The sequence below is a fragment of the Hemiscyllium ocellatum genome, chromosome 5, assembly GCF_020745735.1.
Source record: "Hemiscyllium ocellatum isolate sHemOce1 chromosome 5, sHemOce1.pat.X.cur, whole genome shotgun sequence".
NCBI lineage: Eukaryota > Metazoa > Chordata > Chondrichthyes > Orectolobiformes > Hemiscylliidae > Hemiscyllium > Hemiscyllium ocellatum.
In genome coordinates, this window is record NC_083405.1 from 83398395 (window position 1) to 83542573 (window position 144179).

The 144179-nt window shown below is 41.6% G+C and overlaps 1 long non-coding RNA gene across 1 annotated transcript; it reads right to left on the reverse strand.

Annotated features, from left to right (window-relative positions):
• Window positions 1-12054: 12054 nt before the first annotated feature.
• Window positions 12055-117305, reverse strand: LOC132816098 (uncharacterized). The gene is made up of 3 exons (XR_009644745.1): window positions 116963-117305; window positions 14361-14470; window positions 12055-12298 (listed from the first exon to the last, which is right to left on the reverse strand). It is a non-coding gene; the product is annotated as an uncharacterized LOC132816098 (long non-coding RNA).
• Window positions 117306-144179: the final 26874 nt, after the last annotated feature.

The following is a 144179-nucleotide window of genomic DNA, read 5'->3' on the forward strand; positions in this document are numbered from 1 at the left end:
ACCTTTCCTATTCATGAACTTATTTAAATATCCTTTGAATGTTGTAATTTTATCTCCATCTACCATTTTCTCTGGCAGTTCATTCCATTCTCTGTGTAAAAATGTTGCCCCGATGTTGTTTTTAAATCTTTCTCCTCCCACCTTAAAATTATGCCTTCTAGTTTTGAACTCCCCAACTCCATAATTTTGCAATTGTTTTTCTTCAAGTACTCAGCTGATTGAAAGCTATAATTGCATTTCTTCTGACATTTAGCATGTTCTATGTTACAATTCCTTGCTCGCATAAAAAGGGCTTTTCTGTGTCTGCTTTGTTTTCTTTTGCCAATTTCCCTTAAATCAGGATCCTGTGATACATGACTCTCTCAATCTACTCTTCAAGTACTTGAACAGAATTGGAGAGAGTAGATACTGGAAGGATGTTCTTAATGACTGAGGAGTCCAGAACCAGAAGCCACAGTCTAAGCAGAAAGAGTAGGCCTTTTAGGACAGAGATGAGAATTTCTTCCCTGTTACAGGAAACAGTTGAGGCTAAAACATTGAATATTTTCAAGAAAGATGCAGATATAATTCTGAGGGCTAAGGGAATCAAAGGACATGGTGAAAAATGGGAACAAGGCATTGAGTTGAATGACAGCCATGATCATATTGGACAGCGGAGTAAGCTTGGAGGACTGAATAGTGTACTCCTGCTTCTTTATTCTGTGTTTCCATGGTTCTAAGTCAAGAGTTCTTATAATTTTATAAACCTCTATGAAATCTCCAATATTTCTCCAACTATTAAGAAATGTTCTGAACTGATATTTCTTTTTCACTCTGAGTCACTCTTTGATTAGTGTTCCGGCTTCTTCTGATAGGTAAGCAGGACTTCCCAGACAATGTGAAATATTGGCAGCAGTAAGACCATGGGGAGACGCAGCAGATCAGCTTCCTGTCTATTTCTACCACAAGGGAACTCTAAGGAAGGTGGGATTGAATTAGCAGGCTGTCTGCCAAAAGAAGGTGAGCATCAGCACCTATGCTGTCAGGTCTGTCAGTTACTTCATCAAGGCTTTGAGCTTAAGCCAATGTTTCTGTAGCTGCTTATATTGAGCCTGATCTGTCCTACATGCAAGTTTAGATTTAGATTAGACTTACAGTGTGGAAACAGGCCCTTCGGCCCAACAAGTCCACACCGACCCGCCGAAGCGAAACCCACCCATACCCCTACATTTACCCCTTACCTAACACTACGGGCAATTTAGCATGGCCAATTCACCTGACCCGCACATCTTTGGACTGTGGGAGGAAACCGGAGCACCCGGAGGAAACCCACGCAGACACGGGGAGAACGTGCAAACTCCACACAGTCAGTCACCTGAGTCGGGAATTGAACCCGGGTCTCAGGTGCTGTGAGGCAGCAGTGCTAACCACTGTGCCATTCCTGTAGCGTTGCAATCTTTTCATTAGATTTGTAATACATAGCAATCAGTTCATCCAGCACCCTCTCTTGGTCTTTCAGCTCTTTGTTTATCCTTGTGAGATTTTCATAAAGGCTTTACCAGCTTCAAAGTTGTGTCCCTTCTTTGATTCAAATTGGCTTTTAAAACAGCCATCTTGCAGCTCCAATTCATTTCTGCTTCCAACTTTGAACAGTTTATTTTTTCTTGGGCTGTTTATCTGCATTTTTCTTGAAAGCACTTAGCCCAGAGCCTTGTATACTTTGGCATTTCAAGCATTCATCTGAATGCTTCTTAAATGTTGTGTTGGTTCCCACCTTCATCATCCTTCCAGGCAGTTTTAGATCCCACCATCCTCTAAATGAAAAAATACCTCCCTTAAATCTCCTGTAAACCTCCTGTCCCTTATGCAGAGTCAATGTCCCCTAGTTATTGATCTCATTATCAAGGGGAACTGTTTCTTCCTAAATGCTGTGCCAATTTCTCTCATAATATTTAACCAAGAACACCTCCTTGCCCCACCCCCACCCCCACTTCCAACCTTCCTGTTCAGAGCTTGTTGGCTGGGCTGGAGCGTCTAGGCTGTGAAGTGAGACAAGGCTCTGGGCTAAGTGCTGAAAAATGGAACTTTTTTAATGACCAGCACAGGCACGATTGGCTGAAGAGTTCCTGTTTTTGAGTTTATTGTGTCTCTAAATTGTGTTTGACAATACATCCTTACAAGATATGTACAGGCAATAGGGGTTTCAACATATCATTTTGTTCTCCTCACCATGCTCAGTGAAGTCATTTTGCAAAATACACTACTGGCAACAAAAAAATCCATGATCATTAAATGTAAGGTGACTTGTCAAAATTTTCAGACAGCTAAGTTAAATCCACATGCTACTCCTCTGGGCAATAGTTCACCAGCAGCTGTCATGTCTGGAGACAGATTCATGGTTCTTCCCTTCAAAGCTCTCATGACCTAATGAAATGTGCCAAATCCATTGTTGGAAAGAAGGTAAAAGAGCCATAATCAAATCCCTCAAACTGAATCAGGAAAATGCCTAAGAGTTTTCATATGAACGCTTTTTGATAAGGATTATGAAAAGATGCAATGTTGTTGAGTCCAATCCAAAACCTGCTTTGTTAGAAACAATGGTTAAATCTTACAATAAAACAGGCAACACATCCGAGACGTACATGACTAGCTTATAGGATGATGATTCTACCAGTGAGGATATCACGTCAAACAACAGCAAATTATCTACAGCAAATGATACAGCTCCATCTATAATCCACTACATAGGGAAGCTACACTGACAAAGTGTGAGAACTGTAAATGGTCTAAATCCGATCATGTCATATGTTCACCAGGGTGTTACGTAAATACATAGGGAAAATACATCTGTAGGCATCTTTGTACATTTTAATAGAAGGAGGTTGCAGTTTGTTAAAGAGAAAAGGAAAGATGTGTGATTATAGCAGACATTCTGGACAGAGAGACCTGTATCTTTGAGGCAGTTACATGACATTGTAACATGTGACTTTTCAACATAAAGGTACATACCCTGCCTTCACTCATTCACTCACTCTATGTAATAAAATCAGTACAACATGCTTGGTCAGTCAGCTATATGCAATGTGCTGTAACATTATAGAGCATAGAACTCAGACTATGTCTATAAGTCTGTGATGTTGTTAAGTTGAAATGCCAAAGTATGCAAGGTTCTGGATTCAGTGCTGAGAAATGGAACTTTTCAAATGACCAGCACAGATATGATGGGCCGAAGAGTTCTTGTTTTGGAGTTTATTGTGTCTCTAAATTGTGTCTGACAATGCATCCTTAGAAGATATGTGCAGGCAATAATGTTAACTTCAAGGTATTTATCTCAAAAAAGCCCTGACATTTTGTGGCAAATGTTACATAGGCTAACATATCGAAGTCCGCGAAGCACTTCCTATTTTTCCTGCACACTCGATCATACTAACTGCAGCTTCATCTATACACAGGGCAATGAGGGTCAGATGAGTAAAGTGGAATTTACAATCAGATCAGCCATGATCTTATTAAATAGCAGAGCATTCTTGAGGAATGGCCTGATCTGCTTCTAATTTGTATACTTTTAAAGTTATTTTCTTATGCTTAAAAGCACCTCAAAATTTCCTTTTTAAATTATTTGCTGAACTCTTTTCTTATTCCTATTTAAATCATTTAAGTTCCTTTCCAATTCATTACCACACTTTATGTACTCATAATTTTCTTTATTGTTATGTCTGGGTTTTAACATCTGCCTCCTTTTTTAGTGTTTTAGTTTCAATTTACCCATGAAGCTTTATACTTTGAGGCCACAGAGGGAATGTATCCATTTTATAGCCAATCCATCTCATATTTGAAGATTTCCCATTGCTAAATCATCATGATGCTTGTTAATGTTGTATTTTCTTGTCAGCATCTTTATATTTGATTCATTATCTCATTTTCTATTACAAGCTAGTCAATTTATGACAAGCCTCTTGTGGAAATGTTTTCAGGACTTCCCCACTACCCATTCCACATCTATAGACAAAAAGCATTTTTATTTTTGTGAGTGTCTGAGCCTTAATGATAATTCTGGAAATATTGTTTCTCTTTCCACCTGTTCTAAGATCATTTCAAAGAAATGTTTGCATTATATTTGGATGAAATGCAACAAAATCAGTCCTTCAGAGGATATCAGAGGTACAAAATTAATCAGAGGACTCCATGATAGCCTTTGGTGTGTAAGAAGTAACAATTATATCTCAGTGTTAATTATTCTGTTTAGATTCAAATTTTACAATAAATATGCTTTTTGCACCCATGTGATCCTTCTACCTTTCTCTTTCCAATTAATTATCCTGTTCAGACATCCCTTAGGTATTTGAAACTTGAATCTTAACCTTCTGGCCCAGAGGTATGGACACTACCACACTGCTTCTAGATTAGAGTAGTGCTGGAAAAGCACAGCAGTTCAGGCAGCATCTGAGGAGCAGGAAAATCGACATTTCGGGCAAAAGCCCTTCATCAGGAATAGAGGCAGAGTGCCTGCAGGATGGAGAGATAAATGAGAGGAGGTTGGGGGTAGCATAGAGTACAATAGGTGACTGGGGGAAGGAATGGAGGTGATAGGTCAGGGAGAAGGGCAGGGGAACGTAGCAAAGAGTACAATGGGTGAATGGGGGTGGGGATGAAGGTGATAGGTCAGAGAGGAGGGTGGAGTGGATAGGTGGAAAGAAAGATAGGCAGGTTGGACAAATCATGGGGACAGTGCTGAGCTGGAAGTTTGGAACTGGGGTGAGGTGGGTGAAGGGGAAATGAGGAAACTGGTGAAGTCCACATTGATGTCCTGGGGTTGAAGTGTTCCTAGGCAGAAGATGAGGCGTTCTTCCTCCAGGTGTCAGGTGATGAGGGAGAGGCGGTGAAGGAGGCCCAGGACCTCCATGTCCTCGGCTGAATGGGAGGGGGAGTTGAAATGTTGGCTATAGGGTGGTGTGGTTGATTGGTGCAGGTGTCCCAGAGATGTTCCCTAAAGCACTCTGTTAGGAGGCGTCCAGTCTCCCCAATGTAGAGGAGACTGCATTGGGAGCAACGGATACAATAAATAATATTGGTGGATGTCAAGTAAAACTTTGATGGATGGGGCCTTGAATGGAGGTGAGGGAGGAGGTGTGGGCGCAGGTTTTGCAATTCCTGTGGTGGCAGGGGAGGGTGCCAGGATGGGAGGGTGGATTGTTGGGGGACGTGGACCTGACCAGGTAGTCATGGAGGGAATGGTCTTTGCGGAAGGCGGAAAGGGGCGGGGAGGGAAATATATCCCTGGTGGTGGAGTCCGTTTGGAGGTGGTGGAAATGTCGGTGGATGATTTGGTTTATGCGAAGGTTGGTTGGTTGAAGGTGAGCACTGGGGGTTCTGTCCTTGTTACTGTTGGAGGGGTGGGGTCCGAGGGTGGTGGTACGGATGCGGAAGAGATGCGTTGGACGGCATCTTTAACCATGTGGGAAGGGAAATTGCGGTCTCTAAAGGAGGAGGCCAACTGGTGTGTTCTGTGGTGGAACTGGTCTTCCTGGGAGCAGATACTGTGGAGGCGGAGGAATTGGGAATACGATATGGCATTTTTGCAGGAGGTAGGCTGGGAAGAGGTGTAATCCAGGCAGCTGTTGGAGTCGGTGGGTTTGTAAAATGTCAGTGTCAAGTCAGTCGTCATTATTGGAGATGGAGGGGTCCGGGACGGGGAAGGAGGTGTCAGAGATGGTCCAGGTAAATTTAAGGTCAGGGTGGAAAGTGTTGGTGAAGTTGATGAATTGCTCAAACTCCTTGCAGGAGCACGAGGTGGCGTCAATGCAGTCATCAATGTAGCGGAGGAAGAGGTGGGGAGTGGTGCCGGGCTACCACACTGCTGCAAGACATTAAATGTTTTATTTTTCATTTGATCCATGCTGGACCAGTGCAATGATGAATGTAACAATTCTAGCTGTAGATATTGCTTCAAACTAATTAGATGGGGGGAGGGTCCAACAGAAGGCAAGTTTAAAAAATCAAAAAGAAACAAGAGTGGAGAAAAGACGTAAATGGTAATTAGAGTGTGACAGGAAGGGCAGAAAATATAAATGGAAGACTGCAGCAGAAATTAGAATCAAAGTAAGTAATAATGGCAAAAGGTCAAAGCTTAAGACCTTTTATCTGAATGTAGGAAACATTTGTAACAAATAGTGTGTTGATGGCACAAAGAAAATGCAAGAATGAGTTCATAGTTATTATTGAGACTTGATTGCAGGGTGAACAGGACTGGGAACTCAATATTCAAGGGTATTTGATGATCAGGAAGTTAATCAAAAAGGAATAGGAAGAGTGGGAGCATTGTGAATAGGCAAAAAGGAAATGGAGATGGGGTAGTGTTGTAAATAAAGGTTACACGTGATGTGAAATAAGTTTGGGCACAAATGTCTGAAATCTGCAAGTGTCTTCACTGGCGTCTTGTGACATTTCTGTCTTTCCCATCAGTGGAGAAATGTTAATGTCCCATGCCAATGCTGCTGCCTCCAGTTCACAAGGAATTAAGATTTATGTACCTGACATCTTCCTGGCTATTTGGGCTCTTTCCTCCTGTTACGAACCATCAATTCTGAAGTTAAAAATTACACAACACCAGGTTATAGTCCAACAGGTTTAATTGGAAGCACACTAGCTTTCAGAGCGACACTCCTTCATCAGGTGATAATCCGAAAGCTAGTGTGCTTCCAATTAAACCTGTTGGACTATAACCTGGTGTTGTTTGATTGTTAACTTTGTACACCCCAGTCCAACACCGCCATATCCAAATCATCAATTCTGAAAACAGAGAAAAGAAAGTAGTGAGTGTCCTGCCAATCAGAACAGGAAATTCTGGAGAATCTTAGCAGGTCTGGCAGCATCTCTGAAAAGAGCAACAGAGTTAATGTTTTGAATCCAATATGACTCCTTATCAGGGCTGAAATTGCAGGTACCCACTCTGACTTTCTTACTGAGTATTCTCATAGTGAGTGGTAAGATAGGAAATGATATATTAATAAAGCAAAATGTGCACTGTATGAGATCATTAACAAGGCAACAATGCCCCCAGTGAGAATCGTGGAAACATAGTTAAAACATATAACAAACTGCTCCTGATTTTGAGATGGGCCTCTTTGGACTTCTCGGGTGATTCTGCCATATTTCTTGCCATAGCCTACTGTGAGATTCTGCCAATAGAATTTAACGTAGATAAGTGTGAAGTCATATACTTGACAGTATGTTAGTTAAATAGAGAGAGAGAAAGAGAGACTCTGAAAATGTGTAACACAGCGGAATCTGGGTGTTATTGTGCATGAAATTCAAATATTTAGCACAGAAGTGGACAAATGGAATTTTTATTACTTATGCTGTTGTGACACTTAAAATGGTCTTAAAACAAGGAGTAAAACAAAGATCCAACTTGTTTCCTTACAATATACATTAAGGAGACTCAAGACCAGGGGAATCACACCTATCTCAGCTCCGTAGTTTCTACTTAATAGGCTCCTTTCAGTTTATTTGCTGGATACTGTGGCTAATATTTCAGCTAACGTTTTAATCACCTCCACATTATTTAATCTAATTAATGGATACCAATGTTAGGATTTTCAACTTATCATACAAACTCCGACTGACCTGATACTTTTAATTTCAAAGAATCATAAAATCATATTATACAGAAGAAGTCTTTGAGCCATCAAATCTACACTGACTAAACTACTCTAAATCTACACTAGTCCCACTTTCCAGCACTTGGCCCATAGCCTTGAATGTTATGACATTTCAAATGCTCATCTAAGTCCTTTCTAAAGGTTGTGATATTTCCTGCTCCCTATTATCTTCCCAGGATGTGCAAAACAGATTTTCAACACTTTCTGGGTGAATAAATGTTTCATCAAATCCTCTCTAAACTTCCTGCCTTTCACCTTGAAATTATATCCCCTTGTTATTGACCCTGGCATCTGCCAACAAAGTGGAAAATTGCCCAGGTGTGTCCTGTATACAAAAAGCAGGAAAATCTAACCCAGCCGATTACTGTCCCATCAGTCTTCTCTTAATCATTAGTAAAGTAATGGAAGATGTCACTAACAGTGCTATTAAGCAGCACCTGCAGATGTGATAAGGTCGAGTGAACTTTAGTTTTAACGGTTCGTCAAAAACTGGTAACAAAACTATAGTGATTCCATGACTTTAATTTTCCATTATTCATGCTTTGTTTTCAATGGACAATGTAGCAAGCTCCAAAATATGATCCTTAAATCTCTCCACATTTAAGGAGCTCCTTCAACCTTATTCAAAATCTCCTTATTTGACTCCCTGTAAAACCTTTACTGGATAATGCCTCTGTGAAGCGCCTTGGAGCATTCTTCCATGTTGAAGACACTTTATGACTGCTAGTGATTGTTATTGATTGAATCAAAATGAATCACAACATTAAATACTAATGAAATTAAAAAATGACAAGAAACAGGAAAGGATCAGTCCTTGAGAGCATCCTACAATCATTGTAGCAGCAGATTTTAAGAGTTTGAATTGAAAAAATGTCTGAACTTGCAAACTTCAAAAGTATATGATACTTTTTAGCACACTGAGTATTCTGTGTTGATGTGTTTTGGAAGAAAAGTTAAAACTACAATGTTTATAAATTGGATCTGTGCTGAAAGAGCTCCAGGAGAAGCTGAATTCTGAGCTGTTGCCTATTTCATGAACAAGCTGTGTTCTCAGTGGTATGTAACGAATAAGATCAATCAGCAATTCCTGGACTATCACGATATACAGATTGCTAGCTAACTGGCTATCTGGTTTTGAAAGCAAAGATTTTATTACTTCCTTTGTCACTTATATGTCAAGAAAAATTATATTTGTCACTCATCGGCTGTAAATTTAATTCATTAATACACTGTTGGATTTATTATGAGAGAAGCCACAAGGTAATGTAAACAATAGCCCCCAAGTTAAAAACGGCTTTACCCATTCCCAGCTGTGAAAGGATAATATCAGCCATATAATTTTCAGAGTATTAGAGATCATTTGGTTCTAAGAAATAACTAATATTATCTTGAAATTTATTGCTTTGATATGGCATTACTTTGTTCATTTAAAAATATGTCAACATCCTTTTTAAAAGGAAAGGAATGAATAGGAAAGGTTTGGAGGAATATGGGCCGGGTGCTGGCAGGTGGGACTAGATTGGGTTGGGATATCTGGTTGGCATGGACGGGTTGGACTGAAGGGTCTGTTTCCATGCTGTACATCTCTATGATTCTATGACTCTATGAATGGTATGCTGATGTGTTTCTAAGTCAATATCATAGACAGGAAGTTTTTACCATGCATTGGTCTGAGTAGGAAAATGTGCTCACAGTTGGGGTTATTTTAGTAGAAGGAGTTCTCGTAGTGTACCAACATTTTAACCCTCCTTTCCCGGCAACTAGCAAAAAGGGAGCATGGAAATGAAGGCAGCTTATTGCCATGGCAGCACCTTCCAAAATTCCCATCATCCCAGTGCTGTTACATTGAAACATGGAAAAGAACAGACGAGCCCAACTCTTTGCTATAAATTTAGTTTAAGGATGTTATAGTTACCATTGAGTGATGTCCATGTCAATAGGTCAGTGAAAGCTAACAAGCAAGTGTAACAAGCTGTTAGGAAGGCCAATGAAATGGTGGCCTTTATTGGAAAAGGACTTGAGTACAGGAGTAGTGAAGTCTTGCTCCAATTGTATAGGAGCTTGGTCAATCCCCTCTCTCCTCCAACCGCTATTGAATAAATACTGCCCCCCACACTTCACTTCAGCTCTGACAAAGAGTCATCTAGACTAGAAACATTAATTTGCTTTCTCTCCATGGATGCTGCCTGATCTCCAGCATTTTATGTTTTTGGTGCAGGTACATAGTTCCGTGAAAGTGGCACCACAGGTAGATAGGGTGATGAAGAAGGCGTTTGGCATATTTGCCTTCATCAGTCAGAAGGCTGAGTGCTAGGGCAACATTGGAAGAAAAATATACAATATTTGTCACCCTGATATAGGAAGGATGCTATTAAACTTGAAAGGTGTTGGGGGGGGGGGAAGGGGGGGAGGTGTAAAAAAATATTTTCAAGAATATGATTGAGACTGGAGGATTTGACTTATAAAGAAAGGCTTGGACATTTTTCCCTGGAGTGTAGAAGTCTTATAGAAATTTATCAAATCATGAAGGGCACAGATAAGGTGAATAGCCAATGTCTTTTGCCCAGGGTAGGGGAGTCCAAATCTAGAGGACATAGATTTAAGGTGAGAGTGGAAAGATTTAAAAAGGACTTGAGGGCAACTTTTTCACGTGGATGATGGTGTGTATATGGAGTGAGCTGTCAGAGTAAGTGGTAGAGGTGAGTACTTATACAACATTTAAAAGACATTTGAACAGGTACATGGTTAGGAGAGGTTTACAGGATACAGGTCAAATGGATGCAAATGAGATTGATTCAGGTTAGGAAACCTGGTCAGCATGGACAAGTTGGGCTGAAGGGTCTGTTTCCATGCTGTATGACTCTATGACAATTAAGGTGCACTAGACCTGTGAACTGGGCCCATATTCACCAGATTTTCAAAGTACGAGAGGTGATGTCATTGAAACCTTCAAAATACTTAAAGCGATAGACTGGCTAAATGCAGGTAATTATTTTCCCTGGTTGAGGAGTCTAGAATCAAAGGACACAATCTAAAACTAAAGAGGAATGCCATTTAGTACTGAGGTGAGGAGAAATGTTTCCACTCAAAATATTGTGTGAATGTTTAGAATTCTCTACTACAAAGGGCTGTAGAAGCTCAGTATTTCAGTGTGTCTAAAGTAGAGATTGATAGATTCTGATTAACAGTGGTGTAAAGAGTTATAGAGATTGCATGAGTGAGTGACTTTGAAATGTATGATTAGCTATGACCTTCTTAAATGGTGGAACAGGCTCAATGGGCTGAATGTTCTTATGACACAAGGGAAAATTTATCTTGTCAAATTATGTTATTGATGTTCCAAGTTCAAGTAATTCAACTTGGGGTCATCATTAATGATTCTTGAAGCTGTGAATTCAAGAATGGGGGAAACTTAAAACCAAACTTTATAAGTTAAAACTGAAAATGTGTTGCTGGTTAAAGCACAGCAGGTCAGGCAGCATCCAAGGAATAGGAAATTCGACGTTTCGGGCATAAGCCCTTCATCAGGAATGATTCCTGATGAAGGGCTTATGCCCGAAACGTCGAATTTCCTATTCCTTGGATGCTGCCTGACCTGCTGTGCTTTAACCAGCAACACATTTTCAGCTCTGATCTCCAGCATCTGCAGACCTCATTTTTTACCCGAACATTTATAAGTTAAAAATTACATAACACCAGGTTATAGTCCAACAGATTTATTTAGAAGCAGTAGCTTTTGGAGTGCTGCTCCTTCATTAGATGGCTGTATAAATCAAAACTTTTTAAAAAAATTTCTTAAAGATACAATGAATCCTGAATGTAAGTTCACATATTTAATATTTTGTTATTTGGCATTTCTTGTGGATGATGAGGCTAGATGAGGGGCTAGATTGAAAATTAGTTTCAGTGATGGTCATCATGACAATTATCATTGAATTTTCACTTAATATGTTTGAGGACAAAGAAATCAGCTGCCCTTATCTGGTCTGGTCTAGATGTGACTCCAGACATCCAGCAATGTGTTTGATTCTTAACTGCTCACTGAAATGTTCAGTTCAAGGATAATTGGGCCTCGCCGGTGATAACCACGTCCCAGGGGAGAATAAGGAAACTGTATAAAATTACACAGAATCCTGCAGGTGTTTGATAAATACAACATTATGTGATGAAGTTACTTTAAAAAAATACATAATTCAATCTGGCTTATAAATTGCTCCAACTTTTTCGCCTTCGAAAATCATATTCAGATATAATCAAGATTTGGAGATGCCGGTGTTGGACTGGGGTGTACAAAGTTAAGAATCACACAACACCAGGTTGTAGTCCAACAGGTTTAATTGGAAGCGCTAGCTTTCGGAGCGCCGCTCCTTCATGAGGTGGTTGTGGAGGACACAATTGTAAGGCACAGAATTTATAGCAAAAGTTTACAGTGTGATGTAACTGAAATTATACATTGAAAAATACCTTGATTGTCTGTTGAGTCTTTCATCTGTTCAAATACCATGATAGTTTCACTTCTTTCGTATGTAAATCACAAAACTTCTTTTAAAGGTTGCATTCTCAGGTTAACTGTAACAATTGGTGTTAGCCAGATAATATGTTGAAGGTGTTAGCCCCCATGTTCTCGTCTGTGCCATGATGTTTAGGTTGATTCTAACCTAAAAAGTGAGATAACAGAGTTTTACATGAATTCATGCAGATTTTGAGCAAAGTACAATGTAACTCTGCAAGTACAAATCCACCCCACAAATGTATATGTATCTGTGTTCATGTGGGTCTTTATGTCCGTGTGTGCAATCATACTTTGTGTACAATGTCTCAGATACCATCATCACCATCCCTGGATATACCCTGTCCCACTGGCAGACGCAGCAGAGGTGATGGCACAGTGGGATATAGTCCAGGGGGAGTTGGAGTCCTCAAAATTAATTCCAAACCCTGTGAAATTTCATAGCATCATGAAGGAAATCTCATACTGATTACAATGTGCACCCTTCAGCTGATGAATTATTGCTCCTCCATGTTGAACAATACTTGGATGAAGCACTGAGGATGGCCAGGGCTCAAATGGTACTCTGGGTGGGGGATTTCAATGTCCAGCTCAGCAGCAGCATTGCCGATTGAGCTAGTCAGATCCTAAAGGACATAGCTGCTAGACTGGGTCTACAGCAGGTGGTGAGGGAACCAACAAAAGGAAGAAATATATTTGACCTCAGCCTTACCAATTTGTCAGCTGCAGAATGCATCTGTCCATAACACATAAGACTGATTATCGCACATTCGCACATTTACTATCTATGCTACTTAACTATGTGATTGGCCTATATTGCTCGCAAGACAAAGTTTTTCACTGTGCCTTCGTACACATGACAATAAATTCAATTCAATACAATTCAATTCAATTCCTTGAGGGGATATTGTCCCAACTTCATGTTGAGTTGGGCGGCATTAAATGGAATGATTTTGAACAGATCTAGCAATTCAAAACTGGGAATGCATAACGAACTATGGGAAATCAGTAATAGCAGAATTGTAGTCCAGCACAATCTGCAACCATATGGTCCAGCATATCCCTCACACTGTCATTACCATCAAACCAGGGGATCAATCCTGGTTCAATGAAGAGTGCAGGAAGGCATGTCTGAGACAGTACCAGGCATATTTGAAAATGAGGTGTCAACCTGGTGAAGGAACAACACAGTAAAAAGTGAGGTCTGCAGATGCTGGAGATCAGAGCTGAAAATATGTTGCTGGTTAAAGCACAGCAGGTTAGGCAGCACCCAAGGAACAGGAAATTCGACGTTTCGGGCCAGAGCCCTTCATCAGGGGAGGGCTCTGGCCCGAAACGTTGAATTTCCTGTTCCTTGGATGCTGCCTAACCTGCTGTGCTCAACCAGCAACACATTTTCAGAAGGAACAACACAGCACTATTGCCTGCCAAAAAGTGGAAGCGTTATGTGAAAACTGCGCTAAGAGGTCCCGCATATAACAGGTCCATGCTCTGCAATCCTGCCACATCTAGACAAGAATGGAAGTGGATAATATCCCCACCCTTTGTACTGGCAGAACTAATCAGTTTCAAAAGGTAGGGATGAAGCATTTGTAACAGCCAGAAGTACCAAGTCAATGATAAATCTCAGCCTAATCAGTGGTCCCCAGCATCACTGGTGCCAGTCTTCAGACAATTTAGCTCACTCCACATGTTATTAAGGAACAGCTGAAGATACTGGATAGTATAAAGCCTGTGGGCTCTGACAATATTTCAGCAACATTTCTGAAAAGTTGCGTTCCACAACTTGCTTCACACCAAGCTGTTCCAGTACAGCTATAACACTGGCATCTACCAGACAATGTGGAAAGTTGTTCAATAAGTACACAAAAAGCAGGACAAATCCAACCCAACCAATTAACACCCCATCAATCTTATCTCAGTCATCAATAAATTGAGGGAAGATGTCATCAACGGTGCTATCAAGCAGGATTTGCTTAGCATGAACTAGCTCACTGATGCCCAGTTTGAGTTCTGCCAGGGCAACCCACCTCCTGACCTCATTAAGTCTTTGTTCAAACATGGACAGAAGAACTGAATTCCAGACGTGAGGTGAGGATGGCTGCCTTTAACATTAAGATTACGTTTGACTGAGGGTGGCATCAAAGAGCCATGGCAAAATTGAAGTCAGTGGGAATTGGAGGTAAACTCTCTGCTCTTTGATTTCATACCTGGCCCAAGACAAGATGGTTGTTGTTGAATGTCAATTATCTCAGCTCATCTCCAGAAGAGTTCCTCAGGGTGGTGTCCCAGGCCCATCCATCTTCAGGTGCTTTGCCTGCTGAATAAATTTTAAACAATGCATACCTTATAAATCAACATATATGGTTAAGCAGCAATGCAGTCCACATAACAAGAAAAGACACTGGAGTTTAAAGCAGATTCACAAAGACAGGCCAGTCATGGCAGATGAATAGAAACAAATGAAGTGTAATGCTGGTTTCAGATTAAATGTTGTACCAGAATGAAAGAGGAAGAATCTCCTTGGAGGAGATGCACACAACCACTTCTCCAACCTAGAGAAGCATTTATTAGAGTAATTACATCATTAGCAGAAATGCAATGCATTTATCTAGACTTTTACACATTTCTGACAAGACAGTCACATAATGGCAATATCGCTGTATTTGTAATCCAGAGGAATAAACTAATGTTCTGGGACATTATTTTAAATATCACCATGGCACCTAACTTATTAATTGGGAAAGGAAATCCATTCTCTTTACCTGCTCTGACCTACATGTGACTCCAGATTGACAGTAAAGGTTGACTACTAACTGCAGTCTGAAATGCCCATCAACCTACAAGGGCAATTTGTGATGAGCAACAAATGCTAGCTATACCAATGACACCCACATCTCATGAAAGAATGAAAAAAAAGTGGACTAAATCAAGCAATGACTATAGTAAAGATTTCAGAGCAATAGCTCATTGGCGTAACCACTTTCTGAAATGAAAATGTCTAATTTTGTGGTAGAAGACTAAGGATGGAGACATATGAGGGTTTGAACGATGTAGGAAATGGTGAAATTGTGATAGCATCAGATGAGGAGGCTGATGAGGCCTATCTAAACTTTGGAAGCATCTCCCTACATCTTTTTTCTAGTAATCAAATGATGAGGTGAGTTTCTTGCTGGGCAGCCAATTAACAAGGATTACAGCTTGTTAAATACTTTATTAACAGTCCAACTGTCCTTATTACTATTAATCCTCCTAGCTTACCAAATCCACTGAACAAGCTGGATGTTGAGAATCCTAAACATGGAATCCAGCGCAGGTATCTGCTGACTTCAGTTCACCACTTGCTCCAAAAGACCTCCATGTTCAACACTGGACATCAATATCTCAAGGTATGTTCTATGGACACAAGCCACATGTTCTCTTTACTCAGCGAGTAGTATGGATATGGAATGCTTTGCCTGCAACGGTAGTAGATTCTCCAACTTTAAGTACATTTAAGTCGTCATTGGACAAGCATATGGACCTACATGGAATAGTGTAGGTTAGATGGGCTTCGGATTGGTATGACAATGTGCTGCTGGAAAAATGCAGCAGGTCAGGCAGCATCCAAACAGCAGGAGAATCGACGTTTCGGGCATGAGCCCTTCTTCAGGAATGGTATGACAGGTCGACGCAACATCGAGGGCCAAAGAGCCTGTACTGCACTGTTATGTTCTATGTTCTATGCAACTCACATCCACAAACATTGACAACCAATGTCAGTCTAAGAACCCACATGTTCTATCTCTGATCCACTTTCATAATGCCTCCTCATCTGTACTTCAACACTGTGGCTCAGGGTGCATTGGAGCCTATCATTGTAATGCTGCAGCAAAGATCCTATGTGCTCAGGGACACACACCTAATGCATGCATTAGATCAGGCCGTATCTTTGGGCTCTTCAATTGCTGCCACAGTTCACAATCACTCTGAGCCCACCTGGATGCTCTCAGCATCTCTGCCTTGAATTGCTTTGTCTTGCCTTTTTGCACTTTGCTTCATCAACTGGAGATACCAGGCCCCATATTACTACAGTCTTACCTTACAGTTTAGCATGACCACAAAACCAGGAAGCTTGTCATGGTTATCAGCATACCTTAGTCAAGCTAAGGGAAGTAGATTTTGTTTAGGAGTCCCAGCACATTAAGTCAAGGGTAACCTCTGATACTAGTCAATGGGCTTGGACATTGTCAGTCAGCTACTCAGGATGATCAGGGTCTGCATAATATCTATATAAGTGGTGAGGTCCAAATGCCACCAGCTGTGTTTTACCTTTCTGCCTTATTTTGGGATGCTTTCCTCCTGGAATGAGAGAGGGACAGCTATTAAGGGAGATGCAAATGAGTGGCACAAGTGTTAGTTTTGGTGTAGGTGGAAAGGCATCCTGATCCAGTGAGTAGGCAGTGCAGAGGACATAAGGATGGTATGGTATGATCCCTTGGTGGGATATGGGTATAGTAACAGAGGTGGAGTGAGTGTAAGGTACCAGAGAACAGATGATGGCACTTGTAGTGGCAGAGTGGAGAGAGTCATTGATCTTTTTCATACATTGTTCTGCATTTCTCCAGATGCATTGACAAGCTGGCAGTCTTGAACTAGGCTGGCATGGTCTAGTACTATAGTCTCGTTTGCCTGTGTTAGGGGGAAGAGGATGTTGCTATGCGTGCACCAACTGGCCCAACAGGGTCTCCATCTCCTGCCCACAAAGCAGCATCAATTTCCCCTTAGCTGTAAGTGAAAGCAATGTTGATCTTTAAGTGAATATCTGCTGATTAGTGCATTGTTCCAGGAACGGCACATGTAAAGATGGGGCTAGAATCAGATTGGAAGGATGCCATTGGGTGGAGTAGATAGTTAATGAGACATGTTTTGCAAGATATGATGTTAAATCTTGCGAAGCCTAAAGGCAAGAATCCCTCCAAAAAACCTTGACGTAACTCAGATTTAGTTGTAAAAACGTAAGATTCAGCCCTAAAATCGTTCACAGACTGCTAAAAGATATACTTGCCAAAATGAACAGTTTCTAGCAATTTATTATTTTACAGCAGCAAAACCATGAACTCCTATTATTCCACATTGACAATATCAATGAAACACCCACAAACCTTTGTATGCCCAGCAGCCAAACCGTGAATGGGAAAGCTTATAAAACAATTTCAATGAAAAACCACAAGACGCGAGAAGACAAGATTTACAGTGGTGCTAGACTTTATGCGGGACTGAAATTAACATGTGGCAATTTTCAGATGTAAAACCATGCCGACAATCAAGTCCCCAGCAGGAATTTTTGTGCACACCTTTGATGTTTGGATGAATGTTTGGATAAACTGAGGTTGTGGATTGTGAAGTTTGGAACATTTTATGTAAAAGTCACAGCTTTTCTAGTGTGGCACGTGTCTATGTCCCTGTGAGCTGTAAGGATACTTAGATTTTAAGAACATGAGAAATAGGAGTGAAGAAGATTTGCTGGCCCCTTCAGCCTGCCTCACCATTCGATAACATTGTGACTGATCTCCCTCAAGCCTTAAATCCTCTTTCACACCAGCTCTTCATAGTCCTGGACATACTGAGATTTTAAAGTACGATCTGTGTACTCTTTCAATACTTTCACTGATCTAACCTCCCCAACTTATGGAGTAGGAATTTCCAGGTGTTCACTAGCTGCAGAGAGAAGGAATTCCTTTGTACCTAAGTTTTAAATGAGTGTCCCCTTATTCTGTAAATCCTTCCTTGAGGTTAAGACTCCCCTACTAGTGGAAGCACCTTTTCAACATCTACTATGTCAAGCCCCCTCAGAATCATCCCTCATTCTCCTAAATTCTGAGACATAGTCACTGCGATTCTTGTGGAGAGAGGAGGAGAACTTCTTCAAATTAGGCATCTTTGCAAGAGGATTCGCAGTAACGTTAAAATCAACTAGGCAAAAGAGAGGACTGCAGATGCTGGAAATCAGAGTCTAGATTAGACCTGCTGTGCTTTTCCACCACTCTAATGTAGACTCTGATTTCCAGCATCTACAGTCCTCACTTTTGCCCAAAGCAGAATCGCTGAGCAGACATGCTCTGACATGTAGAAACAGGTTGAAGGGCCTCTCAGTGCAGGTATTTTTATTAACTGCCATGTTGCTCACCTCTCCATGGGAAAAGTTAACCACATTGCTATGGCTCAAGTGTCACATGTCGGCCAGGCCAGGTAAGAATAAGACCATAAGACATAGGAGTGGAAGTAAGGCCATTCGGCCCATCGAGTCCACTCCGCCATTCAATCATGGCTGATGGGCATTTCAACTCCACTTACCTGCATTCTCCCCGTAGCCCTTAATTTCTTGTGACATCAAGAATTTATCAATCTCTGCCTTGAAGACATTTAGCGTCCCGGCCTCCACTGCACCCTGCGGCAATGAATTCCACAGGCCCACCACTCTCTGGCTGAAGAAATGTCTCCGCATTTCTGTTCTGAATTTACCCCCCCAATTCTAATGCTGTGTCCACGGGTCCTAGTCTCCTCGCCTAATGGAAACAATTTCCTAGTGTTCACCCTTTCCAAGCCATGTATTATCTTGTAAGTTTCTATTAGATCTCTCCTTAATCTTCTAAACTCCAATGAATACAATCCCAGGATCCTTAGCCGTTCCTTATATGTTCGACCTACCATTCCAGGAATCATCTGTGTGAATCTCCGCTGGACACGCTCCAGTGCCAGTATGTCCTTCCTGAGGTGTGGGGACCAAAACTGGACACAGTACTCCAAATAGGGCCTAACCAGAGCTTTATAAAGTCTCAGTAGCACAACGGTGCTTATATATTCCAACCCTCTTGAGATAAATGATGACATTACATTCACTTTCTTAATCATGGACTCAACCTGCATGTTTACCTTTAGAGAATCCTTGACTAGCACTCCCAGATCCCTTTGTACTTTGGCTTACGAATTTTCTCACCATTTAGAAAGTAGTCCATGCTTGTATTCTTTTTTCCAAAGTGCAAGACCTCACATTTGCTCACATTGAATTCCATCAGCCATTTCCTGGATCACTCTCCCAAACTGTCTAGATCCTTCTGCAGCCTCCCCACTTCCTCAGTACTACCTGCCTGTCCACCTAACTTTGTATCATCGGCAAACTTTGCTAGAATGCCCCCAATCACCAGAATGGCAGATTTCATTCCCTAAAAGCTTGTGAGGAAATAGCATCCAAATTGCAGTTATACCAAGGGGGTCTGTCCACAGTTCAACTTTGTGAATGTGGCCTCAACTCGAGGATCATATTCTCATCGAATAGAATCAATGGACACTTAGAGTTATAGAGTCATAGAGATGTACAGCATGGAAAATGTCCCTTCAGTCCAGCTTGTCCATGCTGGCCAAATATCCTAACCTAATCTTGTCCCATTTGCCAGCACTTGGCCCATATCCCTCTAAACCATTTCTATTCATATACCCATCCAGATGCCTTTTAAATACTGCAATTGTACCAGCCTCCACCACTTCCTCTGGCAGCTCATTCCATACACCCTCTCCGTGAAAAAGTTGCCCCTCAGGTCTCTTTTATATCTTTCCCCTCTCACCCTAAACCTATGCCCTCTAGTTCTGGACTCCCCCACCCCAGGGAAAAGACTTTGAAAAAGAGTGGAAAAATGCATGCTGCACTCCTTAATGTTTCATTTGGTTTCATTCATTAAAATGTGGGATGATATGAAAATATGGAATATACAATTCCGTGGATGGAGAGGAGCAAGATTTGTTGTGGAAGAAGGATGAAACAAAAAGCACCACAGCATTCCAAAGTGATTCAGAAAGAATTTGATAAATACTTTGAAGACAATGACTATAATTTAAAAAAAATTGATTGGGGATGTTTGCTGAATTAACTCACTCACTAAAATGTGCATCATCAATTTAATTTGAATTAATGATGTCATGTTTTGTTTCACATTTCAAAATGGTAAATACCGACATCAATTCTAGTGCTTCACATTTTACCCCCTTTTATTGGAAGGATTTTTGAGACTTCAAATGCCAGGTTATATGCCATGATCAAAGGTACCCTAAAGTCATAACATAAGCAGTGCACAAATCTAAGCTGAAGTAAGTTAGATAGAAGACAACCACTCTGTCAACACAGGGGAAGGCTTCCACCATACTGACGTTATCAAGAACTTTCCGGTCAAATGGGACGCGTCTTCTCAATGTGAAGGGTCATTGACCGTTTTTTAGTAAGGTAAGCTGACTAAATTAGACAGAATATGGACTGCACTGAGGTAGTTAATATTACAACAACTAAAATGTAGATATCCAAAAGTGTACATTTGCTATATAACTGAAGGAAAAAGAATCCATAATCTACATTAAGGATCCTGGCAGTGCCACAGTGCATTTATTATGTGGAAGTCTTGTACTTTATTACAAGTCCCTCTTATCTCTTAATTGGTAGCTTTGTACCATGTTGTCTTACTTTGGCAGACTACATGCTTTATTAGATGTGGGGCATTACATCAAGTCTAGCCATGCTGTGTAATGTGTTCTTAATATTGGAGCTGCATTGATTTGCATTGGCTACATGCCTCATACCTTTCTATTAACTCAAGGCTCATCTTGTCCCTTATTACACATTTGTCAAACCACATCTACATTAGGATTTGCTTGTTTCTACAAGACACTGAGACTGATTACCAATGCCTTTTAACCTCAAGACTGCCTGTCTCTTGCGGTACTATCTTGTCAAAACTCATTGAACTAATTACCCTCCAATGCTTAATGCTTCCATAAATCTGTTCCATTTATTGTCTCTTTCATCAGTTTCCCACAAGTAACTCTTCAACAAGTCAGATTTTGGTTATAATAATTTAATTCTGTTAATATAACTTGTCTTTCAATAAATTGTTTTGTAATAATTTAAGTTGAATAATAAACTTACATTAAGTTAGCTAACTACTGCATGAAATTAGATCTTCAGAAAATCATATTTTTATATTCAAAAAATCAAATCATCTCCAATACTCTTAATGAATTAATTTTAAATGAACCATCTGGCTATATACAGTAGGAATTGTATTTGAATAAATTGGTTCAGAAAATGTGTGTTTCATAAATTAAATTGCCATAAAACAGCTAGATATGTGATACTTTAAACACTTTTTTTTTGTCACCTCTCTATTCTCTCAAGATAACTTTATGTACTTGGAGATCTTTACTTTAGTGTTGTTTTTGATCATTACCTAGTCACTTGCCTTATCTTCCAGTTCGTCACTGCCTGTTATCTTTACTGTAAGGATTCATCTTAAAATCCACTGCAGGCTTGTTTCAAGTTTTGCAATAAATTTGTCCCACCTTCCTGAGGTTGTCACATTGGGGTTTTTTTCTGTACCTTTATCTAGTTTTATTCCATGGTCTTCTCAATGTATGATCCTTTTTTTGCTTCTTGATTTTTTTATAACTGCATGTCTTATTTAAATGTTTCTCTTTTTTTGTCAGTTTTGTTTGCACTCCTTTATTTTTCAATTCAATTTCATTTTATGTTTAATGATCTGCATTTCTCTGTGTTTACTGCTATCGCTTTGTTTTCCTCTGTTACTTTACAGATTTTCCCAAAGCCCTTTACTGTCCATGCAGTTTTGTGTTAGCCCAATGTATTCTCCAAAAAAACACCAAAACCTTTCACATGGATAATTCCTAACAAACCAATTAATCAGGTTATCGGAACCAGATCTATTTAAACAAATTCAAACTTCACATTCTAAAACACTGCAGGCAAACAATGGTTTCTTCAGCTGTATTTTTAAGTAACAGGAATTTCCACGTTAGTTGCTGGCAGCCTGGCACTGTACAGGATCAAAGAGGGATTAGAGGAAGGTGGACAGTGAATGATGAAGAATTATCCTTTTGAGAAAATTTACAGGCCAAGAATAATTTGACATTGACAGAGAAGCAAGACCTTTGTTTTATGTTTCATCTCAGCAAAGACATATTCACTAACATATGCCAGGTTCGTTATATGGTGACCTGGAGTCGCTCTCTTTGATAACAAACGTGTTATGTGCAGCCATGAGTTCCTGCACTATGGTCTCTTTGCAGGCACCAGAGGATAATTACACTCTATATTTCTCAGCCCAGAATGCCAGACTACATCTAGGAGGTCATAGGTCCACTGCAAGTGAAAGCTTCAAGATTCATTAACTTTTCCGTAGGTGAGGAGCACACTCTGTGGGCATTTATCCAGTCTCTCTTTTTATCACTCTATAGGTTCCCTCCTATATTTTATTTTCAGATGCTACCTTCTTTTCACAGCAAAACAATAATTCCTATTGTCACATTTTCTCCTTTCCCACAAATTGAGAAATATATCCATTCACATCTGATTTACAATAAACAACATTCATTTGTGGCTGACATATAATTTTAAGGTCTGGTCCATAGTGATCATATTTCTTTTTAATGGCTTAACTCATATGTTTGGATCTTTATTGATCAGCGAATGTTGCAGTAGAAGCTGCACCCATGAGGTTTAGTGCTGTTTAAGGTAGAGGTTATGGGCGATGTTTGGAGATTCACTGATATTCACAGGGGACTGGAAAGATATTGGTTCCAGAGACGGGAGGCAGCCATGGAGAGATTAGAGAGTCAACGATTGGATGTAGAGAGGGGAACATCTGGAGGAGGATTCTTAGACCGTTGGGAGCAGTAATGACATATAATATCAGAGATTGGAATATGGGGGTGGTCGTTGTTCACAAGGTTGTCAGAGTAGATCATGGGCAGCTATGCTTCCTACATTACAGAACTGTGAAGGCACTTAACACAAATCTGGCACATCTGGCTATCATTTACATTTTGATAACATTTACCTCCTGGTCATCTATTCGTCTACCCAACTCCCTGAAATATGGAAGTGGGTGCTTGTGCAGTGGGTTAGATTTCTGTTTAAGATTCTTAACATTTTACCTTCCCAACTGACCTGAACAGGACCATCTCGAGGGGTTAAAATTACCTCCATGTTATGAATCTATATTGTATTCTGGCAGTTATGGTTATCTTACAGGTCTGAATACAACAACATGAACTTCACCCACTCACAGATCTGTTTCCTGCCTGCCTTTTGAACACACAAAAAAAGTTAAAGGAAATATTCAGAGTATTTAGAAATTCACAGCAATATTTTAACAGAGACATTTGTATTCACATGTTTTGAGTATGGTTGACTTCACGTATATAGCATTACATACATAGAAATACACGAGTCACTGGGATCATGCTGTGAGATTCAAGTCTGCTCCAATAGAGTTAAAAGCCAACGTATCTGGCACCTTGAGGCATTTAAACATGCTACCTGCACCTGCGCAGCTTTACTGTTGCAATGTACTGGGACTTTACACAGGGATAAAATGTTGCAACTATTGATTGCCACTAAAGTGTTCATTCAATTTTCAGATTTTGCTTTGGAGTTGACAGAATGACAGCAAACTCAAAACAATTGGCAACTCAACATGGAAGAAGCAAACAGAGTCTGCTTCTAAATGGCAGAGTGATGCTGTCTCTGGTCCTTTTATGATCATTGGCAAAGTGGACATTCTATTGCCTGGGGACATTGTTTCCAGAGGAGAGACATGAAGAATGCCTGCAAGGAGTTGGTGGGGAGGCTAGATTGGTTTGCACTACCTGCATTACCTGGCAACAGATGTCAGAGAAGTCATTCAGGGACATGACAATGGAAGATGAGCCAACTGTATTGTATGCCAAGCAGATGGCAGATTCTACAAAGTGCTGCTTGACAATCTGCTCTAAGTTTATTGCTTGCCCATTCCAAGTCTTCACACAACCTTGTTACAGCCCTTGTGGTACTGAAGCTCTGTTGGCCATACTGTCACAATGCTATGAACATCTGAAAGGCTCGCTCCACTCATACATTCTAAAAGCTTCACAAATTAAGCCAATCTAACAGAAGCGTGACCACTAATTGGCGACAGCACAACAGCACCTTGTCTTTAACATTGATAAATGCTCCAAGATGTTTCACAGAGGGGTGCTCAAAAGGGTAAGAAAGGCAGTAAAACTTGTGAATGATGCATACTAGAGTCACTGATCTTGCATACCTCAGAATGCAGCTCTGGCATACTATTCACAATCATTTCCAAGTATTTCTGAATGTCTTTTACTTCTGAATGTCCCTCTTGATGTAGAAATATGAGGCCAAAAAAAAAGGAAAAGGGGAAAAATAGGAAAGGCTGAACTAGAATTTTAAAGGAGGAAAGGGAGATGGGCAGGCAGAAGAGCATGAGGAAGGATCTTAGCAGTATGGATTGTTGGAGTAAAGGGAATAGGACAGGCAGAATCAGATAAAGCAACAGCTTGATATGTGAGTTATTGGACGACTGGTGGAAAATAGTCAGGATAGAGACCATCAATGTATTTAAATATATTTGAGGTCCTGCATACAGGGATTCATTTCAGGCCAGTGGTCTTGTCCATCCTCTAGATTATCCTGGAGTGGGCAGAAATTAACATGCATCTGAACTCTACTAAGAGCAGTCCTGAGGGATTCTGAAGAAAAGTATTTTTTTCTATTCATACATGGGATGTGGGCATTGATGGCTAGGACAGCATTTATCACTCATTCCAGATTACCCAGAAGTGAGTTAAGAGTAAACCACATTGTTGTTGGTCAGGTGTCAAATGTAGGCCAGATCCGGTAAGGACGGCAGTTTCTTTCCCTAAAAAATATCAGGCAAACAATCGACAATGGTTTTCATGCTCATCATTAGACTCTTAATTTCAGATTATTAATGAATTCAATTTCCACCATCCTCTATGGTAGGATTCAAATCTGAGTCTCCAGAATATTACTGTGTTTCTGGATTAATAGTTTAATGATAATGCATCTTGCACACTTCTTTCATTGACCACTTTCATTTATTCATTCAGAAAATAATGATATCGGGAAGAAAGGTTGGTTGAGTCTTGGCAGAGTCGTCAGATGTAGAAAGTCATGTGATCAGACCTCCAGGAACATGGTCAGTAATGTACCTGATGCAAATAGATGGAAGTGTAAGTAAATAGTTCAATCTGGAGGCAGCAAGACACCAACAGGAGTTTCATTAATAGCTTGAGGTGGGGATGGAGGCTAGTAATAGAGCAGAAGTGGAATAAATAGCTTTCAGAGCCACAAAGGCAGAAATCTAAACTTTTAAGGCTGCACTCAGACAAAGGGAAAAATATTAGATTCTCGTGAGGGAGGAGGAGGAGGAAGTAAAATGCCTGAGCTTAATAAGTGCAGCTGTAGGTCAGGCGAGAAGTATAAACTAAAAGGAGGGCTAGATGTGCAGACGCCATTATTATCAATCCCTCCCATGCTGCCAGTAACCACAGCCTCAGTGACTTCCTTGTCCCCTGATGGCCAGCGCTGTCTCTCCTTTATTTGGGTTGAACATATGGACATGCCCATTCTCCTCCTGTACTTTCCTGCTAAGAACAAAAGGTAGGGAAGGCAATCCACTCCAGACAAATCTTCTTGTCCCTTGGTTTCCTTAGTATCCAAAAATCCATCAATCTAACTTTGAATCCATTCCATCTACAGTCCTCTAAGGAAAAGAATTCCAGAGGTTCATAACCCACTGACTGAAAACAATTTCTGCTCATCTCATCCTGAAATGGCTATCCCAAACTCTGTAGCCAGGAGCAACAACCAATCAGCATTAACCTTATCAAGCCCTTGGAATGTCAGAAATCAGACACAGAATCTTACCTGCTTCTGAACAACATGAGCTATGATGAGAACTTTGGGAGAATCAGATAAGAAGTTGAATGAGGCTTTTTTTGACATCAGGTGCAAGGAGTCGCATTTTTGAACAGAGTTATGGAAAATGAGCATGGAAAGGATCATTAAAGGGGATTGTTGCTCATTACCAACCTCACCCATCAGCATTTCGCAGAGACCATTCCCTCCGCGACTCTCTTGTTAGATCTCAGCCCCCCACCAACCTACCCTCCACTGCCGGCACCTTCCCTGACTGCCACAGGAGGTGTACATCCTGTGCCCACACTTCCCCTCTCACCTCCATCCAAGGTTCCTTCCACATTCGGCAGAGATTTTCCTGCACATCCAAACACCTCATCTATTGTGTCTATTGTTCCTGCTGTGTTTCTCCTTTATATTGGGAAGACAGGATGCCAACTTGAGGAACGGTTCAGGGGACATCTCTGAGACACATGCACCCAACGACCCCACCGTCCTATGGCCGAACACTTCAATTTCCGCTCCCACTCCACTAAAGACACATCAGTCTTGGATCTCCCCCACCACCAAATCCAAGCCACCCGATGCCTGGAAGGTGAACGCCTCATTTTCTGCCTTGGGACCCTGCAACTGCACAACATCAATGTTGATTTTACCAGTTTCCTCATCCCCCCTCCCCCCACCTAATCCCAGATCCAATTATCCAACTCTGCACCACTCAGTTGAACTGTCCTACCTGTCCATCTTCCTTCTGACCTATCAGCTTCACTCTCTGCTCTGACCTATCACCATAACCCCCCACCTTCATTTTCCAGGCTACCTTCCCCCTTATTTCACCCCCTCCCAATTTATCTCTCAGTCCCCTTTGCACCAGACCCCCTCCCTCACATTCCTGATGAAGAGCTTGTGCCCGAAACATTGACTCTACCGCTCCTCGGAGGCTGCCTGACTTGCTGTGCTTTGCCAAAAACAACGTTTTGACTCTGATCTCCAGCATCTGCAGTCCTCACTTTGCCCCAGTTCTCAGTCCTGGTGCAGATGTGAGAAACATGATGAAACATCCCGAGTGAGTGAGCAGATAATTCATAAGCCATGTACGGTTAGCAGTGTAGAGGGTGTTAGGGTGGGTGAGAGTGAATAAGGTAGTGCATCCATAATGAGAGCTGAAGCATGAGTTTTGGTGGCAGGTAAATGCAATAACAGAGGTAGTGTGAGTGTAAATATGCTGTCTGACCTATTGGGTATTTCAAGCATTTTTCTGTATTGTTCTTATCCAAACAGCTTGATCTATTATTCAAGCATTCAGCTCATAATTAAAAAAAAAGGTCAGCTCTCCTCTCATCTGCAGGCAAGACACTTTCAACATGTGACAAGTAAAACCATAAATCTATGCTAACTTCATAGCTGAAAATATCTGTTGGTATAATCTATATTTTTCTTTAAGGACAATGCAGTAGGATAAGAGGAGAGGACCTCAGTGAATGAAGCATAAGACATACTGGAGGAGAAGAATGTATTGCTTGATTTCTACAATTTGCAACCTCTGTGCCCAATCATTTTGCAATTGGTGTTAAGGAATGAGTGAGATATTCTGTAAAATATTTCATATTGCATGGGCCATATTCCAGGGTCTATGTAAAATTAGCTGAAGGCAATCATCAATAATGGGGAAATTAATGGAACTGAAGAGCGACAAATCCCCAGGATTTGATGCTTTCTACCCACAGGTGTTAAAGGAAGTAGGAGAGCACATTGCCAATGTCCTAACTAGAATTCCCTGGATTCAGGAATTGCATGTCTGCATTGAAAAGTTGTTGATGACACTCTCCTCTTTAAGAAGGTTGATGGAGGGAAACAGGAAATTATAGACCAGTTACCCTTCCATCTGTGGTGGGGAAGTTGTTGGAGTCTATCATCAAAGATAACATAACTGAGCATCTTGAAAAAAATAGTATTAATCAGGAAGAGTCAGCCTAGGTTCAGGAAGGATACATCATGCCTGACAGATCTCATAGAGTTTTTTTGAAGAGATGCCACAAACGATGAACAGAGGTACGTCTATAGATGTTGCTTATTTGGAATTCTAGAGTTGTTTGATAAAGCTTTACAAAGAGCTGTTACCTAACATGGAATCCCACAGAACAAATTACTGACATGGAAAAGAAGTTGGTTGAATGGCAGGAAATAGTTGGATTGATGGATGAGTACTCAAACTGGCAGAATATGATGAAAGATATCCTGCAGGAATCTGTGTTTGGGTGGTAATTATTCACAATGTTCATGAACAACTTGGATAATGGCATTAAAAAAAAATCCAAATTTGTTGATGGCAAACAGTTAGACAGCATCATAGACAATGTTAGTAACAGCATTAAATTACAGCAGGATATTGATAGATTAGGTGAATGGGCAAAGCTGTGGCAGATGAATTTCATATCAGGAAGTGTGCCATTATCCATTTCAGACTGAGAAAATACAGACTAGGCTATACTTTAGCAGGCACTAAGTTAAACATGGTGTTTAAGATGCTTTTGACCAGGTGCAAAAAAATAGTCAAGAAGGCTAATGCACTGCTGGCTTTCATATCTAAAGGGCTGGAATATAGGATTGTAGACATTATGCTGCAATTATACCAAACCTTAGCTGCCACCACTTACAGTACTGTGAGCACATCTAGGCACCACACCTTAGGAAGTATGCTTTGGTCTTGGATCCAGTTCAACGCATATTTTCAAGGATTTCAGGGGTTTAGTAACGAGGAGAGATTAGACAAATTAGGCCTTTATTGTCTAGAACTTAAAAGGTTAAGGAGTGAACTAATTGAGGTCTTCAGAATATAAACAGGGAAAGTCAGGGTGGATAATAATAAACTATTTCCACTGGATGAGGATTCTAGAACTGGGGGCATGGATGAAGAATTAGGACCAAGCCATTCAGGAGATATTTTGGAAAGCACTTCTACACACAAAGAGTAATAGAGATTTGGAAGTCTCTTGCTCAAATGGTAATCAATGTTAATTTAATTGTTAAATTATATCTGAGATGGATAAATTTTTATGAAGGAAATGTATCAAGGGTATGGACCCAACATAGTCATATGGAGTTAGGTCACAGATCAGACATTATTTTATTGAATGGTGGGGCAGACTTGTGGGGCTGTATGGCCTACTCATGTTCTGATGTTCTGATATATCCTTTTCTGTGACCATAATATTGCAAAGTTTGAAAATGTGCTTATGTGTAGGCTGATGTAAGATTTAATGCTGTTGCTGAACAAAGGCTCATTATCACAATGATTTTGTCAGATCACTTTATCATTTGAACCTCTCAGGACTACTTAAGGACATAAAAAATATTTCAACAGCAACAAATGGATGTCCTCATTATTCACCACATCAGATAGAAGATGATACAAGTAAATCCATTGCTGATAATGAGGATTCAGTCTCCATTCAAGACACATTTGCAGAACTAGAGATTGTTGCTAGTGATTTGCCTATAGCTGCCTCTAAAGTTTCTTGAGAATAAGGGAAACCCTCAGTGCCAAACTAAAATATATTATTTCTTGTAAACCTTGAGGATATTCAAAATGTAAAGTACATAGGAATCCTACAAGCATAATAGAATATACCAGATATAAGCAAAGTAGTCAAATATGCTGCACAAGGGATAAACACAATGGAACATCACACTACCACACACATTCATCAATACCTGTGGGTTTCCATGAAAAAAGTAAAATATCTTCGTATATTTTGAAATCATTGTTTTCTTTCCTATTTTAAATAAGCAGGTGTAGCAATGAAAGGCTTTTGCATCCTAATCTTCATTATTTATCTTCAACTACAATAGGTCACTGCTCATGTGTAACTCTCTAGTGTGCAGCACTTTTTCTAGTACTGTACATTTTGGAATGTACTCACCTAGAAAAATAGCTATTCCAGCATGGAAGCATGAACTTGACAAACTTTTTGCTTCTGGTATCTGGTGTTTGTAAGATGTATGCTGCGATTTCAATTCATATTTTGATAGGTTAGCCAATACTTCAGGAATCATCTGCACAATCTTTTACCATCCTTGATGTCACTGAGAAATCCAGTGCAACCATAAGGTAATGCTTTGTGGACACTCCCACGAAACTTTGAGACGTACAGATGATCACAGGCAATTAGAAATTCATGCAGTGCTTTCCTTTGCTGTAGAAATTGTATAAACGCTTGAATGGGCACTTAGGCATGTGCAATCATGTTGCTTTGTACCATAGGAGTGCTACATCGTTAAAAGAAATACTGCATAATTCTTTGGTTCTGCTGAATCATAGTACTGAATTTAATGAAATGTAATATTCAAAATATCAAAGAATAAGAAGTTGTGGTATATGTCGATGTCTCACATTCACAGTGCATTCCAACTCATATTGAATAGGTTACTTTAGAAAAACAGTAACAGTTGCTTTGTAAACAAACAGCAGAATCAATTTATATGTGAGATCCCATTAACAATAACAGAGATGAATGATTAAATAATTTGGTTAAATTAAGAATGCTGACCAGGATGTTAAGAGAAATCTTTCATCTTCTTTGAATAGTACAAAGATTCCTTTTCATTGGTCTGACTAGGCAGATGGTTCCCCTGTGTAATGTCTATTAAAATGAAAGTATCACTGACAACAAAAAGGTCCTCCCCACTTGTAAGGGTGTCAACCTAGGTTATGCATCTGAGTTCAAAAATGGTAGTCCTTAACAATTGAACCATGCAAGACAGACCATTTCGTTAAGGTATTGACAATTACTAAACCAGAAACTGGCTTCATACTGTTCACTTCTCCTGCCCAAATACTTAATTGCAGGCCGGTTCTGTTTTGGAACTGGTCAAATGGTATAGGGTTTATGAACACTTTCCAGCAACAACTGCAATGACTTTAATTTATTTGACACCTTTATCATATTTTTAATTCATTCAGGGGATGTGGGCTTGGCTGGCTTGTCCAGCATTTAGTGTTCTTTCCTAGTATCTGTCTTCATTATAGTTAGTGAATAGAAGTTCACTTTTACATCAGATTGACAACTGAAGAGATGTAAAATCTTTGAATGAGTTTTATGAATGACAGTGTTTATCAGAATGAAAATATTCCATGTATGAATCAGAGCTCTCTTAGATAGTTAAAAACTGTATTTTTAAATCCTTAAGTGGAATCTGCAGTTTGTCCATGGTAGATACTGGCTGAGTGGCTACACTGTTGCCATAGTGTTATCAGCTTACGTGGTGTGGCATTGAATTATTGGGAACATGGAAGTGGTGTTGAGGTTCAGAGAGGTATGATGATAGCATAAGGGGTATGAAATGGGATAGGCGGGGCAGAAACAGGAAGAATGAGGGCTAAATAGTTTAACATTCTTTCATAAAAGTCTCAGAGAATCAAGACAGGCCTTCTAACCAACCCCCACCTACTTCCAGCCAACACGTGCCCTCCCCAACCCTCCCCGCAACTCCCCTGCGAATTGCCTACATCCATGGGTGCTTCTGAATTATGGTAGTTGTGGGAGTCCTAACTTGATCACATCCCACCTCGTGGAAACTGAGACAGAAGGTTTCCCAAATGGAACTTCCCACCTTCATAGTGAAAATCTGTCCCTAATTGTTCACTTGAAATCTAACACATAGAGAATTCGGTCTCCCATATTCCCTCACACTCCAATCCTTATCTTTCTGTAACCCTCATCTGACTACCAACCCTGGTTCATTATATTCCAGAAGTTTCATTACTTGAAACACTTCCTCCCAAATTCTTATCCCCCAATTTGAAAGGGAACTGACACTTTTTATTTGCCAGTTAGATTAAACTTGACTATTACTGAAATTGATGTGTTGCCCTATTTCCAACACTTCTATAAAACATTCAATTAAATATAAAAATATTGTTTACTGCACCTTATGGTTTTTCTCCTCTGTTCCTTACAGCAGTGTTGTGCATATTAGTCCTCAATTCCTGGATGCTCTAAAATAATTCCAAAGGGTTGGTAACTTGACTAGTAATGCCCACCCTTTCCCACCCCACAGTAAATCTTTAAGTTGCAGTAGTCTTGATTATGTCAATCTATGCTGTGTTAAAATGGGAAGGAGCTTTCCCAACTTGCTGAAAGTAGAGCCTGAAACCAGACTAAATGTTACTGTGATGATGCTATGGGTTAATTTCTAAATGCTCCGCATTGGTTCAGTAAGCGATTCAATGATGCTCTAATCTAAACCACAAGGAGTGGGATGTTCTGGATTGTGAAAAGATCTAAATAAATACAAAACTGTACTTCTAATAGCTCTACTGTTTTGTCTTGGGGTCTGTTTCCGATCTGTGAAGTACTTTAGGATAATAACTACATTTATATCGCTGCATAACGACTTTGTTGTTTAAGTTGCAAATTCACTCTGTGGCTCTATGTTCTACATAATGCTTTACCAAGGGATCACTGTATGTGTCAGTGCCAATAGGCAGTGTGTTCAGAAGGCATCACAGAAGAACTTTCTGTTGTATTCAGTGTTCACACATTCAGTCTTTGCTAGAAATGATTGAATAATGATGACAAGCAGGGAGCTCCAATTGATATTTATCCTTTTCTATGGACAGATCCTATTAGCATCATCCTATTGATATCAACTTTCTTAAAACAGACAGCAGATGAAATCTGGGACCTTTCCGGTCACATTAATGTTAATCCAGACCTTGTCAATGTTCTGCAATTTGTCATAGTTCCAGATGGGATACTCCAAATTGTTAACATCCACATTAATTTAAAAAGTGGATCCTTTTCTTGTGGATACCTTTCTCCCAGACCCAAATGAACTTGTGTTTTAAAAGCAGCCAATTTAATCAGACCTTCTTGAGTTAACTATGAGTGAGCTTATTTATAACTAAATGCAAAAACAATTGTACACACAGGTTAGAATTAGAGGTGAGTACAAAATGAGAAAAGTTAACAAAATAACAAAAAAAATTGATATGTGGATCAGACAGAGTCACAGAGATGTACAACGTGGAAACGGACCCTGCAGTCCAACTCATCCACGCTGACCAGATATCCTAAATTAATCTAGTCCCGTTTGCCAGCACTTGGTCTATATCCCTCCAAACCCTTCCTATTCATATACCAAACCAGATGCCTTTTAAATCCTTTAATTGTACCAGCCTCCACCACTTCCTGTTGCAGCTCATTCCATATAAACACCACCATCTGCATGAAAACCTTGCCCCTTAGGTCCCTTTTAAATCTTTTCTCTCTGACGTTAAACCTATGTCCTGTAGTTTTGGTCTCCCCTACTTTGGGGAAAATACCTTTACTATTCATCCGATCCATGCCGCTCATGATTTTACCTCTATAAGGTCACCCCTCAGCCTGTGACACTCCAGGGAAAATAGCCCTAATCCATTCAGCCTCTGCCTATAGTTCAAGCCCTCTGTGGAAACTGTTGAACATTGCAGCTGATGCAGTGGACCTTATCAGTAATGTTGACATGTGTAGTAGATCAGTTGAGTTCAAGATTCTTTGCTTTGCCAGTAGGTTAATATTCTGTTGTTCTGATTCCATTCACCTATGATGGAATTGCAGCAGCATTCATAGTGAGAGAGAGGGGGGGAGGGTGTGTGTGTGTGGAGAGAGAGTGTTTGTTGTCCTGATGCTTTTTGTCTGGCCTACTCACTTACATGCAGAGTAAGTGACCTTTACCTGCAACACAGGGATGACAAGGGGATAGTTCTTAAAATTGATTTTCACAGCATGTTAATGCTCATGCCCAGGTTGATATACACAAGTATCTAAGTTCACTGATACACACAAGAGCACTCAGACCTACAGGCACATAAGTAGAACTGAAACAGGCTTTTTAACCCTTGTTCTTGTGTATTGTTCAAAGGAAAAAAAACACAAAATGGACATAATCTGCAGTGGGTTTGTTGCTGTTGAGCTGTGGATCATCATCTCTTTTATGCTTTTATTGTCACAAAAATAATAAGCCATGCTTACTTTTTCCTTTTTTTAAAGTGCCCTTCTTGTCTTTAAGAGTATCCTTTTCTCTCTTAATTTACCTTTGCAAACTCTTTTGGCTTTATTAGCCCTCTTACAAAACACATTTTGGAAGTATAAGTTAAAAATGCCCATTGTATTTTGAATTTTGCCCCATGGTAACGACACTTATAGATTAAGTTGCTGGCAACATGTGCAGATGCAAACATGTCAACTTTGGGAGAAATGTGGTGACATTCAATGAATTCATGGTCATAGTTTCATTTTCAGTGTACATGTGTGAGCCACAGAACTTTTCACTGTTCTTGTGATGTTCATTTAGTGCTTTCTAAATGGTTACAATGATTGAAACATTTTCATATCTATCTATACATATCAAAAAAAAACTTTAAAAGAGCAACAGGAGAACTAATGCGAAGAGCAGGCGATTGTGGGAACATCACCTGAAGTTGGAAGTTAGAATAGATCCTGAAAACTCATAAACTGAAGCATGTTTATTCAAACAAACCTCAGAGTTAGACTGTTCCAGAGACTTTTGGTAAAGAAGGTAAAATGTCTTTTTGCACTTCTGCTCTTCAGTTTAATTGTTCTTATATTTGTTCTATAAAACCAACATTTTAATCACAAGAGACACCTTGTTCATTTGGTCTTGTATCTGAGAACATTGCCTTTCTCTTGATAGAATCACCAAAAGCTGAATAAATTAAGTGCTTTAATATCACCCTTGCTGACTTGCTACCTGAGGGAGGGGCAGAAATAGAAACTGTTGGAGAGAGGAAAGAAGGATAAAAGAAAGGGAATAAAATGTATTCAGTAACACAATGTAAAATACCTGTGTATAAATGCTCGCTTTATAGTGGAAAGTTGAAGAACTCTGTTACATTGCCATACTGGAATGTTTGTGGATTCATGATTTATTAGGAATTCTCACACAGTTGACAGCAATCAATTTGAATTCTTGTACAGCCATGACCATTTGATGGATGGTGCAGTAAATGTGAGTGCATACTTCAATTATTATTAGGTTCAGGGGAGAATTGGAGTCGTCACTACAAGTAGTTTTGCAGCCAGAGAGGTCACATGAGCCCTATTGTGGAAATGACTAAGAGCAATCTTGCTTACCTAGCCATCAATCAGCCACCTTGAGTGCCTGGGAGTATCAGATCGACTGGATCTTCAGCATCAATCTTGACAATAATAATGGGTTTACCATCCTGTCTGCACAGTGATAGATTAAAAACACCAACTTTATGCCTGTCTTCCCAACACTTCCCTGCGGGTTCCACAACAAAATAACATATCACCTTACTTTGAATTTGGTGAGGTTGTTCTTTCTCTTTTAAGTCTTCACTGTGGACTCCAGTGTCACACATTATTCCGGACCAGAGTGGAAAGCCAGCAAGGTGCTTCCAGGCCTCTGCTGAGCTTCCCTTATAACAGTGCATGACTTAAATAAATTGCCTTCCTTTTTCCCATCCTTATCTGCAGGAAAGCACTTGATTTTCTCTGGCCTTCTCCCCTCATGGTGAAGCTGAGTTCTGGGCTCAGCTCTGAGTGCTGAGCTTCAAACCTGCTGTTTGAAGAGGTGTGGGCAGGAACCACAATCTATGGTGGGCCTGTACTGTGGTGCTGCTGCTCACTGCTTTCATTAGCTCCCTTGTCAAACAGCACGTTATTCGACATTAGGTTAGACCATTAAAAAAAAAGTATTTTGTAATACATGAATAAGGAATTTTCAGGGCATTCTTTAATTGCTTCCTATATTTGTAAAATATTTCTCCCAAGAGATTTGGACAAATGCAATTTTGGCATTGGAGCTATAATAACTCTTTGAATTTTCTGACTCTTTGGAGTATTACCTCCCTTGGGGGTAGCACAGCAGCCTGGTGATAATGATTTCCTGTCCTTTAAAGTTCTTTAGATAACAACCAAAGACCCCATGGCTTCTCAAAAACTCAACTGCATGGTCAGATTGCAGGCCACAGATTCTGTTAGCCATTCTTAAAGAACAGCATCAGTCAGATATTGGTGACATTCTCAAGTACTCAAATGGCTTTGATATTATTATACAGGCACCAGGTTTTCAGTATCTTCACAGTACTCTGTCTTTGATTTAACTTATAACTCATGTTTTATCACCACTATTCTTTAATGACAGATTCTGACTGGCCTTGAAGTCTGTGAACTACAATTAAACAATTTAACAATTCGTGCAACTGATATTTCTCATTTAAAATGCCATCACTGTAAAAGTTGTGACGGTGTTCTTTTTAACTTAATTTTCATTTTTGAAAATGGCTTAGTGCCATCTACTTGGTATGATGTGATGTGATTACACGCAGCCGAGCTACTGCTGGAGAGAGACTCATCATGGGATGTTGAAGCTGCAGAATGAATAAAGTAAGTAACTAGATTCGAGGAGCTGCAGTTCATACATTCAGCATTGTATTAACCTCTTTGAACCTCAGAGACTTCAGTGGATACATTCACATTGAGCTGGGTATTGATTTCTTTCATCTTCATCACACAGCTGCAATCATCCTGACATTTTATAAACACCTTTCTAGATTTCGGGTTGAATGCACACAACAACCATAGCACCAATGCACAGAATACTGACAGGGTACTGCTTTCTTTCCAAACTTTGTCAGCATTTCCTTTCTATCTTCACGGTTTTCAAAAAAAGCTCTTCAGAATGCTGCAAAATGGGATTATCCAAGCACATAAAAGAAATTCCTAAGTCAGTTTTTTAAAAAATTCAGCTGTAGGATGTAAGCATTGCTAACAAGGTCAATCCCTCACACCTTTGAGAAGGGGAGGGTGATGAGCTGCTTGAAGCCCAGCAGTCCGTGTAGTGCGGGCACACGAGTAGGAAGGGAGGTCCAGCAATTTGGTCCAGCCGTAGTGAAAGAGTAACAAGATGATCCAAATCAGAATTGTGTGTAACTTGGAGAAGAACTAGCAGTGGCTGCTGTTCTCATGCATCTGCTACTTTGTTCTGGATGGATGAAATCACAAGTTTGGAAGGTGCTGTCACTGCACCTTTTGCAAATTGATGCAATCCACTGTATGTTCAGCACATCCTGCTGTCAATTTGTGCCTGTGGTGGAGGGAGTAAATAAGGTGATGGGGATGGGGGGCCACTCAGAAAGGTTACTCTGTCCTGGATGCCGATGAGCAAATCTTGGTAATCAATGTGTAACTGAATGTATGCACCAGGAATAGAGATTTAATATTTATAACAGAGATTAGGAGAGACACGATCTGATTGTAAATCAAGGTCCTTTTACCTTACTCCTGATTCAGATGGGTGAACTTTTACACCTTGAATATCTGATACATTTATTGCAAGACTAAAGTAACAATTATTTTTTTGAAAAGAAAACCAAAAGCAGTAGGCCTTCGCATTTGAGTCAACATCCGGTAGCACTTGGATGCTGTGGTGAATATTTTCCTCTTTGTCAGTTATATTTAAAGAAAAGAAATCATTATCAGCCTATCTGCCAGTCAGTAAAACTATCAGTTTATTTCAAAAACCTGTTTAGATGGGAGTCCAAAATTATTTTTCGAGATTTACCTGGGGAATAATAGTGGCAGTACTTAATATTTTGTGCATTTGAGTTATGTACTGTTGGTGCCCTTGTTGTGCTTTGGAATGTATTGGAAAGCTTATATGTGAGTTCGTAATCATTTGAATATTCACACAGATTCCTAACAGGTAGTGACAGAATAAAGCAAGATCAACTTTGTGATGTACAGTACCTGTATAATTGATAACACATGTTGATTTAGTATTGACCATTCATTCGAAATAGAAAAAATAGAGTGTAATCTTGGGCTGGATTATTAAGTTTGCACACACAAAGATTGGTGAAGTTGTGGATAGTGTAGAAGGTTGTCAAGGATACAGCAGGATATAGATCAGTTGCAGATATGGGCGGGGAAATGGCAGATGGAGTTTAAGTGTGAGGTTTTGCATTTTGGGAGTATTGAGTATTGCGTTCAGTTCTGGTCACCACATGACAGGAAGGTGTGGAAGCTTTAGAGAAGGTGCAGAAGAGGTTTACTAGGATGCTGCTTGGAGTAGAGGGTAAGAGCTAAACGGAGAGTCTAGAAAACCTCGGGTTGTTTTCTCTGGAGTGGCAGAGGCTGATGGGAGAATTGATCAAAGTCTAAAATATTATGAGATGCGGAGGTAGGGTTGACAGTCAGAATCTTTTTTCCAGAGTTGAAACGTCAATATTAGATTAGATTACATTCAGTGTGGAAACAGGCCCTTCAGCCCAACAAGTCCACACCGACCCTCCGAAGAGCAACCCATCCAGACCCACTCCCCCACATCAAACACTACGGGCAATTTAGCATGACCAATTCACCTGACCTGCACATCTTTGGACTGTGGGAGGAAACCAGAGCACCTGAAGGAAACCCACGCTGACACAGGGAGAATGCGCAAACTCCACACAGATAGTCGCCTGAGGCGGGAATTGAATCCGGGTCTCTGGCGCTGCGAGACAGCAGTGCTGACCACTGTGCCACTGTGCTGCCCACAGAAGGCATTAGGAGGCATGCATTTAAGGTGAGAGGGTAAAGTTCAAAGGATATATGAGGGTCAGTTTTTTTTTATACAGAGAGTGGGAGGTTTTTTACTCAGAGAGTGGTAGGAGTCTGGAATGCACTGCCAGGAGTGGTGGTGGAGACTAATATGATAGGGGCATTTAAGGGACTTTTAGATGAGAATGGAAGGTATGGAGGGATATGGACCAAGAACAGGCAGAAAGGACTAGTTTAATTTGGCGTCATGTTTGGCACAACATCATGGGTCAAAGGGCCTATTCCTGTGCTGTGCCATTCTATGTTCTATGGATATTAAAAGCCCCTATCAGTTGTGATTTTTGACCAGGGGACTTTTATCACAGACCAGCCCGCCACCTTCTTGTTCACCCTGTCATACACAAGGTGGAAAAGCACTGACAATGACATGTGTAAATAAACAATGAAGGGTCATGTGAGCTTACTGACAGAACCTGGCACTGGATGCCCATGGGCTCTAGGAACTTAACCCACTGTGAAATTCTGGGGCCACTATATTCTTCTTCCTGCAGTATTGACAGTGCCCACAACTGAGCTCTGGTGTTGCTAGGAGTGATGGAACTGCTAACCAATCAGATTGGCCAGTAGCACTTAATGGTGGGACTTCCTCCTGAATGATAGGACATTACACCAGCAACCAATTTAGCCTACTCTCAGTGGTGCCAGACAGGATTACAAGAAGCAAGGCAGCTTCCACCTGCTAGTCCTTCAGGGTAGGAGGGGCGCATTTCCCCTTCCTGCCAATAAAATTCTTCCCCTTGTTCAGCAAATTTTCATTGATTGCTGTTCCTGTCCTTCCTGATCCCAAAGCAGAATGTAATAATTATTTGGAAATTGCCCAGACATGAATGTTATTTTTAACTTATCAATCTGAGCCAGTGTTGTCTCAGTGTTGCAGCATATGTGGACTGTTTCATAATCTGAGGACTGAATGCTATATTCATCATTGACTATCATCACTTCTAATCCTGTTGTGAAAGGGCATTGATGACAAAAAAGTGAAGATGGTTTGACTGGGGATGTTGGCTAAGACTCCCTCAAATAGATTAGCTAAAGTGAGACTGAGGTCAGTGAATCTGTAGTGAAACATAATGTAGCACTCATTGCAACCTCTGGAAAATGACACAATTTTCAATGGGAGGATAATTGGGGGGAGTGAACTAATTAAACACCTATTAAACTGTTTGTGGCTTTAATGGGCAAATTAGGGATTTTCAATCAGCAAACAAGAGGAGCAGAAGAGGATGACAGGTGCAGAGTCAACAGGGCAAATGGAGGCACCAATCACTCACACAGAAGATGGACATCAGTTGTCCACCTCGAATTATGGAGCTATATTGTTAGTGATAGGTGGCTATCTCTCACTACTGAGTAGCCAGACGCCCTCAGAGAGTGTCAGACTGCTGTCTTTACCTGGGCAGCATAGGAAACTCTAGTGTGGAAACCATCAGTAGCTCAGGGACTGAGGTGGGAAGATGTTGCCCCTTGATATTGGGAAGAACAGGGAGAAGCAGCCTTAACAGACGACTTTCCTTGGAGTCCCCGAAGTTTAGTAGATTGCCTAAGAGTCAGCTCCTTTATTCTATTTCCATGAGATGTGGGTGTCACTGGCCTTAAACGGAGTGACTAAAACTTCAATGCATCACATTTATCCAGCATATAAGATATTGTTTCCATTCAGGTGCACATTGAAAGAGACGAGAGTTGTAAAACCTGCTTTTTTCATGTTTGATAATTGAACTGAGCTAGGCGCCAGCTAAATTGAAAAGGGGTTTGGTACTGATTTGGTGAGCTGCCAGAGGCACCAACCGGACAATAAATCTCAAATGAGCAACACCTTCAATGGCCTGCTAGAAAAGTGATCAACCAATGATAACCTAGCATGGGAGCGGGTTGATTGTAGGAGTAATTATAACCTATAGAATACTAATCTAGTTATACAACTACTGGCTGTTTTATTCTCTGTACATAATAGTCTGGCTTTATTCACAAGTAATAAAAAGCACAGATTGTGAAAAATTGCAATGAAACAATAATGCTGTTGTATCTAGATTGGCAGAACATGGCATCTCAAATTTTAAATTATTTTCATACCAGGTGTACATCTGTTATCAAGTTGCTTCATCTGTCTTTACAAATGTCACAAAAACGCAGGATTCTAACATGCAATTCTTTTAACTGTGAGGCACCTGACTCAGTCCTTTATGAAAATAATAGGATACATTGATGTTGTTCTTACACCCTCCAGACAAGGATTTATCAGCTTCCTTTTTTAATGGTCTTTTTGGTGTCACTCTCTGTCGCTCACAGCCATTAGGCTTTCGTCAATTTGAAACCAACGATTTTGATCTCAAAGGATTACAAAAATCCATTGGATAAACCTTCAAGCAGATTTCAAACCAAGAGAACCACCTTATACACAAATTACATCCATTATCTATTTTGCAAATGGTAACTGCTGAAAAATAAATGCTCAGCAGCCAACTTGTTACTGCCAGTCAATGTTATTCAAGAACTGCCACCCTATTTCTTATGAATGTAGCAGCAAGAAGCATGTATAAATGTGAAGCAGCTGTTAATGTGGAAATACTGTATCCAGAGAGGGGGACACAAGATATGAAAAATGTCTAGCTGAGACTTCGTCATAAAGCATGTGCCAGCAAAACAAATATGGATGCCCGAAATGTAACATGGTTATACAAGCTTTTAGCTAACTCCATGTGAACATATGAATTAAAAGCAGAGCTTGGCCATTTGGCCCTTCAAATTTGCCCTACTATCCAATAAGATTCTTGGCTGACCTGTTTGTGGTTTGAATTTCATGTTCCCATGTACTCCCAATAACCTTTTATTCCCTTGACTGACAAGAATATATCTATCCCCTTTAAAATAATCATTGAGTCTCAAATCCACCATCTATTGAGAGAGAGAGTTCCAAAGTCACACATTTTTTGAAGGGAATAAATTTCACATTTCTGTCCGAAAAGGCAACACAATTTTAAGACAATGCCTCCTAGTTCTGGACTGATCCACAAGAGAGACACCTTTTCCAAGTCTACATTGTCAAGACCATTTAGGATCTTAAACACTTCAATTCAACCATTTCTCACTCTTTTCAACCCCAGTGGGAATAAGTCCAGCCTCTTCAACTTTTCCTCATAAAGCAACCAGCTCATTCTAAGAATCAGTCGAGTGGGTCCACTATGAACCACGTTTAATTCATTATCAACCTTTGTTAAATAAGGAGACCAAAACTGCACGTAATATTTAAGATGTGATCACATTAATGCCCCGTATAACTAAAGTGGAACATCCCTACTGTTATATTCAATTCACCTTGTAATACTTCAAGTAGTTCAAAAATATATATCTCTATGTTTTTTATGTTATTTTCCTATAATTGTATGAATTCTACAATATTGTAGATTAGTAAGCATTTGCCATAATTGTTGGAAATGATTGAAAACAAATAATGCCTGACTGCAGCAAAAAGAATTGAGCTGTCATGTAAGTATCACAGAATTTCATTAATCATGCTGAGGAAACTGTGTGGAGTAAGCTGATGCTTGCTGTTTTCCAGGCTCATGTTCTCAGATGATTAAACTTTGATGAGTTCCTGCAATGCCTAGCATTGCCAATGACTGAAAGTTATGGGCTATTGTTTATTCTGTATCTTATCAGTTGCTTATGCATTGAGTTGCTCGTGGGCCAGTTGTCCAGTCTGACTGTTGTACTCATTTATCAGACTATTTTAACATGGAGTGATACACAAAGTTTACAAAAACAGCATCCCTTCTATTTGTGCACACTAATGAACTAACTATGAACAAACAAGTTGGTTAAACAAAGTGAAAAGTAAATCCTGGCACAAATCTATAATTTAGATAGCTACTCTGCTACCATGTATGATCTGGCCAAGTTGTGGCTCCTGGGTTATTAGTTTCCATGAAGCTGTGACAATTGTCATTTTTCAAAATAGTTATTCTACTTTCTTTTAGAAATAAAACCTTTCGGTATCAATCTAACTTGTTACCTTACCCCAGACTAATTATCATCTATAAATATTCTAGAAAATTTCTAAAAACAGCCAGAGTTCACAAATGTACAGATAAATGAGGAAATTTAGAAATTGCTGTGGGTAATTCCAAACTTCCCTGGTCTCTGTTAATTGTAATTGGGTAGAAATCACAGAACTGACAAAAAAAATCAGCTTTTTGTGCTATTCATCTCATTGTAAAGAACCCTTGAATAGTTGAATTATATTGAGTGAGATGTAACTCGATTCTCAATAATGTACTAATTTTATTATTTCTCCTAAACCTTTTCTGGCTCTGAAAAATTAATATTATATTTAAAGTGTTTTCTTCAAGAGTGAATGGCCAAAACTGTAGTTTTGGCACTGTTTGCAAAATCCTGGCTATTATATCAGAATATTCAATTTATCAGCAGGACAATATTTAGGTAGGTACACAATCAATTAAATAAGTCCACAGCAAAAACAGCAGGCTGATTCTTACCATATTCTGGCAAAATGTCATTTTTGTGGAATTTTTTCTCTCCATGAGGTCTAGTGCATTTTCTCATGCTATTTCTCAAACTCACCTCATTAACCATCTACCACGGTCTTATGGTGCTCCTCAGTCTGATGTTAGCCCAATTCTCCTGCTTGCCGTAGTCAGCATTACTTGCCATGGTGGGAATGGCCAAGAATCTCCACCTTCAACACCATGTTTGGACTGATGTTTTGCACTAAGTAAGCAATGGGAATCCTGAGGGACTGGCTGTACATGTATTTGGAAAGGCAAGGACTGATTAGGGATAGTCAACATAGCTTTGTGCGTGGGAAATCATGTCTCATAAACTTGGTTAAGATTTTTGAAGAAGTTACAAAGAGGATTGATGAGGGCAGAGCTGTAGACATGATCTATATGGACTTCAGTAAGGTATTCAACAATGTTCCCCATGATAGACTGGTTAGCAAGCTTAGATCTCATTGAATACAGGGAGAACTAGCCATTTGGCTTGAAGGTAGAAGACAGAGGGTAGTGGTGGATGGTTATTTTTCAGATTGGAGACCTGTGATCAGTGAAATGTCACAAGGATCAGTGCTGGGTCCACTGCTTTTCATCATTTATGTAAATAATTTGGGTGTGAACATAAGAAATGTAGTTAATAAGTTTGCAGATGACAGTAAAATTGGAGGTGTCGTGGACAGCGAAGAAGGTTACCTCAGATTACAATGGGATCTTGATCTTGAGTGGCAGATGGAGTCTAATTTAGATAAATGTGAGGTGCTGCATTTTGGGAAAGGAAGTCTTAGCTGGACTTATACACTTAATGGTATGGTCCTAGGGAGTGTTGCTGGACAAAGAGACCTTGGAGTGTAGGTTCATAGCTCCTTGAAAGTGGAGTTGCAGGTAGATAGGATCGTGAAGAAGGCATTTGGTATGCTTTCCTTTCATTGGTCAGAGTATTGAGTATATAAGTTAGGAGTTCATGTTGCGGCAGTACAGGACATTGGTTAGGCCACTTTTGGAATATTACATGCAATTCTGGTCTCCTTGCTATCAGAAGGATGTTGTGAAACCTGAAAAGGTTCAGAAAAGATTTACAAGGATGTTGCCAAGGTTGGATATTTGAGCTATAGGGAGAGGTTGAATAGGCTGGAGCTGTTTTCCCTGGAGCATTGGAGGCTGAGGGGTGACCTTATAGAGATTTATAAAATAATGAGGGGCATGGATAGAATAAATAGACAAAGTCTTTTCCCTGGGGTCGGGGAGTCCAGAACTAGAGGGCATAGGTTTAAGGTGAGATGGGGAAAGATATAAACAAGACCTCAGGGGCAACTTGTTCACTCCAAGGGTGGTACATGTATGGAATGAGCTGCCAGAGGAAGTGGTGGAGGCTGGTACAATTGCAACATTTAGAAGGCTTCTGGATGGGTATATGAATAGGAAGGGTTTGGAGGGATTTGGGCCATGTGCGGACAAGTGGGACTAGATTGGGTTGGGATATCTGGTTAGCATGGACGGGTTGGACCGAAGGGTCTGTTTCCATGCTGGACATCTCTATGACTTGCTGATGATTCCATGACACGTCAGTGACTGCCTGATCCAAGGTTGCTCTCCATGTCAATGTGGTTTCAGCCATATTGAGGGACACTCAACAGTGTGGGAAGAAGTTCAATGGTTTTTCTGTTCTACTACTCTCTCTGCTACATCACATTTACTATATCTCTGCTACTGTTCCATCTTTCATCTTCTACTGTCACCACTGCCTGCAGCGTCTTCTTTCCCTCGCTCTCACCTACCTCAAACCCTGAGACTACTAAACCTGCATGCCTTCTGCACTGCCTATTGACTCACCCTTTACCACCATTCACCCATTTGTACCACCTTTAGCATCTGTACCACTCACTTCATCTCATTCCATCTCTTCCTTTATCTCATTCCAGGAGAAAATAACTCACAATAGGACAGAAAGAGCCAAGACAAGTGGGGTGCCCAAAACCTGGTTCCTCACCTACCATGAAGAGGGGAGTCTGACACTAACCTGCACTGAGCATCCAAGTGACCATGCTCAAACCTGTGGACTGATGTCAGAAGCCCCTGATGGACTGTGCTCAGACGTCTAACTGATGGCTACCTCCCTTGTCTTTACTGAAGCCTCCTGCCATTTACCTTTGAGAAATGGCCATTTGATTAAAGCACATGTAGTGTTTTTGCTACTTATGCTCTTGCGTATGGTTAAAGCATGAGATTAATATAGCACAAGCCTTATTTTTTAAAAACTTATTAATTTAGAGGATGTGAGCATCACTGGCTAGGCCAATATTTATTACCCATCCCTAATTGCCCTGAGAGCCGTTACGAGTCAATTACATTGCTAATGTCTGGAGTCACATGCAGACCAGACCAGTTAAGGATGGCAGTTTCATTCCCTAAAGGACATAAGTGAACCTGATGAATATTTTTCCAATAATCAGCAATAGATTTGGGTACATCATTAGACTCTTAATCCCAAATTTTTACTGAATTCAATTTCAAACAATCTGCCATGGAGGGATATCAGCCTGGGTTCCCGAACATTTCCTGGGTGTCCTAGATTAATATATTAGCAATGATACCACTAGGCCAGCATCTTCCCCATACTGTACTGTAACATGTCAAAGAGATGTACAGCATGGAAACAGACCCTTCAATCCAACTTGTCCGCACCGACCAGATATTCTAAATCAATTTAGTCCCATTTGCCACCCTTTGGCCCATATCCCTCTAAACCCATCCTATTCATATACCCATCCTGGTGCGTTTTAAATGTTGTAATTGTCCTAGCCTCCAACACCTCCTCTCACAGCGCATTCCATACACGCACCACCCTCTGCATGAAAAAGTTGTCCTTCAGATGCCTTTTAAATCTACCCCCTCTCACCTTAAACCTATGCACTCTGGTTTTTAACTTCCCCACCCCAGGAAAAAGACCTTGTTTATTCAACCTATCTATGCCCCTCATGATTTTCTAAACTCTAAAAGGTCACCCCTCAGCTCCTGACGTTCGAGGAAAAACAGCCCCAGACTATTCAGCCTCTTGCTCTGGCTCAAACCTTCTAATCCTGGCAACATCCTTGTAAATCCTTTTTGAACACTTTCAATTTTAACAATATCTTTCCTATTGAAAATGACCAAGATTGAATAGGGTATTCAAAAAGTGGCTTCTCCAATGTTCTGTATAGCTGCAACATGACATCCCATTCCCTAGACTCAATGCATTGACCAGTGACGGCAGACATTACAAATGCCTTCTTGACCAGCCTGTCTCCCTGTGACTCTACCTTCAAGGAATTATGCGCCTGCACCCCAGGTCTCTTTGTTCAGCAACACTCCCCAGACATCTACCATTAACCGCACAAGTCCTGCCCTGGTTTACCTTACCAAAATGCAACACCTCACATTTATCTAAATTGAACTCCATCTGCCACTCCTTGGCCCATTGGTCCATCTGACCAATGTCTCATTGTACTCTGAAATGATCTTCTTCACTGTCCACTATACCACAAATTTTGGTGTCATCTGCAAATTTAATAACCATACCCCAGCTGAATAGGCTGGAGCTATTTTCCCTGGAGCTGATGGGTGACCTTCTAAAGGTTTATAAAATCATGAAGGGCATAGATAGGTTGAATAGACAAGGTCTTTCTCCTGGGGTGGAGGAGTCCAAAACCAAAGGGCATAGGTTTACATGAGAGGGGATAGATGTAAAAGATATCTGAATGGCAACTTTTTCATGCGAAGATGATGCATGTATGGAATGAGCTTCCAGAGGAGGTACATGAAGGTTGGTACAATTACAAAATATATTCACATCCAAATCCCTTGACTTGATGACTGCTGACTTGCTTCCTGGCTTTCTGTCAAGCCAGAAATATTGTGTACATGTTAACTCTGGCTGTAAGTGTAAAGAATTTGAAAAGAGAGCAAGGGAAGTCAGCGATGCTGATATCCAAGTGAGCAATAAGTGACTGAATGCTAGGAACAAGTGAGCAGCTCTAAGATGTATCTTGCTCCCATCTGTGAGCTGTGCGTCTATGCCTGTGCTCAAATTATCCTTGGGGAACTTTCCAATGACAATCACCAGCATGTCCCAATGTGTAACATTATGATACAGAAACATTCTGTAAATGAATCAGATGATGATGCAAAGAGGTTGGCATGGGTGGATGGCAGCACCTGCAGATGTGGATTCTGTGTAGCTGTCTTGCAAGTGTGTTTGAGACTTTGGTGTTCAAGATGGAGATCTAGAGCAGCATGCAGTGAGCTGATTCACCAAATACTCAGCTGGATTTTCATGGTGGGAGTTCTCAGCAGCTAGTTTCTATCTGGCGGGTTATAGTGAGGCATATTAGTGAGGCAAGGATAAATAATAATGATGGTAAAAATCTATAATTATAGGCCTCTCACTGCTCACAAGCAAGAATCTCATCTTGATTCCGGATGATAGTTGGAAAATACAATTTGTTGCTCCCGATGTCAGGAAAGGACTTCTTTAAATTTTTATGTGATTCTTCCAAATTTCACATCGCAACCCATGTTGTCCTGGCCCTGGGAAGATTCTGCCCAGTATGCTTGACATAACAATTAACAAATTTAGAAGTGCAAGACAAATAGATCATGAACACCGTAAATAATTTGATTGTGCTAAAAATGATCTGTGCGTGCAGGCAATTTGGCTGTATAAAGCTCACTCACTTTAAAATCTATGCACAATTTTCATGGATTCCATTGAATTCTATCAATCTCCCAAGGGATATAATTCAATATAGGTAAACCCACATAAAAGCCAATGCTCTAAAACTCTCAACAGTTCCTGTGGGCAAATAAAATCTGAGATTTGATTTCAATCACTCCTGTTTCTCTGGGTCCACAGTTAGATAAAGTAAAAGTAGTGGCTGTTGGTTTGGTTGCCCTTTGCCTTATCATTACCAAACATTATAAATGGGATAAGCTATAGTCATTTTGAACTTTAGTTACAACATTAAGAAAAAAAATCAAAGAACTGAGAATGCTGGAAATCAGAAATTGCTGGAAAAACTCAGTAGATCTGGCAACACAGCTGGGACTCTGAGTTAATTGGAGCAGCATCAACTACTTTGGATGAAGCCAATTTTGAAGTTGACCATATTTTTAAAAAATTATATTTGTCACTTGAAAAGTAATGGGTAATACAAATTCCTTCCTTCGTTAGGTATGGTGATAAAAAAAATTAAATTGCACTTGCCTTTTCAAAATTGAAACAGAGATTACATTTTATATAATTTTTAATGGATTCTTGAGAACAGTGATCGTTTTTGTGCTTTATTAATTGACAACATGAGAAGCAAAAGCAATACATTTTGATTTAATCATCAACGATTGGTTCAGTGATTGAGAATGCTGTACTTTTAGATGTCATTACAATATATATTATTATGCATTAATTGCTATTGGTATATTTTCCATTCTTTATTGTAATGAAAAGTGGCATAGTCATAAATTAGAGAATGACTTTTAATATTTCTGTTAGTCTTTACACGAGGAATTATTTCTTGATTTCACTATCCTACTGGACATTAATTCCAGACAGTTAGTAAGTTTGCAGATGACACCAAAATTGGAGATGTAGTGGACAGCTAAGAGAGTTACCTCAGATTACAACAGGATCTTGACCAAATGGGCCAATGAGCTAAAAGGTGGCAGATGGAGTTTAATTCAGATAAATGCGAGGTGCTGCATTTTGGGAAAGCAAATCTTAGCAGGACTCATTCACTTAATGGAAAGGTCCTAGGGAGTGTTGCTGAACAAAGAGACCTTGGAGTGCAGGTTCATAGCTGCTTGAAAATGGAGCCGCAGGTACAAAGGACAGTGAAGAAGGCGTTTGGTATGCTTTCCTTTATTGATCAGAGTACTGAGTACAGGAGTTGGGAGGTCATGTTGCGGCTGTACAGGACATTGGTTAGGCCACTGTTGGAATATTGTGTGCAATTCTGGTCTCCTTCCTATCAGAAAGATGTTGTGAAACTTGAAAGGGTTCAGAAAAGATTTGCAAGAATGTTGCCAGGGTTGGAGGATTTGAGCTATAGGGAGAGACTGAACAGGCTGGGGCTGTTTTCCCTTGAGCGTCGGAGACTGAGAGGTGACCTTATAGAGGTTTACAAAATAATGAGGGGCATGGATATGGTAAATAGGCAATGTATTTTCCCTGGGCTGAGGGAGTCCAGAACTAGAGGGCATAGGTTTAGGGTGAGAGGGGAAAGATATAAAAGAGACTTAAGGGGCAACTTTTTCACACAGAGGGTGGTCCGTGTATGAAATGATCTGCCAGAGGAAGTGGTGGAGGCTGATACAATTGCAACATTCAAGAGGCAGTTGGATGGGTATATAAATAGGAAGGGTTTGGAGAGATATGGGCTGGATACTGGCAGATGGGACTAGATTGGGTTGGGATATCTGGTCGGCATAGACGAGTTGGACCAAAGGGTCTGTTTCCATGCTGTACATCTCTATGACTCTATGACTCTATAAGTATCATGCGACTAGCTGGTCTGGTGAAACCAATTCATTTGAATTTAAAGTACATTGAGCTTTCTCCATCAATTCATTTGAAGCTTGTGTTAAAATATTGCCAAAATGTCCAAATTTTTGAAAAAAGGACAGATATGGTCTATTCAATAAACACAGCTATCAAAACATACTAGGAGATGACAGTGACTGAAAGAAATACCCTCCAGTGAATCACTTGCCTTGTATTATGTTGGTCACAAAAATTTATCCTAATACTCTTTTGTTTGCAATAAGTCCATTCCCTGCAGATACTGGCATCTTAGACCATAAGACATAAGACATAGGAGTGGAAGTAAGGCCATTCGGCCCATCGAGTCCACTCCACCATTCAATCATTGGCTGATGGGCATTTGAATTCCACTTACCCGCACTTTCCCCGTATCCCTTAATTCCTTGTGAGATATAAGAATTTATCAATCTCTACCTTGAAGGCATTTAACATCCCGGCCTATACTGAGCTCCGTGGCATTGAATTCCACAGGCCCACCACTCACCGGATGAAGAAATATCTCTTCATTTCCATTTTAAATTGACCCCCTCTAATGCTAAGGCTGTGACCACGGGTCCTAGTATCCCCGCCTGATGGAAACAAATTTCCAGCGTCCACCCTTTCTAAGCCATGCATTATCTTGTAAGTTTCTATTAGATCTCCCCTCAACCTTCTAAACTCTAATGAATACAATCCCAGGATCCTCAGCCATTATTGTATGTTAGGCCTACCATTCCAGGGATCATCTGTGTGAATGTTTGCTGCACATGGTCCAGTGCCAGTATGTCCGTCCTGAAGTGTGAGGCCCAACACTGGACACTGTATTCTAAATCAGCCTAACCAGAGCTTTGTAAAGTCTCAGTAGCACATCGTTGCTTTTACATTTCAACCCTCTTGAAATAAATAACAACATTACATTTGCTTTCTTAACCACGGACTCAACATGCAAGTCAACTTTTAGAGAATCCTCGATTAGCACATCCAGATTCCTTTGTACTTTGCCTTTGTGAATTTTCTCACCATTTAGAAAATAGTCTGTCCTTGTATTCTTTTTTCCAAAGTGCAAGAACTCGCATTTGCTCACATTGAATTTCATCAGCCATTTCTTGGGCCAGTCTACTAAACTAACTAAGTTTTTCTGCAGCCTCCCCACCTCTTCAGAACTACCTGTCTGCCTAACTTGGTATCATCGGCGAACTTCGCCAGAATGCCTCCAGTCCCTTCATCCAGCTCATTAAGATAAAAAGTGAACAGCTGTGGTCCCAGCACTGAACCCTGCAAGAAACCATTTGTCACTTGCTGCCATTCCAAAAAAGAACCTTTTATCCCAACTCTCTGCCATTTGTCGAACAGCAAATCCTCAATCCATGCCTCAGTCTTGATCCAGCTTTTGAAGGATGTGAAAAACAAAGTTTCCTAACATCGAGTTTTATGAATACAAAAGTTACACCGATGTTCCTTGAGCCTCACTAACTTACAGAGGCCAAAGAAGTAACCAACCTGGATGTTTCATTATTTTAAAGATTTCTATCCAAATGCAAAGAATAAAAAGGTGAATCCTCTAAATATGTAGTGATGACTCAGAAGATATAAGCTCCCATTCTAATGGTGAATCTTCTGGACCTTTCCAAGTGCTAAATCAACCATCATCCCAAAATAAAGATGGTTCTCTTGATGGCATCTGACCAAGGCCATACACAGGGACAGGATGATGTAGTTTGTTTTTCATTCTTTGTTCTAGATATCCATTCTGACATTTAACACATTGGCCATGAGCTTTCATTAACTCACACTTAATGCTTCCAAGTATTTCTTCACACACACCCTTGCATGATGTTTTCCTGTACATGAGTATGTAGTGCCACATTTCTCCATAATAAAAGACATCTGCCAGATATAAGCCCATTCCCCCGTCACATCTGCCTTCAATCTATTCTTTTTTCATGGAAATTCTCAACATTCATGCGCAACTTTGTTTCATCCACAAATTTAAAGACAGTCTTCCTATGTCCTTCATCCAGATCATTGATACAATCCTCTAACCCAATGTTTAAAATCTGTTCGATATCATCAACTAAGCTGGTGCTTGGGAGAGCCAGGTCACGTGACTGTGCACCTTCAGGAACATTGCACTGCTGTTTCTCCATTGTCTGAAGATGTTAAAACTCCGAATTATAAGAAAAGAACAGATGTTAGTTTGTGGAATGAGAAAAAGTTGGAGAAAAATGAAGCATCTGCAGTTTGTTATGTAGAATGTGTGGGGTAAGGGAGAGGTCAGAAGAGAAACAATGCATTTGGCCTCAGGCAAAAGCAAAATACACAGATGCTGGAGTTATGAAATAAAATTGAAGGGCTGGAGAAACGCAGCAGGTCTGGTAACATCTGTGGAGACAGAAATAAACTTAACGTCTCAAGTCCAATATGACCCTTCTTTGGATTCCACATTTTCTTTCACTGTTGACTTGTTGTCTGACCTGCTGAGTTTCTCGAGTACTTTTGCTTTTATATGAAGGAACTACTGCAATGTGCTCTCAATATTCTCAATGGTGATAGCCTCCACTCTGTCCCTTTCCATTATAGTCAGGACTCTCCATCCAAGTAGATCGTGAAGACATTCTCTTCCTCCTGCAGTCCATCCTGTTGTTGGTGTTGTGTAGGATCTTCTCCAGCAAGAAAGGTCGAAGTATGTATGTCTTCTGGTTCCCAGGAGATTTAAAAATAAACGCACTATACCCTTCAAATGCCAGAGCTTCATCAAGTGTGTTTATTGTCCCTTTGTATGTGACTGGTGAGCTGACATGTTCTTATTTATGCAGCAACAAAATGTGACATGTTGAATGTTTTGGTTTTACTGATAGATAGTCACTGTCACCATGTTACCATGTATTCTGGTTCCAATAAATTTGAACTGCTGGAACTTCATAGCATATTTCTTGCAAGACTCCATGTAGCTGGTGAACTCAGCACATGGCTAGAATGCAGTGGTAAGATGTGAACACCTGGATGTACATCAATTTGTTTCTCCATCTTTATGAATAATACCAAATTATAACAGTGAGTCTGTGAGGAAATTCGAAAATGTGGTTGTTATGGAAATATATGTGAGCTGCTGATTGTAGTTAAAAGACGGTTATGATGTTGGTGAGTCTAAGAACATGAGGTCAATAAACTTTTATTAAGCTGAAGGAAAGTTTGTAATGGAGTTCCTCAAGGGGACAGTATTAGGATCCCTGCTGTACCTGATATATATTATTGATATTGGTTTTGGGGAGGCAATTTCAAAGATTGCAAATGACACAAACCTTGGAAGTATTGTAAACTGTGTGAATGACTATAAGGTTTCAGAAGAACATAGGGAAATTGATAGAGTGTATCATCCGCCGTCATTTCCGCCACCTCCAAACGGATCCCACCACCAGGGATATATGTCCCTCCCCTCCCCTATCAGCGTTCCGCAAAGACCACTCCCTTCGTGACTCCCTCGTCAGGTCCACACCCCCCACCAGCCCAACCTCCACTCCCGGCACCTTCCCCTGCAACCGCAGGAAATGCAAAACTTGCGCCCACACCTCCTCCCTTACTTCTCTCCAAGGCCCCAAGGGATCCTTCCATATCCGCCACAAATTCATCTGCACCTCCACACACATCATCTATTGCATCCGCTGCACCCGATGTGGCCTCTTCTTTATTGGGGAGACGGGCCGCCTACTTGCGGAACGCTTCAGGGAACACCTCTGGGATGCCCGGACCAACCAACCCAACCATCCCGTGGCTCAACACTTTAACTCTCCCTCTCACTCCACCGAGGACATGCAGGTCCTTGGACTCCTCCATCGGCAGAACATAACAACACGACGGTTGGAGGAAGAGCGCCTCATCTTCCGCCTGGGAACCCTCCAACCACAAGGAATGAACACAGATTTCTCCAGTTTCCTCATTTCCCCTCCCCCCACCTTGTCTCAGTCGGTTCCCTCAACTCAGCACCGCCCTCCTAACCTGCAATCTTCTTCCTGACCTCTCCGCCCCCACCCCACTCCGGCCTATCACCCTCACCTTGACCTCCTTCCACCTATCACATCTCCATCGCCCGTCCCCCAAGTCCCTCCTCCCTACCTTTTATCTTAGCCTGCCTGGCACACTCTCCTCCTTCCTGATGAAGGGCTCTGGCCCGAAACGTCCAATTTCCTGTTCCTTGGATGCTGCCTAACCTGCTGTGTTTTAACCAGCAACACATTTTCAGCTCTGATCTCCAGCATCTGCAGACCTCACTTTTTACACAAATTGATAGAGTGGTCAAGTAGGTGCCAAATGATCTTCAAATCAGAGAAATTTAAGGTGATTTGGAAGAAAGAACATTGAAATACAATATAAAGTAGGGGGTACAATTCCAAGGGGGTCCTGCAGCAGAGGTACCTGGGTATAAGTATGCACAGATCATTGAGACATAGAAACATAGAAGACAGAAGCAAGAGTAGGTCATTTGATCCCTTGAGCCTGTTCTGCCATTCGATATGATAATGGCTGATCATTGAGCTAAATACCCTAGTCCTGACCTCCTCTCATATTCTTTGGTCCCTTTAGCTACAAGAGCTATATCTACCTTCTTCTTGAATACTCACAATGTTTTGGCCTCAACTTCTTTCTGTGGTAGTGAATTCCACAGGCTCACTATTCTCTAGGTGAAGGAATTTCTACTCATCTCAGAACTAAAAAGTTCACCCTTATTGTTAAACTATGAAACCTGATTCTGGATTCCCCCACCATTAGAAACATCCTTCTTGCAAGTAACCTGTGTGGTCCTGTTGGAATTTTATAGGTTTCTATGAGATCTCTCTTCATTTTTCTAAACCACATTGAATACAATCCTAATTGACTCAATCTCCTCATACATCAGAGCTGCCATGGAAGGTAACAGCGTGATAAACCTTTGCTGCACTCCCTCTATAACAAAACCAAATCTGCACACAATATTCCAAGTGTGGCCTCATCAATGCCCAGTATAATTGCAGCAAGACACCAATATCATTTCTCTACTAGTACAGATTTGCTTCAGTTCCTCTCTCACTAAACCCTGTGTTCCTCATCATTTCTGGTATGTCATTTGTGTTTGTCTTTGTGAAGTAGAAGTGAGATATGAATTTATTTAGTCAGCTTTTTCTTTATCTCATTTCTGACTGTAAAGGGCCTACACTAGTGTTCACCAGTCTTTTTCTCTTCACATACATATAGAAATTTTGACAGTCAATTCTGATGTTCCCTGTAAGCCTATCTCATACTTTATTTCCATTTATTAATTAATCCCTTGGTCCTCTTTTGCTGATTTCTAAAACCCTTCCAATGCTCAGGTTTGTCGTTTTTTTCACTTGCCAATTTATTTGTCTCTTTTTTGCATCTAATACTATCTCTAATTTCCCTTGTAAGCCATAGTTTGGTGACTGTTCTCTTTGCACCCTTCAAGGTAGCAAGACAAGTAGAAAGAGCAGTTAATAAATCATACAGTGTCCTCAGTTTTATTAATGGGACACACAGTACAAAAGAAGGAGGTAATGTTGAACTTGTATCAGATACTTGTTAGATTTCAGCTGAAGTGTGGTGTATAGATTTGGGCATCACATTGTAGGAAAGATGCGGACGCCTTGGTGAGAGCACCTAAGCAATTTCCAAAAATGGTTCCAGAGGAATTGACAATAAATTGAAGAATTGAAGACTGTTCTCCTTGGAGAGTAGCAGGCAAAGAGGAAATCTAATTAAGTTTTCAAAAATCATGAGCAGCTCGACAGAGTTTATAGGGAGCTGTAACTACTCAAGACAAGATACAGAATGAAATGGGTATGTGGATGTACAGTGATGTGCAAAAGAAACAAGAGTAATGTGAGAATATTAAATTTTTCACACAGCAAGTAGTTCAGGTATGGAATGCACTGCCTGGGAATACGCTGAAGGCAGATTCAATTGAAGTGTTCAAGAGACATTGGATGAATTCTTGGATAGATACACAGTACAAAGGTGTGGGGAGATGGCTGAAGACTGGCACTATTCCTTCTGCACTGTAACAACTGTATGATTATGAGAAGAATGCTTGGAGATGGATAGTACATTGATTGCTGCCCAGTGCAGGATATTAGGGGATGACATTTATTTGAGTAGTGCTTTATATAATTATACTGCTGCAGCTGTGATGCAAATGTAGTTTAGCAATCTTCCTATGGTTCACAAATCTTGTTAACTCAAATCAATTAATGCATTGGGGTGGGGAGAGGGACACTGCTCCCGCATTGATGTTCTCAGCAACTTCCTCCCAACAAGTACTGGAGGGATTGTTGCAACCAGGATGTATAAAGATATCCCTCCTCTTCAGTGACTGCTTTTAGTGTTACCTCACTCTTTTCTTCAGCTATATAATTGGGTTATTGTTATTTGCAATCAAAATGCTATTTAATATCTTGAATTCTGATATTGCTTTCTCATCCAAACCTGATAGGTGTGCTGACAATGACTAGTGTTGCAGAGCAGGGGCTGTACTTGCAAATCATTTTAATCAGTAGGTACTTCAGATAGTGTATGTTGCCTGGATTAGTACTAAATTAGTAGTCCCCTCTGCTGCTCTGCTTTCAGGTATGATCCAGTTTCTTTGGACCCAGTTTCCAAAATGATGACCTTTTCCAAGTTCAGTTGAGTGGATCTATTCCAAACCTTACATAATCCTGATGTTTCTGATTATTCTTTATTTTGGAAAGTGTGTTGTTCAGAGGGTACAGCCACACTATTCGAAGAAGCAAATCCCTTAAGTATTCTGTTGATTACATTTCGACTTACCAACTTGAGTGAATACAAGTAACATCTGCAAACACAAGGTGCAGTTGATATCATGCACAGGGTCTTTTGCTGACAGTTTTATCAATGCAACTATAGATTCATCTCTCCTGTGCCAAAACACCAAACGATAACACAGACAAAGTTCAACATTTAATTGCCACGTTATACATTTTGGACATGCTTAGCTGACAGAGATGAATGCATTCCTGGAAAAGAACACCATGTATAACACAGCTAGGAGTTTAAATTTAGTTTAATTGAATGTACAGTAAGCTAACAAATTCATGAGAAACAATCAAATATCTAGATGAAAGTGGTTATTGCGCTAGAGGGAAAACAAAAATATGGAAGAATTGAAGGCTCTGAAAATGAATTTGAGCTGAAGGAATGGGTTTATTGGAAGCAATTTGAATGGTGGAGGGGGATGGTCTGGTGGAAAGTTGTGAAAATATATATCTGAATAGCTAAATTATTATTTTGTATGGTTTTCACTGAAGAAGATACAAAACAAATCCCAGAATTAGAGATCCAAATGATTATGGGAAATGAGGAATTGAAGGAAATTAATTTTAGTAAGAAGGTGTACTGAAAAAATTAACAGTGCTGAAAGATGAAAAGTCTCCAGGACCCGATAGTCCAAATCACAGAGTGTTAAAGGAGTGACTGCATTGATAATCATCTTCAAACATTCCTTCGATTCTCGAATGATTCCAGCAGATTGGAAGCTTGCAAATATCACCCCACTATTTTAGAGAGGAACAAGGGGAATAAATAGGGAACTGCAGACGTGCATCAGTATGAGGGAATGTGTGAGAAGCTAATCTAATGGATGTGATTAATAGACAAAATAAAATCAAAAGAAGCGAATGCTACAAATCAGAAACAAAAACAGACATAGCTGGAAAAGCTCAACAGGTCTGACAGCATCTGTGGAGAGAAATCAGAGTTAAAATTTCCGGACGAGTGACCCTTCTTCAGAAAGAAGATTGTTATCGGAATTGCATTAGACGTCACTCACTGTTGAAATGTGGAGCTTATTCAAGGATCAGCTACTACGGGTCCTTGGTAAGTATGTACCGGTCAGGTAGGGAGGAAGTTGTCGAGCGCGGAAGTTGTGGTTCACTAAGGAAGTTGAATCTCTTGTCAAAAGGAAAAAGAAGACTTTTGTTAGGATGAGATGTGATGGGTCAGTTAGGGTGCTTGAGAGGTACAGGTTAGCCAGGAAAGACCTAAAGAGAGAGCTAGGAAGAGCCAGGACGGTACATGAGAAGTTGTTGGCAGATAGGATTAAGGAAAACCCTAAGGCTTTCTATAGGCATATCAGGAATAAAAGAATGACTAGAGTAAGGTTAGGGCCAATCAAGGATAGTAGTGGGAAGTTGTGCGTGGATTCAGAGTGATAGGGGAAGTGCTAAATGAATACTTTTTCTCAGTATTTACACTAGAAAAAGACAATGTAGTTGAGGAGAATACTGAGATACAAGCTACTAGACTAAATGGGATTGAGGTGCATAAGGAGGAGGTGTTAGCAACTCTGGAAAGTGTAAAAATAGATAAGTCCCCTAGGCCGGATGGGGTTTATCCTAGGATTCTCTGGGAAGCCAGGGAGGAGATTACCAAGCCTTTGGCTTTGATCTTTATGTCATGATTGTCTACAGGAATAGTGTTAGAAGACTGGAGGATAGCAAATGTTATTTCCTTGTTCAAGAAGGGAAGTAGAGACAATCCTGGAAATTATTAACCTGTGAGCCTTACTTCGGTTGTAGGTAAAGTATTGGAAAGGATTATAAGAAATAGGATTTATAACCATCTAAAAAGGAATATGTTGTTTAGGGATAGTCAACACGGTTTTGTAAAGGGTAGGTCATGCCTCACAAACCCTGAACTTGGACCTAATACAGCTGAACATCCCTTTTAAAGCATTTAATATATTGTGGGGCCTTAATCAACGATCATCTCAAACAAAACTGGATGGTCAAAATGATGAAAAATTCTCAAAAAATAAGCCTCTTGTGTATATTACTGGTTAGTTGGCAATTACTAACATTTCTCATGTTGCTGAAAATTCACTTTGGTCTGATAGCATTCGCCCTACCATTTTTCCAAATGTTTAGTGAGCACCAAATGAATAAATATCACCTCCTGCTTGAGTTTGAACGTTGAGAATAACAGTGAGGCACTGATTTATCAAAGCTTATGGTTGCGCACAGAAAAACAGCTGTCTGATTTTGGCATTTATGCTGCACTCATGTGGATGCTGGAATTCGCTTTTCAATTTACTCTTTGATAAACAGTGAACTCTTAACAGCCTCACAGTTATTTTTACTGCAAAATCTCGGCTTATTAAACCAGTATATCAGAACTGTACTTGGGATATTAGCGGATTAGTGTGATTCAGTTTATAATATTTTATTTAAATACAGATACTGATTACTTTCAGTGTGCGAAATTCCATCTGTATGACAGTTAATATGATAATTGTAGCATGATGAGATTATTAAATTCTTGGCTCTCAATCTCTGCAAGGGAAGCCCTTGTAGATTGTGGAGGAAAAGATTCATAATACTTGGATGAATACTTCAAATATTATAAAATTCAAGAATATGGGACAAGTGCAGAAAATTGAGATTAGTGCATTTTTAATGGTAGTTATGTCAGTGCAGATTTGATGGGCTGAAGGGTCTTTTCTGCACTGTATGAATCTATTATGGCAATATATGTACTATCATTGACCAAACCAGCCTCAAAGTACACAACTTCAGAAATCCATGGGCATAATTAAATAGAAGACAGCTCATTTCCTCTTTATCCTAACTGCCAATTATGTCATGACATATTAAGCAAGTTGTTATTTAAAGTATTTCACATAAAGGATAAAGAAAGCTGAGGGAGAGAACTTTTAAATACAGAGAACTGCCAGATATGTAATTTCATTTTTTTTTGGAAAGTAAGGATCATATCTTAAAATTATTGAACCATTTTATGCTCCAGTGGAGACACAAAATGACTCATTTTCAGGGAAATCACTCCTTATGTCATAGCAGGCATGTCTTTTAAAAATATGACAAAGGTTGTGCCTTGTACTCAAAATATTTCATCAGATCTTCATTTGTTACTTAACTAACAATCTGCAGTCAGCATGCATTCCAGAGAACAGCAAGTCATATGCAGTGATCGCTGATGAGGGAATATAACAATTTAACAATACCACAAAACAATAATTTACTTTTTCACCCATAGGTATCACAACAACTGTCTGATGATGAAGAAGCAAAGAAACAGTTGAAAAGAGCTCCCATTAGCATATTTTTACATTAGTCTGTTAAATGGAGGTCATTCCAGAGAATTCTTGAAGTCAACCACAATGTTACTGGACTAATGTTGCATGTGAACCAGATGAAACTAAGATGGGAGGTTTCTCTCCCTAAAGGATATGGTGAGGCAATTGGTCTTTCACAGATTCATGATCACATTTATATTAATTTCAGCATTTTCTAGCTACCAGGATTTTTAAAACTGAAATGCAATTCTTAAACTATAAGATTTCAACTCACATTTCTGAATTATTCATTCAAATTTTAGTATTTTTCACTCAGTATTTAAGGCCTAATCTTGAATTAATTCCATCTTTCCTGTCAGCTAAGTTTCCTTTTACTCTAACTTTTCACTTATGTTAACTAATTTTCTATCCATCTGTCTTTACCCTTCTTATTTTATGTACCATTGTGGTCACCATAAGATTCTTACATGGCATCTTATTAAAAGTTCTCTGACAAACTTCAAGCACTGAAAATAATTTAATCTCTTAATTCTGTTCTTTCTTCAAAGGGTTTGATAAATCGCAACATTCAGTTTTAGAAACCCTTGCTGTCTCGCCCTAACTATTCTTCGCCAAGTGATTACTAAGTTCATTCCATATTTTAAACTCTTGGAGTGTTTTGCTACACCTCCTTACTGTTGGCAGAGAGCCTTATTCCGAGGCAGGGCAAATTGATAATTTGGGTGTGTACTACTCATGATATTCTAACCATTAATTTCAGGGTGTTTCTGGAATGAGAGTTGCTGTCTGTAAAGGAGACAACAAAGAGAGAGAATAAGCAGCTGTTCCTTTCCAGGAGACAAAGACTCAAAGTTGGGAAGCAAAACCTCACCAACGGTGTATCCAATCCTGATGTACAGAATCCAATCAGGCAGTTTAACCATTCGCCATTGGAGCTTCCACATTTGTAAAGCCAGAAGCTGCCACCCATTCGGATGTCTGGAATCCCTTTCATTCTGGAGTGCCTCTGGGAATGGTGCCAATGGTGCTGCAGCAAGCAGCCAGTGTGGTGGAGGCCCCAGACTGCAGGTTAGTAGGTTGGCTGAGGTCATGCCAGACAGGCAGATCCTGGGTGAGAAAGGGGACTATTACTGTGGGAAACATTTGTGGCAGCCCTTGTAACTGAAGGGGTCCATAGTGAGCCACATATCCATTCAGGAGGTCATCCCCTTGACTAGGGCCTGCAGGGAGCTCAGCGTTTACTGAGTAGCCTTGCCACATGCTCCTTACTCCCCGCCCACCACCCAGCTATCATGAAGGTCTCAGTTTGTCTCTAGACAGCAAGGCCATCCTGGATATTTCCTATCGCTGTCTTAATCAGGGAGGGGATGGACTCTGCAACCATACTCTCCCTTCCAATTCTATGATTGCTCACCTCCTAACCTAATCTTAATGAGAGGTGGGAACTAAATTCCACACAAAATGTGTAAACACAACCCCACCCATTACAGAAGCTCCTTTGCTACTTTCGCATCGGTAGATGTTGTACATGAGTCAGAAAGCGTTAATACTGAGGATTGTCATAAGCACCACCCATTATGATGATATCATATAGGCTTGCGGAAGAACAGCTTAGGATCTGTGAAGAGTGAAATCTAACAATGGGGAGGTGATGGACTAGTGGTATTACCACTATACTCATGAGTTTTAGGCTAAGAAATTGCCATAATAAATGTGACTCCAGACCCATAGCAATGTGGTTGACTCTTAAATGCCCTCTGGCAAAAAATGCTGGCCTAGCCAGTGATGCTCACATCATATGAATGAAGAATAATTTTTAAAAATCCTGTTTCTCCTGACAGTCTCTGTAATGATATCATACTATCAATATAACCTGTAATATGTTACTAACATGAAATAAGCTGTTTCTTGTTCAGTACGTGGGCTGCTTTTAGTTAAATCAATCAGTATTTTCCTTGGCCACAACAGACCAGGCAGAGGATTCCAGCAGCAAATCTTTCACATGCTGAGGTACAAAACTGCTTTGCCTGTACATATTACCGTGGACGTCAGGGAATTTGAACACCCCATCTATTGGAGGAAGAATGTTTAGAGATGGGAGATAGTGAATATGTAGGTGAGCCTCTGAGGTTGGCTATGATACGACTATGATCTCAGTGTTTGCTTTATGAAGAGGTTGGACCGTGGACGATACTGTCCAGAGCTTTGCCATTGTGTTTACTGTAATAATAATCATGGTTTAACAGTTACTAAATACTCAGATTTCATCTCATATTAAGATCCAAACAGCCTATATGGGAGCATGATAAAACATGGTGTCAACAATGGAGATGTCATCTAAGGCAGATCATGTTTTTTTTCTCAGAAGAAACATGAGGCAAGATTGAGCAGCCATGAGGAAAGGCCGCTCTACAAGTGAAGAATATTTTCAGAAGACTTCCTGAAGAGAGTGCCTTAACCGTTTCCTGAAGTGAAGTGAAGTCGTTGAAGGCTTACCTAAGCAAAGCACAGTGAGCTATGATCTGACCGGGCATTAGGTTAATGCTGGCTCCTCAATCGCAGCCCTTCCTGAGGCTCTTTGATGCGGACGAATACCTAATGCAAGTACTTAGACAGGAAATCTGGGAGACATAGTTCCACATGTACAGATCCACCTCAGGGGTCATTTGAATTGGCAACTGCTCCAGGTCAGTACATTCTCATATGCAGCATAATTTCACCAAAGAGACCTTTATCAGGCAAGGTAAAAATGAACTCAACAGCCCTGATTGTGATTCCTCTAGTGCAAGCAAAGAATCCTGAAAAGATTCTTCACTGATTCTTAGCAGTCCTCATGCTAATTCTTTAAAGAATTGATCCATACTCTGCATTCTTCCCAATGATTTACTCATCTCTTCATCCTAGAATTGAAATACGACACGGGAAACTCAAGATGTTGTTCTACTATTGCAACTCAATGGTGATACTCCTCAGTTCTTGTTTAATGACTCAACTTGACCATTCAGTGTGCTTTCGTTGTCAGTTAGCATGAAAGGAATAAAAGTAACTGGCATCCAGTCAAGAGGAAACAGTAACCTCTAGATGAGCATCCACCTGTCTTCACACCAATGCAGTAGTTACTGACCGAGTGTTCATTCAGTGCTCCGAGCTCTAGGATCCTGTTCCTAATCTCAACATTTTCTTTTCAGCACTACAAGCATGTTTCCAGGCCAGCCTTCCTGCCATTGCCCGCTCATGCACAACACTTGGTTCTGTGATAAACAGACTTGGGGAGGAGTTGTGGGGTTGGAAGTGCAGTCAAATCCTATGAGGAATGCCTTCAGCTAAATGTTTCTGCTAATAATGTTACGAAAATACATTTTATTGAAGACTGGAAAAGAACTTGAAAGGGGTTGGCACCACATCCACAAGCAGTGACTCCCTCCACCACTGACCCTCATAACAGCAGTGATGACATGGGAACTGAACTGAAGTCCAATGGTCACAGTCTAAATGTTGTCAACAGCTTTGAGTGGACAGGCAGGAGGCTGGAAGAACACAGCAAGCGAGGCAGCATCAGGAGGTGCAGAAGTCGACCTTTCGGGTGTAACCCTTCTTCAGTACTGGGGTTGGGTGTGTGGAGAGCTGCAGATAAAGGTGGTGGCGGGCGCAGGGTGGTAAAGTGGGGATAGGTGAAGACAAGTTGAGGGTAAGACCTGGTTGGTCAATGAGAGGAATGAATCTGGTTGGTGGCAGGGAGCAGTGGAAGGGAGGGGTAGGGATTGGGAAGGGAGTCAGGAGATGGGGAGGGAGGTTATTTGAAATTGGAGAACTCAATATTAATTCCTCCGGGCTGTAGGGTGCCTAGGCAGGAGATAAGGTGTTGTTCCGCCAATAAGAAATGTGGTTTGTTTTGGCAATGGAGGAGACCAAGGATGGTCATGTCAGAAAGGGACTGGTTGGTCAAATTGAAATGGGTGGTGGCTGGGAGGTCCGGTTGGCCCCTGCGGACCCGGCTGCGATGCTCAGTGATTCGGTTCCTAACTTTACATTTGGTCTCCCCGATGTAGAGAAGACGACATTGGGAGCACCTGCTGAGGTAAACTAGGTTGGAAGAGAGGCAGGTGAACCTCTGTCTCACCTGGAAGGACTGTTTGGGGCTGGTATACAGGCAGATTTTGCCTCTTTTCTGGTTCCGGGGAAGGTACATAGGGGTTAGGTGGCAGGGGAGGTGTGAACCAACAACTGTTAGAGGGAATGGTCCTTGAAGGCAGAGAGAGATGGGGAGGGGAAGATGATCTTGGTGGTGATCTCGAGTTGGAGTTGATGGAAGTATTTGAGGAAGATGTGTTGGATGCGGAGACTAGTGGGATGGTGGGTGAGGACAAGGGGGACCCTGTCTTTATTGGGTTGAGAGGGTTAGGAGCAGTGGAATGGGGAGTGGAGGGGGTGCGTGGAGGGAGGTAAAGCACATTGTTCAAAAGAGGTGGACATCTGGGATGCTCATGAGTAGAATGTCTCTTTGTCCGAGCAGATGTGGTGGATGCGGAGGAATTTGGAGAATGGGATGGAGTTTTTGCAGGATACTGGATGGGAGAAGGTGTAGTCCAGGTAGTTATGGGAGTCTGTAGGTTTGTAGTAGACATCCACCTGGAGACTGTCACCAGAGATGAAAATGGAGAGGTCAAGAAAGGGGAGGTAGGTATCCGAGATGGACCGAGTGAATTTGAGGGCAGGGTGGAAGTTGTGGGTGAAGAGGGGAATATGATAGCTAGACTGACCACTCGATTTTAAAACAGATAAAAATTTATTCACAAAATTACACAATGAAACACAAAGAACAGAATGAAGAATACCGACAGAACTCAGCCTATCTAACTAGACTTAATTATGTCACAATAATCAAACTCCCTTTAAAAACCAGTATAAATGGAACACATGCTTACATATTGAAGTTGAAGGGCAGAAAGAGAAAGAGAGAGAGACAGTTTCCACACAGCTCCCTGTTGAACTTCCAATCAGTTGAAGACTGAACAAAAGCTGATCAGCTCAACTAGCTAGAGAGCTGACCACACCCCTCTCTTTATACAGGTCACTTAGCGTCATAGAGTCATAGAGATGTACAGCATGGAAACAGACCCTTCGGTTCAACACCGTCCATGTCAACCAGCTATCCCAACCCAATCTAGTCCCACCTGCCAGCACCCGGCCTATATCCCTCCAAACCCTTCCTATTCATAAACCCAGCCAAATGCCTCTTAAATGTTGCAATTGTACCAGCCTCCACCACTTCCTCTGGCAGCTCATCCCATACATGTACCTCTCTGTGTGAAAAAGTTGCCCCGTAGGTCTCTTTTATATCTATCCGCTCTCACCCTAAACCTTTGCCCTCTAGTTCTGAACTCCCCCACCTCAGGGAAAAGACTTTGTCTATTTACCTTATCCATGCCTCTCATAATTTTGTAAGTCTCTGTAAGGTCACCCCTCAGCCTCCGATGCTCCAGGGAAAACAGCTCCAGCCTGTTCAGCCTCTCCCTATAGCTCAAATCCTCCAACCCTTGGAAATCTTTTCTGAGCCCTTTCAAGTTTCACAACATCCTTCTGATAGGAAGAGACCAGAATTGCACACAATATTCCAACAGTGGCCCAACCAATGTCCTGTACAGCGGCAACATGACCTCTCAGCTTCTGTACTCAGTACTCTGACCAATAAAGGAAAGCATACCAAACGCCTTCTTCACTATCCTATCTACCTGCGACTCAACTTTCAAGGAGTATTGAACCTGTGTCCAAGGTCTCTTTGTTCAGCAACACTCCCTAGAACCTTACCATTAAGTGTATAAGTCCTGTGAAGATTTGCTTTCCCAAAATGCAGCACCTCACATTGATCTGAATTAAACTCCATCTCCCACTTCTCAGCCCATTGGTCCACCTGGTCAAGATCCAGTTGTAATCTGAGGTAATCGCTGTCCACTGCACCTCCAATTTTGGTGTCAACTGCAAACTTACTAACTGTACCTCTTATGCTCACATCCAAAACATTAAGTAAATGACAAAAAGTAGAGGACCCAGCACTGATCCTTGTGGTACTCCACTGGTCACAGGCCTCCAGTCTGAAAAACAACTCTCCACCACCACCCTCTGTCTTCTACCTTTGAGCCAGTTCTGTTTCCAAATGGCTAGTTCTCCCTGTATTCCATGAGATCTAACCTTGCTAATCAGTCTCCCATGGGGAACCTTGTCGAACTCCTTACCAAAGTCCATTTAGATCACACCTACTGCTCTGCCCTCATCAATCCTCTTTGTTACTTCCTCAAAATACTCAATCAAGTTTGTGAGACATGATTTCCCACACACAAAGCCATGTTGACTATTCCTAATCAGTCATTGCCTTTCCAAATACATGTACATCCTGTCCCTCAGGATTCCTTCCAACAACTTTTCCATCACCAATGTCAGGCTCACTGATCTATAGTTCCCTGGCTTGTCCTTACCACCCTTCTTAAACAGTGGCACCATGTTAGCCAACTTTTAGTCTTCGGGCACCTCACCTGTGACAATCGATGATACAAATATCACAGCAAGAGGCCCAGCAATCACTTCTCTAGCTTCCCGCAGAGTTCTAGGATACACCTGATCAGGTCCTGGGGATCTATCCATCTTTATGCATTTCAGACAAGGATGCCCTGAGGTATGGTGCGTTGGCGAGACCAAGCAAGGGCTACGGCAATGGATGAATGGGCACTGCACAACAATCTCCTCAGCCCCACCCCCCTCTCATTTATCTCTCCACCCTGGAGGCTCCCTGCCTTCAGTCCTGATGAAGGGCTTTTGCCCGAAACGTCGATTTTTCTGCACCTCTGATGCTGCCTGACCTGCTGTGCTTTTCCAGCACCACTCTAATGTAGACTCTGATTTCCAGCATCTGCCGTCCTCACTTTTGCCTAGTTGATTTTAACCTTACTGCGAATCCTCTTACAAGGATGCCTACCTTGAAGAAGTTCTCCTCTTCTCTCCACAGGAATCTCAGTGAGTCTCTCTCTCACTGCAACCCCCAGGTCATCTCCTTTGCCCTGAAGCTCTTCAACCATATACTGTCCTACTTGCCTATCTTCCTTCCTACCTATCCACTCCACCTTCCTCTCTGACCTATCACCTTCATCCCCACCCCCATCCACCCACTGTACTCTTTGCTACCTTCCCTCATCCTCCTCTCTGACGTATCACCTTCATCCTCACCCCCATCCACCTATTGTACTCTTTGCTACATACTACCCAGCCCCCCTTGCCCCTCCCCCCACATTTAACTCTCGACCCTGGAGGCTCCCTGCCTTCAGTCCTGATGAAGGGCTTTTGCCTGCAATGTCTATTTTCCTGCTCCTCGGATGCTGCCTGACCAGCTGTGCTTTTCCAGCACCACTCTAAAGTAGACTGCACAACAATCAACAGACAGGAGTGTTCGCTCCCAGTCGGAGAACACTTCAGCGGTCTGGGACTTTCGACCTCAGACCTTCGGGTGATCGTCCTCCAAGGCCGAGTTTTGGACAGGCAACAACACAAAGAGAAGGGCTCTTTGAACTGAAGAAGGGCTCATGCCCGAAGAAGGGCTCATCCCTGAAGAAGAGCTCATGCCCGAAACGTCGATTCTCCTGCTCCTTGGATGCTGCCTGACCTGCTGCTCTTTTCCAGCAACACATTTTCAACAACACAAAGAGGTCAAGCAGAGGCTGATAGCCAAGTTCAGTACCCATGAGAATGGCCTCAATCGGATCTTGGGTTCATGTCACACTCCAGGTTACTCCATTGCACTATACACGCACTTAGACAGACGGACACACACATACTCCTACACACAAACACACTCCTACACACACATACGCACACTTCTTCAGATGCACACACTCATGCAGACCCTCTCTCGTACGCTCACATACATATACTCACACACTCACACACACATCCTCTCACATACTTATACCCCTTTACACTCACACTCACACTCACACACATATACACACTCTCTCACAGACACCCACAACCTCCCCCACCCACAACCACACACACACACACACACACACACCATACACATATAAGTTTGTGGGGTGAATCTGTACTTGCACAATTACATTTTATTTTGCTCAAAAGCTGCATGAATCCATGTAAGATTCAGTAAATCAATTTTTTAGATTAGAATCAGTCTGATCATTGTGGCACAGGCAATCTCACACAGAGAAGCTCACACCTTCAAAACATTATCTGGGCCAACATGACACCAATTAAAATTCACTTAAGAATGTAACTTTTAAAAACGTTTTTCGATTTACATATGAAAGAAGTGAAACTATCATGGTCATTCTAACAGATGAGAGATTTAACAAACAATCAAGGTAATTTTCAATGTATAATTTCAGTTATATCACACTGTAAACTTTTGCTGTAAATTCTGTCTTACAATTGTGCACTCCACAACCACCTGATGAAGGAGCAGCGCTCCGAAAGCCAGTGCTTCCAATTAAACCTGTTGGACTATAACCAGGTGTTGTGTGATTTTTAGCTGAATACATTTTCAAAGTTATAGTTGAATATCCTTTCAGGCAGCGCATTGCAGTTCACAAAATTGTGCGTTATCTTCTCTCTCATATCACTTCAGGTTCTCATGTCAATTGCATTAACTTTATTGTCTGGTAACAACCCTTTAGGAAAAGCTTCTCCTGATTCCCCTCTGAAAGCTCCCCTTAGTCTTCTGGGATATCAGGAGACTATTTCCCACCTATTTAGAACAAGCAGGCTTCAGTTCCTTCATAACCATTGGGTGCACTGCCCACTGCAGACCATCCAGGCACTGATTCTAGCCTCTATGTAAAATCTCTCACCTGAGGATGTCCTAATTTCGCTACAAATGCATGCGACTTGCAGAGGAATCCTGGCTAGCTTCCAATAACAAAGTGTGCATATTGTGGTTTTCCAACTTGTTGAGGAGTCAAATTGAACTGTTCTTTTATTGTAAACATCTGTCCCAGATTGCGGCAGGCAGACTACAGTTCAAAGATGAAGTTACGTAACATATATGCATCAATAAAAAAAGTTAGTATATTTCCTTTGAACTCACCGTTAGTGCACATCTGTTCTCAATTATAATTTTTTTGATAATTCCTAACTGACAGTACAACCACATTACACTGCAAGGCCATACTATATTTGGGTGCTGATTTCAGTCATTCTCGGCATGCGAGTGTCACTCACCAAGGCATACATTTCTTGTTTAAAATCCCAACACCAGGTTATAAACAGATTTATTTGGAAGCACTAGCTTTCAGAGCACTGCTTCTTCATCAGGTAATTGTGGAGTATAAGATAATAGGACACAGAATTTATAGCAAACATGTTCAGTGTGATGGAACTGAAATTATACATTGAAAAGGACCTGGTTTGTTTGTTAAGTCTCTTGTCTTTTAGAATGACCATGTTGGTTTTAGTTCTTTCATATGTAAATCCCAGAACTTTCAAAGTTACCATCTCAAGTGAACTTTAACAATATATTGGCCCATTGAAAGTGTGAGGTGTCCTGCGTGAGGCTCAGGTCTTTTTCAATGTATAATTTCAGTTACATCACACTGTAAACATTTGCTATAAATTCTATGCCCTGCAATCTTGTACTCCACAATCACCTAATGAAGGAGCAGCGCTCTGAAAGCTAATGCTTCCAAATAAACCAGTTGGACTATAACCTGGTGTTATGTGATTATTAACATTGTCCACCCCAGGCCAACACCGGCTCCTCCAAGTCATACATTTCTTGTATGTCCCTTGTTATCAATAGACACATCGGAGTGGGTCAGCTCTTAAACAATGACGTGACCGAGTACAGGCAGGAGATAGAGAGCATGGTGGCATGGTGGAAAGACAACAATCTCTCCCATCAACATTAGCAAAACAAAGGAGCTAGGTAAAAACAATGACTGCAGATGCTGGAAACCAGATTCTGGATCAGTGGTGCTGGAAGAGCATGGCAGTTCAGGCAGCATCCAAGATTTTGCTGCTCGTTGGATGCTGCCTGAACTGCTGTGCTCTTCCAGCACCACTGATTCAAAACAAAGGAGCTGGTCATTGACTTCAGGAAGCAGAGTGGAGGACACGCCCCTGTCTGTATCGTGGGGCTGAGGTGGAAATGTTTGAACATAACTTCTTCATTGCTGTTATCAGACTTTTGAGTAGACCTCTCCAGTTACAGCAGGAGTTATAGTGAACATTTGCATTAAAGGATTATCTTGTGTTTGAAAATTGGCTCAATGCATTCCAATAAATCAGACAAGGGAATGGTTCTCAGACTGAGCTAATGAACACTGGGTTTAATGAACACTGACTTGGTTCACCTCTATGATGCACATTCCAAGCTGGCCTCAATGAAATTCATGTGAAATCAGACGTTCAATGTGGGTTGCCTTTCAGCAGTTCCTCCTCCTCCAGCCTTCTTTGTAGGATTTTACTAGTGACCAATCACTTACTCTCTCATTTATCCACTTATCCAATCAGTTTTTCACTCATTCACCCAACCTACTGACTCACTCAATCACTCACTTACTCACTCACCCACTGCACTTCCACTGTTCTACCCCACCAGTCACTCACTCACTTTCTTACCCAACACCTCCGGTCACTCTCATTTAGCCACCTAATCAATAACCTATTTATTCACTATCAGTCACCCATTTACTCACTCATCCACTGTCACTCATTTATACACTTGTTCACCCACTCCCCAACCATTTTCTCACTCTCTTATCCAAAACTTCCAGTCATTCACTTATTTACCCACCAATCAGTCACTGACTCACCAACCCACACTCTCAGTCACTCACTGACTTACACACTCACTCACTCATTTATGTATTAATTCACCCACAGTCCCAGTCACTCATCCCCACATACCCTCATTCACCTTCTAGTCACGCATTCAACCACCCCCAGTAACTCGCCTTACATGATCCCATTCCTGCAGCCAGGCAGCCTGTCTACAACATCATCTATGTCCTAGCCTCACCGTCATACCTCCCCATGTCCCGGTTTCCCACCCCAGCATCCCTAACTATCATCCTCCACACCGGTGTCTCACTAAAAGCCTCTTAGTCTCCATGACACAGTCACCAATGTGGCTTCAGGCTTTGTACTGAGTTAAATCTCTCCCATTGCATTGGTCCTCCAGTCATAGATTGTTTCTCTCCCAGCCTCTGATTGGAACAGCAGCTCTTTCTAACATCTTACACTTGGATTTCAGCAATATTCTGAACAATGACTTGGGGACCACAATGGAACCACTGGTTGGACAGTCTGCTTGGAGATTGGAATGTGCACCCAGTAACACAGCATCCATTTTATGGCAGCCAATAACTGAAAGGAAAGAAGAACATAATTTGTCAATGAGAATTTGACCAAGTTCCCAATGCCATTTCAGTGAGATGCTGCCACTTTATACTAGACTTAATATGTTAGGTCTGTGCCCAAGAAGATTCTGCAAAACCTGAAGTCCTCACTGGTTAGCAGATGTTTAATTCCAGAGTCTTTGTTTTGAACCCCTAACTGAATTATGAGCTTTTCTTAGATATGTGATAGAAATGACTTGTTTAGATAAAGGATATTTTTTAGTAAAACAGAAATACTGCAATCAATGCTCCACATGAGAATTTGAAAATCACATTGACTGAATGCCTTTATTATCTATGTTCATCAGAAACATATTTTATAAGGCAACACTTGACAAATCATAGGTAGAATGGGAGAAAGTGAGGACTGTAGATCACAGTCGAGAGTGTGGTGCTGGAAAATCACAGCCGGTCAGGCAGTGGCCGAGGGGCAGGAGAATCAACATTTCATCAGGAACTTGTAATTGATTAAGGATTGCATAGTAGTAGAAATTAGTAACTTTTATTTTGTTAGTCTACAACAAGCCAACTTGAAGCACTTGAATAAAATCAAAATACTGTGGACGCTGAAAATCTGAAACAAGCACCAAGAATGCTGGAGATATTCAGCAGATCGGGCCACATCTGTGGAGAAAGAATAGTGCTCACATTTTAAGTCCAGTATGACTCTTCTTCAGAACTGAATGCAGCAGTCTCTGTGTTTGTTTGTATTAATGCTGCCAATTGACACTCTCATATTGACTTTGAGACTGCAACCGAGCACGTGCAGAAATGGCTTCCGTATGTCTTGCAGCGTAAAGAAACAAAGCTTTCAATTAGATCACAGCTGATCTTACTTCTATCTACCCATATTTCTTGCTTGCCAAAAAAAACCTGTTAATTTGAATTTTACATTTGACTAGCCTCAATCACTTATTGAGAGAGGATGTTCCAGATTCCCACCAGTCTTTTAGGGTGGCACAGTGGCTAGCACTGCTACCTTACAGCGCCAGGGATCTGGGTTCAATTCCCACCTCAGGCAACTGTCTGTGTGGAGTTTGCACATTCTTCATCAACTGGCCATGCTAAATTGCTAGTGTTAGGTGCATTAGTCAGAGGGGAGTGGGACTGAATGGGTTGCTTTTCAGAGGGTCGGTGTGGACTTGTTAGGCCAAAGGGCCTGTTTCTACACTGTAGGGAATCTAATCTTTTTATAAAATATTGCAACTGAATGGTATTGTTCTAACTTTAAGATTTCATCTTCCTGTTTCAGACATCACCAGCAGAGGAAATAATTTATCTCATTATCTTAAACAATTAGCTGACCCTTAACCTTCTGCATTCAAGCCAGGTCTTGTCTATGCAACCTGTCTTCATAATTTACCTCTTTCAGATAAACTGTTGAAACAGGCCATTGAAAATATCCAAGCTAATTTTGTTAGCAGATTAACACATATATTTAATGTTGCTCTTAGAAATGAATTAACAGAAAAAGAACATTTTGCATTACAAGAGCAATTGCACTTGTTTACAAAAAAGGGATTTACAAAGTTACAAACAGATGAAAAAGGATTAGACTCCCCTCTTTTAACTTGTCACTCAGTCCATTGCAACAACTTTGTAGAATTTCTTTAATATGTGGCTAATACTCTTCAATTAAATTTAGTAAACCAAATCAACAGTGGGACAGAGACTTAATTCTGAAGTTTCCTTGGGGTGAAAGAGAGTGAAGTTTTATTACTTACTACTAATACCAAAAAGATAATAAAATGTGACAATAAACACTCAAAACAGTTTACAAACTGGTTATAGGGGAAGGTTGGGGAGGACAGAGGAGGTAGACAGCAAAGTAATAACAGTACAGTTTAGTTTGGTAACATCATGAAAAAATTGTGAGACCAATGTTGCAACTTATAGCTGCTGTCCTTTTTCCTCAGGAGGATTGAAGCTTGCTGACATCATTGATTTCTCAGTCAATGGGGGTCTTTCTCCCAGCTAGATGTCTTTTCACTGACACTGACTTGCTGAGGTTAGTATTAAGAGAGGAAGAAGAGTATTTTTGTATCCTTGATGTTAACAATGTATGTTATTTTTTCTCTCTTTACTGCTCAAAAGTAACCACTGAAATATAGTTTGGATATTTCAAGTCTAACTCTATTGTATTTTTCAACTAAACTTTCCAAAGACAATATTTGTCTTTCAATATTTGATGTTATCATCCAATTATGAGTAAAACGAGGGATGTGAGTCTATTGATATCTCATTGAATTTCAGGGCCTGTGATTACAATATTAATTTCAAGGTAGCCAGTTTTGTGAATTCTACGTGTGTACTTGGCAGGTAATGACAGCAACCATTTTACAACTATTTTTAAAACTTTTTAAAACTATTTCTAATCTTCTGAAAATTAAAATCAAATGCTGCAAGTTGAGTATTGATAGTTCATTTTCACCACAGTCATAGTGGCAAAGGAAATAAAATTATGTTCACAATTAAAGTGTCTTTTAATGATTACATTTAGTGTATTCTGTATTACAATTACTTCTGAGGGTTGAATAGACTTGTCTGAAGAAAAATATTGAAAGAGGCCTAAAAGTCATTGCCTAAATATCTAAAGTCAGGAAATAAAGGGAACAATGAAAGGAAACAAATCAATGAAAAGCCTCAGGCTTCCCACCAGGTTATGTATTTGACAGCAGTTGAGTTCCTTCACTGGCTGTTTTTATTTCAAATACAGTGTTTTGTTACGTGCCACACTGACCATTTGGTGCACAATTATGAAACATAACACAGCATTACATTTAAACATAATAAAAATATCGCATAAACTGGAAATGTGAAATAAAACATATAAACTAAGAGTACTCAATAAGTTATGCTGCATCTGTGCTTCATTATAGTAGTCAAGATCATACCTGACCAAAGTCCCCTGGACCTGTTTAGGGGCAAGGCTTTACAGTACTTGTCATGCTGACACGATTGATGGGCTTATGCCCGAAACATCGACTTCCCTGCTCCTCGGATACTGCCTGACTGGCTATGCTTTTCCACCACTAGACTCTTTGACTGAGAAAATTGATGGGCAAATGATCTTAATCAATCAAGGACAAAAAAGTCAGATGCCCATTGTCAAGATAAAAGTCAGTGATTAGCTTCTGCTGTTGAAATGTCAGGGCAAGTATGTCTCCTGCAGGTGATGAGAGGCTCATCTTTTATTTACATCTCATTAAAAGAGCAACTTGTTGAACTGAACTTTCCTTCCTATTTTACTTTAACCCAGTCAAAATGCCAAATGGTTCAGAAATGTGACAGCAGAAAGCAAGCATATACCTGGGAAGTTGCCTTTTCACCCAACTCAGGGTAAGCACTAAATTCTTTGTCCTTGTAGTGATATGGTTTTAAATGATGCTCACAGTTACTGGTGCTGTTACTTCTCCAAGTACAGTCGATGTGTCCAAGTGGACCCAGGCAGCTGGTGTCCCTGGGCATTTTCCAAACCAAACTGGCACAAGGCAGATAGGGAGCAGCTTATGGTGCAAAGGCAGGCCTTAGAGTACAATGTAAATGGGGAGCTGCATATGCCTGAAGGGTAGGCATTTGTGAATGTTTTAAAAGGTTGGATATTGATAAATGACAAAAGTGTTAAGCATGGACTGACAGTGTCTGTGTAGTATGGAATCATGAAAGCAGTGAAGTGGAGGAAGGATTACTTGGGCAACAGTGAGCTCCATTCACTCTGGAAAAAAGTTGAGTGAATGAGCTGGGAGCAAAAGCACTTTGCAACACTCTATTGAAGTATTGCATTCAAAATGGAAAAGGTTTTCACTAAAAGGGAACAGAGTTTCAATTTGCATATTTTGGATAATTGAAATAGCTCTCTATTGATCAGGAAGCTAGTGATGGTCACTCCTGAGTGAGACATGATCAAAATGAATGTTTGTTTCTGGGAATCTGGAGCAGAGGAGCAGAGGTGCTTTTTGTTGTTTGCTTTTTTTTGATTTATAGTTTGTGGTCCTTTTTGTGTTTAGAGTGTGTAGGGATTGCACTTGACAACAACGAGACCTGGGAATATGGGCCCGAGAGTAATTGATATTATTTAGAGTCATAGCGCCATAGAGATGTACAGCATGGAAACAGACCCTTTGGTCCAATCGTCCATGCCGACCAGATATCCCAACCAATCTAGTCCCATCTGCCAGCACCCGGCCCATATTCCTCCAAACCCCTTCCATTCATATACCCATCCAAATGCCTCTTAAATGAAATTGTACCAGCCTCCACCACTTCCTCTGGCAGCTCATTCCATACATGTACCTCCCTCTGTGTGAAAAAGTTGCCCCTTAGATCACTGTTATATCTTCCCCCTCTCACCCTAAACCTATGCCCTCTAGCTCTGGATCCGCAACCCCAGGGAAAAGATTTGGTCTATTTACCCTACCCATGCCCCTCATAATTTTGTAAATCTCTATAAAGTCACTCGTCAGCCTCTGAGGCTCCAGGGAAAACAGCCCCAGCCTGCTCAGCCTCTCCCTGTAGCTCAAATCCTCCAACCCTGGCAACATCCTTGTAAATCTTTTCTGAACCCTTTCAAGTTTCACAACATCTTTCTGATAGGAAGGAGACCAGAATTGCACACAATATTCCAACAGTGGATAACCAATGTCCTGTACAGCGGCAACATGACCTCCCACTCCTGTACTCAATACTCTGACCAATAAAGGAAAGCATACCAAACGTCTCCTTCACTATCCTATCCACCTGCGACTCTGCTTTCAAGGAGCTATGAATCTGCACTCCAAGGTCTCTTTGTACAGAAACACTCCCTAGGACCTTACCATTAAGTCTAAATGTCTGGCGAAGATTTGCTTTCCCAAAATACAGCACCTCATATTTATCTGAATTAAACTCCATTTGCCACTTCTCTGTCCATTGGCCCATCTGGTCCAGATCCTGTTGTAATCTGAGGTAACCCTCTTCACGGTCCACTACATCTCCAATTTTGGTATCATCTGCAAACTTACTAACAGTACCTCTAATGCTCGCATCGAAATCATTTATGTAAATTACAAAAAGTAGAGGACCCAGCACTGATCCTTGTGGCACTCCTCTGGTCACAGGCCTCCAGTCTAAAAACAACCCTTCACCACCACATTCTGTCTTCTACCTTTGAGCCAGTTCTGTATCCAAATGGCTAGTTCTCCTTGTATTCCTTGCTAATCAATCTCCCATCGGGAACCTTGTTGAACGCCTTACTGAAATCCATAAAGATCACATCTACCACTCTGCCCTCATCACTGCTGCCTCACAGCACCAGGGTCCCCGGTTCAATTCCAGCTTTGGGCGACTCTCTGTGTGAAGTTTACACATTCTCCCTGTGTCTACGTGGGTTTCCTCCAGGTGCTCCAGTTTCCTCCCACAGTCCAAAGATGTACAGGTTAGGTGAATTGGCCATGCTAAGTTGCCCATAGTGCAGGGTGCATGAGTCAGAGGGAAATGGGTCTGGGTGGGTTACTTTTCGGAGGGTCAGTGTGGACTTGTTGGGCCGAAGGGCCTGTTTCAGCACTGTAGGGAATCTAATCTAATCTAATCAATCCTCTTTGTTACTTCCTCAAAAAGCTCAATCAAGTTTGTGAGACATGATTTCCCATGCACAAAGCCATGTAGACTATCCCTAATCAGTCCTTGCCTTTCCAAATACATGTACATCCTGTCCCTCAGGATTCCCTCCAACAACCTGCCCACCACCAGCGTCAGGCTCACTGATCTATAGTTCCCTGGCTTGTCCTTACCACCCTTCTTATATATTGGCACCACGTTAGCCAACCTCCAATCTTGTGGCACCTCATCTGTGCCTATCGATGATACAAATATCTCAGCAAGAGGCCCAGCAATCATTTCTCTAGCTTTCCACGGAGTTCTAGGGTACACCTGATCAGATCCTGGAGATTTATCCACCTTTATGTGTTTCAAGACACCCAGCACTTCCTCCTCTGTAATTTGGACATTTTTCAAGGTGTCACCATCACTGTAGGGATTGTAGGTTTCCCTACAGTCTATATCTTCCATCTCCTTTTCCACAGTAAATACTGATGCAAAATACTCATTTAGTATCTCCCCCATTTTCTGTGGTTCCCCACAAAGACCACCTTGCTGATCTTTGAGGGGCACTATTCTCTCCCTAGTTACCCTCTTGTCCTTAATGTATTTATAAAAACCCTTTGGATTCTCCTTAACTCTATTTGCCAAAGCTATCTCATGTCCCCTTTTTGCCCTCCTGGTTTATCTCTTAAGTATAATCCTACTGCCTTTATACTCTTCTAAGGATTCACTCGATCTATCCTGTCTATACCTGACATATGCTTCCTTCCTTTTCTTAACCAAACCCTCAATTTCTTTAGTCATCCACTATTCCCTATACCTTCCAGACTTTCCTTTCACCCTGACAGGAATTTACTTTCTCTGGATTCTTGTAATCTCATTTCTGAAGGCTTCCCATTTTCCCGCCATACATTTACATATGAACATCTGCCTCCAATCAGCTTTCGAAAGTTCTTGCCTAATACCGTCAAAACTGGCCTTTCTCCAATTTAGAACTTCAACTTTTAGATCTGGTCTGTCCTTTTCCATCACTATTTTAAATCTAATAGAATTACAGTCGCTGGCCCAAAGTGCTATCCCACTGATATCTCAGTCACCTGCCCTGCCTTATTTCCCAAGAGTAGGTCAAATTTTGCACCTTCTCTACTAGGTACATCCACATACTGAATCAGAAAATTTTCTTGTACACACTTAAAAAATTCCTCTCCATCTAAACCCTTAACAACATGGCTGTCCCAGTCTATGCTTGGAAAGTTAAAATCCCCTACCATTACCACCCTGTTATTCTTACAGATAGCGGAAATCTCCTTACAAATTTGTTTCTCAATTTCTCTCTAACTATTAGGGGGTCTATAATACAATCCCAATAAGGTGATCATCCCTTTCTTTTTTTCTCAGTTCCACCCAAATAAATTCCCTGGATGTATTTCCAGGAATATCCTTCCTCAGCACAGCTGTAATGCTATCCCTTATCAAAAATGTCACTCCTCCTCGCTTGCCTCCCTTTCTATCCTTCCTGTAGCATTTGTATCCTGGAACATTAAGCTGCCAGTCCTCTTAGTCCTGCCCATCCCTGAGCCATGTTTGTGTAATTGCTATGATATCCCAGTCCCATGTTTCTAACCATGCCCTGAGTTAATCTGCCCTCCCTGTTCGGCCCCTTGCATTGAAATAAATGCAGTTTAATTTATTAGTCCTACCTTGTCCCTGCCTACCCTGACTGTTTGGCTCACTTCTGTTCTCAACTGTACCAGTCTCAGATTGGCCTCTTTCTTCACTATCTCCCTGGGTACCCCCCTCCCCCCCCTCCACTTTACTGGTTTAAATCCTTCCGAGCAGCTCCAGCAAGTTTCCCTGCTAGTATATTAGCCCCCTTCCAATTTAGGTGCAATTCGTCCTTCAGGGTCACTTCTACCCTGAAATAAATTACAATGATCCAAAAATGTGAATCCTTCTTCCATACACCAGCTCCTCAGCCATGCATTCATCTGCTCCATTCTACTATACCTGCCCTCACTAGCTTGTAACACTGGGAGTATTCCAGATATTACTACTGGAACTTTTAAATTCCTACCTAACTCTTTGTAACCTCCCTTCAGAATCTCAACCTTTTCCCTTCCAATGTCGTTGGTTCCAATGTGTACAATGACCACTTGCTGGCCCCTCTCCCCCCGTGAGAACATTCTGCACCCTCTCTGAGACATCCTTGATCCTGGCACCAGGGAAGCAACACACTGTTCTGATTTTTCGCTGCAGGCCACAGAAATGTCTGTCTGTACCTCGGACAACAGAATCCCCTCACACAATTGATCTCTTGGAACCCTACGTATCTCGCGTTGCATTAGAGCCAGTCTCAATACCAGAAACTTGGCTGTTCATGCTACGTTCCCCTGAGAATCCATCACCCCCTACATTTTCCAAAACAGCATACCTGTTTGAAATGGGTATCGGCACAAATGATTCCTGCACTAGCTGCCTACCTCTCTTGCCTTTCCTGGAGTTAACCCATCTATGTGACTATATCTGAGACTTTCCCCCATTCCTATAACTGCCATCCATCACATACTGTTGCTGTGCAAATTCCTCATTGCTTCTAATTGTCTGTCGAACTGATCCATTTGATCTGATAAGATTCACAACCAACAGCATTTATGGCAGCTTTAATCCGCTGTAATCCTTAAACTCTCTTTAAACTCCCTCATTTGACAAGAAGCACATTTCACTCTACTAAAGGCCATTTTTGCTTCTTCACAATCAACAGACCCAGAAAATAACACCGTCTTTTTCCTCTACAAACACGGCCCAGGTTAAGTTAATAGGTATGGCTTATATTTTAAGTTTAATCAAGAGACATATCTCCCAAAACATTTAATCAAAAAAGAACCCACTCTACTTACTACTGAAGACTTTCTGTAGGTCACACTTAAAACAACAATATACTTATCTGTTTCTGTGCTGTGAACTTCACCCAACAGTTCCTCCAAGATCAGTTGTGAATTTCACTGTTTGTTAATTTTCCCAGATGCACTCCGATGTCTAGTGATACATGAATTGAAACAGCAAAGGCAGTGTCAGTTTCTTCCTTTCTCTCCCTCCTGCACTGACCTCACCATGTGCTTGATACTAAGCATCTTCCAAAAGGTTTGATTTTTAAGCGTTAGTAATGGCAGGAGAGCTGAAAACCGTTGTGTACTCTTCCAGCCTTATGTGGGAACCCTGGAACATTTCCAGCAACTGGGCTAGCATGTGTACAGGAAGTGTCTCCAGTTTTAGCTCCTGAAAGCCTGGATTTTGAATTTGAACTAGTGGCTGGCAACATTCTGAAGCATCCATGAGACAGAGAGTGTCATGGATAGCATGTATGAAGAAAGGTGGGCACATCAAAGTTAAGATTCCATAGGCAGGAAGGGACTACCAGGCAGGCTAAGAGGACTCGGTAAATAGTGCAGAGTCTCCTGTGGCTATACCCCTATAAGACAGATGCACCACTCTGGACACTTTTGAGGAGTATGGCCTCTCAGAGGAAAACAGCATCAGTCAAAGTTATTGCACCAGCATTGCACAGAGGAGGAGTAAAATGTGTGAAAATACAATAGTTACATGAGATGCAATTGTATGGGGAATGGCTATGCATTTCTGTGACTGCAAATAAGACTTCAGGACGGTTTGTAGCAGAGATGTACTGCTGAGGCTGTATAAGGCTCTGGTCAGACTGCACTGGGAGTATTGTTTGCAGTTTTGGACCCTGTGTCTAAGAAAGGAAATGCTGGCATTGGAAAGCTGCAGAGGAGGTTTACAAGGATGATCCCAGGGATGAAGAACTTGTCATAGAAGGAGTATTTTGGGCCTGTACTTGATGGTGTTTAGAAGGATGAGGGAGGATCTGATTGAAATTTAATTTAGAGACTACTGAGAGGCCTGAATCGAGCGAACCTGGAGTAGGAGAGACTGGGACACAAGGGCACAGTCTCCGAGTAAAAGGATAGCCCTTTAGAACTGAGATGAGCTGGAATATTTTCACCAGAGGGTGGCATATCTGTGGAATTCATTGTTGCAGAGGGCCATGGAGGCCAAATCATTGAGCATATTTTGGACAGAAATAGATAGGTTCTTGACTGGTAAGAGGTCAAGGGTTATGGGGTGAAGGCAGGAGAATGAGGTTGAGAAGCATACCAATCATAATTGAATGGCAGTGCAGACTTAATGGGCCAAATGGCCTAATTCTACTCCAATATTTAATAGTCTTATATAATTAAGGAACATCTATTATTATGGGTGTCTTTACTCTGCAAATAGATTGGGCAAACTGAATAACAATGGAGAGAAGGCATTCTTCGAGTGTATGCAAGATGAATTTCTGAACCAATGCATTCAGGAACCAGTTAGACACTAGGCCATCTGCGATGGGTTTTGTTCAATTAGAAGGAAATAATTGACAATTTGGCTCTGTGGCTCACAAGGGAAGAGAGGAGAATAAGAGAGCAATAGTGATAGGAGATCCAATGGTAGGAGCAACAGACAGGGGATTCTGTGGTTGCAAACGAGACTCCTGGATGGTATGTTGTCTCTTGGGTGCCAGGGTCAGGAATGGCTCAGATTGAGTCGAACAGGATTCTTAAGGGGGAGGGAGGGCAGCCAGAAGTTGTACACATCGGTGCCAATGACATAGCTAGGAAAAAGGATGAGGACCTGAAAAGTGAGTAAAAGAAATTAGGTTGGAGGCTAAAAGGCAGGATGAGCAGAGTGGTAATCTCAGGATTGCTACTGGTGCCACAGGCTCATGAGGCGAGGAACAGGGAGCGAGTGCAGATGAACACGTGGCTACAGAGCTGATGTAGGAAGGAGGGCTTCAGCTACATGAATCATTGGGATACCTTCTGGGGAAGGTGGGACCTGTTTAAGGAGGACAGGTTGCACCTGAGCTGGAGGGGCACCAATGTCCTGGGCACGAGTTTTGCTAGAGCTCTTCAGGAGCGTTTAAACTAGTTTGGTGGTGATGGTGGTGGGGGGGGGTGTTGGGAACTGAAGCAACAGATCTGAGGTTGGATTAGCTAGCGTACAACCAGATACAGAGTGCAGAGAGTCTGTGTGGAGGGATAAATAGTTGATAGGGCAAAGTCGCAGACAGTGTGATGGGTTGAATGTGTCTATTTTAATGCAAGAAGTTTCAGGAATAAGGGTGATGAGCTTAGAGCATGGATCAGTACTTGAAACTATGATGTTGTGGCCAGTATGGAGACTTGGACATCACAGGGGCAGGATGGTTGTTGGATGTTGCAGGGGCTAGATGTTTCAAAAGGAATGGAGATGGGGGAGTGTAAAGAGGTGGAGGAGTGGCATTACTAATCAGGGATAGTATCAGACCTGCAAAAAGGGAGGTCGTCGAGGAGGGTTTGTCTACAGAGTCAGTATTGGTGAAAGTTGGAAACAGGAAAAGCACAGTCACTTTATTGGGAGTTTTCTACAGACCGCCAGTCGCAACAGAGACACAGAGGAGCAGCTTGGGAGGCAGATTTTGGAAAGGTGCTGAAGTAACAGGGTTATTGTCATGGGTGACTTTATCTTCCCTAACATTGATTGAAACCTCCTTAATTCAAATCATTTGGATGGAGCAGTTGTTGTCAGGCATGTCCAGGAATGATTCCTGACTCAATATGTAGATAGGCTGACTAGAGGGGAAGCCATATTTGATTTGGTACTTGGTAGCAAACAAGGCCAAATGTCAGTTGTCTCGGTGGGAAAGCAATTCGGTGATGGTGATCACAACTCCCTGACTTTTACTATAGACATGGAGAGGGAGAGGAGAAGATGGTATTGGAAAATATTTAATTGGTGAGGGGAAATTGCAGTGCTATTAGGCAGGAAATAGGGCACCTAAATTGGAAACAGATGCTGTCAGGAAAATGCACGACAGAAATGTGGAGCTTGTTTAGGAAGCGCTTGTATAGTGCTGGATAGGTTTGTCCCACTGAGGCAAGGAAGGAATGGGAGGGTGAAGGAACCTTGGGTGACAAGTCGTGTGGAACATCTAATCAAGATGAAGAAGGAAGCTTACTTAAGGTTGAGGAGGCAAGGATCAGACAGGGCTCTAGATGATTACAAGGTAGCCAGGAAGGAACTGAGAAATGGTCTTAGAAGGGTAGGAGATGGCATGAAAAAGCTTTAGCAGGGCAGGATTAAAATAAACCTTAGGGCATTCTACACTTATGTGATGAACAAGAGAATGGCCAGAGTGAGGGTAGGTCTAATTGGGGATAGTGGAGAGAACTTGTGCCTGGAGTCAAAGGAGGTAGGGGAGGCCTTTAATGAATATTTTGCTTCAGTATTCACTATTGAGAAGGACCTTGATGTTTGTGTGGTATAATGAAACAGACTGATATGCTCAAACAGGTTGATGTTAAGAAGGAGGATGTGCTGAAAAGTTTGAAAAACATAAGGATAGATAAATATCCTGGGCCAGATGGGATTTACCCTAGGTTACTAAGGCAGGTGGGAGAAGAGATTGCTACACCTTTGTTGATGATCTATGCATCCTCACTGTCCACTGGAGTAATACTAGATGATTGGAGGGTGGCAAATGTTTTTCCCTTGCTCAAGGAAGAGAATAGGGATAATCCTGGGAATTACAGGCCAGTCAGTCTTAAGTCAGTGGTGGGGAAATTATTGGAGAGGATTCTGAGAAGCAGGATTTATGATTATTTGGAAAACCATAGTTTGATTAGAGATAGTCAGCATGGCTTTGTAAGGGGCAGGTCGTGCCTCACAAGCCTTATTGAATTCTTGAAGATGTGACAAACCACAATGATGAAGGCAGCACAGCGGATGTGGCCTGCATGGATTTTAGCAAGGCATTTGATATTGTTCCCTGTGGTTGAGTCATTCAGAAAGTAAGGAGGCATGGGATATAGGATATAGAATTGCTGCTTGGATATAGAATTGGCCGGTACATAGAAGACAGAGCGTGGTAGTAGATGGAAAGTATTTAGCCTGGAGCTTGCTGACCAGTGGTGTTCCATAGGGATCTGTTCTGCGACTTCTGCTGTTTATGATTTTTATAAATGACTTGAATGAGGAAGTAGAAGGGTGACTTAGTAAGTTTATTGATGTAACGAAGGTTGGTGGAGTGGTGGATATGTGGAGGGCTGTTGTAGTTTGCAAGGGGACATTGATAGAATGCAGAACTGAGCTGATAAGTGGCAGATGGAGTTCAACCTGGAAAAGTGTCAAGTGATTCATTTTGGAAGGTCAAACTTGAATGTGGAATACATGATTAAAGGCAGGATTCTTGGCAGTGTGGAGGAATAGGGGGATCTTGGAGTCTATGTTCCATAGATCCCTTAAAGTTGTCACCCAAGTTGATAGGGTTGTCAAGAAAGCATATGGTGTGTTGGTTTTCATTCGCAGGTGGATTGAGTTTAAGAACCATGAGGTTGTGCTGCAGCTCTATAGAATCCTGGTTAGACCATACTTGGAATATTGTGTTCAGTTCTGGTGGCCTCATTATAGGAAAGATGTGGAAGCTTTAAAGAGGATGGAGAGGAGATTTACCACGATGGTGCCTGGACTGGAGGGCATGTCTTTTAAAGAAAGGTGAGGGAGCTAAGGCTTTTTTCAGTGGAGTGAAGAAGGATGAGAGGTGACATGATAGAGGTGCATAAGATGATGAGAGGTATAGATAGAGTGAATAGTCAAAGACTTTTTACCAGGGCAGAAATTGCTATCACATGGGGACATAATTTTAAGATGATTAAAGGAAGGTTTCTGGGAGAGGTTAGAGGTAGGTCCTTAAATAGAGTGTGGGTCCGTGTAATGCACTGCTAGGAGTGGTAGTAGAATCAGATATATTAGCGACATTTAAGCTTGGGTAAGCATATGGATGATAGTAAATTGAAGGGTATGTCGGTTAGCTTGATCTTAGAGTAGGATAAAAGGTCAGTATAACATCAAGGGCTGAAGGGCCTATACTGTGCTGCACTGTTCTATGTTCTAGTTGTGTCAGTCCCCTCGGAGATGAGTGACCATAGTATGATAGAATTCTTCATCAAGATGGAGAATAAGTAGTTATTGCTGAGACTGGGGTCCTGAATTTAAATAGAGGGAACTATGATGGCATAAGGCATTCTGCAAACGGCCTGCTCTTGCTGCCGTGCCGATACCAATGACCCCAGCACAAAAGGCTTTAAAGAAAAGAAACCAAAAAAGCAAAACAAAAGTAAAAGATCAAAAATGAAAAGAAAAAGAAAAGTAAGGAAAGCAGATGGAAGCAAATGAGCCCCAGGTTCAGAAGCTCAAACCTAAGCCCTTCCACCATCTTGAAAATGGAAAAGCTCACACAAAGGAAGTTAGAAATATTATCAGATTCGAGGAAGAGGTGCTCAGAAAAAATAACAGACCTGAGGAGTGGGAACAGTTTAGAATTCAGCAAAGAAGGGCAAAGGGATTAATTAGGAAAGGGAAAATAGAGTATGAAAGTAAACTTGCAAGATTGATAAATACTGATTGTAGAAGTTCCTATAGGTACGTGAAGAGAAAAGGAATGATGATGACAAAGATAAGTCTGTTACAGTCAGAAACTGATGAATTTCCAATGGGGAACAAAGAAATAGCTGACTAATTAAATACATACTTTAGTCTGTATTAACAAGGAGGGCACAAATAACAAGCCAGCAATGTTAGAACATAGAACATAGAAAAATACAGCGCAGTACAGGCCCTTCGGCCCTCGATGTTGCGCCGACCGAAGCCTACCTAAGCTACACTAGCCCAATAACCTCCATATGCTTATCCAATGCCCGCTTAAATGGCCATAAAGAGGGAGAGTCCACCACTGCTACTGGCAGGGCATTCCATGAACTCACAACCCGCTGAGTAACACCGAGTGAAACATACACAGCAGGTGCAGTGCATTGTGGAGAAATGTGAGGTTATGCATTTTGGGAGCAAAAACAAGGAGGTTGATTATTAATTGAATCATTAGAAATTGAGACGGGGAACATGCAATGACACTGGGGTGTCCTCGTACACCAGTCACTGTTGGTAAGCACTCAGGTACATCAACAGAAAAGAAGGTCTATTGGCCTTCATAGCAAACAGGTTCAAATATGGGAGCAGAATGTCTTGTTACAATTATAAAGGACCTTGCTGAGATAACACCTAGAATATTGTGTGAAATTCGGGTCTCCTTATCTCAGGAAGCGGTCCTTGCTGTAGAGAGTGCAGCGGTTCAAGAGAAAACTATCCTTGAGCTTACCATGCATCATTGTGAGGTGTTTCCAAATGTACTTTTTTACTTATTGATACACCTTTGGTGACATACAAGGCAAATCCCTTTTACAGTTGTGAACAGAAATTTATTTCTAATTACATGCAGAAATTGTGCTTTTTTGCTTTTTAAATGGATTAAGTTAGTGGTTCATCATTATTGTTTCACTTTGTGGTTTGTATTGCCACTCTGACTCTGGGTCATGCAGCAGGCTAGCCTCTGGAACATCCAGAATGCAGCTGGCTGTTGTATCAACGGTGAAAGGATGCAGTCGCCATTCAATTCTGGGGTACCTGGTCACTTGTGTTCCTTGGATATTGCAAGTGGGTGCAGCAGTGTTCCTCGTAATTTTTCTTCAGACGACACAGATCTACAGGTCAGCAGTGGAGGAATAAAAAACTGATGGTCTACAGAAACTGAACACAGGAGCCAAACTAGCTGAGCTGCTGTTGCAGAAAGTCCACATGAGCATGTAGGCTGTATTGTCTCCTGTGTTTCCAGTACTGGCTTCACGCATGAATCACAAGTAATATATTTTCTTGCTCATTCATTTGCATTACCATTATAAAATTGTTAGTTCTTCAGAAATACACCAACTCACATCTTGCATGATGAGATTCCAATTGCCACTATTCTGTCCATCTGCCCAGCCCATTTAAATTGTCCTGTAGTCTATTGCTTCCTTTCTATTTAGCACATCACTGATTTATGTGTCATCTTTATGTTTACATTGATATGTAGATAATAAATTGCCTCCACATGCTCCTCACAAAAAAGATTTCTTCATAGTGACTTGCACCTCTGCTGAACTCTCATTCCTTGGAAGCTTGTTTTGCCATTTAATATTTCTGCCACTATTATTTTCTATTTTGGTCTCTTCTCTCCTTACAAAGTTATTTTTTTGTTGAAAGCAGTGCACAACGAAAAGAAGATTGCTTCCTAGTCTTGCTGTTTCCAATGAACCATCTATCCCTCTTTTAGATCAACATATTCCTTTCACTATGACTCTGGGGGTAGATCTGGGGCATAAATTAGAGTGGTGCTGGAAAAGCCCAGCAGGTCAAGCAGCCTCCGCGGAGCAGGTAAATCAATGTTTCGGGCAAAAGCCCTTCATCAGGAATGAGGCTGGGAGCCTTGGGGTTGGAGAGATAAATGGCAGGGGACTGGGGCTGGGGAGAAGGTAGCTGAGAGCCCCCACCTTCTCCCAATCCCCACACCCTTCCAATTTATCTCTCCGCCCCCGAGGCTTCTAGCCTCATTCCTGAGGAAGGGCTTTTGCCCGAAACATCAATGTTCCTGCTCCGCAAATGCTGCCTGACCTGCTGTACTTTTTCAGCACCATTCCAATCTTAACTCTTATCTCCAGCATCTGCAGTACCCACTTCCATCTAGCTCTTGGGCATTCCCAGCAAAATCAAAATCCTAATAACAAGCAGCAACCATGGTAGATACATTGTGAGAACATTTTCTGACATAAATACAAACTGAGCCTCAAAAATCCATCAAGTAAATTGAAATGTACTGCAAAATCCCTCCGGCACATTAATATACCAATTACCCTACCACATTTTATGAAACTTCTTTCATCATCTCACAATATAACTGTAATATAAATAAGATGCATCGTTGAGCCCAATAGTTTATGACACAAATAAAGAGTGAAACAGACCTACAAAATGACAATCCTTTGGTCTCATTAATTATCTGGTCCAATACAATTTTGTGGTTTATATTTTGGTTACCAATTCTGGGTATTCTAAGTTATGTATTACTTCAGATTATGTTTTTCTCCCTTTCCATACTTAACCAGCTGAGCTGCACACTCAGAGTAGCATATGGTTCAAATCCTGACAGGATTTTCTCAACCATTCATCTGCCAAGAGGAATAGGGTAGCTATATCCTAGTCTGCAGGGAAGTAATGGCTATTCCCATACTGGTATGATATTGTTGAACTATTTAATAATGGTGCGACGATATTGTGGCTTTAAGAGATGTGTTTTGTCTTGGTTTCTTTTAGAAAGAAATTGGGGACAGGTGCCAAGCAGGTTATGAGAAGATAAGCAACATGTGAAGCCATGGGTTTTTTATTTGAAAGATGAAACATTAGAAGCAGTCTGAATGGGTATGGTCAAGCTTCCAGCCACAGAAACAGGGATTTTAGGTTGAGCTTTCAGCAGTTGCTGTTGGGATCTGAAGAAGTGGAAGCTTTTGTTTTTGTCATTCTCATGGTTAGAGCCAGAAGCTGGGGGTTATCTGCTTGCTGCGAGAGTTGCATGTGAAACAATCTGTGTTCTGAGTTTGTGTTTTGCCAAAAGTGTCTTTATGGGATGCTACTATATTGAAATATTTAATTAGCAATAGCTACTGTATCTATTATTTTGTTAAGTTTTCCAGTAGAATTAAGTTATTCCAATTCCTTCTTTCTTTTGTTGCATTTTAACTATAGAGCTTGAATAAATTATGTTTTACTTTAACATTGAGTAGCTCGACCAATTGAATTGCATCTGGAACACAGCGCCTCACATTTACCATTAAAATAAAAACGTGGGGTCTGGGCTATCTTCTTAATATGTTTTGAAGGGGTCTGGTCTAGTCCATAATAATAGAAATTGGAATCAGCACAACTGAATGAGAATGGACCCGTTCAGGCAAGCAAACACTCCATCTATGTATGTCTGCTTCTACCTGTCTTGACTTCAGCATGAAGTACCGGATCACCTAAGGGATATTCATACCCCTTGTTAGTGGTATACTGCATCACTGAATATGTGATTATTAGAAGAAAATTATGTCCTAATGTAAAATATTCTGTTCTTCACTGCAGAGTTATGGGTTGATCAGCCCAAATAGCATTTTGTCTAATAGAGTCACAGAGTCATAGAAATGTACAGCATGGAAACAGACCCTTCGGTCCAACACGTCCATGCTGACCAGATATCCCAACCCAATCTAGTCCCACCTGCCAGCACCCGATCGATATCCCTCCAAACCCTTCCTATTCATATACCCATCCAAATGTCTTTTAAGTGTTGCAATTGTACCAGCCTCCACCACTTCCTCTGACAACTCATTCCATACACGTACCACCCTCTGCATGAAAAAGTTGCCCCTTAGGTCTCTTTTATATCTTTACCCTCTCACCCTAAACCTATACCCTTTAGTTATGGACTCCCCGGCCCCAGGGAAAAGACTTTGTCTATTTATCCTATTCATGTCCCTCATAATTTTGTAAACCTCTATAAGGTCACCCCTCAGCCTCCGATGCTCCAGGGAAAACAGCCCCAGCCTGTCAGCCTCTCCCCATAGCTCAAATCCTCCTTCTTTGGCAACATCCTTGTAAAGCTGAAAATGTGTTACTGGAAAAGCGCAACAGGACAGGCAGCATCCAACGAGCAGGAGAATTGACGTTTCGGGCATAAGCCCTTCTTCAGGAGTCATTGAGTCGATTTATGTATGTCTGCTTCTACCACGTTCAGAACATCCTTGTAAATCTAAGTTCATGATTTTTAAAAAGCTAAAGGAACAATGTTTGGAAAGATCAAGTCACTTAAGTAAGATAATGATATCCATAGTCCAAAGTGGGAAAGAATTGATTGGTAATAACAGACAAAATAAGGAGAAAAATGAATGGTAGAAAAAGAAATAAAAAGCCTCAGACTGCTTGTTGGGCCATGTCAATAGGCAGCACGAGGCTTCCCTTTGTTGAAGCTTCTTTATGTAACTGTATCCTAACATTGTTAGCTGAACGTGATACAGTAGCATTCAGGTTATAAAGATGTTCATTGCGTAACAATGGCACACATTCTGAAGAAAATTCTGAAGTCTATCTTCTGAAAAGCGAATAATGTCAAATTGAAAATGATATAGTAGTTTATAGCCCTGCTAGCTTTGAGGAAACTAGTGAGGTGGGTGGTTAAAAACAAGACAGTGACTTAATTGTTCAGAAAATGCTCTTCACTAATGCCCTTTAAGAAAGGAAACTGCCATCATGTGACTCCAGACCCACAGCAATATGATTAATTCTTAACTGCCCTCTGGGCAATTAGGGATGGGCAATAAATGTTGACCTTGCCAGTGATGCTCTCATTCCACGAATGCATTTTTTAAAAATGCCTTAATACAATGTATAAAACATTCTAAATATGTGGAGATCAAAGTCTTAAGGGTGTCAATTCACAATAGATGCATTAAAAACACATGGCTACACATAGAATCCCTACAGTGTGGAAGCAGGCCATTGACTCATTGAGTGCACACTGACCTCTAATGAGCATTCCACCCAGACCCATATCCTTCTCTTTCCCTGTAACCTTGCTTTTCCCATGGCTAATCTACCTAGCTGCACATCCTGGGATTCTATGGGTAATTTAGCATGATCAATCTACCTAGACTGCACATCTTTTGGACTATGGGAGGAAACCCACATAGACAATGTGCAAACTACACACAGATAGTCAAGATGGAATTGAACCCAGGCTCTGGTGCTGTGAGACAGCAGTACTAACCACTGAGCCATTGTGCCAGCACATTACTATTGCAAATAATATGTTTAATGAGTACCATAAACTAAAGTGAAAACAACTTACAGCAAAAGCAGAGGTCACACATGGTTGATACCCTACCAGCAAATGTATTTTGCCAGATATTCTCATTTTCATACATAAAAAACAAAAAAAAATCATACTAGAGAAGTACATTTGGAGCTATGATTTATTCAATATTGATGGCCAGCAAAGAAAATTGTTGATTAATTCTAGTCAATCCTACTTTCATAAGTCTCTACACGTGCATTGCAATTGTAAATTTGAAATCATGTAGGATTTCTAATGGTCTGTATATGTTTTGTCACTGGCTATTCATTTCATATTGTCCATTCTGAGGATAATGTTCCACCTCTGGGGAGAGTGATACCAGTGGTAAGTACTATTAACATGGTGATTAGTGTTGCTGATCCGTTGCCCTTGTCACCCTTGCGAGTCTTTCAGACAGATGGTCATTTAGCTTCCTGGGCACTCTGTGTACATAGTGACATTATACATTACTCATTAGTTCTCTGCAGTGAAGAGGCAGCTTCTTTAGTCGTACATTTCTGTCTGCAAATCTGTTTTGATGATATAGCTGGTTGCACATGTTCAGCACATATGATTGAAGTGACAACTGTCCTCCACAGGTCCCAAGTTGCCATGTGGTTTGACTCTTTTGAGTGTTAAATATCTGCACTCAGACTATTTTTCCAATTCTCAGCTCTTGCAATAATTTTATCAATGTCAAATTAGGCTTTCTATTTTTTTGCCCTTGACTTTGTCACACATTCCTATTACTACTGGCTTCAGTAGTTTTTTTTCATATTTGGAAGTATAGTTTGAATACAGTGTGACATTAGTAGTTGGATAGGACTGTAATCCATGGCTTAAGTTGATGTATTACTGCACTCAAGGATTACCTTCTCCAAATCTATGTTGAGTTTACTTGACATCTTTATGATCCCATTAGTGATTATTTACTGCTGCCTCAGACTTTCCATTTGACTGGGGATAGTGTGGAGATAGAATATGGTGTTAAATTTCCCAATTATTAATGAGGTACCTGAATTCTTCACTCCTGAATTGAGGGCTATTGGTGGTCATCACAATGACTGGAATGGTGTTACAGCTGAACTGTGATTTCAGGCATTCTACAGTCTCACTGATGGTTATTGGCCCCTCTTGCCCTAACTTGCAGTGGTCAGAATATTAGTTGATGGTCACAAAGTAATCAATCTTTGTGAAAGTGAAGAAGTCTACTTGAAGTTTCATCCAAGATCTGACTGGTATGCATCATAAACAGCTCTCTAGCTTGCTCAGTTTGGTATTCATCATAAAACCTGCACTGGCTTATGTGATCCTTAAACTCATTGCGCATATTTGGCCGGTAGAGCACTTCTCTTACCTTCCTCAGAGTAGACGCAATTCCTGGATATCTTGCATGATGCAATTCATCATCTCTTTTCTAATCTCCTTTGGGAAAATTGCTTTAATTCCCTTGTAAAGGATGACCATCTTGGGCTATCACTTCGTCTGTAAGCCCAGTTCTTTTTTATAGCAACAGCCGTATCCTGAATGCTTTCAGAGCATCTTTCCATCTTTATTTCTTGCAGAGCTTGGGGATTTGTGTCTTATTTATAGTTTGCTTGATTTGAGCAAGACACTTGTCTTTCAAATTCAACATCTCTGCTGAATTGATGACTTCCAGAGCATGTAGAGCTTTGTTTCTCCTTGAATCTGATAGATTTCACACACTGTTTTAACAACCTCAACTGTCTTCAAATAGAATGATGCTCTTGTTAGCACATTAGCAATTTAAATATGTTTCCCTTGCTTGAACCTCACTTCCAAATGATATCTTTGCATGGTGAAGTAATAGCATTTGCTGACTATTTGGAGCAGATTGAAGCAGTTTGAGGAAGACATTTTGAGATATGTGGCCGGACTTCACTGACTTTTTGCCTTAGAATGATTGCCAATTTGGTCTCCACTACAGAGAATAAAAGTAATATTCCAGAAGTGGCTGTAAGTCATGAAGTGGAAGGGAAAAGGAAAGCTTCAGAAAATTACAAACACCATGGAAATGGTACTGAGCAAATTCCTGGAGCTGGGACCTGACAAGTATCTGGAACATGATGGAATTTATCCTGGAATTTGCAAAGAAGTTACTAGTGTGATTATGGTGCTTTGTTTATAGTTTACCTAAATTCACTGGATTCAGGGAACGTTCCCAAAAATTAGAAATCTATAAATGTTACTCTTTTATTCAAAAAAGGGAAGTAGAAAGCAGAAAATTACAGACTGATTAGCTGAACATTTATCACAGAGAATATGTTCGATGGTAATATTAAAGATATTGAAGCAGAGCATTTAGGAAAATTGAAGATAATCAGGTCGAATCAACATGGTTCATGTTTAGGAGAAAGTGAGGACTGCAGATGCTGGAGATCAGAATTGAGAATGGGATGCTGGAAAAGCACAGCAGGTCAGGCATTCATCAGGATTCCTGATGAAAGGCTCTTGCCCGAAATGTCGATTCGCCTGGTCCTTGGATGCTGTCTGACCTGCTCTGTTTTTCCGGTACTACACTCTCATCAATTTATTGCCGTTCCTTGAAGGAGTAATGTGCTGTGTACAAAAGTGAGTTGATGGATGTACAAGATTTCCAGAAGTCTTCAAAGTTAATTGCTGAAAGTATAAGTCAATGGTGTAGGGACATACATATTGGCATAGATAGAAATTTTGAAACAGCGAGCAGGCATAAATGGATTGCTTATGGTGAGCCACACTTGTCAGTGCTGGGGCCTCAACCTTATTTAGTTCACATAAGTAACTTGGCTGACACTCCAAAGGTAAGGTCACTAAATTTATGAATAGCAAAAAGGATGGATAGGAGAATAGGTTGTGAGTCGGGCATAATGAGGCTGAAAAGAATTATGCTGAAAATGTGTTGCTGGTTAAAGCACAGCAGGTCAGGCAGCATCCAAGGAACAGGAAATTCGACGTTTCGGGCCAGAGCCCTTCATCAGCTCTGGCTCGAAACGTCGAATTTCCTGTTCCTTGGATGCTGCCTGACCTGCTGTGCTTTAACCAGCAACACGTTTTCAGCTCGATCTCCAGCATCTGCAGACCTCACTTTTTACTATGAAAAGAGTTATGGACAGTTTAGGTGGTGGGCAAATGTGGGAAAATGTGCAATTGCCCACTGTAGCAGGAAAAAATTGAAAAACAAGTGTATTATCAAAGTATTGAGAAATTGCAGAGCTCTGAAATGCAGAGGGATCTGGAAATTGTATTATATGAATCAGACAAGACTTGTATTCATATACAACAAGTAATAATGAAAGTTAATAGCGTGTTATCTTTTATTGCAAAATGAACTAAACGTCTCAGCAGGGAGGTTATGCTGCAATTATACAGGACTTTGGTATGACCACATCTGGAATACTGAAGGTAGTTCTGATCATCTCACTTAAGGAAGCATGCAAATGTGTTGGAAGCAGTTTACAGCAGGTTTACTACATCAATACCTGGAATGGGCAGATTGTCTTATGAGAAAATGTTGGATAAAGTAGGCCTGTATCTGCTGACGTCTAGAAGAATAAGAAGTGACTTTGTGGAAACATACAAATTCCTGTGGAGGTGTAAATAATGTTTCCTCTTGTGGGAGAGCCCAGAAGTAGGGGGTCACTGTTTAAATATCATTTGAATACAGAGATAAGAAAAAAACTGCTTTTTTTAAGAGAAGTTATGGGTCTTCCTCAAAATGTGGTGGAAGCAGGATCTTTGAATATTTTTTCAAGGGGACATGCACAGATTCCTGTTCAGCAAGGAGGTGAAAAGTTACTGGGGCCAAGCAGGACCTTCCCTTAATGTGAGCATTGCTGACTGGGCCAGCCTGCCCCGAATTGAGAAGGTGGTGATGAGCTGCCTTCTTCAACTGGCATTAAAATAAAATTCCTGGTACAATAACCTTTTACCGCCTTGCTTATAATTAGCTGCAGCAATGGATCAGCCATGATTTTATTGAATTGTGGAGAAGGCTTGAGGAGCCAAGTGGTCTACTGCTGTTCTTTATTGGAATAGAGGCATGTGTTCTAATCCCTCTTCTGACACCACTTTTCAAGTAATGTGTTCAGTGGCTGCCAGCACTTGAAATGAAAGAAAGTTGCAGCAGACGTGGAGGTCACGTGACTATGGGAAGCCGAACACTATATACTATGTTCAAACAGTTACTGTTGCTGTATAAGAAATTCTATCGGCTGACGCTTATTTGAAGACTTTTCATGTGCTAAAATTATGAGTGCAGTGTTTTGAACTAAGGGATGTAAATGAAACCACGATGCGGTAAAGTAGGATTGAAAAAAATCACAATCAGATGATCTTAATTAAGTGGAGTAGACTGAAGGTGAGGAATTGAAGAGTTTTTTTTGGGAGTGGGGATCATGATTTGCGATCCGTTGAGGTCAAGGCGGATAACATGCAGATTTGCTGCATCAATTCATCATCTGAAAGGCTTAATATTGACCTATTGGACATCTGTCTCCAAGCTGACTCCTATCTCTGTTCTCATCTGGGAAGTCATGAGGGGATGGTCCTGCCGTCATTGTTTGCAGAAGCCCTGTGCTTAGATTGCTGCAGTGTAAATGCTCCAGGATTCTGTAGTGACGATGACAAATCTAAAGGTGCAGGTAGGCAGGAGGAGAGATGCCATGGAATGGCCAGCAGTTCCTCAATAACGAGCCTCAGAAGGGAATGACAGTGCTGCTCGTTCCAGTCTGTGCTCTCGGACCTGGCAGCTGTTCCACAAGAAGTCGAATTATTTCACACAGTTGGTCAACATCGGTGTATGCATCTACACGAAACATCTCCTACAATGCCATCTTCTCAGACTGCTTACTACCATCCATTACTCAAACATCAGCAGCCCATGCCACTCAATAGTCATGTCTAATCCACTCCACCCTCACACATGGTTCAATGATACTGTCCTCTCGTCTGCCACTCATTCCCTCCAAATACCTCTTGTTATTCAGCTGTGGCAGTTACATCACCCAAATCCAGTGCTGTGATGCCACTGATATTGTATTTTACCTCCTGCATGGCAAGTTGCCACACAATGTAAGGGAGCAGAGTAGTAATGGGGCATTTGGGGAGGAAAGGATCGCTTGCACTCCCTTGAGCCCTGTGGAAAAGATGGTTCTCAGCATCATGGAGTCAATTGCAATGGGGCTCATAGCATCAAACATTACTAAGAGCATTGATGATAACAGAGCGTGTTCCTGCCATATGCATTTTCACCACTCTTAGCTCACGCTCACCATATTTCTGGTATGACAATGAAGCTGCTGATGGTGTGACGATAGGTCTCTGGTTTTACACTCTCTCCTCTCACACTAGCCTTTCCTTTTTGAGTTTCTGCTTTCATACACCCAGGGACTGCCATGGAGTCTCACAGGGAAGAGAAAGAGCATCAGTGCAGCAGTGATGAAGAGATTCATCACTTGACACGATGTCCACAAGCACCAGTTCAGAAACTGAAGTGGAACATACCATGGGGGCAAGCATGGATTTAAGATCAGCACATGGTAACTCATTTGGCAACAAATTATCTGCAGCGAGACGAGGGAAAATGATTATTTATTTGTGAGTTCTCCACATAATGAGATTGCAGAAAAAAATCGACTACAGATGTCTCAGATGAAGACCTTGATGAGGTGGCATAAAGAGAATGCACAACTGAATGTGGCAGGACTGCAGAGCTTAGATTTGATCAAAAATGCCTCCTTCCCTGGAACTCTTCTTGTGAATCTTTCCAATGCTTTCACATTCTTCCTAAATCTTGGTGCCCAGTCTGCATATAATACTCCTGACGAAGTCATAGAGTCACAGAGTCTTAGAGCTGTGCAGTATGGAAACAGACCCTTTACTCCAACTTGGCCATGCCGACCAGATATTCTAAATTAATTTAATCCCATTTTTCAGCACTTGGCCCATATCCCTCTTACCCCTTCCTAATCATGTACCTATTCAGATACCTTTTACATGTTGTAATTGTATCAGCCTTCACCACTTCCTCTGACAGCTCATCAATGCACACATCATCCTCTGTGTGAAAAAGTTGCCCCTTCCTTCCCTTTTAAATCTTTCCTGCCTCACCTTAAACCTATCCCCTTCTAGTTCTGGTCTCCCCCATCCCAGTGACCCTATCTATTCACCCTTCCCATACCCCTTCATGATTTTATAGACTTCTGTAATGTCATCCCTCAGCGACTGATGCTCCAGGGAAAACATCCCCAACCCATTCAGCCTTGCCCTATATCTCTAACCCTCCAACCCTGGCAACATCCTTGTAAGTCTTTTCTGAACTTACTATAGCAGAGAGACCAGAACTGAATGCAACCATACAAAAGTAGCCTAACTAATGTCCAGTACATCTGCAACAGTAACCTCCCAATTCCCATACTCAATGCACTGACGAATAAAGGCAAGCATACCAAATGCCTTTTCACTACCCTGTCTACCTTGAACTCCACTTTCAAGGAACTATGAACTTGCTGTCCACTACATTTCCAATTTTGGTGTCATCTGTAAACTAACTAACTATACCTCATATTTTCACATCTAAATCATTTATATAAATGATGAAAAGCAGTGGACCCAGCATCTTGTAGCACACTGCTGGTCACAGGTCTTCAGTCTGAAAATCAACCCTCCCTCTGCCTTGCACTTTTGAGCCAGTTCTGTATACAAATGGCTAGTTCTCCCTGAATTTTATGTGATCTAATCTTGCTTATCAATCTATCATGCAGAACCTGGTCAAAAGCCTTACTGCAGTCCATATAGATGACATCCACTGCTCTGCCCTCATCAATCCTCTTTGTTACTTCTTCAAAACGCTCAGTCAAGTTAGTGAGGTAAACTCCCAAGCAACCTCCTTATTGTTGTACTCCGTGCACTATTTATAAAGCACTATGATGGAGTTCCCCGATGGGCACTATACTTCACATTTCTGAAGAAGTTAGGTTCGATGACACAACAAGAAATATGGAACACCACAGCATGGAAGGTTTGAGCAGAGCTGCAATCTGGTACTGATAGTTTGTTTGTGTTCATGGGTAAAGTCAATTCTTTCAGTCTTTTCCAGATAAAAGTGTGGCACAGGACTGGATGTTGGACAAGCTGTCTTGGAATAGATGAAGTGAAAAGATCAAGAGCAGTGTTTAAAAGGTACAGCTGGACAATATACCAAACACATTTAAGATGATTCTATACTTGTAGATAAAGCTGCCAACAATGATTGGGAGCTTGGAAGAAAATCATTGAAAACTCTGAGCAAGATAATGGAGAACTTCAAAAGGGTGCAGAGTATTTGGTGATTGAAAGCAGATTAGGTTAAATTTGAAGAAGTAAGAGATGATACATTTTGTAGGAAGACCATAGAGAGACAATACAAAATAAATTGCACTACTTTAATGGGTTGCAGCGCAAAGGTGACAGAATAAGTTTAGGAACACTGACTAAGCATATAGAACATAGAACATAGAAAAATACAGCACAGTACAGGCCCTTCGGCCCTCGATGTTGCACCGACCGAAGCCTACCTAACCTACACTAGCCCAATAACCTCCATATGCTTATCCAATGCCCGCTTGAATGACCATAAAGAGGGAGAGTCCACCACTGATACTGGCAGGGCATTCCATGAACTCACAACTCGCTGAGTAAAGAATCTACCCCTAACATCTGTCCTATACCAACCTCCCCTTAATTTAAAGCTGTGTCCCCTAGTAACAGCTGACTCCATACGCGGAAAAAGGTTCTCACTGTCAACCCTATCTAAACCCCTAATCATCTTGTACACCTCTATCAAATCTCCCCAAACCTTCTTTTCTCCAATGAGAACAGCCCCAATTGCCTCAGCCTTTCCTCATACGATCTTCCTACCATGCCAGGCAACATCCTGGTAAACCTCCTCTGCACTCGTTCCAGTGCCTCCACATCCTTCCTATAGTATGGCGACCAAAACTGCACACAATACTCCAGATGAGGCCGCACCAGAGTCTTATACAACTGCAACATGACCCCAGAACTCCGGAACTCAATTCCTCTACCAATAAAGCCCAGTACGCCATATGCCTTCTTCACAGCACAATTTACCTGGGTGGCAACTTTCAGAGATCTGTGTACATGGACACAAGATCCCTCTGCTCATCCACACTACCAAGTAGCCTACCATTAGCCCAGTAATCCATCTTCTTGTTACTCCTACCAAAGTGAATGACTTCACACTTAACTATATTGAACTCCATTTGCCACCTTTCTGCCCAGCTCTGCAACTTATCTATATCCCGCTGTAACCTGCCACATCCTTCTTCGCTGTCCACAACTCCACCGACTTTCGTATCATCCGCAAACTTGCTGACCCAGCCTTCAAGCCCCTCCTCCAGGTCATTTATAAAAATGACAAACAGCAATGGTCCCAAAACAGATCCTTGTGGAACACCGCTAGTAACTGCACTCCAAGATGAACCTTTACAATCAACTACTACCCTCTGTCTCCTTCCAGCCAGCCAATTCCTAATCCAAACCTCTAATGCACCCTCAATGCCATACCTCCGTAGTTTTTGCATTAGCCTACCATGGGGTACCTTATCGAACGCCTTGCTAAAATCCATATACACCACATCTACTGCTTTACCCTCGTCCACTTCCTTGGTCACCTTCTCAAAGAACTCAATAAGGTTTGTGAGGCACGACCTGCCCTTCACAAAACCATGCTGACTATCCTTGATCACATTATTCCTATCCAGATGTTCATAAATCCTATCCCTTACAATTCTATCTAATACTTTGCCCACAACAGAAGTGAGACTTACTGGCCTATAGTTACTAGGGCTGTCCCTACTCCCCTTCTTGAACAAGGGGACCACATTCGCTATCCTCCAGTCTTCTGGCACTATTCCTGTAGAAGACGACATAAAAATCAAGGCCAATGGCTCCGCTATCTCCTCCCTAGCTTCCCAGAGGATCCTAGGATAAATGTCATCAGGCCCAGGGGACTTATCTATTTTCACCCTTTCCAGTATTCCCTGGATCTCTTCCCTACATACCTCAAGGCCATCCATTCTAATCACTTGTGACTCAATATTCACATCAGCAACAATGTCCTGTTCCTGAGTGAATACTGACGAAAAGTATTGATTTAGTGTTTCTCCAATCTCCTCCGCCTCCACGCACAACTTCCCACTACTATCCTTGACTGGACCGATACCTACCCTAGTCATCCTTTTATTCCTGAGATATCTATAGAAAGCCTTTGGGTTTTCCCTAATCCTACCCAACCAAGGACTTTACATGTCCCCTTCTTGCTGCTCTTAGCTCTCTCTTTAGATCCTTCCTGGCTACCTTATAACTCTCAATTGCCCCAATTGAACCTTCACGCCTCATCTTTACATAGGCCGCCCTCTTCCCTTTTACAAGGGATTCCAATTCCTTATTAAACCACGGCTCCCTCACAAGACCCTTTCCTCCCTGCCTGACTGGTACGTACTTATCAAGGACACCCAATAGCTGCTCCTTGAACAAGCTCCACATATCATTTGTGTTCTTCCCTTGAAGCCTATTTTTCCAATCCACACATCCTAAGTCATGCCTCACCGCATCATAATTTCCCTGCCCCCAGCTATAACTCCTGCCCTGCAGTGCACACTTATCCCTCTCCATCACTAGAGTAAAAGTCACCGAGTTGTGGTCACTGTCCCCGAAGTGCTCACCTACCTCCAAGTCTAACACCTGGCCTGGTTCATTACCTAGAACCAAATCCAGTATGGCCTCACCTCTTGTTGGCCTGTCTACATATTGTGTCAGGAAACCCTCCTGCACACATTGAACAAACACCGACCCATCTAACGAACTCGAGCTATAGCTTTCCCAGTCAATATCTGGGAAGTTAAAGTCCCCCATAATAACCACCCTGCTACTTTCACTCTTCTCCTGAATCATCCTTGCAATACTTTCCTCTACGTCTCTAGGACTATTAGGAGGCCTGTAGAAAACTCCTAACAGGGTGACCTCACCTTTCCTATTTCTAACCTCAGCCCAAACTACCTCAGATGGCTTCCTCCATTGTCCTTTCCACCGCTGTAATACTATCCTTGACAAGCAATGCCACACCTCCCCCTCTTTTACCGCTACCTCTGACCCTACTAAAACATTTAAACCCTGGAACCTGCAATAGCTATTCCTGTCCCTGTTCTACCCACGTCTCTGTAATGGCCACAACATCGAAGTCCCAGGTACCAACCCACGCTGCAAGTTCACCTACCTTATGTCTTATACTTCTGGCATTGAAGTATACACACTTCAAGCCACCTTCCTGTTTACCGGCACCCTCCTTCGAGATCGAAGCCTTGTTCCTAACCTCCCTACACTCAAGGTCCTGTACCCTAAAGCTACAGTCCAGGTTCCCATGCCCCTGCAGCGTTAGTTTAAACCCTCCCAAAGAGCACTAGCAAACCTCCCCCCAAGGATGCTGGTGCCCCTCAGGTTCAGTTGGAGACCATCCTGTTTATAGAGGTCCCACCTTCCCCAGAAAGAACCCCAGTTGTCCAGAAACCGGAATCCCTCCCTCCTGCACCATCCCTGTAGCCACGCATTTAACTGTTCTCTCTCCCTATTCCTCGACTGTCTATCACGTGGCACGGGTAACAAATCAGAGACAACAACTCTATTCGTTCTAGCTCTGAGCTTCCAACCTAGCTCCCTGAAAGCCTGCCTAACATCCTCACCCCTCTTTCTACCTATGTCGTTGGTGCCAACATGGACCACGACCTGTGGCTGCTCCCCCTCCCCCTTAAGGACCCAGAAAACACGATCAGAGACATCATGTACCCTTGCGCCTGGGAGGCAACATACCAATCGTGAGTCTCTGTCGCCCCCGCAAAACCGCCTATCTGTGCCCCTCACTATTGAGTCACCAATAACTATCGCTCTACCTTTCTCCGCCCTTCCCTTCTGAGCAATGGGGACAGGCTCCGTGCCAGAGGCCTGAAACTCATTGCTTACCCCTGGTAAGTCGTCGCCCCCCACAAGTATCCAAAACAGTATACTTGTTATTGAGGGGAACGGCCGCAAGAGGTCTCTGCACTGGCTGCTTCCTCCCAGTCCCCCTCACTGTCACCCATCTGTCTATAACTTTCGGAGTAACTACTTCCCTAAAGCTCTGATCTATGACCACCTCTGCCTCCCGAATGATCCGTAGTTCATCCAACTCCAGCTCCAGTTCCCTAACACGGTCTTGGAGGAGCTGGAGATGGGTGCACTTCCTGCAAGTGTAATCAGCAGGGACGCTAATGGCTTCCCTCACCTCATACATGTTGCAAGAGGAACATTGCACTGCCTTCGCTGCCATCCCTCTAAAAGGTAAACTTTACAAAGAAAACTGGATCTAAAGAAACAAACAAGCAAAATGCAGAACTTACCTGCTTACCACAACGGGTCTTATTATTAGGTTAGAGGAGGAGGGCTGGTGGGAGGCTCTACCCCTGTCGTGCCTCGGGATCCTCGCCTGCGCGCTTTTATAAGAAAATAAAACCTTCCCAGGTAAGCCAGCGCGACACCAGCTTCCGGGTCCGCTAGGCGCTTAAAAAAACTTTAAATTTTAGCCGTTAAAAAAACAATAACTGGACTATACCGCGACTTAAAAAAAAACCACCAGACAGCCGTTACCTGCTCCACCGAGAGAGTAAAGCCGAAGGCTTGGAGCTGTGCGCTTTTATAAGAAAAAAAACCTTCCCAGGTAAGCTAGCGCGACACCAGCTTCCGGGTCCGCTAGGTGCTTAAAAAACTTTAAATTTTAGCCGTTAAAAAAACAATAACTGGACTATACCGCGACTTAAGGTGTAGTCCTTTAGGTCAGTTAAGTGCAGTTAGTCAAGTCACAGACTAGTCAGGTTGGGATCAAGAGGTAGGTGGGTGCTAACATGGCTCAGAGGAGTAGTCAGATTGGGGGATTGTCGGGGTGTTATGAATTGGGTAAGATCATGGGGAATCGGGTGAGAATTGGGAGTGGTTGGGGAGGTAGTCGTAGGGAGGGCATTTAAAGGGACCCATTCGGTTGGCTGATAGGATAGGAAGTAGCCATGGATCAGGGATTACAATTGGGAGTTTCGGAAGGAGTCAGCAAGCCATGGGGGATAGTAAGGGAATGATGCGTGTCGTTATGTAATGGGGCTGCAGTTGCAAGAAGCAGGTGATTTGTGGTTGGGGTATGGGGGAGGGGTGCTCGTCAAAGGGAAAACTTTGGGGGACATTATTTATGAAATGCTGTAAAGAAAAGCCAGGAACTATAGACCAGCGAGCCTGACATCAGTTGAAAGGATTCTGAGGGACAGGATTGACATGCATTTAGAAAGGCAAGGACTAATTAGGGACAGTCAGCATGGTTTTATGCCTAGGAAATTGTGTCACAATAACTTGATTAAGTTTTTTGAAGAGGTGACAAAAAGAAGTTGATGAAGGCAGAGCAATAGATGCTGTCTACATAGACTTCAGCAAGTGTTCAACAAGGTTCTGCATGATAATCCGTTTACTAAAGTTAGATCACATGGGGTACAGGGGGAGCTAGCCAACTGGATAAAGAAATTGCTTGAAAGTAGGAGGCAGATGGTGGTGGGGGGTTGTTGTTTGGACTGGAGGCCTGTGACCAGTGATGTGCCACAGTGATCAGTGATGGATCTACCCTTTTTCATTGTTTATATAAATGATTTGGATATGAATACAGGAGGTATGGTTAATAAGTTTGCAGATGACACCAAAATTGGAGCTGTAGTGCACAGTGAAGAAGATTATCTCAGATTACAATGGGATCTTGATCAGATGAGTCAATGGGCTGAGGAATGGCAGATGGGGTTTAATTTAGGTAAATGAGAGGTGTTGCAAACCAGGACAGCACGAATATAGTTAATGGTAAGGCCCTGGGGAGTATTGCTGAGCAAAGGAACCTTGGGATGCAGATGCATAGTTCCTTGAAAGTGCAGTTGCAGGTAGACAGGGTGATGGAGAAGGAATTTGGCACACTTGCTTTCATCCGTCATAACATTGTGTGTAGGAGTTGGGGTGTCATGTTGTGACTATATAGGATAATGTTGAGTCCATGTTTGGAATACTGCTTATAATTCTGGTCTCCCTGTTATTGGAAGGATGTTGTGAAACTTGAATGGGTGCAGAAAAGATTTATAAGAATGTTGCTGTTGTTGGAGGTTTTGAGCTAGAGGGAGAGACTGAATAATCTGGGGCTTTTTCCTTGGACTGTTGGAGAGATTTATAGCATCATGAGAGGCATGGACTGGGTGAAAAGCCAAGGATATTTTTTCCTAGGATAGGGGAAGCTTAAAACTGGTAGGGAAAGCGTAAAACTGGAGGACATAGGTTTAAGGCAATATTTAAAAAGGACCTGAGGAGTAACCTTTTTGTGCACAGGGTGCTGCATGTATGGAATGAGCTGCCAGAAGAAGTGGTGGAGACGAGTACAATTATAACATTTAAAAGGCATTTGGATGGGCATATGAATAGGAAAGTTTTAGAGGGACATTGAACAAATGGTGGCAAATGGGACTAAGCCGGATTGGGATGTCTAGTCAGCACAGATGAATTGTACCAAAAGGTCAGTTTATGTGCTGTATGGCTTTCTGACTCAATAAATGGAAGTGGGAGGTTCATTGTGAGTGACTGCGGAGGGCAATCCTGGAGTTATCCAGGAGTTAGTCTCAGATTTTTTGTCTAACATTTCATGGGTAACTGTACAAAAATGCTCAACAGAATTCTCTGAATTCTCTAACTCTTGCTATCTGAGACTTTCGGTAGGGGGTCCCAGGGAGGAGAGGAATCGGCCATTGGAACTTCAAGCCTGTTGAGAAATTCCCACAGATTTCAATGTGGCACAGCTCTGACACATAATATGGGTGGTGATTCCAGAAGCTGGCTTATCACCACCTGAAATCCAAAAGCATCAAGGTACCTAAAACTTTGCTTTCTGCATCCTATCCCGTGCCAAGTGTGACTCTCACATTAGCTCTGTGCTTGCTAATCTACATCAGCTTTTGGTCTCTCTTTATGTTTAACATTTTCATCCTCAGATTTATGTTGTCCAACACCTTGCCTCTCCATGCTTCTCTGTCTAACTGCTTCCTGTCCTAAACTCCATATCTCTCAAAATTAGCAGAGGTGATTTCATCCAGAATTATTCAGAATTATCACCATCCCTCTTAAATCCTTCCACTCTGTGCTTCATAGAGATTACATTAAAATGCACAAATTTGCTCTAGCTTCTTGCTCACTCATCCATTCCGTCCATTTCTTATTATATCTCTAATGGGATCTGCGAGTGCTAGTACAGGATTATCTAAAGGTTGACTTGCAGGTTGAGTCCATGGTTAAGAAAGCAAATGTAATGTTGTCATTTATTTCAAGAAGGTTGGAATGTAAAAGCAGTGAGGTGCTACTAAGACTTTATAAAGCTCTGATTAGGCCCCATTTAGAAGTCCAGTTTTGGGTTCCACACCTCAGTAAGGACATACTGGCACTGGAGCACGTGCAGTGGAGATTGACACGGATGATCCCTAGAATGGTAGGCCTAACATATGATGTACGATCCTGGGATTGTACTTATTAGAGTTCAGAAGGTTGAGGGGAGATCTAATAGAAATTTACAAAGTAATGCCTGGCTTAGAATGGGTGGACACTGGGAAATTGTTTCCGTCAGGCAGGGATAGCCTTAGAATTATAGGGGGTCAATTTAGAACAGAAATGAGGAGACATTTCTTCAGCCAGAGAGTGGTGGGCCTGTGGAATTCACTGCCACGGAGCGCTGTGGAGGCCGGGACGTTAAATGTCTTCATGGCAGAGATTGATTAATTCTTAATCTCGCAAGGAATTAAGGGATATGGGGAGAGTGCGGGTCAGTGGCATTGAAATGTCCATCAGCCATGATTGAATGGCAGAGTGGAATCAGAATGGCCTTACTTCGACTCCTAGTTCTTATGGTCTAAAGCATCTTGTGGTATTCATCTATTTCTGGGAATCTTCTCAGAACTGATCTCATCCTGAACTTCTCTGGATTCAAAGTGGAAATTAATGTTTTAGGCAGTTTCTGCTGTATCTCCTGTGAAGTTGTGATAATGAAATGGAAGTAGTTCAGAGAACATTTTTGGCACACGTCAAAGGTACAGCATAAAGCAAATCGTTGTTGTCAATGGTTTGTGACCAATTAGGTCAATGTGTTTTTCATTCACTGCTGAGTTATGTGCTGTTTCATGCTGTGAACTCACAGCCAATGTGTTAAGACTGCCCAAAATGTTTTGAATTTGGACATTCTTAGCAGAGTGACTGTTCAGTCATGGAATGAAACAGGACTTAATTCAGCACTGAATACGAAACACATTGCACTAATTGGTCCCATCATTTGAAATGTTGTAGTAGGTGATCTGTGTACATTTATCAGCATTATTGGATTGTGTTAATAATTAAGAGTCATCTGAGATCAGATATTTTATATAGAGTGTCTCCTGGTGGAATGCTAGGCAACTCCCTGTTACTCGTGGTTATCAGAATTCCAAGATTCTGCTGTGATTCGTAGAAGACCATTATCTGCACAGTGATGGACAGGTTAGGTAGTTAACCAGCATGTCTTTGGGATCAAGATGGTTCCATCTGACACGCTTAATGATGGAAAATCGACAAGTTTGCTAATTTCACGTTTGAGGCATATGTGTACAATTTTTGTTGAGTTTTAACATTTTCAGCTTGGCCCCATTTCAAGACTTGCATGCCATTGGAGGAATGCTATGTTGCTGAAACAAAAAGGGATCCCACTGAAGCTATTTATCTTGCATCATCAGGACAGACACGAGCATGCTGAATTTCAATGCAAATAGCTATTTATATTGCAGGAGAAAAGGACACAGATTGATCGTCAAGTCAACTCTAATTGGTCAAGATACTGCCAAAGGAGAATGCACCAGAATGGTGTTTGTTATTTCTATATTGATTGTATTACAAAGGTTAAAGATATTCAGATGTAAGTCATTCATAGATTAATTACCTTGAGGACATATAAAGAGAGACTTCTGGGACTCTGAAAGTTGTCTAGGGAGGAAGCAGATATTTGTAATGTTAGATTCTGAAAGTTATTCTCATAATAAGTACAAGGTTGGTGTCTTGTTTCCAATTTCATAAAAAGCTTACAGTGGTTTTCATACATGAGATTTAGTTGACCCTAAACCCCAATCACAAGGGAAAGCTAGCGAACACCTGCAAGTATTATAGATAGAATAGAGCATATTTTTTAAAATTTTAAAATTTTAGCCTCAACTATGCATACACAAAGATGGAAAATAAAATTTATTCCAGTAAGGATAAAATGTAAAGAGCTTTATTATTCATATGTATTGTGAGCTAGTAATGCGTTATGTTTAACCATGGGTGTCAATATAGAAATGAGTTTCATTTCCCAGCCTAGACATCCTTCATTTGATGAACATTCAGAATAAAATTACCAATATGGAAATGATAGTCATATGTGCACACCTTTGCAATAGAGAACATATTTTGTTCATAAGCTGAACCTGTAAAACCTTGGGTATAGCTTGACAATTTTGGGACCATATATTACCTTGGAGTTGGATAATTGGACCTCCTCCCGTCCGGTGTAAATCATCAATACCAAACTGGTCAACTCTTCCTATAACTTATGTAAAGTGTGTTTCTGAGAGCATTATTTACAATGAGCCCAATATGTCACAGTCTTGCTTCACTTCTTCATAAATAGTACTATCAAACATTGGAAATTATTTCATTTGTAAGACTTATAACAAAACATTATTTTTCTGTTTTAATGAGTTTTTAGCTAATGGCACTAAGTAGAATGGCGGTTGTGACGAGAGTCAAAGTCAATCATCCAAACTGACTGTAAATATTTCATCAGCATGGCTAAGGCAAATTAACTATTAGTGTTGCAAAAGCTACTGAATTGAAAGAGTATGAATAACAAAACTAAGGGCCAAAATTTTTGGTTGAATTTCTTTCTCTTAGAACAATAGAGCTAAGAATGACAGATTTCTGTGATTATCACCACCCCATAGCACTAGCACGTACAACACATGGACTGCCCGGTTTGAGTGAGCAGCTCACCATCACCTTCTCAAAATCACTTAGGGATGGGCAAAAACTACTGATTCTGCCAGTGCTACTCACAAAACATGAATTGAACAAAATATTTTTCAGTGAATGTTACTTACCCTTATTCAGAAAAGCCCTTCAAACTTTGTTAACAGTCTAATGTAATATTGAAGTGACAAAGAGGATTAATGAAGGCAGATCTGTGGACATTGTCTATATGGACTTTAATAAGGCATTGGACAAGGTTTCATATGGTAGACTGGTTAACAAGGTTATATCACATGGAGTATAGGGAGACCCAGCTAATTGAACACAAAATTGGCTCAAAGGTAGGAGACAGAAAGTCGTGATGGAGGGTTGCTTTTCAGACTGGAGGCCTGTGACCAGTGGAGTGCCACAAGGATCAGTGCTGGGTCCACTGCTTTTTGTCACTTATATAAATGACTTGGGTGTGAACATAGAGGTTAGTACGGTTGCAGATGACACTAAAATTGGTGGTGTAGTGAACAGTGAAGAAGGTTACCTCAGAGTACAATGGGATCTTAATTCTTCCGTCGCCTTCGCCTCTGTGCCTATTCCTTCAACCAGGATTCTTCAATCCTCTGATGACCCCTTCTCCCGCCTCCAACACACCCCATCCACCTGGACACCCTGTGCTGGCCTCTTACTTGCCCTCGATCTCTTCATAGCCAACTGCCGCCGTGACAATAGCCGTCTCAACCTCTCCACCCCTCTCACCCACTCCAAACTCTCACCCTCGGAACGGGCAGCCCTCCATTCCCTCCGTTCCAACCCCAAGCTCACTATCAAACCGGCAGACAAGGGAGGTGCGGTAGTAGTTTGGCGCACCAACCTTTACACCGCTGAGGCTAAATGTCAGCTCGCGGACATCTCCTCCTACTGTCCCCTTTACCATGACCCCACCTCCCACCACCAAACCATCATCTCCCAGACCATCCATAACCTCATCACCTCAGGGGATCTCCCATCCACCGCCTCCAACTTCATAGTCCCACAACCCCACACCATCCATTTCTACCTCCTGCCCAAAATCCACAAACCTGACTGCCCCGGCCAACCCATTGTCTCAGCCTGCTCCTGCCCCACCAAACTCATCTCTACATACCTCGACACGGTCCTGTCCCACTTAGTCCAAGAACTCCCCAACTACGTTCGGGACACCACCCACGCCCTCCACCTCCTCCAAGATTTTCGCTTACCCAGTCCCCAATGCCTTATGTTCCCCATGGACATCCAGTCCCAGTACACCTCCATCCCCCATCACGAAGGAATCAAAGCCCTCCGCTTCTTCCTTTCCTGCCGTACCAACCAGTACCCTTCCACTGACTCCCTCCTTCGACTGACTGAACTGGTCCTCACTCTGAACAACTTCCCTTTCCAATCCACCCACTTTCTCCAAACCAAAGGAGTGGCCATGGACACCCGCATGGACCCCAGCTATGCCTGCCTTTTTGTAAGATATGTGGAACAGTCCATCTTCCGCAACTACACTGGCACCACCCCCCACCTTTTCCTCCGCTACATCGATGACTCTATCGGCGCTGCCTCGTGTTCCCACGAGGAGGTTGAACAGTTCATCCACTTTACCAACACCTTCCACCCCGACCTCAAATTTACCTGGACCGTCTCAGACTCCTCCCTCCCCTTCCTAGACCTCTCCATTTCTATCTCGGGCGACCGTTGCAACATGGACATTTACTGTAAACTGACCGACTCCCACAGCTACCTAGACTACACCTCCTCCCACCCTGCCCCCTATAAAAACACCATCCCATATTCCCAATTCTTTCGTCACCGTCGCATCTGCTCCCAGGAGGACCAGTTCCAATAACGTAGAACCCAGATGGCCTCCTTCTTCAAAGACCGCAATTTCCCCCCAGATGTGATCGATGATGCTCTCCACCGCATCTCCTCCACTTCCCGCTCCTCCGCTCTTGAGCCCCGCCACTCCAATCGCCACCAGGACAGAACCCCACTGGTCCTCACCTACCACCTCACCAACCTCCATATACATCATATCATCCGTCATCATTTCTGCCACCTCCAAACGGACCCCACCACCAGGGATATATTTCCCTCCCCTCCCCTATCAGCGTTCCAAAAAGACCACTCCCTCCGTGACTCACTTGTCAGGTCCACACCCCCCCAACCCAACCTCCACTCCTGGCACCTTCCCCTGCAACCACAAGAAATGCAAAACTTGCACCCACACCTCCCCCCTTACTTCCCTCCAAGGCCCCAAGGATCCTTCCATATCCACCACAAATTCACCTGCACCTCCACACACATCATTTACTGCATCCGCTGCACCCGATGTGGCCTCCTCGATATTGGGGAGACAGACCACCTACTTGCGGAACATTTCAGAGAACACCTCTGGGCCACGCGGACCAACCAACCCAAGCACCCCATGGCTCAACACCTCAACTCCCCCTCCCACTCCACCAAGGACATGCAGGTCCTTGGACTCCTCCATTGCCAGTCCATAGCAACACGACGGCTGGAGGAAGAGTGCCTCATCTTCTGCCTAGGAACCCTCCAACCACAAGGGATGAACTCAGATTTCTCCAGTTTCCTCATTTCCCCTCCCCCCACCTTGTCTCAGTCCCAACCCTCGAACTTAGCACCACCTTCCTAACCAGCAATCTTCTTCCTGACCTCTCCGCCCCTACCCCCCTCCAGCCTATCACCCTCACCTTAACCTCCTTCCACCTATCGCATTTCCAACACCCCTCCCCCAAGTCCCTCCTCCCTACCTTTTATCTTAGCCTGCTTGGCATATTCTCCTTATTCCTGAAGAAGGGCTCACGCCCGAAACGTCGATTCTCCTGCTCCTTGGATGCTGCCTGACCTGCTGCGCTTTTCCAGCAACACATTTTCAGCTCTGATCTCCAGCATCTGCAGTCCTCACTTTCTCCTCTTGATCAGATAGGCCAATGGACTGAGGATTGGCAATGGAGTTCAACCTAGTAAATGTGACATGTTGCATTTTGGAAAGGCTTATCAGGTCAGAACTTATATACTTAATGGTAAGGTTCTGGGGAATGTTGCTGAACAAAGAAACTTTGGAGTGCAGGTTCATAGTTCCTTGGAAGTAGAGTCGCAGGTGAACAGGATAGTAAAGTAGATGTTTGGTATGCATGTCCTGATTGGACAGTGCATTGAGTATGGTGTTGGGAGGTCATGTTATGGCTGTACAGGACATTGGTTCGGCCATTTTTGGAATACTGCATTCAATTCTGATCTCCCTACTACAGGAAGGATATCGTGAAACTTGAAAGGGTTCAGACAAGATTTACAGGAATGTGGCCAGGGTTTGAGGGTTTGAGCTATAGGGAGAGGTTGAATAGGCTGGGGCTGTTTTCCTTGGAGCGTCGGAGGCTGAGAGTCAGCCTTATAGAGGCTTAAAAAATCTTGAGGGGCGTGGATAGGGTGAATAGCCAAGGTCTTTTCCCCAGGATAAGGGAGTCCAAAACTAGAGAGCATCAATTTAAGGTGAGAGGGGAAAGATTTAAAAGAGGAAACATTTTCATGCAGAGGGTAGTGCATGTATGGAATGAGCTGCTAGAGGAAGTGGTGGAGGCTGGAACAATTACAGCATTTAAAAGGCGTCTGGAGGGGTATATGAATAGGGAAGAGTTTAAAGGGATTCGGGCCATACACTGGCAAATGGGATTAGATTGATGTATAAATATCGAGCCAATTTGGACAAGTTGACCAAAGGTCTGTTTCCATGCTGTACAACTCTATGATTCTATCTGGAGATCCAGCAAGATGAGCTGCACCAGATGTGGACAGACCATGGAAATCTAGTAAACAGGGACCTCTTCTCATATTACTCAAGTAAAACCACCACTCCCCCACCCATATGTTTCATTACATGGACATTTAAGCTCTGTTGCTATCCATTGACAATCTGGGGATTGGATCATTATTCTTTCCTTGCCAAGGATTTTATCAAGTAAAAGCATAAATAAAAAAGAATGAGAATTTAAATGATTTTGCTTTGAAGCTGTCTGAGCAAATGAAAAAGCCTTGAAGAAAAAGCTAACAACATTCTGGAAACGCCAAACAGCTGTTGCTAATTTTATCCGCAGGGGACCCTTTCTTATTTTTCTGAAGCCTATGGATATCCAAAAGAAAATGCTTATATTCGCCAGGTATATTTGTAAAATTAGTTTTCATTCTATTGCCTTGCCCGTTGATCAGTTTTAAAAGTCATTGTAACTTTTAGTACAGTTCAAATTTTATGATATTTATTTTAAAATTTTAAATGTCAAAGTATGTTTGGTAATGTACTGCTAGAGAATGTAGAATGATTCAACAGAGACCCTCAATTATGCAATGACATATGTGAAGAAATTATAATGTGTTTTTGCTGGTCTGTCACAAAACCTATCAATCTATACATACTATAACTGTAATATTATCAATCTATACACAACGTCCAGGTTTCCTGATAAAATACTGGACCATCTGTTTAAACAAATTACAATGTTTCCTGCTCATTATTACAATATCAGTAAACATCTGTAAATGTATAAAATATGCAACAAAAAAAAATCCATACAGTGTATTTAAACAGGAATTGCAGTTGTTTCAAACCTCTTGATTAAAAATGTATTTTTATGTAAGTCTGGATCAAAAATGTGATTAATGAGCAATTTTTATTCTATGAATCTTGTGAGGTTGTTTCTTTTCTTGCAGATATTTTTAGCTTCTATTTCAGATTACTCTTGTAAGTAAATTTTCACTGCCTTTGTCCTGAAAATGGTCATTTCAGCAGGGCACTGCAAGAATAAACAATGGAAAGACAAGCAATTCTCAGTTATGATTCTTCAGAATTATGTCCTCCAGATGTTGGAAATTCATAGGGGCTAAATTTCAAAATTTCTAACCTTGTAGAAAATCTAGATGCAAATAGATTTCTCCGATTAGTGCACTTGGCTTTTATATTTTGCATCTCAGCTTTACAAAATTCATTCTTATAAGATGCATGGGCGAAGTATCAACTTTTATCAGGTACTATATTTTTCTGTAATCAACTGGACATAGAATTCTGAGTCGAGAGGTGGCGCTGGAAAAGCACAGCAGGTCAGGCAGCATATGAGAAGCAGGAGAATCGACGTTTCGGGCAAGAGCCCTTCATCATTCCTGGTGAAAGACTCTTGTTTGAAACATTGATTCTCCTGCTCCACGGATGCTGTCTGACCTGCTGTGCTTTTCCAGTACCCTACTCTCGACTCAGTCCTCACTTTCTCCCTGTATATAGAATTATGTATAATTTCCTGCAGTTTAGACTTCCAACTGTTAATACCTTTGGTTAGGCCTCAGTTGGAAATTTGTGCTCAGTTTTGACTTGAGGAAGGGCATTAACCTAATGTACCAGAAATGATAAGATGTTATCAAATGTTAGCAATTTTTGTTGGAAAATAGGTTAAAGAGATTTGAGAGATGTTCAAATAGAATATTTAAATTTGTTAGAAATATTTGCATCATGATTAAATTTATCGGCAGATTGTCTTTTGCATCATTTAATGCTTTCAAAGTTTTGTTTAAGACCTCAACTTGGGCTTTAAGTCACAGAGTCATACAGTTATAGAGTCATACAGCACAGAAACAGACCCTTCTGTCCAATACATCCACACTGGCTAAATTTCCCCAAACTAAATTAGTCCCATTTGCCTCTATTTTGCCTATATCCCTCTAAACCTTGCCTATTCTTGTATCTATCCAAATGTCTCTTCACTGTCCACTACACCATCAATTTTGCTGTCATCTGCAGACTTACTAAACACGCTTCCTAAATTCTCATCCAAATTGTGACTTCTTGTATTTGTCCAGAACTATGTCTCTAAGTTGAATTTGGATTAAGCAGTTTGAAAACATACAAGAGATTGATTAATGGTTACTAAAATCATTAAAGCATGTTCAATAAATCTGCGAGAAAATCCTGATTGATGGGGCGGAATTTAATCGTTACACAATGACCTACAACAAACTGCACATATTGTAGCTATTATCTGGGGTAATTAATTAAATATGCTAGTCTGTCAAAAAGCCACAAGCTGTATATTGACGTGACCATGATGTCATCAATCTCAATCAATAGTTGTAATATAAACAGCAATGCTCTTCGTTTAAATAAATATCATTCTTTCCAATCTGTTCACAATATGTAGAAATTATTGGAGAAACTCAACAGATCTGATAACATCTGTGGAGAGAAAGCAGTTAACATTTTGAGTCCAGTCACTCTTTATCAGGAGTTCTAAAGTGTTTTAAAGAAGAGTCACCAGTTTCAAAACATTAACTGTGCTTTCTTCTCACAGCTACTGCCAGATCTGCTGAGTTTTGCAAACATCTTCTGTTTTTATTTCAGATCTCCAGCATCCACAGTTCTTTGTTTTATGTTCACAGTATGAATGTCTACTAGCTTTAAGGTAAGCAATTTTTTTTTAAAGTCAGCTTGGTCTACAATATAAGAATAATCGGAAACAAGATCTGCGAAAAATATAGTTATCTTTGGGAGGAACCGATCACTTTAGATGTATGGTTCCAAAAAAGACATAACTGGGGTTTTTATCGTGTAATTTTGGATCTGTTGTAAAAGTTCGAATATTTAAATACTACCCAATTCTCAATACTATTGTCGGAACGTTGCTGGAATAGCCTTCGCAGTATCCAGTGCCTTCAGCTATTTTTTGACATCTCATGGACTGAATCAAATTGGGTAAAGACTGCCATCTATGATGCTTGACACCTAGAACAAAATTAGTATGGATCATTCACATGACCCTTCTAGTCGGAGATGGGTGCAAATACTTTCGCCTGGTCTTTTTCACTGATATGCTGTTTTAATGGAAATTAGGAGAAACTTCTTCAGCCAAAGAGTGGTGAATCTGTGGAATTCATTGTTGCAGAAGGCTGTCGAGGTCAGGTCATTGAGTATATTTAAGTCTGAGATAAATGGGCTCTTCATTGTCAAGGGGATCAAAGGTTACAAGGAGAAAGCAGGAAAATGGGATTGAGAAACTTATCAGCCATAATTGAATGGCAGAGCAGACTCGATGGGCTGAATGGCTTAATTTTTGCTCCTATGTCTTATGGTCATCTACTCCCTTGAGAATGGCAGTATTTGTGGAATCCCTCTTTCCTGTCAGTTGTTTGATTATTATTCATGATTCACAACTGGATATTACATGACTATGGAGCTTGGATCTAATCTGTCAATTGCTGGACCACTTAGTTCTATCTCTTGCACCCCACTTCCTCTGTTGGACATGCAAGTAGCCCTTGTTGAAAGTTCACCAGTTTGGCACATCATTTCCAGATGTGTGTGGTGGTGCCAGTCCTAGCATGTCATTCTCAAATAGTGGTTAAACCAGGGTTAATCTCTCAGCTTGATGGTAATAGGTATAGTAGAGTGGAGTAATATGTTGTGCCATGAGGTTACAGATTATAATTGAATACAATATTGCTGCTACTGCTGTTGGCCAACTGAGCTTCATGAATGCCCAGTTCAAGTTGCTAAATCTGTCCCATTTAGAACAGTGGCAAAATCAGATCACTAGCTCATGAACAAAAACATAAATTACTGGAAAAACTCACGGGTCTGACAGCATCTGCGGAGAGAAAGCAGAGTTAACATTGAGTCCATGCCATGACAGGGCCTAGTTTGTGGAGGTGAGTAAAGGGCTGGATCATGAACTCCTGGATATCCCTATCTTTGCGACAAGGACACCAGTAAAGGTGGGAGCTTATTGACAGTGGCAACTGGGTGGTAGTTGCTGATGGCCAGAACCTCTGTAGGTTGATTATTTGGAAGGGCATTGAAAGCAGTGAGCAATAATAGAAAGTTTGGCTGATTGTGACGAGGGTCCAAAGAAAATAGAGGCCAAGTAATAGTGCACCTTCTCAACCCTGTATCTTTGCAGCAGGTGACAAAGACTATCATGCCAGAGTGGGAATCCTGAACCACACCAGATTGTGCAGAACACAGATTTGACTGTTATCGCACAAACCATGGGCATGCAACATGAAAGGCTGTCAAAGAGTTGAAGGTATAGTGTGAATTTTTTGAAAACATCTAGAAGTAAGAACCTACTGAAGACCATGAAACCAAAGTGGAGACTGCAGATGCTAGAGATCAGAGTCAAAAAGTGTAATGCTGGAAAAGCACAGCCAGTCAGGCAGCATCCGAGGCCTACTCCTCGGATGCTGCCTGACCAGCTGTGCTTTACAAGCAGCACACTTTTTGACCATGAAACCACTGCCAACTGTCAGAAAGATCCATCTGGTTCACTAAAGTCCTTCAGGGAAGGAATTTTCTGCCATCTCACCTGGTCTGACCTACACATGACTCCAGATCCACAACAATGTGGTTGACTCACAACTGCCCTCTGAAATGGCCTAGCAAGCTAATCAGTTCAAAGACAACAAGGGGCAAACAATAAATGCTGGCCAGCCAGTGATGCTCCCTTCCCATGACTAAATAAAAAAGTTTCAGTACGTCCTACAGCCAGCAGTGCATTTTACATCAAATAAAGTTTAACTTTACAAAGTGCAAAGCAAACATTGCCTATTTACACGCAGTATATTTAGAGGCTCTATGCGCTACAGCAATAGACAGAATGGATAACTGCAACAGCAGTAAATTCTCACAACATGATAATTTCTCCAAAAATATAGCAAGGTTTTATATACAAATTACTTGATTCCAGTCACTTCCTTGATTACAAATCAATTCCAGTCACTTACTATCAAGAGTTGATTAGCAACCATTTTTATTCTGCTTGGGGACATTGGTAACAGTATATGCAACTATTTCTTTCTCACAATGGGGCACTGGCAAAGGCCTGGAGACAGATGGTTCTCCTCCAACCAGCTGGTTATTTTTCAGCTTGAAGGGGAAGATTGAAGAGGACAAGAAATCTGAATTCAAGAAAGTAGTGGCAGGTTTTGAAAAAGTAATGAGCTTCAGCCCGAGATGTGTAAAAATTTCATAAAATTCACCACATTATCCAATATCCAGATACACAGCAAAAGGAGATCGGATATTTCTCTTACAAGAAAATATGGAAAATCAAATCTAGAGATTCTTCCTTCCCCACCTTCAACCAAGTCATTTTCTCATTGCTGCTGTTGAAGGCCATAAAGAAATTGCTAATTATCATTATTTCTAAAAAAAAACAGAATATAAGAAAATTAAAATAAAATTTACACATAAAAAAGCAAAGTATATAATAAACCACATGTCCAAGTGCTTATTAACAAACTGAAATGATTTATACGTACACTTGAAAGTGTTGAATTTTCTTTTTGAATTGCTTCCATCTTGTTGATGATGCTGAACCTCTGGGAATCTTGTTTTGCCAACAAAAATGCGACAAAACAGATCTCCCATTGAACCATGAAGTTTGCTGTGAATCCAAATCTATTAAAAAGTTTGTAGCTTTTAAATAAAGGAAAGCAGATGATTGATATTTTAAAGCCCATCAGTTTCTCTTCTGTGGACCCTCCTCTGGGCTTTAACAAACCAGCTCACAGCAAACTAAGGCTTTCTCGATGCCAGGTAAAGGTAGAGAAGGGGAGCTTATGAGTTCTGCAGGCTCTCCATTTTCACATAGGGAGCAGCCAGAAGGCTTGTCACCTTTCCACAGCCAAATTTCATTTAATGTACAAAAAAATCCTTGTGAAATTTGTTTTTATCTTACACAAATCACGAATTTCAGCACTTAAAGTATTTACCAAAACTACTCGATTGTACGTGTCACAGACTCAAAGGGGTCATGCTTAGTAGGGCAAAAAGAATCATGTTTGACTCATAACCAACATCTGTTAACTGGTTCATATTTCATCAAAGAGAGTGCAATGGATAAGATCAGTGACCTGGGGTAACCAGAACAGGACTGAGTCAAAAAAAGCTTCTCTCTTTTCTCAAAGCTGGCAGCAAATGCTGTAAAAGTAAACAGCTAGACTACATTCTTCTTCAATGACTTTTACTGTCACTAACTCCTTGATTGGACTTCCCTCAGCCAATCCACCTTAAATTGAGAAGTTTAGAGAGAGTAAAAGAATGGTACTGGGGTAGGTTGATCTATCAGCTGACACCTGCCCCACAGGACACTGGTTTGCTGCAATTATCAATCCAGCCTTGCTTCACCTTCCTATCTAACTAGGATGGCCTGGCAATCAAATGTTTAAAAATTGTATGGCAAGCAAACAATTTTAAATTTAAATAGAAGTATTGTCATGCATGGTAATCAAAGAATGTAATGTGGAAATTGAATGAATCAGAACTGTTTCAGGTTGACAGCCTTGCTTTGGTTGGTCCTCCTTCCACTTTTCAAAGGTTATAGGAATTCAAAGTTCAGGCAGCTAAGCTCCTACTAAGTGCAAACGGAGAGGAGGGAGAAAACTTTTCATCAAAGTCTGGAAGCCCTGAAGCTAAAGGTGCATCTGATATACAAATGCATAAACTTGCAAATTAGGAGCATGAGTAAGTCCCTCAAGCCAACTCCACTATTCAACAAGATCATGCCTGATCTGATTATTCCAGTTACTTGCCTATCTATGATAAACATACTTCCCTTTTCCCATTCAACATGAATCAGACTCAGCAGCAGATGGTGATGGAGGTGGAAGACACTGAGTCAAGAAGCTGGGCAGTTCACCAGATGCTTCACCAGCACTGACAATGGTGAAGGAAGGCAGAGGGCACAGTCAGACAAATTCTCCTTGGAATAAAAGAATGTCTTTGGTGGAAGATGATGAGTAAGGAGAACAGATAGACAAAGGAATTGTTCAGCTCAATGTAACCCATAAGCTCATTCCATGTGAATGTTGTAATAAGTTCCTTGTTTATCCTGAATTCCCCTTCCTCTTGGCAATAACCTGATGGAATCCCTATTGTATGATTGCTGGACTTTTGATGTGTTCAAATTTTATGTTGCATCTGTCTTAAAAACATTCAAAATCTCTGATTCCGTCACCTTTTGAGAAAGAGAGAGATCCAAAAGCTCCCGATCTTCTGTGAGAAGGAAATTCTCATCTCTTTCTAAGGTGGTGATCCATTACTTTTAAATGTTGAGCCTCAGGTCTAGATTCTCCCACAAGTGAAAAATTCCTTCCCATATCCAGACTGTTAAGAGCCCTCAAGATCTTGTAAGTTTCAATAATGACATGGATCATTATTATAATCAAGGAATTACAGGATGTTATGGTATGAGGTACATAAGTCATTTTGAATGCTACCACATAATTTGATGCTTCAAGCCATGAATGCTTTTGGATAACTAAACAACATCTGTGGAGCAGGAGGTTCCACAAATATCCCAATCCTCTACAATGGGGGAGCTTAGCACATCAGTGCAAAAGATAAGGCTAAAACATTTGTAACAAACTTCAACCAGAAGTGCCAAATGGATAATCCTCCAGTGGTCCCAGTATCACAGATGCCAGTCTTCAGCCAATCCAATTCACTTCATGTGATATCAACGAATGGTTGGAGGCACTGGACACTGCAAAGGTAATGGGCCCGACCAACATTTCAGTAATAGTACTGAAGAGTTGTGTTCCAGGACTTGCTCCAACCCTACCAAGCACTTCCAGTACAGATACAACACTGATATTTCCTTGGAAACATCAAAAATTGCTCAGATATGTCCTGTACATAAAAAGCGGTGCACGTCCAACCCAGCCAATTACTGCATTATCAGTCTTCTCTTGATCATCAGAGAAGTGATGGAAGGTGTCATCAACAATACTAGCAAGCAACACTCAGCAATAATCTTCTCAGTGACGACAATTTGGATTCCACTAGGGTCACTCAGCTCTTGACTTTAGTTCAAACATGGACAAAAGAGCTGAATTTCAGAGGTGAGGTATAATTGTTATTGACATCAAGGCTGTGTTTGTCTGAATGTCAAAGAGCTCCAGCAAAACTGGAATCAATGGGTATTGGAGGCAAACACTCCACTGGTAGGGAGTCATACCTGGCACATAGGAAAATGGTTATGGTTATTGGAGGTCAGTCATCTCAGCTTCAGATCATAGAGTCATAGGTACAGCATGGAGACAGGCCCTTTGGTCCAAACTGGTCCATGCCAGCCAAAATGTCCATCCATGCTAACCTCATTTCCCTTGGCTCATATCCTTTTAATCCTTTCCTATCAATGTATTTGTCCAAATGCTTTTTAAATGTTGTTAATGTACCCGCCTCAACCACTTCCACTGGCAGCTCATTCCAGCTTATGCACCTCTACATGTTCTCCACTAAGTCTCAAACATATCTGCAGGAGTTGCTCAGGATTGTGTTCTAGGCCCAACCATCGTCAACTTCATCAATCGCCTTCCCTCCATCATAAGTGGGGATGGTCAGCAATGATTGCACAATTTGCAACGCCTCAGATACTGAAACAATCCATGTTCAAATAACAGCAAGATCTGACAATCTCCAGGCTTGGGCTGAAAAATAGCAAATAACGTTCGCTCTATTCAAATGGCAAGCATTGACTATCTCCAATAAAAGCCAGACAATCTAACCATCATCCCTTGATGTCCAATTGTATTATCATCACTGAAACCCCCACTATGAAAATCCTTGGGTTATCATTGACCAGAATCTGAACGTAATTATCCACTTGGCAACAAGAACAAGTCAGAGGCTAATGTAGCAAGTAACTGACCTCCTGACTCCCCAAAGACTGTTCCCCACCTAGAAGGTATAAATGAGGAGTGTGAAGGTATATTCCCTATTTGCCAGGATGAGTGCACTGAAGAAGCCTTACAGCATTCAGGACGAAACAGCCTACTTGATTTTCACCATAACCACAAACATTCACTCTCTCCACCACCAACATTTAGCAGTAGTGTGTACCATCTATAAGACGCACTGCAGAAATTCACCAAATATCCTCAGAGAACCCACCCATCACCGGTTTGAGGTTACCATGAAGGATTCTCCTTCTCAACCTCTTCCCTCGCCTAAGGTCTGGTGGCCCTCAGATTCAATCAACACCAGTTCCAAATCTCTAATGAGAGAGCAGCCCCTGTGGTCTGGTCAGACTATGGCGACACAACAATCCTCAGGGAGCATCTTCCAAACCCACAACCACTACAATCTAGAAGGAAAAGGCAGCAGATTCTTGGGAACAACACAACTTACAAGTTCCTTTCCAAGCCACTTACCATCCTGAATTGGAAGTTCATAAGACCATAAGACCATAAGACACAGGAATGGAAGTAGAGCCATTCGGCCCACCGAGTCCACTCCGCCATTCAATCATGGCTGATGGGCATTTCAACTCCACATACCCGCATTCTCCCCGTAGACCTTAATTCCTTGTGACATCAAGAATTTATCAATCTCTGCCTTGAAGACATTTAGCGTCCCGGCCTCCACTGCACTCTGCGGCAATGAATTCCACAGGCCCACCACTCTCTGGCTGAAGAAATGTCTCTGCATTTCTGTTCTGAATTTACCCCCTCTAATTCTAAGGCTGTGTCCATGGGTCCCAGTCTCCTCGCCTAATGGAATCAATTTCCTAGCATCCACCCTTTCCAAGCCATGTATTATCTTGTAAGTTTCTATTAGATCTCCCCTTAATCTTCTAAACTCCAATGAATATAATCCCAGGATCCTCAGCCATTCCTCGTATGTTAAACCTACCATTCCAGGGATCATCCGTGTAAATCTCCGCTGGACATGTTCCAGTACCAGTATGTCCTTCCTAAGCTGTGGGACCAAAGCTGGACACAGTACTCCAAATGGGGCCCAATCAGAGCTTTATAAAGTCTCAGTAGCACAACGGTGCTTTTATATTCCAACCCTCTTGAGATAAGTGCCAACACTGCATTCGCTTTCTTAATCACGGACTCAACCTGCATATGGTTCATCACCATTTCTTCATTGCTACCATGTCAAAATCCTGGAATTCCATTCCCACCAGCATTGTGGGTCTGTCTACAGCACAAAATCTGCAGTGGTTTAAGAAGGCAGGTTATCTTCAGCTTCTCAAGGCAACTAGGGATTGGAAATAAATGCTGGCCAGTCAGCAACACACACGTCCCATGAATTTAAAAAGCACCTATTTGGCAAAAGATTGAAATATCACAGCCCTGCTCCATTAAAACCAGTGATAAATTTGAGTTGTTAAAATTCTAACTACTGTGATCTTCACGGTCACTTGGACCATTGCAGATTAACCCAGGAGTGCTCAGAATCTGTAAAAATTTCAAATGTTTTGTAGCTTTTGGCACAGTTTGTTTAAATTTCCTGCTAAACACAGTCATGGGGCTAAAATTTAGATGGAGACTTACATTCCAATGTAGCCGTTTTGGAACAAGTTGATTATATGTCGGGAGCTTGTACTGATTTCTTCAAAAACATAAAGCTAGTAACAATGGTGCAAAGGATTCCTGACATAATTTATAACAAGTCAGAGGTATCTTCTTTCATGATTGTACAGCTTTTTATCAAGAAAGAAAAAATAACCTATTTTGCTAAATGCCTTCAGTCTTTGTTGGAAGTACAGTGCAAAAAGAAATACTTTGTAAGTTTGTAGATGACATCAAAATTTGTGATGAAGTGGACAGTGTGAGTGTCATCTTGGATACAATGGGACCTTGATCAGATGGGCTGAGGAGTCACAGATAAAGGTTAATTTAGACAAATGTGAGGTGTTACATTTTGGAAAGGCACATCAGGGCAGAACTAATACACTTAATTGTCAGGGGAGTTTGCTGAACAAAGAGACCTTTGGATGCAGGTTCATAGTTCCTTGAAAGTGGAGTCACAGTTAGAGTAGTGAAGAAGGCATTTGGTACGCTTGCCATTATTGGTCAGATAAGAGTATAGGACTTGGGATGTCATGTTGCAACTATACAGTATATTGGTTAGACCACTTTTGGAATACTGTGTTCAATTCTGGTCTCCCTGCTATAGGAATGATGTTGCTAAACTTGAAAGGGTTCAGAAAAGATTTACAAGGGTATTGCTGGGATTGGACAGTTTAAGCTGGAGAGAGAGGCTGAGTAGGCTGTGGATCTTTTTCCCTGGAGCATTGGAGACTGAGGGGTGACCTTATAGAGGTTTATAAAATCATGAGGGGCATGGATAGAGTAAACAGCGGCCAAAGTCTTTTTGGAGAAAGTGAGGACTGCAGATGCTGGAGATCAGAGCTGAAAATGTGTTGCTGGAAAAGCGCAGCAGGTCAGGCAGCATCCAAGGAGCAGGAGAATCGACGTTTCGATTCTCCTGCTCCTTGGATGCTGCCTGACCTGCTGCGCTTTTCCAGCAACACATTTTCAGCCAAAGTCTTTTTCCCAAGGTAAGGCAGTCCAAAACTGGAGGGCATAGGTTGAAGGTGAGAAGGGGTCATCATGTGTCATTTAGTTTTAAAAGGGACCTAGGGGATAACTTTTACCACACAGAGGGTTGTGCGTGTATGGAATTTACCATCAGAGGAAGTAGTGGAGACTGGTACAATTAGAACATTTCAAAGACATTTGGGTGGGTATATGAATAGGAAGGGTTTAGAGGGATATGGGCCAAATGCTGACAAATGAGATTAGATTAATTTAGGCTTTCTGGATTGTTGGACTGAAGGGTCTGTTTCCATGCTGTATAACTCTATGGCTCTTTGATCTGGGAATTGAAACTGCAGCATTCAACCGTTAAAATATCCCACACATGATGACCCTGAGTCAGGTATGGAATGGGAGTGACATAAGCTGATATCTTACAGAGCAGTGACTGGTGTGCAAGAGAAGATAACAGTTTCTGCCTTTCTCTATCAAATTGGCCTCACTTTAATATGCCAGCATTGTTTAAAATAAAGAAACCAGTCACTTGCTGACAAGACAGACTGACCGATGTTAAAATAAACTGACACCAGAACTTGCAACAGTAGTGAATGGACTTTATTTTGGCTGGCTGCTACTCTCTGGCACCATCCTGACTGCAAAAAGAATTAACAACAAATATAAGTGAAGGCTTAATTGCATTTATATGAAACAGATTTTTACATTTGAAAATGGGAAACCTATACAAATGGTTTAACTTGGTCACTTTTTTTTAGATTACTTAGATTTTTTTTAGATGAAAGCTTTAAATTCTGTTATCAGGCACCATCAATAGTCTGGATGTGTCGAAGACAGTAATTGTGTTTTTCCTGCTGGCATTCACTTTTTGCGACAAGTTCAAGCTATTTTCTCAACAAATTAAGGTAAACATTCACAATTGGAGCATCGGGAGAGATAGTGGTCCTCATTGATCTATTTGCATTTATCTGAGAAATGACAAATGGTGCTGAACATAAGCAAACAGCAAGCCAGGGACATAACCATAAAATGACTGACCTCCAATAATAACAACTATCTTTCTTTCTTCCAGATATGGTTCCAGAATCTTTTCCTCGATTTCCATCGAATCCATTATTTATTGGGCTCCTTGATGTGGCCTTGATGTCAAGGGCAGTCACTCTCAACTCACCTCTGGAATTTAGCTCTTTTGTCTGTGTTTGAACTAAGACTGTCATGAGGTCAGAAGCTGACTGTCCTGATGGAACCCAAACTGGGCATCACTGAGTTAGTTATTGCTAAACAAGTGCTGTTTGATGACATTATTAATGATACCTTCTATCACTTTGTTGATTCAATTTGGATCATTAATGCATTCAGGAAAATTTAGACAAAATTTATAAGATGCCACAGTTAAGTTAATCAGGGCAGAATGAGAAGTCTCTGACAGAGAATCTAGAAATTCTGAATACAGACTGTGGGAAGGTTAACATTTTTATTTCCATTTTTGCCCATCTGTCTATAGACACTGTAGCCTTCTTCATACAGGCCACATGGTCAGCACTGTTTGGAATATCACCTTCTTATCCATTTACAGAAGCTCCTCAGAATCTAGTCCAGCCTGTGAAAATCTTTGTATTTCATTATCATTGTGGAGAATGAAAGAAAGGAGAAGCAAACAGAATCCAGCATATTATCACAACATCACTGATATCTTCCATTGGCATGGAAGCCTTACTTATACATTTAGAACATAGAGCAATGCAGCACAGAACAAGCCCTTCAGCCCTCGATGTTGCGCCGACCTGTGAACTATTCTCAGCTCATCCCCCTACACTAACCCAAAATCATCCATGTGCTTATCATAGGATTGTTTAAATCTCCCTAATGTGGCTGAGTTAACTACATTAGCAGGTCGGGCATTCCACGCCCTTACCACTCTCTGCGTAATGAACCTGCCTCTGACATCTGTCTTAAATCTATCACTCCTCAATTTGTAGTTATGCCCCTGTACAAGCTGATGTCATCATTCTAGGAAAACGTCTTTCACTGTCTACCCTATCTAATCATCTGATCATCTTCTGTGTCTCTATCAAATCCCCTCTTAGCCTTCTTCTTTCCAATGAAAACAGACCCAAGTCTCTCAGCCTTTCCTCATAAGACCTTCCCTCCAGACCAGGCACCATCCTGGTAAATCCCCTCTGCATCTTTTCCAATGCTTCGACATCCTTCCTGAAATATGGGAGCCAGAACTGTACACATTATTCCAAGTGTGGCTGCACCAGCATTTTGTATTGTTGCAGCATGATATTGCTGCTCCGGAACTCAGTCCCTCTATGAATGAAACCTAACACACCGTTTGCCTTCTTAACAGCACTACCCACCTGGGTGGCAACTTTCAGGGATCTATGTACATGGACTCCAAGATCCCTCTGCACATCCACACCACCAAGAATCTTTTCATTGACCCAGTACTCTGCCTTCCTGCTATTCTTCCCAAAGTGTATCACCTCACATTTAGCTGCATTGAACTTCATTTGCCACCTCTCAGCCCAATTCTGCAGTTTATCCAAGTCCCCCTGCAACCTGTAACATTCTTCCAAACTGTCCACTACTCCACCGACTATAGTGTTGCCTGCAAATTTACTAACCCATCCACCTATGCCTGTGTCTATGTCATTTATAAAAATGACAAGTAGCAGTGGTCCCAAAACAGATCCTTGTGGCACACCACCATAACCAGACTTCAGGCTGAATATTGTCCATCAATCACCACTCGCTGCCTTCTTTCAGAAAGCCACTTTGTAATCCAAACTGCTAAATCACCCTCAATTCCATGCCTCTGCAATTTCTCCAACAGCCTACCATGTGGAAACTTATCAAAGGCTTTACTGAAGTCCATGTATACCACGTCAACTGCCCTACCCTCATCTACATGCTTGGTCACCTTCTCAAAAAATTCAATGAGATTTGTGAGACACGACCTGCCCTTGACGAAATCATATTGACTATCTGAAATCACATTGTTGTTTGCTAGATGATAATAAATCTTATCTCTTATCATCCTTTCCAAAACCTTTCCTACAACTGAGATAGGTTGTAAGTTGTAGTAAATAGAGGTTTTCTCTCTCTTGACCACCAATTCATGAACATGAGAACAATACACTATCCTTTGCCTACATTAACATGCCAATAACCTCAGTGACGGTAATAATACCACACTGGCACAATCTTTTCTTGCATAGATGTAATTCTAAAGTCCATGCAATTAAACTACATTCACCTAACATCCTGGGACCCTAGAGTCTCTACATTATTTTTTTTTAATGAAACCCTGTTCTGAGTATGTTATGTGGATAGAGCAGAAAATGTTTGCTGATGCTTTGTTACTCATGTTTATGGCATTATAGGAGTGAAGTCATTGACAATATAGCTTATGTATGGAAGGACACCACTGCTTGGAAGATCTCTAAAAGTAAATTTCTAAGTCCTTCATCCAACGACTGAGGATTGGGAACAAATTCACACATTAAATAAGCCTCAAAAAGCTGATTAAGAAAGGGAAAGGAAACTATGAATGCAAACTAGCAAGGATAGTAAGATGGACAGAAAAAGTCATATATCATCGATGTAAGAATCACAACCCCTTCCCATATCATGTCCACCATCATCATGATGACCACAATTTGATCTTAATCAAAATCGTCTCTATCATCATCAATATTATCTTCATCACCATCATTATCATGATCTTTATAGTGGTTATCATATAATATGGAGAAAGATGGCAGAAAGCTGCAGCACAGAGAGATTTAGATCCTCGTGCATGAATCACAAGCTAGCATTCATTTCAGAGGAAAATAGGGAAGGCAAACAGAATGTTGGCTTCTATTTCAAAGGGAATGGAGTATAAAAGTAGATAGGATTTGCTAAGACTAACTGAGGGTACTAATCAGATCATAGCTGGAATACTGTGAACAGATTTGGGCCCCTATTCTAAGGAAAGATACACACTAGCGTTGGAGACTGTCCCGAGAATGTTCTCTTGGTTGGCCCCAGAAATAGAGGAGAGACTGAACTTGTGTTCATTGGAATTTAGAAGAATGAAAGGAAACCTTATTGAAACATGCAAGATTCTTAAGGGACTTGACAGCATAGATTCAGAGAGGGTGCTTCCATTTGTGGAAGAGTCTAGTACCAGAGAACATAATGTCAGAGGAAGAGGTAACACATTGAAGACAGAGGTGAGGAGTTTTTACTTTCAAAGGGTCGTAAAAATGTAAAATTATTTACAGAAGAGTGCTATTGAGTGTATTAAGTACATTCAAAGTTGAGATATAAAGATTTTTGTTCAGTAAGGGAATCAGGGACTACAGGGAAAAGGAAGGAAAGTGATAGAAGATTATTAGATCAGCCATGATCTCATTGAATGGCAGAGTAGTTTCAATGGACCAAATGGCTTACTTCTGATCGTACATCTTATTTTCTTATCACTAACTTCATCAACCTGTATTGAAGATTTGCTGTGATGGATCTGCAAGAAATTATAAAAGAAATATAAACAGTGAAGAATGACCCCTTCTAGATCAAGGATACTGAGTGAGTATGTGAAAGGTTCTGACTTTATGATCATTTAAGGTGACCTCATGTTTTTCATCTCCTATCAGTTTGTCCTCTCAGATTTGATGCTGAAAGCTGAAGTTTGAGGTATGCTTATCCTGACTACATAAGTTTGTTTTGAACGGTTGACATCATCACAACTCAATTCATGGGTGTTCTAAGTCACAATGTTATTTTCTCTTTGTTTATGTGCAATTCCACAGACCATGAAGTAAGTTATGAAGAAATTACAAGATTGATGACAGTGAACATGGGCACTGACATCTATATTATGTTGTCGACACCATGACCTCTGAAAGCAGACTGTTTGGAAGTTCATTGCAAGAGGAAGCAGAATAATAAAGCTCAGCTATCCAAGGAAAGGGTCCAGAATAAAGAAAGGATAGTGAACAACACTTTCTCAGCTCACTATCTTCCTCTACAATAAAGGGAGCAGGGATTACTATACCAGGGTGGGACATCCGAATCACAACAGATGATGAGAGAAAGTGAGGACTGCAGATGCTGGAGATCAAAGTCAAAATGTGTGGTGCTGGAAAAGCACAGCAGGTCAGGCATTCCTGATGAGAGCTTATGCTCAAAACGTCAACTCTCCTGCTACATAGATGCTGCCTGACTGGCTACGCTTTTCCAGCTCCGCACTTTTTGATTCATGCCAGATGATATTGAACACAGTTGACCGGCATTGCACAAACCACTGGCTTATGAATTCAAAGGCCTGTCCCCCTGATTAACTGTGTACATTGTATATCAACTGGAATGTTATTCCAGCATTCTAAAATAATATCTCAGTTGAAGACAGCCAGAAATGATCCAGTGGTTTCACTGCAATCTTGAACTTTTATATTTATTCACCACATTTGCATTAACTTCCTTTTTAACAACCATACAAACTAGCACAATAGCTTTTTATGTAGGGAATTGAATACATTTCTATTACATATTATAAAATCCCCAAAAGGAGAAAACAATTGCAATTAGATTTCTATTGTTGAACCATAAAATACATGGCAGTTGCACGACACAGTAAATTTGCAAAATGTCTCTCTCACAATACTATGATTAATTATCACTTAAATAAGTAACTTATCTTTACCACCTGCAGACTGCATGGCTCCTACATGCTTCCTGCAGTGAACCAGAAGCATTCCATGCATTTTAATTTCTATTTCATATTCACCAGCAAGCACCAAATGAGAAAACTTGAAATCATTTCCATGTTTAGTGGATTTGTATTTGTGGTGCAACAAATATATTACAAATAAAATCTGTACACCAAATAGTATGCAACAATAACACATCAAATCACAACTTTTGATATTATGAAAGCAATAGTGAAATTAAACAATCTTCAAAATTTGTTTTATCATCTTGCAGGAGCTGCAAAATAATACAATACAGGTGAAGCAAAGTCAAAGGAATTAGAAACAATTAATTAAAGAAAATTCAGAAGAAGTAAAGATTCTTCAGTTCATCAAATGCACTCCAAATAGAACCTATGCTTAACTGTCCTATCACCTATCTCCTCTACAATATTTATATTGATTGATCTACCACTTTAAGAAATACTAAGCAGCTAAACTTCCATTGTAGAGACTGGAGAAACAAACATCTGTTGCCTTAGGGAAGAGTATAAAACCAAGATCATTGAACCTCGTGCCTGATTTGAACTTGCTTTCACAACTTGCGAGACTATACTCAAGAGAACACGAATCTCCTGCTGGCCTTTGCTACAGCCCTTATTAGAAACATTTATTTGATTGCCATCTCATCAATCTGAATGTGTTGTGTCTTTAGCATCATGCCATCATTGTGGATCTGTAAAATCTGGATACCTTGTATGCAACCAGCAGAACTGTATTAAAGTGATTCGTAAGACCTCATGGGATGATTTTAGAGAACTTTGTGTAGAAACAGAACCTCATTGTGCCTGCTTTATGAATGTAATGAGCTAAATGCTGTGAAGCAAGTGTCTGTGCCAAAAGATGTTTGCAATGCAAAATAGTTTGTATATGTGTTCTGTGCCATTTTCTGACATCAATTGTGGCTGTTTAAAAATATCTTGTATGGCAATGGAAATATTTCAGCAACAACTCCAAAACCCATAGAAAAGGGAACTTTTCTAGGGAGTAATTGGAGCAAGTCCAAGTCAGGCGTACTTTGGGCTGAGTATGATTGAGACATTAAATTCAAATCCTTCACTATCATTCAGCAAGAATTTCCAGAATTGCATCCTTTATAATTTGGTCATCATAACAGCGCTGGGTTTTCCAAGCAGAAAAGGACTACCAATGCAGCAAATTCATTGGCTAGTTTGCCAGATGGCTTTGCAAACTTTACAAATTCTACCTATTGCAGTCCCCTGCTCCTCTTTGTAATCCCTTTGCTGTTCAGGCCTTACATGATGATGCGTATCTACTCAAAAAAATCCATAACCGATATATAAATTGCCAATAGCCTGAGATCGGCTCAGAGACATGGAGCATTGACCACAAAAAACAGATATAATATGTAAATATATTATTATTATTGGTTGGAAAACAAACATTGGCTTAGGGAGTTTATAATTGCAAATAAGCTTTACATTTAAAAAGTGACACAGAGATCTTAGTAATAAGGGACTAACCTCCATCCCCTTAACGTGGCCCGGAGGCATGGTGCAGCATGGCAGCACGGTGGCTCAGTGGTTAGCATTGCTGCCTCACAGCATCAGGGGCCCGGGTTCAATTTCAACCTCGGGTGACTGTCTGTGTGGAGTTTGCATGTTAACCCCGAGTCTGTGTGGGTTCTCTCCACATGCTCTGGTTTCCTCCCACAATCCAAAGGTGTGCAGGTTAGGTGAATTGGCCATGCTAAATTGCCCACAGTGTTCAAGGATGTGTGGATTAGGTGCATTAGTCAGGGGCAAATGTAGGGGGATGGGTAACTCTTCGAAGGGTCAGTGTGGACTTGTTGGGCCAAAAATGCTATCCCGTATTCCCAATACCTCTGCCTCTGCCGTATCTGCTCCCAGGAGGGCTAGTTCCACCACAGAACACACAGCTGGCCTCCATCTTTAAAGACCACAATTTCCCATCCCACATGGTTGAAGATGCCCTCAAATGCATCTCATCCACATTTTGCATCTCCGCCCTCAAACCACCCCTCCAACCATAACAAGGACAGAACCCCCCGGTCCTCCCCTTACACCCTACCAACCATTGCATAAACCGCACCATCCGCCAACATTTCCGCCACCTCCAAATGGACCCCAGCACCAGGGATATATTTCCTTCCCCACCCCTTTCTACTTTCCACAAAGACCCTTCCAGCCATGACTACCTGGTCAGGTTCACGCCCCCCCTACAACCCACCCTCCCGTCCTGGCACCCTCCCTTGTCGCCACAAGAATTGCAAAGCGTGCGCCCACACCTCCTCCCTCAACACCATCCAAGGCCCTAAATGAGCTTTCCACATCCATCAAAGTTTCACCTGCATATCCACCAATGTCATTCATTGTATCCGTTGATCCCGATGCGGTCTCCTCTACAATGGGGAGACTGGATGCCCCCTCACGGAGTGCTTTAGGGAACATCTCTGGGATACCCGCACCAATCAACCCCACTGCCCTGTGACCCAACATTTCAACTTCCTCTCCCTCTCTGCCAAGGACATGCAGGTCCTGGACCTCATCCACTGCCAATTCCTCACCACCCAACGCCTGGAGGAAGAACACCTCATCTTCTGCCTCGGATCACTTCAACCCAGGGCATCAATGTGGACTTCACCAGTTTCCTCATTTCCCCTACCCCCCACCTTGCCCCAGTTCCAAACTTCCAGCTCAGCACTGTCCCCATGACCTGTCCTACCTGCCAAACTTCCTGCCCACCTATCCACTCCATCCTCCCCTCTGACCTATCACCTTCATCCCCATCCCCATCCACCAATTGTACTCTTTGCGACCTTCTCCACAGCACCCCACCCCATTTATCTCTCCACCCTGGAGGCTCCCTGCCTTCACTCCTGATGAAGGACTTTTGTCCGAAACGTTGATTTTTCTGCTCCTCGGATTCTGCTTGACCTGCTGTGGTTTTCTAGCACCACTCTAATCTAGACTTGCTTTTCTAGGCCTGAGCTGAGCGATTCGGATGTACTATCACATCCATCCTCATCATGTTATGTCGCAGGAGGACTTAGAGTAAGATACTGAGATGTTTATATTATTAGCTCACATGCCATTTTATAATAATGGCATCATGAGCATGTCCTTTATAAACATATTACATGTCTGTTGAGAGAAATAACACATACTCCTTTTTCCAATAGAAATCTCCTTCACATGTGTTTTCAATTCAATAGCTACATAGAAATAAAAACAGAATTAAGAAGATTAATAATTCAAACTGCAATACAATTTTTTGGAAGGTGGACAACTCATGTGATCATCTGGAGAGGTATGTATCATTCTTGGTTGCTCTTGGCTGACAGAATCAAACAGATTAATTAATCAAATTTAAACCATAAACAATCAACTAGTGACCAATAGTAGGCTACTCAGCAAAATCCCAAAACCATTTCATGATTAAATTAGCTCACAGCTGATCTGTACCTCAATTACACTGACCCATCTTTCATCCATATCAGGCAACGTCCTTATCTGATCTTTTGATTTCATCCTAAAAATTTCCATTAACTCAGCATTGGCAGTCAAGTGAGGAAGTGAGTTTCACCATTTCACCGTCCCTTGTGTGAAAATGTGCATACCTCCAATTTTAAAACTATGCCCCATTATTGCCCTTCATGTAAATACCCCACCACACTCATAACCAATCCCTTGAAATCTATATTTCATGTGGTCTTGCTGGTCTCATCCCATCAATTATAGAGAAGATGACTTTTTTAAAATCACTTCTGTGTATCACTACCTATACTGCCCTTTTGAACCTATTATGGAAAAAAAATGATCCACCAATAAAGGACATCATAACAATTGACAATGGCTTCATGTTGAGCTTTTAATTCTGCGATTAACCGAATTCAAATGTCACCATCTGCCATGGTGGGATTTGAGTCCCTGACCCCAGAGAATTAGCCTGTATCCTTGAATTACTAATTCAGTATCATAACCACTCTACAAACACTTCCCGCTCTTCTGACACTGTTCCTTTTTCCTTTACATCAGCTGGCATCAAAAATGCAAACCTTATCTCTTGTTGTCTGTGCAAATGACTCTGATCTCCAGAGCCCTTGAACATGCCGTGCCTCAAATATCCATTCCCTAAGTCCCGGTACGCGGGCTTGATTACCTCCAACCAGGTTTCAACTCCAGTCACAATTCTGACTCATCAATATCCTGATTGGCAACCTACCTGGCAGTGAGAAAGGTAAGCTTTCCCTCTACTTCTCAATCTTGTCAACAGTCTTTGATAAGTTTGCCTCATCAGCCTTTTCCCACACCTTTGCATTGTTTGCCAGATGGGTGAGACTTTTATTACATGTTTCCATTCTCATCTAATTGTAGCCTGAAAATCTCTAACAATGGCCTCTCTGTGTGACCCTGTTACCTCTGGTATTTCTCAAGCATTGATGCCTGTCCTTGTTCTATTTCTCACTTACTTGACAACTGATGCTCCCTCGGTGCAGCTGATGTGAGGGTCCATGCACAGCAACCAACATGCCAATGGGAACATTGATGATTATCATTAACAACGCCATCTAAATGTGTAGCTTTTGCATGTATTATGGCAGTTACCAGTAACTCATGTTATGGTTTGATAGTGGATTTGGTGTGATGTAACAAAACTCTATGGATTAAGTGATCAAATTAACATGTTTATTAGCAGTTATATATATGTGTGTAAGGCAGCAATGAACGTATTATGCAGTAAATTTGTCAATTGTGTGATAAGTATATGTTCAGCAGTACATGGATATAAAGCAGTAAATGTATACTGAGAACAAGTCTCATACCCTTCCACCCATCAGAGACCCCTCTTTATAACAGTCAGTCTGGAGGACTTGAGATTCTTGGCACCATTCACGATCCCAGCCCAAGATGAAGCACAGAACACACGAGGAGTTCACAACAAGTCTCATTGCCTTCATATAGTTGCAAATCCCAACCTGAGATGAAGTCCTCTGAATTGGGCAAGGTCCTTGATATTAGTACTATTCTGCATCAAAGATTGCATGCTGTTTGATCATCCTGTGGTACTCTTCAGTCATTTCCCAGATTTTCCATTATACAGACAAACATCTCCAGATGGCTTCATGTGATGGCCCAACAGGACAACTGTCACAAACAATTTATTTCACATGACCAAAACAGGTTGTTTTTGCATTAGGCCTAATTTCCATGTCCTTTTGCATTCTATTTCAATTGCTCATAGTTACGGCCATTCACTGACTGACATTAGCACCTGTTCAGGCAATCTGATTTTGAATTTCTCTTCCTTGTTCTCTAACCTTTCCATTGCCTTTCTCTAACCCTATAATCTCCTCCAGCTCCACAGCCATCCAAGACATCTTAGCTCCTCTAATTCTGGCCTATGCGTCCTGAATTTTAATTGACTCACCACTGTTATCTTGATTAGCATTGGCCCCAACATCTGGAATTCCCTTCCTAACCTCTTCATCTCTCATTTCCTTTCAGAAACCAATTGATACATACCTCTTTGACCAAGCATTTGGGCACCTCACCAAATATCTCCTTCTGTGGTTCAATGTCATACTTCATTTTATCATGCCCCAATGAAATGGCTTGGGATGGTGTATTATCTTAGAGGAGCATGATGAATATTTGTTGTTTTGGAATCCCCCTAAGGAAACAATTTCTCTATATTAATTCTGTTGAATTCTTTTAGCATTTTGAATATATCTGTTATATCACTAAGCTTCCAAGAGTCCAGGGTGAGTAATTGTACTCATAAAAGATGTGGACAAATGGGACAGCAGAAGAAATAAATACTAAATGAATACATCTAAGCCAGTGAGAAATAGTCTAATAGGGAGCCTGAACAAAAATATTACCAACCCGATTGTATACATTTTATAAGCATCCTGTAATGGCAATTGAAATATCAAATCTATCATCGGTCACATTAACAGTGACACACATCTTTATCATTCTGCTGATTTTAATCTGTAACTTATTTAAGTACAGCAAACCTCTATGAATCAAATTAAACCACTCAGCTCTAGGGGAAGAAATCCTCAAAAGGTAAGTATTATTTAATATCTGTTGCCATTTTGAATATTATGCTGCATGTGTCTTATTTCCCAGATTGAAAGAAAAACCTGGTGGCCTATTTAAAAAAGAGATACAAAAGCACAGACTTGTAAGGCCCGTTTTCAATTTGAGATTTTATTGAGCTTAAATTCCACTATCTGCAAGGGTAGGATTTGAATCTATAGTCCCAGGGGTTAAACTCAGGATCAGAAACCTGGTGACATTACGTCTACAGCACCAGCTCCCCTGTGCAAAACATGGTAACTTTATCTTCCTTATTTGCATTGAATTTTTATTTTAGGGTTTTTCTTTCAAAAGCTGGGATAGCACAAACACCAAAGACTGGATATATACATTTCATTAATTTTTTTCACTTGGAATTTATCAATACAGTTTTTTTTCTTGATTTATTATGAATTAAATCTTCCATTTTCACTTCCAAAATGGATCATATACACATCGTTACCAATCCCTCTTTCCCCTCAATACACAAGATTGTTGCAGAACTTTGCATTTTTTGCAGAAACACCGCCAATAATGAGAAGCTCCCATGTTTGGGATCAGCAATACATTTTTTCAACTGCTTTATTGAGGATTTGTTCAGCTAATTTCCTTAATGGATCAATAATAAGTTCCTTTTTGGAGAAGTTGGTGAGCTTGTAGTTTCTGCCATCTTTGTAGCACCAGTATGCTGTGACTTCACAACGTGATTAAGCTTAGCTTTCTGGATGTAGGTTTGCTCGCTGAGCTAGAAGGTTCATGTTCAGACGTTTTGTCGCCATAATAGGTAACATCATCAGTGAGCCTCAGGACGAAGCGTTGCTAATGATTTCTGCTTTCTATTTATATGTTTGGGGGTTTCTTTGGGTTGGTGATTTCATTTCTTGTGGTGATGTCATTTCCTGTTCTTTTTCTCAGGGGATGGTAAATCGGGTCCAAGTCAATGTGTTTGTTGATAGAGTTCCCATTGGAATGCTACGCTTCTAGGAATTGTCGTGCATGTCTCTGTTTGGCTTGTCCTAGGATGGATATGTTGTCCCAGTCGAGATGGTGTCCTTCCTCATCTGTATGTAAGGATACTAATGAGAGTGGAGAAAGTGAGGTCTGCAGATGCTGGAGTATCAGAGCTGAAAATGTGTTGCTGGAAAAGCGCAGCAGGTCAGGCAGCATCCAAGGAACAGGAAATTCGACATTTCGGGCATAAGCTGATGAAGGGCTTATGCCCAAATGTCGAATTTCCTGTTCCTTGGATGCTGCCTGACCTGCTGCGCTTTTCCAGCAACACATTTTCAGTACTAGTGAGAGTGGGTCATGTCATTTTGTGACTAGTCGATGTTCATATATCTTGGTGGCTAATTTTCTGCCTGTTGGTCCAATGTATTGTAGATTATAATCCTTGCATGGCATTTTGTAAATGACAATAGTTTTGCTTGTTGTCTGTATATTGTCTTTCAAATTCATTAGCTGCTGTTTTAGTGTGTTGGTGGGTTTGTGGGCTACCATGATGCCAAGTGTCTGAGTAGTCTGGCAGTCATTTCCATGATGTCTTTGATGTAGGGGAGAGTGGCTAGGTTTCCAACGGGAACTCTATCAATAAACACATTGACTTGGACCCCGATTTGCCACCCCCTGAGAAAAGTGGCATCATCATAGGAAATAGCATCACCACAGGAAATGACATCACCAACTCAAAGAAACCTAAACATATAAATAGAAAGCAGGAATCATCAGCAATGTTTTGTCTTAGGTTCATTGAAGATGTTATCTAGTATGGTGACGAAATGTCTGAACATGAACCTTCCAGCGAGCAAATCTATACCCAGAACCTCAACCTGAGCTACAAATCTTCTCAAAACTCACAAACATAACTTTACTTAATACAGTGAAGCCAGCTTTTGGAAGAAATTGGAATCGTTGATATCCTTTTCCTTTTCACCGCAGAGAGCGGCGTGAGCTGGGCGGAAGTGAGGTTGGAGCGTAGAGCTGGTCGGGAACGTAAGTGATTGGTATTTGAGTGGGTGTGTTCTAGACCCCAAGACCTACTTTGTAGGGCCTCCCTCCCATCCTCCTCCTCTAACCTAACTTTAAAGTCCACAGGTAAGCGACTCAGTGTTATTGACTCAGTGTTCTTGTTTTTGGAGACAAAGTGTACAGTCATGGCAGCGCAGGCAGTGGAATGTTCCTCCTGCAGGATGTTTGAGGTAGGGGTGACCACCGATACTCCTGCCGACTTCGCCTGCAGGAAATGCAGTCAGATCCTGCTCCTCACCGAACGAGTTAGGGAACTGGAACTGGAGTTGGATGAACTGAGGATTATTCGAGAGGCTGAGAGGGTGATTGATAGACGCTACAGGGACATAGTTACGCCGGAGAACAGAGGTAGCTGGGTAACAGTTAGAGGTGGGAAGGGGAAGAAGCAGGCAGTGCAGGGATCCCCTGTGGTCATTCCCCTAAACAATAAGTATACAGCTTTGGAAACTGTTGGGGGGGACAGCCTTGCAGGGGTAAGCTGCAGTGACCGGGTCTGTGGCGTGAGGTCTGGCTCTGAGACTCAGAAGGGAAAGGGGGAGAGGAGGAGAGCGCTAGTTATAGGAGACTCTCCAGTTAGAGGACGGACAGGCGGTTCTGTGGACATGGGCGAGACTCTCGGATGGTTTGTTGCCTGCCGGGTCCGAGACGTCTCGGACCGTGTCTTCAGAATCCTTAAGGGGGAGGGTGTGCAGCCAGAAGTCGTGGTACACATTGGCACCAACGACATAGGTAGGAAGAGGGGTGGGGAGGTCATTCAAGAGCTCAGGGAGTTAGGCTGGAAGCTAAAAGCTAGGACAGACAGAGTCATCATCTCTGGGTTGTTGCCAGTGTCACGTGATAGTGAGGCAAGGAATGGGGAGAGAGTGCAGTTGAACACGTGGCTGCAAGGATGGTGTAGGAGGGAGGGCTTCAGGTATTTGGACAATTGGACTGCACTCTGGGGAAGGTGGGACCTGTACAAACAGGACGGGTTGCACCTGAACCAGAAGGGCACCAATATCCTGGGGGGTAGGTTTGCTAGCACTCTTCGGGGGGGGTTTAAACTAATTTGGCAGGTGGATGGGATCCGGACTTGTAGTGCAGCAAGTAGGCTAGCTGTTTGTCAGGATGTCCAAGATTGTAGGGAGGCTTTGGAGAAGGTAGCACTGACAGGGAATACTTGCGGACACAGAGATGGGCTCAAGTGCGTATACTTCAATGCAAGGAGTATCAGAAATAAGGTGGGTGAACTTAAGGCGTGGATCGGTACTTGGGACTACAATGTTGTGGCCATCACGGAAACGTAGATAGATGAGGGACAGGAATGGTTGTTGGAGGTTCCTGGTTACAGATGTTTCAGTGAGATTAGGGAGGGTGGTAAAAAAGGAGAGGGGGTGGCATTGCTAATTAGAAATGGTATAACGGCTGCAGAAAGGAAGTTTGAGGGGGATCTGCCTTTGGAGGTATTATGGGCTGAAGTCAGAAATAGGAAAGGTGCAGTCACCTTGTTGGGTGTTTACTATAGGCCCCCCAATGACAGCAGAGATGTGGAGAAACAGATTGGGAAACAGATTTTGGAAAGGTGCAGAAGCCACAGGGTCGTAGTCATGGGTGACTTCAACTTCCCAAATATTGATTGGAAGCTCTTTAGATCAAGTAGATTGGATGGGGCGGTGTTTGTGCAGTGTGTCCAGGAAGCTTTTCGAACTCAGTATGTAGATTGTCCAACCAGAGGGGAGGCCATATTGGATTTGGTACTCGGTAATGAACCGGGACAAGTGATGGGCTTGTTAGTGGGTGAACATTTTGGTGAAGGTGACCACAATTCTGTGACTTTCACCTTGGCTATGGAGAGAGATAGGTGCGCACAACAGGGTAGATTTTACAATTGGGGGAAGGGAAATTACAATGCTGTAAGACAGGATTTGAGGAGCATAAGTTGGGAGCATAGGCTGTCAGGGAAGGATGTGGTGGAAATGTGGAACTTTTTCAAGGAACAGATACGACGTGTCCTTGATATGTATGTACCTATCAGGCAGGAAAGAAATGATCGTGTGAGGGAGCTTTGGTTGACGAAGGAGGTTGAAAGTCTAGTAAAGAGGAAGAAGGAGGCTTACATAAGGTTGAGGAAACAGGGTTCAGACAGAGCAGTGGAGGGATACAGGATAGCCAGAAGGGACCTGAAGAAAGGGATTAGGAGAGCTAAGAGGGGGCATGAAAAATCCTTGGCGGATAGGATCAAGGATAACCCCAAGGCATTTTATGCGTATGTGAGAAACATGAGAATGACGAGAACGAGGGTAGGTCCGATCAAGGACAGTAGTGGGAGATTGTGTATTGAGTCGGAAGAGATAGGAGAGGTCTTGAACAATTACTTTTCTTCAGTATTTACGAACGAGAGGGACCGTATTGTTGAAGAGGAGAGTGTGAAACGGACTGGTAAGCTAGAAGAGATACTTGTTAGGAAGGAAGATGTGTTGGACATTTTGAACAACTTGAGGATAGACAAGTCCCCCGGGCCTGACGAGATATATCCTAGGATTATGTGGGAAGCAAGAGAGGAAATTGCAGTACCGTTGGCAATGATCTTTTCGTCTTCACTGTCAACGGGGGTGGTACCAGGGGACTGGAGAGTAGCGAATGTTGTGCCCCTGTTCAAAAAAGGGAATAGGGATAACCCCGGGAATTACAGGCCAGTTAGTCTTACTTCTGTGGTAGGCAAAGTAATGGAAAGGGTACTGAGGGATAGGATTTATGAGTATCTGGAAAGACACTGCTTGATTAGGGACAGCCAGCACGGATTTGTGAAGGGTAGGTCTTGCCTTATATGTCTTATTGAATTCTTTGAAGAGGTGACCAAGCATGTGGATGAGGGTAGAGCAGTCGATGTAGTGTACATGGATTTTAGTAAGGCATTTGATAAGGTTCCCCATGGTAGGCTTATGCAGAAAGTCAGGAGGCATGGGATAGAGGGAAATTTGGCAACTGGATAGAAAACTGGCTAACCGGTCGAAGTCAGAGAGTGGTGGTAGATTGTAAATATTCAGCCTGGAGCCCAGTTACAAGTGGAGTTCCGCAGGGATCAGTTCTGGGTCCTCTGCTGTTTGTAATTTTTATTAATGACTTGGATGAGGGAGTCGAAGGGTGGGTCAGTAAATTTGCAGATGATACGAAAATTGGTGGAGTTGTGGACAGTGAGGAGGGCTGTTGTCGGCTGCAAAGGGACTTAGATATGATGCAGAGCTGGGCTGAGGAGTGGCAGACGGAGTTCAACCCTGCCAAGTGTGAGGTTGTCCATTTTGGAAGAACAAATAAGAATGCGGAATACAGGGTTAACGGTAGGGTTCTTAGTCAGGTGGAGGAACAGAGGGATCTTGGGGTCTATGTACATAGATCTTTGAAAGTTGCCACTCAGGTGGATAGAGCTTGTAAGAAGGCCTATGGTGTGTTAGCATTCATTAGCAGAGGGATTGAATTCAAGAGTCGTGAAGTGATGTTGCAGCTGTACAGGACTTTGGTTAGGCCACATTTGGAGTACTGTATGCAGTTCTGGTCGCCTCACTTTAGGAAAGATGTGGAAGCTTTGGAGAGAGTGCAGAGAAGATTTACCAGGATGTTGCCTGGAATGGAGAATAGGTCGTACGAGGATAGGTTGAGAGTTCTCGGCCTTTTCTCGTTGGAACGGCGAAGGATGAGGGGTGACTTGATAGAGGTTTATAAGATGATCAGAGGAATATATAGAGTAGACAGTCAGACACTTTTTCCCTGGGTACAACAGAGTGTTACAAGGGGACATAAATTTAAGGTGAAGGGTGGAAGGTATAGGGGAGATGTCAGGGGTGGGTTCTTTACCCAGAGAGTGGTGGGGGCATGGAATGCGCTGCCCGTGGGAGTGGTAGAGTCAGAATCATTGGCGACCTTTAAGCGGCAATTGGATAGGTACATGGATGGGTGCTTAATCTAGGATAGATGTTCGGCACAACATCGTGGGCCGAAGGGCCTGTTCTGTGCTGTATTGTTTTATGTTCTATGTTCTATGTTCTATGTTCTATGTTGACTGAGTTTAAATTTTAAGTCAGTGTTCTTTAAAATACAAGAATTATAGAAGGCTTAGTTCTTTCTATGTGGATGAATATTGATAGCATCTTCAAACTTTTTAGACTTTAAAAAAAACTTAATAGGACTTTTGTCTACAGTAATGTAGCAGCTATTTGTAAGGAGCCCTTCTTACCCCATCTGGCCAACAGTTGGGTCCTGCTTGACCCTCACATTCCCAGCATGCATGTTCTTCTTCCCTTCACCCCACCTCAAAGAAAAACCAGGTTGTGCGGCCATCCATACTCTGAAAATCTGCTTTCCACTCTCTCCTACACTATAGCTTTGTTCCATCCATCCATCCATCTTCACCAGCAAGGTGATATTCAGTTTCATTAAACAATAGACAATAGGTGCAGAAGTAGGCCATTCTGCCCTTCGAGCCTGCACCACCATTCAATATGATCATGGCTGATCATCCTTAATCAGTATCCTGTTCCTGCCTTATCTCCATAACCCTTGATTCCACAAGCCTTGAGAGCTCTATCCAACTCTTTCTTAAATGAATCCAGAGACTGGGCCTCCGCTACCCTCTGGGGCAGAGCATTCCTCACAGCTACCACTCTCTGGGTGAAGAAGTTTCTCCTCATCTCTGTCCTAAATGGTCTACCCCGTATTTTTAAGCAGTGTCCTCTGGTTCGGCACTCACCCATCAGCGGAAACATGCTTCCTGCCTCCAGAGTGTCCAATCCTTTAATAATCTTACATGTCTCAATCAGATCCCCTCTCAGTTTTCTAAACTCAAGGGTATACAAGCCCTGTTGCTCTAGTCTTTCAGTGTAAGGTAATCCCGCCATTCCAGGAATTGACCTCATGAACCTACGCTGCACTCCCTCAATAGCCAGAATGTCTTTCCTCAAATTTGGAGACCAGAACTGCACACAGAACTCCAGGTGTGGTCTCACCAGGGTCCTGTACAGCTGCAGAAGGACCTCTTTGCTTCTATACTCAACCCCTCTTGTTATGAAGGCCAGCATGCTATTAGCCTTCTGCACTACCTGCTGTACCTGCATGCTTACCTTCATTGACTGGTGTAAAAGAACATCCAGATCTCTCTGTACTGCCCATTTACCTAAATTGATTCAAATCAGGTAGTAATCTGCCTTCCTGTTCTTGCCACCAAAGTGGATAACCATACATTTATCCACATTAAACTGCATCTGCCATGCGTCTGACCACTCACCTAACTTGTCCAGGTCACCCTGTAATCTCCTACATCCTCATCACATTTCACTCTGCCACGCAGCTTAGTATCATCAGCAAATTTGCTAATGTTATTACTAATACCATCTTCTATATCATTAACATATATTGTAAAAAGCTACGGTCCCAGTACTGATCCCTGTGGTACCCCACTGGTCACTGCCTGCCATTCTGAAATGGAGCCGTTTATCACTACTCTTTGTTTCCTGCCAGCCAACCAACTTTCAATCCAAGTTAGTATTTTGCCCCTAATACCATGCGCCCTAATGTTGCTCACTAACCTCCTATGTGGGGCTTTATCAAAAGCTTTCTGAAAGTCCAGGTACACTACATCTACTGGATCTCCCTCGTCCATCTTCAGAGTTACATCCTCAAAAAATTCCAGAAAATTAGTCAAGCATGATTTCCCCTTTATAAATCCATGCTGACTCTGACCCATCCTGTTACTACTATCCAGATATGTCCTAATTTCATCCTTTATAATAGAGTCCAGCATCTTTCCCACCACTGAGGTCAGACTAACTGGTCTATAATTTCCTGCTTTCTCTCTCCCACCTTTCTTAAAAAGTGGTACAAAATTAGCCACCCTCCAATCCGCAGGAACTGATCCCGAATCTATCGAACTCTGGAAAATAATCACCAACGCATCCATGATTTCTCGAGCCACCTCCTTCAGTCCCCTGGGATGTAGACCATCAGGCCCCAGGGACTTATCAACCTTCAGACCTAACAGTCTCCCCAACACCAATTCCTGGCAAATATAAATTCCCTTAAGTTCAAGTCCTTCAGCCACTGTTACCTCAAGGAGATTGCTTGTGTCTTCCCCAGTGAACACAGATCTGAAGTACCAATTCAATTCTTCTGCCATTTCTTTGTTCCCGTAATGTATTCCCCTGTTTCTGTCTTCAAGGGCCCAATTTTAGTCTTAACCATTTTTTTGCCTTTCACATACCAAAAAAAGCTTTTACTATCCTCCTTTATATTATTGGCCAGTTTACCTTTGTACCTCATTTTTTCTCTGCGTATTTCCTTCTTAGTAATCCTCTGTTGTTCTTTAAAAGCTTCCCAGTCCTCTGTTTTCCCACTTATCTTTGCTATGTCATAATTTTTCTCTTTTAACTTTATATGTTTCTTAACTTCCCTCGTCAGCCATGGCCACCCATGCCTCCTCCTCGGATCTTTCTTCCTTTTTGGAATGAACTGATCCTGCAACTTCTGCATAATACCCAGAAATATCTTCCATTGTTCCTCCACTGTCATCCCTGCTAAGGTATTGCACCTTTGAACTTTGGCCAGCTCCTCCCTCATAGCTCCATAGTTCCCTTTATTCAACAGAAATATCATCACTCCCGATTGTACCCTCTCCCTCTCAAATTGCAGATTGAAGCTTATTGTATTATGGTCACTACTTCCCAATGGCTCCTCCACTTCGAGGTCCCTGACCAATTCTGGTTCGTTGCACAATGCCAGATCCAGAATTGTCTTCTCCCTGGTCGGCTCCAGCACCAGCTGTTCTAAGAATCTATCTCTGAGGCACTCCACAAAGGTCCAATTTCCTGAGGTCCAATACCATCCTGATTCTCCCAGTCTACCTGCATGTTGAAATCCCCCACAACAACTGTAGTAACATCTTTGCAACAGGCCAATTTCAGCTCCTGATTTAACTTACATCCAACATCCAGACTACTGTTTGAGGACCCGTAGATAACTCCCAAGAGGGTCTTTTTACTCTTAGTATTTCTCAGCTCTATCCACACTGACTGTACATCCCCTGATTCTAGGTCTCCCCGCACAAGGGACTGAATGTCGTCCCTTACCAGCATGGCCACTCCACCCCCTCTGCCCATCAGTCTGTCCTTACAATAGCACGTGTAGCCTTGAATATTCATTTCCCAGGCCATGTCCACTTGAAGCCATGTCTCAGTTATCCCCACAATATCATATCTGCCAATTTCCAAAAGAGTGTTAAGCTCATCCACTTTATTCAGCTTCGATTGGTACTACCTCTCTGCTCTCACCTCCTGAAACCTTGCTGCATGGTGGGCCCTGGACACTCCTCTAATTTGTCCAATGAGA